This window comes from Pongo pygmaeus, chromosome 20 (assembly GCF_028885625.2).
Source record: "Pongo pygmaeus isolate AG05252 chromosome 20, NHGRI_mPonPyg2-v2.0_pri, whole genome shotgun sequence".
Taxonomy (NCBI): Eukaryota; Metazoa; Chordata; class Mammalia; order Primates; family Hominidae; genus Pongo; species Pongo pygmaeus.
In genome coordinates this window covers 21,332,526-21,476,704 of record NC_072393.2, presented here as the reverse complement: position 1 = coordinate 21,476,704, position 144,179 = coordinate 21,332,526, and the positions used below count along the sequence as shown (strand labels likewise).

The 144,179-nt window shown below is 38.9% G+C and overlaps 1 protein-coding gene and 1 pseudogene across 1 annotated transcript; both read right to left on the bottom strand.

The window, feature by feature from the left end:
• Positions 1-41,327: 41,327 nt before the first annotated feature.
• On the bottom strand, positions 41,328-78,185 carry LOC129020590 (putative zinc finger protein 66). The gene is given in 5 exon segments (XM_063657748.1): positions 41,328-42,776; positions 60,512-60,559; positions 60,562-60,606; positions 61,741-61,867; positions 78,049-78,185. Coding segments are annotated over 5 exon segments (1,578 nt in total). The 5' UTR covers positions 78,079-78,185; the 3' UTR covers positions 41,328-41,448.
• Positions 78,186-139,031: 60,846 nt separating this feature from the next.
• The window catches only part of LOC129021041 (zinc finger protein 506-like), a 14,205-nt pseudogene continuing 9,057 nt past the window's right edge, over positions 139,032-144,179 (bottom strand).

Sequence of the window (144,179 nt, the reverse complement as noted above, 5' to 3'; positions counted from 1 at the left end):
CGCTCTGATGAGTGAGTGGGTAAGACTGAACAGTTTCCCACTGTGATAAATGAGTGGGTGACAGTGAACATGTTCCCACTGTGATAAATGAGTGGGTGACAGTGAATATGTTCCCACTGTGATAAATGAGTGGGTGACAGTGAACATGTTCCCACTGTGATGAGTGAGTGAGTGATAGTGAACAGGTTCCCATTGTGGTGAGTGAGTGGCTGACAGTGAACAGAATCCCACTGTGATGAGTCAGTGGGTGACAGTGAACACGTTCCCACTGTGATGAATGAGTGGCTGACAGCAAACAGGTTCCCAGTGTGATGAGTGAGTGGGTGACAGTGAACACGTTTCTACTGCAGTAAACTTGTGGGTGATATTGAACATGTTCCCATTGTGGTGAATGAGTGGCTAACAGTGAACAGTTTCTCACTGGGATAAGTGGGTTACAGTGAACAAGTTCCTCCTGCAATGATTGAGCGAGTGACAGTGAATAGGATCCCACTGTGATGAAACAGTGGGTGACGGTGAACAGGTTTCCACTGTGGTGAGTGAGTGGGTGAGAGTGAACAGGTTCCAACTGTGATGAGTAAGTGGGTGACAGTGAACAGTTTCCCACTGCAGTGAGAGAGTTGGTGACAGTGAACAATTTTTCACTTTGATGAATGAGTTGGTGACAGTGAAAAAGTTCCTTTTGTAATGAATGTGTGAAAGTGAACAAGCTCTCACTGTGAGGAATGTGTGGGTGACAGTGAAGAGGTTTCCACTGTGGTGAATGAATGGGTGCAGTGAACAGGTTTCCTTTGTGATTAATGAATGTGTGACATTGAACAGGTTCCCACTGTTATGAGTGAGCGGCTGACAGTATACAGGTCCTCACTGTGGTGACAAGGTGGTTGACAGTGTACAGGTTTCTACTGCAGTGAAGGATTGGGTGACAGTGAACTGGTACTCACTGTGGTGAATAAGTGGCTGACAGAGAACAGATTCCCACTGTGAAGAATCAGTGGCTGACAGAGAACAGGTTTCCATTCTGGTGAATGAGTGGGTGACAGTGAACAGAATTCTACTGTGGTGAACGAGTGGATGACATTAATTCAGTTCCTCCTGTAATGAATGAGTGGGTGACATTGAACAGGCAACCACTGTGATGTGTGGCTGACACTGAACAGGTTCCCACTGTGATGTGTGAGTGGGTGACAGTGAAGAGGTTTCTACCACAGTGAATGAGTGGGTGACAGTGATGAACAGGTTCCCACTGTGATGAACGAGTGGCTGACAGTGAACAGGTTCCAACTTTGATGAATGAGTAAGTGACACTGAACCGGTTCCTGTCACTAATGAATGAGTAATGACAGAGTAATGAATGAGTGGGTGACAATGAACAGGTTCCCACTGTGGTGAATGAGTGGCTGACAGTGAACAGGTTCCCACTGTGGTAAATTAGTGGGTGAGAGTGAAGAGGTTCCCACAGTGATGAGTGAGTGGGTGACAGTGAACAGTTTTCCACAGTGGTAAATGAGTGTTTGAGAGTGAACAGGTCCCCACTGTGATGATTGAGTGGGTGACAGTGAACATGTTCCCCCCGTGGTGAATGAGTGGCTAACAGTGAACAGGTTCTCACTGTATTGAATGAGTGGTTGAGAGTAAATAGGTTGTCCCAGTGGTTAATGAGTGGTTGACAGTGAACAGATTCCCACAATGATGAATAAGTGGGTGACAGTGAAAACTTTTCTATTGAGATGAGTGAATGGTTGACAGTGAACAGGTTTCCACTTTGGTTAGTGAGTGGATGGCAGTGAACATGTTTCCACGTTGGTGAGTGAGTGGCTGAGAGTGAACAGTTTTCCACTGTGATGAATGAGTTTGTGACAGTGAACAGGTTCTGACTGTGAGAAATGAGTGAAAGATAGTGAACAGGTTCGCACTGTAATGAGTGAGTGGGTGACAGTGAACAGTTTTCCACTGTGATGAAAGAGTATGTCACAGTGAACAGGTACCTACTGTAATGAAGGGGTTGGTGACAGTGGACAAGTTCCACTGTGATGAATGACAAAGGGAGAGTGAACAGGTTCCCACTGTGATGAATGAGTGGCTGACAGTGAATAGGTTCCCTTTGTGATGAATGAGTAGGTGACAGTGAACAGGTTCCCACTGTGCTGAGTGAGTGGCTGGCAGTGATCATGTTCCCACTCTGTTAAATAAGAGAATGACAGTGAACTGGTTCCAACTATGGTGAGTGTGTGGGTGAAAGTGAACAGGTTCCATCTGTGATGCGGGAGTGGGTGACAGTCAACAGGTTCTCACTGTGATGAATGAAAGGTTGATAGTGAACTGGTTCCCACTGTGGTGAATGAATGGCTGAGAGTCAACAGGTTCCCACAGTGGTGACTGAGTGGCTGACAACGAACAGGTTTCTGCTATGGTGAAGGAGTGGATGACAGTTAATTTGTTCCCACTGTGGTAAAAGAGTGGATAACAGTGAACACGTTCCCGCTGTGATAAATCAGTGGCTGACACTGAACAGTTTCCCACTGTGGTGAACAAGTGAGCAAAAGTGAACTGGTTCCCACTGTGGTGAGTGAGTGGCTGACAGTGAACAGGTTCCCACTGTGGTGAATGACTGGCTGGCGGTGAACAAGTTTTTACTGCAGTGAATGAGGGGAGCATTGAACCGGTTCCCACTGTGGTAAATGACTGGCTGACAGTGAAGAGGTCCCACTGTGATGAATGAGTGGCTGACAGTGAAGAGGTTCCCAATGTGGTGAATGAGTTGGTGACATTGAACAGGTTTCTACTCTGGTGAAAAGTTGGTGACAGTGATCAGGTTCATCCTGTAATGAATTAGTGGGTGACAGTTAACAGGTACCCGCTATGATGAATGGGTGGCTGACACTGTTTAGGTTCCAACTGTGATGAGTGTGTGGATGACAGTAAACACATTTCTACTGCAATGAATGAGTACATGACAGTGAACAGGTTCCCACTGTGATGAATGAGTTTGTTGCAGTGAATAGGTTCTTTCTGTAATGAATGAGTGGGTGACTATGAACAGGTTCCCACTGTGATGACTGACTGGGTGACAGTGAACAGGTTCCTAATGTGCTGAATGAGAGAGTGAGAGTGGACGGGTTACCACTGTGATGAATGAGTTGGTGACAGGGATCAAGTTCCCATTGTGATAATTGAGGGTGTGACAGTGATCAAGTTCCCACTGCAGTGAATGAGTGGCTGACAGAGAACAGGTTCTTACTGTGGTGAATGAGTGTGTGAGAGTGAACACGTTTCCACAGTGGTGAATCTGTGGTTGACAACAGGTTTCCACTGTGATGAATGAGTAGGTGACAGTGAACAGGTTTCTCCTATAATGATGAGTGGGTGACAGTGAACAGGTTCCCACTGTGATGAATGAGAGAGTGACAGTGAACAGGTTCCCAATGTGATGAGTGAGAAGGTGACAGTGAACAGTTTCCCATGGTGATGAGTGAGTGGATGACAGTGAACTGATTTCCACTGCTGTGAGTGAGTGGCTGACAGACAACAGGTTCCCAATGTGGTGAATGAGTGGCTGACAGTGATCTGTTTTTTTACTGTGATAAGTGAGGGTTGACAGTGAACAGGTTCCCTCTGTAATGAGTGAGTGGGTGACTGTGAAAATGTTCCCACTGTGGTCAGAGAGTGGGTGACAGTGAACAGGTTCCCACTGTGGTGAATGAGTACCTGATAGTGAACAGGTTCCCATTGTGATGAATGATTGGCTGACAGTGAACAGGTTAAAAATGTGATGAGTGATTGGTGACAGTGAAAACGTTTCTACTGCGGTGAACTTCTGGGTGACATCGACCAGGTTCCCACTCTGGTGAGTGAGTGTCTGAAAGTGAACAGATTTCCACTCTGATGAATGAGTGGGTTACAGTGAACAGGTTCTTCCTGTAATGAATGAGTGGGAGATAGTGAACAGGATCCCACTGTGAGGAATTAGTGGGTGACAGTGAAGAAGTTTCCACTGTGGTGAATGAGTGGGTGACAGTGAACAGGATCCCACTGTGATGAATAAGTGAGTGACAGTGAACAGGTTCCCACTGTTATAAGTGAGTGGCTGAAAGTATACAGGTTGCTACTGTGATGACAGAGTGGCTGACAGTGAACAGGTTTCTACTTCAGTGAATGAGTGGGTGACAGTAAACTTGTTCCCACTGTGGTGAATGAATGGCTGACAGGGAACAGGTTCCTACAGTAATGAATGAGTGGCTGAAAGTAACAGTTCCCACTGTGGTGAGTATGAGTGGGTGAAAGTGTACTATTTCCCACTGTGGTGAATGAGTGGTTGACACTGAAGAGGCTGCAACAGTGATTAGTGTGTGGGTAAGAGTGAACAATTTCCCACTCTAATGAATGTATAGGTGAGAGTGGACAGGTTCCCACTGTAATTAGTGAGTGGTTGAAAGCAAACAGGTTCCCATTTTGGTGAATGAGTGGATGACTTTGAACAGGTTTCCACCGTGATGAATGAGTGGGGGACAGTGAACAGGATCCCATTGTGATGAGTGAGTGGCTGACAGTATACAGGTTCCCACTATTGTGACAGAGTGGTTGATAGTGAACATGTTTCTACTGCAGTGAATGAGTGGGTGACAGTGAACTGGTTCCCACTGTGATGAATGAGTGGCTGACAGTGAACATCTTCCAACTGTGGTGAATGAGTGGGTGACACTGAACAGGATTCTAAGGTGGTGAACGAGTGGATGACAGTAATCAAGTTCCTCCTTAATGAATGAGTGGGTGACAGTGACCACTTTGATGAATAAGTGGCTGACAGTGGACAGGTTTTCACTGTGATGAATGTGTGGGTGACAGTGGACAGGTTCCTAATGTAATGAATGAGTGGGTGACAGAGAACACCTTCCCACTGTGATGAATGAGTTGGTGACAGTGAACAGGTTCCCATTCTATTAAAATATGTGAGTGAGAGTGAACAGGTTTCCACTGTGATGAGTGACTGAATGACAGTGAACAGTTTACCACTGTGATGAATGAGTGAGTGTTAACAGGTTCTCACAGTAGTTGATGAGTAGCTAACAGTGAACAGATTCTCACTGTGAAGAATGAGTGGGTTACAGTGAAAATTTTCTTATTGTGATGAGTGGGTGAAAGTGAATCTGTTGCTATGTTGGTTAGAGAGTGGATTACAGTGGACAGTTTCCCACTGTGGTGAGTGAGTGGCCAACAGTGAACAGGTTTCCACTGTGATGAATAAGTGGTTGACAGTGAACAGGTTCTCACTGTGATGAATGAGTGGCTGATAGTGAAGAGGTTCCCACTGTAATGAGTGGCTGATAGTGAAGAGGTTCCCACTGTAATGAGTGAGTGACAGTGAACAGTATCCCACTGTGATGAATGAATGGGTCACAGTGAACAGGTTTTTACTGTGATGAATGAGTTGGTGACAGTGAACAGGGTTCCACTGTGATGAGTGAGTGAGTGACAGTGAACAGGTTTCCAGTGTTATGAGTGAGTGGTTTACAGTATACAGGTTCCCACTGTGGTGAATGTATGCATGACAGTGAACAGGATTCTAAAACAGTGAACAAGTGGATGACAGTGATCACGTTCCTCCTGTAATGAATGAGTAGGTAACAGTGAACAGGTATTCACTGTGATGAATGAGTGGCTGACAGTGAACAGGTTTTCACTGTGATGAATGAGTGGGTGACAGTGGACAGGTTCTGGCTGCAATGAATGAGTGGGTGATGGTGAACACCTTCCCACTGTGATGAATGAGTTGGTGACAGTGAATAGGTTCCCACTGTGTTAAATGAGTGGGTGAGAGTGAACAGGTTCCCACTGTGAAGAGTCTGTGTGTGACAGTGAAGAGTTTCCCACTGTGGTGAGTGAATGGTTGAGAATGAATAGGTTTCCACTGTGATAAATGAGTGGGTGACAGTGAAAAGATTCCTACTGTGTGATTGAGTGGTTGACAGTGAACAAGTTTCCACTTTGGTTAGCGAGTGAGTGACAGTGAACAGGTTCCCGCTGTGGTGAGTGAGTGGCTGACAGTGAAGAGGTTTCCACTATGGTGAATGAGTTGGTGACAGTGAACAAGTTTTCACTGAGATGAATGAGTGGGAGATTGTGAACAGGTTCCCACTCTAATGAGTGTGTGGGTGACAGTGAAGAGTTTCACACTGTGAAGAATGAGTGGGTCACAGTGAACAGGTTCCTTCTGTTATGAATGAGTTGGTGACAGTGAAGAGGTTCCTACTGTGATGAATGAGTGAGTGACAGTGAACAGGTTCCCACTGTGATAAATGAGTGGCTCACAGTGAACAGGTTCCCTTTGTGATGAATGACTTGGTGACAGTGAAAAGTTTTCAATGGTAATGAGTGAGTGGATGACAGTGATCAGGTTCCCACTCTGGTAAATAAGTGAAAGACAGTGAACTGATTCCAACTGTGGTGAGTGAGGGAGTGAGAGTGAACCGGTTCCCACTGTGATGCAGGAGTGGGAGACAGTGAACAGGTTCTCACTGTGATCAGTGAATTGTTGACAGTGAACAGGTTCCCATTGCAGTGAATGAATGGCTGAGAGTAAACAGGTTCCCTCTGTGGTGACTGAGTGGCTGACAGTGAAGAGGCTTCTACTACGGTGAACAATTGTGTGACAGTGAACTTGTTCCCACTGTGGTGAATGAGTGGGTGACAGTGAAAAGGTTCCCACTGTGATGAATTAGTGGCTGACAGTGAACAGGTTTCCACTCTGGTGAATGAGTGGGCGACAGTGAACAGGTTCCCATTGTGATGAATGAGTGGGTTATAGTGAACAGGTTCTCAGTATGATAAGTGAGTGGCTGAGAGTGATCAGGTTTCCACTCTGGTAAATAAGTGGGTGAGAGTGAAATTGTTCCAACTGTGGAGAGGGTGTGGTTGACAGTAAACAGGTTCCAACTGTGATGAAGAAGTGGGTGACAGTAAACAGGTTCTCACTGTGATAAATGAAAGGTTGACAGTGAACTGGTTTCCACTGGTTTAGTGAGTGGCTGACAGTGAACAGATTCCCACTGGGGTGAATGAGTAGCTGACAGTGATCAGTTTTTCATTGTGATAAATGAGGGGTGACAGTGAACACGTTTCCACTGTGGTGAGTGAGTGGGTCACAGTGAACAGATTCCCACTGTGGTAAGTGACTGGGTGACAGTGAAGAGGTTCCCAATGTGGTGAGTGACTGGCTGACAGTGAACAGATTCCTACTTTAGTGAATGAGTGTCTGACAGTGAACAGGTTTCCACTGTGATGAATAAGGGGCTGACAGTGAACAGGTTCCCACTGTGATGAATAAGTGGCTGACAGTGAACAGGTTCCCAATGCGATGAGTGAGTTGGTGACAGTGAACACGTTTCTACTGTGGTGAACTTCTGGGTGACATTGAACAGGTTCACACTGTGGTGAATGAGTGGCTAACAGTGAACCGGTTTCTACTTTGATGAATTAGTGGGTTACAGTGAACAGGTTCTTTCTGTAATGAATGAGTGGGAGACAGTAAGAGGGTCCTGCTGTGATGACTGAGTGGGTGATGGTGAAGAGGTTCCCACTGTGGTGAATGAGTGAATGAGAGTGAATAGGTACCAACTCTCATGAGTGAATGGGCGACAGTGATCAGTTTCTTACTGTGGTGATTGATTGGTTGACACTGAACAGTTTCCCACTGCAATTAATGAGTTGGTGACAGTGAACATGTTCAATTTGTAATGAATGAATGAGTGATATTCAACAAGATCCCAATGTGACAAATGAGTGGGTGACAGTGAAGAGGTTCCCACTGTGGTGAATGAGTGGGTGACAGTGAACAGGTTCCCACTCTGATGAATGAGTGGGTGACAGTGAACAAGTTCCCACTGTTATGAATGAGTGACTGACAGTATACAGGTTCCCACTGTGGTGACATTGTGGCTGACAGTGAACAGGTTTTTACTTCAGTGAACGAATTGGTGACAGTGAACTTGTTCCCACTGTGGTAAATGTGTGGCTGACAGGGAAGAGTTTCCCACTGTGATGAATGAGTTGCTGACAGTAACAGATTCTCAATGTGGTGAATGAGTGTGTGACAGTGACCAGGTTTCTAAGTTGGTGAACAAGTGGATGACAGTAATCAGGTTCCTCCTGTAATGAATGAGTGGGTGACAGTGAACATGTACCCACTGTGATGAATGAGTGGCTGCCAGTGAACAGGCTTTCACTGGGATGAATGAGTGGGTGACAGTGGACAAGTTCCTACTGTCAAAAATTATTGGGTGACAGTGAACAGTTCCCACTGTGGTGAGTGAGTGGGTGAGAGTGGACAAGTTTCCACTGTGGTGAATGACTGGCTGACAGTGAACAAGTTTCTACTGCAGTGAACCTGTGGGGGACAGTGAACCTGTTACCACTGTGGTGAGTGAGTGGGTGACAGTGAACAGGTACTCACTGTGGTGAATGAGTGGCTGAGAGTGAACAGGTCCCACTGGGACGAATAAATGGCTGACAGTGAAGAGATTTAGAATGTCGTGAATGAGTGGGTGACAGTGAACAAGTTTCTACTGTTGTGAACGTGTGGGTGATGGTGATCAGGTTCATCCGGTAATGAATGAGTCTGTGACAGTTAACAGGTACAAACTATGATGAATGTGTGGCTGACAGTGTACAGGTTCCCACTATGATGAGTGGGTGACAGTAAACACGTTTCTGCTGCAGTGAACGTGTAGGTGACAGTGAACAGGCTACCACTGTGGTGAATGAGTGGCTGACAGTGAACAGGTTCTTACTGTGAGGAATGAGTGGGTTACAGTGAACAGGTTTTTCCTGTAATGAATGAGAAGGTAACAGTGAACAGGTTCCCACTGTGATGACTGAGTGGATGACAGTGAGCAGATTCCTACTGTGGAGAATTGGTGGGTGAAGGTGAACAGGTTCCCACTGTGATGACTGAGTGAGTGACAGTGATTAGGTTCCCACTGTGATGATTTAATGTGTGACAGTGAACATGTTTCCACTGTGGTGAACGAGTAACTGACAGAGAACAGTTTTTTACTGTGGTGAATGAGGCGGTGAGAGTGAACAGTTTTCCACACTGGTGGATGAGTGGCTGACAGTGAACTTGTTCCCACTGTGAAGAATGAGTGTGTGACACTGAACATGTTTTTCTTGTATTAAATGAGTTAATGACATCAAACAAGTTCCCAGTGTGATGAATGAGTGAGTGACAGTGAACAGGTTCCTGGTGTGATGAGTGAGTTGGTGACAGTGAACAGTTTTCCACTGTGGTGTGTCAGTGGGTGACAGTAAACCAGTTCCCACTGTAGTGTGTGAGAGGATGAGATTTAACAGGTTCCCACTGTGGTGAATGAGTGTCTGACAGTGATCAGTTTTTCACTGTGATGAATGAGGGGTGACAGTGAACAGATTCCCACTGTGATGAATGAGTGGGAGACAGTCAACAGATTTCTACTGTGGAGAGTGAGTGGGTGACAGTGAACCGGTTCCTACTGTGCTGAGTGACTGGCTGACAGTGAGCAGGTTCCAACTGTGGTGAATGAGTGTCAGACAGTTAACAGGTTCCCACTGTGAAGAATAAGTGGCTGACAGTGAACAGGTTCCCAATGTGATGAGTGAGTGGGTGACAGTGCCCATTTTGATGAATTAGTGGGTTACAGTGAACAGGTTCGTCCCGTAATGAATGAGTGGGAGACAGTGAACAGGATCCCACTGTTCTGAATGAGTGGGTGATGGTGAAGAGGCTCCCACTGTGGTGAATGAGTGATTGAGAGTGAATAGACTCCAACTCTGATGAGTGAGGGGTGACAGTGAACAGTTTTCCACTGTGGTGAGGGAGTAGGTGGCACTGAACAGTTTTCCACTGTGATGACTGAGTTGGTGACAGTGAACAGGTTTCTTCTGTAATAAATGAGTGAGTGACAGTGAACAATTTTCCACTGTGAGGTATTAGTGGGTTACAGTGAAGAGGTTCCCACTGTGGTTATTGTGTGCATGACAGTGAACACGTTCCCACTGTGATGAATGAATGGGTTACAGTTAACAGGTTCCCACTGTTATGAGTGAGTGGCAGACAGTAGACAGGTTCCCACTGTGGTGACAGAGTGGCTGACAGTGAATAGGTTCCTACTTTGGTGAACGAGTGGGTGACGGTGAACAGGTTCCCACTGTGGTGAATGAGTGGCTGACAGGGAAAAGTTCTTACTGTGATGAATGATTGGCTGAAAGTGAACAAGTTCCCATGTGGTCAATGAGTGGGTGAGAATGAACAGGATTCTAAGATGGTGAACGACTTGATGACAGTGATCAGGCTCCTCCTGTAATGAATGAGTGAGTGACAGTGAATAGGTAACCACTCTGAAGAATGAATGGCTGGCAGTGAAAAGGTTTTCGCTGTGAAGAATGAGTGGGTGACAGTAGACAGTTTCCTACTCTAATGAATGCCTGGATGTCAGTGAACATGTTCCCACTGTGATGAATGAGTTGGTGACAGTGAAGAAGTTCCCAATGTGGTAAAAGAATGGGTGAGAGTGAACAGGTTCCCACCGTGAGGAAGGAGTAAATGACCGTGAATAGTTTCCCACTGTGATGACTGAGTGGGTGACAGTGAACACGTTCCCACTGTGGTGCATTTGTGGCTAACAGTGAACATGTTCTCTCTGTGGTGAATGTGTGGGTGAGAGTGAAAAGTTTCCCACATTGGTTAATGAGTGGATGACAGTGAACAGATCCCCACTGTGATGAATAAGTGGGTGACAGTAAAAATGTTCCTACTGTGATGAGTGAGAGGGTGACAGGGAACAGGTTTCAACTTTGGTTAGTGAGTGGGTGCCTGTGAACAAGTTTCCACTGTGAGTTAATGAGTGAGTGACAGTGACCAGGTTCCCACTGTGATGAGAGAGAGGATGATAGTGAAGAGGTTCCCACTGTAATGAGTGAGTGGGTGACAGTGAACAGGTTCTCACTGTGGTGAGTGAGAGTTTGAGAGTGTACAGTTTCCCACTTTGATGAAAGTGTGGTTGACAGTGAACAGGTTTCCACTGTCATGAGTGAGTGGGTGAGAGTGAACAGTTTCCCACTGTGATGAATGTGTGGGTTACAGTGAACAGGTTTTCACTGAGATGAGTGAGTAGATGAGAGTGAAGAGGTTTCCACTGTGGTTAACGAGTGGCTGACTGTGAACAGTTTCCCACTGTGTTGAGTGAGTGGGTGACAGTGAACATGTTCTAACTGTGATGAATGAGTGGATGACAGTGAACAGGTTCCCAATGTGATGAGTGGGTATGTGACAGTGAACACGTTTCTACTGTGGTGAACGTGAGGGTGACATTGAGCAGGTTCTCACTGTAGTAAATGAGTGGCTGACAGTAAACAGGTTCCCACTGTGATGCGGGGTGGGGGGTAACAGTGAACAGGTTCTCACTGTGATTAATGAATGGTTGACAGTGAACTGGTTCCCACTGTGGTGAATGAATGACTGAGAGTAAGCAGGTTTCCACTGTGGTGACTGAGTGGCTGAGAGTGAACAGGTTTCTACTGCGGTGAACAAGTGGCTGACAGTGAACTTGTTCCCACGTTGGTGCATGAGTGGATGACAATGAAGAGGTTCCCACTGTGATGAATGAGTAGCTGTCAGTGAACAAGTTCCCACTGTGCTGAATGCCTGGCTGACAGTGAACAAGTTTCTATGCAATAGGTTTTGGGGGACAGTGAACTAATTCTCACTGTGGTGAGTGAGTGGGTGACAGTGAACAGGTGTCCACTGTTGTGAATGAGTGGCTTACAGTGAACAGATTACACTCTGATGAATGAGTGGCTGACAGTGAAGAGGTTCCCACTATGGTGAATGAGAGGGTGACTGTGAACAGGTTTCTACATTGGTGAACGAGTGGGTGACAGTGATCAGGTTTCTCCTTTAATGAATGAGTGGGTTATAGTTAACAGGTACCTACTGTGATGAATGAGTGGCTGACAGTGTACAGTTTCCCACTGTAATGAGTGAGTGCGTAATAGTAAACACGTTTTTACTTCAGTGAATGCGTAGGTGACCGTGAACAAGTTCCCACTTTGGTGAATGAGTGGCTGACAATGAACAGGTTTCCACTGTGATGAATGAGTGGGTTACAGTGAACAGGTTCCTTCGTCATGAACATGTGGGTGACAGTGAACAGGTTCCTACTGTGGTGAATGACTGGGTGAGAGTGAAGAGGTTCACACTGTGATGAGTGAGTAGGTGACAGTGAAGAGGTTCCCACTGGGATAATTCGGTTTATGACAGTGAACAGGTTCCCAATGTGGTGAATGAGTGGCTGAGCGAGAACATGTTCTCACTGTGGTGAATGAGTAGGTGTGAGTGAACAGGTTTCAACAGTGGTGAATGAGTGGCTGACAGTGAACATGTTCACACTGTGATGATTGAGTGGGTGACAGTGAACAAGTTGCTACTGTGGTGAATGACTGGGTGAGAGTGAACAGGTTCTCACTGTGATGATTGGGTTTTTGACAGTGAACAGTTTCCCACTGTGGTGAATGAGTGACTGAGAGAGAACAGGTTCTTACTGTGGTGAATGAGTGGGTGAGAGTGAACAGGATTCCACAGTGGTGAATGAGTGACTGACAGTGAACAGGTTTCCACTGTGATGAATGTGTGTGTGACAGCAAACAGGTTCCTCCTGTAATGAATGACTGGGTGACAGTGAAAAGTTTCCCACTGTGATGAATGAGTGGGTGACAGTGAACAGGTTCAAACTGGGATGAGTGAGTGGGTGACTGTCAACCGCTTCACACTGTGATGAGTTCGTGGCTGACAGTGAACAGGTTGCTACTGTGGTGAACGAGTGGGTGACAGTGAACTGTTTCCCACTATGGTGAATGAGTGGATGACAATGAACAGCTTCCATCTGTAACTAATGAAGGGGTGACCATGAACAGGTCCCCACTTTGATGAATGAGTGGGTGACAGTGATCAGGTTCCCACTGTGGTGATTGAGTCATTGACAGTGAACAGATTCTCAATGAACAGGTACCCACTGTCATGAATTAGTTGCTGACAGTGAAGAGGTTCCCTCTGAGGTGAATGAGTGATGACAGTGAACAGGTTTTCACTGTGACAAATGAGTGGCTGATAGTGAACAAGTCCCCATTGTGGTGAATGAGTGAGTGACAGTGAACAGATTTCTAAGACGGTGAATGAGTGGATGACAATGATCATCTTCCTCCTGTAATAAATGAGTGGGTGACAGTGAACCGGTACCTACTGTGATGAGTGAGTGGCTGACAGTGAACAGGTTTTAACTGTGGTGAATGAGTTGGTGACAGTGGACACGTTCCTACTGTAATGAATGAGTGGTTGACAGTGAACACTTTCCCATTGTGATTAATTAGTTGGTGATAGTGAACAGTTTCCCACTGTGGTGAATGAGTGTTTGAGAGAACTAGTTTCCACGGTGATGAAAGAGTAAATGACCATGAACAGGTTCCCACTGTGATGACTGAGTGGATCACACTGAACACGTTCCCACTGTGGTGAAGGTGTGGCTAAGAGTGAACAGGTTCTAAATGTGGTGAATGTGTGGGTGAGAGTGAACAGGTTCCCAAAGTGGTTAACAAGCAGTTACAGTGAACAGATTTCCACTGTGAAGAATGAGTAGGTGACAGTGAAAGGTTTCCTACTGTTATGAGTGAGTGAGTGTCAGTGAATAGGTTTCCACTTTAGTTAGTGAGTGGGTGACAATGAACAGGTTCCCACTCTGGTGAGTGAGTGGCTGACAGTGAACAGGTTTCCACTGTTATTAAATGAGTAAGTGACAGTGAACAGGTTCCCACTGTAGTGAATGAGTGGTTGACACTGAACAGGATTCTAAGGGGGTGAACGAGTGGATGACAGTGATCAGTTTCCTCCTTTATGAATGAGTGAGTGACAGTGTACAGGTAACCACTGTGGTGTATGAATGGATGACAGTAGACAAGTTCCTAATGTGATGAATGAGTGGGTGACAGAGAACACGTTCCCATTGTGATGAATGAGTTGGTGACAGTGAACAGGATCCCACTGTGTTAAATATATGAAGTGAGAGTGAACAGGTTCACACTGTGATGAGTGAGTCAATGACAGTGAACAGCTTCCCACTGTGATGACTGAGTGGATGACAGTGAACACATTCCCACTGTGGTGACTGAGTGGCTAACAGTGAACAGGTTCTCACTGTGGTGAATGAGTGGATGAAGGTGAACAGGTTCTCACAGTTAATGAGTGGCTGACAGTGAAAAGATTCTCCCTGTGATGAATGAGTGGGTTACAGTGAAAAAGTTCCTATTGTGATGAACGAGTGAGTCAAAGTGAAATGGTTTCCACGTTGGTTAGACAGTGGGTGACAGGGAACAAGTTCCGACTGGTGAGTGAGTGGCTGACAGTGAACAGGTTTCCACTGTGATGAATGAGTGGGTTACAGTGAACAGTGTGAGTTCACTCACCCACTGTGGTGAGTGAGTGGCTGACAGTGAACAGGTTTCCACTGTGATGAATGAGTGGCTGATAATGAATAGGTTCCCACTGTAATGAGTGAGTGGGTGACAGTGAAGAGTATCCCACTGTGATTAATGAGTGGGTCACAGTGAACAGGTTTTTATTGTGTTGAATGAGTTGGTGATAGTGAGCAGGTTCTTACTGTGATGAATGAGTGAGTAACAGTAAAGAGTTTCCCACTTTGATGAATGAGTGGCTGACAGTGAACAGGTTTTCTTTGTGATGAATGACTGGGTGACAGTTAACAAATTCCCACTGTGATGAGTAAAGGGTGACCGTGATTAAGTTCCCTCTCTGATAAATGAGTGGTGACCATAAACTGGTTTCAACTGTGGTGAGTGAGTGGGTGACACTGAACCATTTCCCACTGTCGTGAATGAGTTGGTGACAGTGAACAGGCTCCTTCTGTAATGAATGAGTGAGTGGAAGTGAACAGGTTCCCACTGTGGAAAATTAATGGGTGATAATGAAGAGGTTCCCACTACAGTGATTGAGTGGGTGACACTGAACAGCTTCCCACTGTGATGAATGAGTTGGTGACAGCGAACAGGTTCCTTGTGTAATGAATGAGTGAGTGACAGTGAAAAAGTTACCACTGTAAGGAGTTAGTGGGTGACAGTGAAGAGGTTCCCATTGCAGTGAATGACGGGTGACTTTGAACAGGTTTCCACTGCAATGAATGAATGGGTGACAGCGAACAGTTTCTCACTGTGATGAGTGAGTGGCTGACAGTATACAAGTTCCCAATGTGGTGACAGAGTGGCTGAGAGTGAACAGGTTTCTACTGTGGTGAAAGAGTGGGTGACAGTGAACTGGTTCCCACTGTGGTGAATTACTGGGTGGCAATGAACAGGATTCTAAGGTGGTGAACGAGAGGATGACAGTGACCAGGTTTCTCCTGTAATGAATGAGTGGGTGACTGTCAGCTGGTACCCACTGTGATAAATGAGTACCTGACAGTGAACAGGTTTTCATTGTGGTCAGTCAGTGGGTGACACAGATCAGGATTCTAAGGTGGCGAAAGAATGGATGACAGTGATCAGATTTCTTCTTTTTATTCTTGACTTTCTTTTTTTTTAATTTTATTATTATACTTTTTTAATCTTTTTTTAATTTTATTTTATTATTATTATACTTTAAGTTTTAGGGTACATGTGCACAATGTGCAGGTTAGTTACACATGTATACATGTGCCATGCTGGTGTGTTGCACCTATTAACTCGTCATTTAGCATTAGGTATATCACCTAATGCAATTCCTCCCCTCTCCCCCCACCCCACAACAGTCCCCAGAGTGTGATGTTCCCCTTCCTGTGTCCATGTGTTCTTATTGTTCAATTCCCACCTATGAGTGAGAATATGCAGTGTTTGGTTTTTTGTTCTTGTGATAGTTTACTGAGAATGATGATATCCAACTTCATCCATGTCCCTACAAAGGACATGAACTCATCATTTTTTATGGCTGCATAGTATTCCATGGTGCATACATGCCAAATTTTCTTAATCCAGTCTATCATTGTTGGACATTTGGGTTGGCTCCAAGTCTTTGCTATTGTGAATAGTGCCACAATAAATATAAGTGTGCATGTGTCTTTATAGCAGCATGATTTATATTCCTTTGGGTGTATACCCAGTAATGGATGGCTGGGTCAAATGGTATTTCTAGTTCTAGATCCCTGAGGAATCGCCACACTGACTTCCACAATGGTTGAACTAGTTTACAGTCCCACCAACAGTGTAAAAGTGTTCCTATTTCTCCACATCCTCTCCAGCATCTGTTGTTTCCTGACTTTTTAATGATTGCCATTCTAACTGGTGTGAGATGGTATCTCATTGTGGTTTTGATTTGCATTTGTCTGATAGCCAGTGGTGATGAGCATTTTTTCATGTGTCTTTTGGCTGCATAAATGTCTTCTTTTGAGAAGTGTCTGTTCATATCCTTCGCCCACATTTTGATGGGGTTGTTTGTTTTTTTCTTGTAAATTTGTTTGAGTTCATTGTAGATTCTGGATATTAGCCCTTTGTCAGATGAGTGTGTTGTGAAAATTTTCTCCCATTTTGTAGGTTGCCTGTTCATTCTGATGGTAGTTTCTTTTGCTGTGCAGAAGCTCTTTAGTTTAATTAGATCCCATGTGTCAATTTTGGCTTTTGTTGCCATTGCTTTTGGTGTTTTAGACATGAAGTCCTTGCCCATGCCTATGTCCTGAATGGTAATGCCTAGGTTTTCTTCTAGGGTTTTTATGGTTTTCAGTCTAACATTTAAGTCTTTAATCCATTTTGAATTAATTTTTATATAAGGTGTAACGAAGGAATCCAGTTTCAGCTTTCTACATATGACTAGCCAGTTTTCCCAGCACAAATGATTAAATAGGGAATCATTTCCCCATTGCTTGTTTTTGTCAGGTTTGCCAAATATCAGATTCTTGTAGATATGTGGCATTATTTCTGAGGACTCTGTTCTGTTCCACTGGTCTATATCTCTGTTTTGGTACCAGTACCATGCTGTTTTACTTACTGTAACCCTGTAGGATAGTTTGAAGTCAGGTAGCATAATACCTCCAGCTTTGTTCTTTTGGCTTAGGATTGACTTGGCAATGCAGGCTCTTTTTTGGTTCTGTATGAACTTTAAAGTAGTTTTTTCCAATTCAGTGAAGAAAGTCATTGGTAGCTTGCTGGGGATGGCATTGAATCTATAAATTACCTTGGGCAGTATGGCCATTTTCACGATATTGATTCTTCCTACCCATGAGCATGGAATGTTCTTCCATTTATTTGTATCCTCTTTTATTTCCTTGAGCAGTGGTTTGTAGTTCTCCTTAAAGAGGTCCTTCACATCCCTTGTAAGTTGGATTCCTAGGTATTTTATTCTCTTTGAAGCAATTGTGAATGGGAGTTCACTCATGATTTGGCTCTCTGTTTGTCTGTTATTGGTGTATAAGAATACTTGTGATTTTTGCACACTGATTTTGTATCCTGAGACTTTGCTGAAGTTGCCTATCAGTTAAGGAGATTTTGGACTGAGACGATGGGGTTTTCTAGATATACAATCATTTCATCTGCGAACAGGGACAATTTGACTTCCTCTTTTCCTAATTGAATATGTTTTATTTCCTTCTCCTGCCTGATTGCCCTGGCCAGAAATTCCAACACTATGTTGAAAAGGAGTGGTGAGAGAGGGCATCCCTGTCTTGTGCCAGTTTTCAAAGGGAATGCTTCCAGTTTTTGCCCATTCAGTATGATATTGGCTGTGGGTTTGTCATAGATAGCTCTTATTATTTTGAGATACGTCTCACGAATATCTAATTTATTGAGAGTTTTTACCATGAAGGTTGTTGAATTTTGTCAAAGGCCTTTTCTGCATCTGTTGAGATAATCATATGGTTTTTGTCTTTGGTTCTGTTTTTATGCTGGATTATGTTTACTGATTTGCGTATGTTGAACCAGCGTTGCATCCCAGGGATGAAGCCCACTTGATCATGGTGGATAAGCTTTTTGATGTGCTGCTGGATTTGGTTTGCCAGTATTTTATTGAGGATTTTTGCATCGATGTTCATCAGGGATATTGGTCTAAAATTCTCTTTTTTTGTTTTGTCTCTGCCAGGCTTTGAGTTAAGGAGGATTCATTCTTTTTATATTTATTGGAATGGTTTCAGAAGGAATAGTACCAGCTCCTCCTTGTACTTCTGGTAGAATTCGGCTGTGAATCCATCTGGTCCTGGACTTTTTTTAGTTGGTAAGCTATTAATTATCACCTCAATCCCAGAGGCTGTTATTGGTCTATTCAGAGATTCAATTTCTTCCTGGTTTAGTCTTGGGAGGGTGTATGTGTCGAGGAATTTATCCATTTCTTCTAGATTTTCTAGTTTATTTGTGTAGAGGTGTTTATAGTATTCTCTGATGGTAGTTTGTATTCCTGTGGGATCCGTGGTGATATCCCCTTTATCATTTTTTATTGCATCTGTTTGATTCTTCTCTTTTCTTCTTTATTAATCTTGCTATCGGTCTATCAATTTTGTTGATCTTTACAAAAAAGCAGATCCTGGATTCATTGATTTTTTGAAGGGGTTTTTGTGTCTCTATTTCCTTCAGTTCTGCTCTGATCTTAGTTATTTCTTGCCTTCTGCTAGCTTTTGAATGTGTTTGCTCTTGCTTCTCTAGTTCTTTTAATTGTGGTGTTAGGGTGTCAATTTTAGATCTTTCCTGATTTCTCTTGTGGGCATTTAGTGCTATAAGTTTCCCTCTACACACTGGTTTGAATGTGTCCCAGAGATTCTGACATGTGTCTTTCTTCTTGTCGGTTTCAAAAACCATCTTTATTTCTCCCTTCATTTCGTTATGTACCCAGTAGTCATTCAGGAGCATGTTGTTCAGTTTCCATGTAGTTGAGCGATTTTGAGTGAGTTTCTTAATCCTGAGTTCTAGTTTGATTGCACTGTGGTCTGAGAGACAGTTTGTTATAATTTCTGTTCTTTTACATTTGGTGAGGAGTGCTTCATTTCCAACTATGTGTTCAATTTTGGAATAGGTGTGGTGTGGTCCTGAGAAGAATGTATATTCTGTTGATTTGGGGTAGAGAGTTCTGTAGATGTCTATTAGGTCAGCTTGGTGCACAGCTGAGTTCAATTGCTGGATATCCTTGTTAACTTTCTGTCTCATTGATCTGTCTTATTTGGACAGTGGGGTGTTAAAGTCTCCCATTATTATTGTGTGGGAGTCTAAGTCTGTTTGTAGGTCTCTAACAGTTGCTTTATGAATCTGAGTGCTCCTGTACTGGGTGCATATATATTTAGGACAGTTAGCTCTTCTTGTTGAATTGATCCCTTTACCATTATGTAATGGCCTTCTTTGTCTCTTTTGTTCTTTGTTGGTTTAAAGTCTGTTTTATCAGAGACTAGGATTGCATCCCTGTGTTTTTTTGTTTTCAATTTGCTTGGTAGATCTTCCTCCATCCCTTTATTTTGAGCCTATGTGTGTCTCTTCATGTGAGATGGGATTCCTGAATACAGCACACTGATGTGTCTTGACTCTATCCAATTTGCCAGTCTGTGTCTTTTAATTGGAGCATTTAGCCCATTTACATTTAAGGTTAATATTGTTATGTGTGAATTTGATCCTGTCATTATGATTTTAGCTGGTTATTTTGCTCGTTAGTTGATGCAGTTTCTTCCTGGCCTTGATGGTCTTTACAATTTGGCATGTTTTTGCAGTGGCTGGTACCGGTTGTTCCTTTCCATGTTTAGCACTTCCTTCAGGAGCTCTTTTGGGGCAGGCCTGGTGGTAATAAAATCTCTCAGCATTTGCTTGTCTGTAAAGTATTTTATTTCTCCTTCACTTATGAAGCTTAGTTTGGCTGGATATGAAATTCTGGGTTGAAAATTCTTTTCTTTAAGAATGTTGAATATTGGCCCCCACTCTCTTCTGGCTCATAGAGTTTCTGCTGAGAGATCAGCTGTTAGTCTGATGGGCTTCCCTTTGTAGGTAACCCAACATTTCTTTCTGGCTGCCCTTAACATTTTTTCCTTCATTTAACTTTGGTGAATCTGACAATTTTGTGTCTTGATGTTGCTCTTCTTGAGGAGTATCTTTGTGGTCTTCTCTGTATTTCCTGAATCTGAATGTTGGCCTGCCTTGCTAGATTGGGGAAGTTCTCCTGAATAACATCCTGCAGAGTGTTTTCCAACTTGGTTCCATTCTCCCCGTCACTTTCAAGTACACCAATCAGACGTAGATTTGATTTTAGTAGAGATAAGGTTTCACCATGTTGGCCAGGCTGTTCTTTAACTTCTGACCTCAGGTGATCCACCCACCTCAGCCTCTCAAAGTGCTGGGCTCACAGGTGTGAGCCACAGCATCTGGCTGGAAGTTACTTTTTATCTCACTATTCACAACGTTTCATTTCAATACAAAGATTGACACATCCACATATAAATATACATAGGAAGACAAACACCCACATAGAGAATTATAAAAATATTTCTATCTAAATATTTATGTATACAAAACATATTCCCCAAGAGATATTTTCAACATTTTAGTGTGCTCTAAAGATGGTAATGTAGAATTAATTTTTCCTTCTTTAGCTAAATAACATTTCAGAATAGAACACATCAACAAAGCTCTATCTTCAAGGGCAAGGCCACAGAAAGAAGCTGAAAATAAAGTCATGTAACACATCTACCCAGGACAGTATTTCAGAGCGCTGCATTTTGTACATGTTCTCTTCACATGCATCATTTGGCGCCTGTCTTGACAAAGTCACAGTCACAATTTTGATAATTGGATGATTGGATCCATCTGGGCTGAGCTACTTAACTGGTTGAAATCACCAAGTCTGTGCAAATTGGCTGATTGCAATCACCCGGTTTCTGCTCATTTTCTTATTTAATTGATCTCGACTTCAGGGGTAGCATACGGAGATGTCCTCTGACCTACTTTTTTTCTGTGGCTTTTTTTTGAGAGGCGTATGCAGAAATAAACATTACATAGACATAACCATGTGACTCATTTTGTGTGTATATGTTTAACGAGCCACCTATTTTATATCTGTATGTACAGAAAGAAGCCTATAAAATAAACTTGATCAGAGGTTATTTCCATTTTATTTCCCAACAGGTTAGATAAATTCAGTCAGCTACTGAGCTCAATGAAGTTTTATTCAAACCAAGCCATACAGCACATTTTTTTAAATAAATGTAAAAATGTGTTTAATAACGTGGCTCCTGGGTGTTTTTAAGTCTGGTCTCATTAAACCAACCTGGTGAGGTTCTTTTCGTCTGTCTGGAAACTGCCAGAAATTCTTGACACCAGTGGGCTGAGCCTTCCTCACAAAGATTTGACCTGGCAAATAGAGCCACCTATGGCACTTCAGTGAATGTTCACTATCACCCATTTGAAAAGTGGCCAAGTACCATGTACCATTATATTTGCTTCCATCATCACCATCTGTCTTCTAAAATGAGACCTAGACTAATTTTTTCTTACCATAAATACCCAACTTCTGCCACAAAGACAAAAAGACAAGAGTGTGATTTTACATCACACACTGTTGGAAATACATACAGTTCTTGTCTTGATGGAAGTTGTAAAGAGAAAGAATAAGTATTCTCATATTTAGGTTAGAACCTTTGGACTGGGGCTGGTTCATCTCTGACCCTACGTACAACAATAAAAGAAAAGTCAACCCTGATATGGCAGTAAATAACTCCAATGGCCTTAGAAAATTTTTATCATCTAGAAGTGCACAACAAAGTTCAGTGCTTCCTTTGAATATATTAAGTGCAGCAGGATGTATATCAGAGCATTCCTCTATTTCTGTACTATTCTAGAAATAGTATTCTACAAGGAAAATATTTTATGCATGTATGAAAGGTTTTGTATTACTGTTTGTAGCAATAGCTATCAATACTTCCACATTCAACATCTTTATTCTGTATGAATATAAATACAAAGATTGTTAACAGCTTCAGATATGTATATATATTTATATATACTTAGGTATATATATGAATATATGTACACACGTGGTGGATACATAAACGCAAACTTATATGAATGTGTCTATGTAAATATTAATGTATACATAAAATATTTTCCCACTTTTTAAAATATAGAGCATATACTAAGGATGCAGATGTAGAATTAATTGCCTTCTGTTTTGCTCAATAGCATAACAGAATAAAACATAGCCATACAATGGTGTTTATATAAACAAAAACCTTCAGCTTCAGGTTTCAGGCCTTGTAAATAAGCTGACAGTAAAGCTGTGTGGTACATACTGTCCAGGTTAGCACATAGGGCCCTGCATTTCTTCTTGGTGTGCCTGGGCTATTTACATTTACCATTTCGGGCATGCCTTAATGAATCGGTAGCTGCTATTTAGATAATTGGCTGATTGGGATCACCTGGACTGAGCTAATTGGCTAATTCAATTCACCTGACTTGATCAATTGGCTGATTGAAATCACCTGGGTTGAGGTAATTCACTGATTGAAATCACCTGGGCTGAGTGACGCGGTGGTTTAAAATCACCTGTGCTAAACTAATTGGCTTATAAGATTCACATCAGCTGAAATAACTGGCTGATTAATAACACCTGGAGTAAGCTAGCTGGCTCTTAGAAATTACCTGGGCTAATCAGCTGGGCTGAGCTAATTCGCTGATTGGATTCTCCTGGGATGTGCTAATGGGCTGCTTGGAATCCCCTGAGGTAAGCTAATTGGCTGATTTAAATTATCTGAGCTGAGATAATTTATTCAGAAAAGTTGAACACTTGGCCCAGCCACTGGCTCACGCCTGTAATCCCAGCACTTCGGGAGGCCAAGGCAGAGGGATTACTTGATGTCAGGAGTTCGAGACCAGCCTGGCCAACATGATGAAACCCCATTTACAGTAAAAATATAAAAATTAGCCAGGCGTGGTGGTGGGCGCCTGTAAGCCCAGGTACTGGCGAGGCTGAGGCAGGAGAATCACTTGAACCTGGAAGGTGGAGGTTTCAGTGAGCCGAGATTGTGCCACTGCACTCCAGCCTAGGCAAGAGCGAAACTTTGTCTCAAAAAAATAAAAAATATATATCATATATATAAAATATATATGATATAAATTTTTTATATACTACATAAAAATATATATAACATATAAATAAATATATGTAAAAATTATACATAACTAATATATAATATATAAAAAAATACATTATATATAAATAATATACTATATGAATATATAATATATAAATAATATACAATATATAAATATATAATATATAATATATAATCTATAAATAATATATAATATATAAATAATATATAATATATTATAAATAATATATATTTTATATATATTATCGATAATCTATATTATATATTATCGATAATATATAGATAATATATTAGATATATCTAATATATATTATCTAATATATAATCTTAGATAACATTATAGATAACATATAATATATATTATCGATAATATATAATATATATTATATAATCGATAATATATTATCGCTAATATATAATATACTTTGTATATATTATCTATAATATATAATATATATTATAGATAATATATAATATACTTTATATATATTATCTGTCATATATAATATATATGACAGATAATATATAATATATATTATATATATTATCTAAAATATACTATATATTATATATTATCTATAATATATAATATATTTCATATATACTATCTATAATATATAATATACTTTATATATATTATCTATAATATATAATATAATATATATTATTTATATATACGATATAAAATAAAATATATATATTATATTTGTATAATTATGTAATATATATTTTATATATAATATAACATTAATAATATTTAATATATTATATATAATCTATACATATATTATATATTATATTATATAATCTATACATATATTATATATTATACTATATATAATCTATACATATATTATATTATATGTAATCTATACATATATTATATATTATATATAATCTATACATATATTATATATTATATATAATCTATACATATATTATATATAATCTATACATATATTATATATAATCTATACATATATTATATATAATCTATACGTATATTATATATAATCTATACATATATTAAATGTTTTATATAATATATACATATATTAAATGTTATATATAATATATACATATATTATATATAAATATTATATATACATATATTATGTATAAATATTATGTATACATATGTTACATATAAATATTATATATAATATATTATGTATAAATATTATATATACATATACTATATATAAATATTATATATAATATATTATATATAATATATTATAGATAATATATTATATATAAATATATTATAGATAATATATATTGTATATTTAATATATTATATATAAATATTATATATTATATATTGTATATTTATATATAAATATATAAATATTTTATATTATATATTGCATGTTTATATATAAATATTGTATATTATATATTGTATATTTATCTATAAATATGTGTAAATATGTATAATATATAATACATATTTATATATAATATACATAATTTGTATATATTACATAAATTCTTCATATAAATTCTTTATATAAATATATATTTATATATTTAAATTCTTCAGAAAAATGAAACTAACATTATGTAAAAGTTTTTTTGGAAATTAAAAATGCTTAAGAAACATTTATAGAAACTAAAAGTAAAAATAGTTTAAGATTCTTAGAGAACATCTTTAAAATACTTCACGTTATCATCCTCTGACAGTATATATATATATAAAATATATATAATAGATAAATATATAATATATATTATATAAATATATATATTTATCTATTATATATTATATACATATATAATAGATAAATATATATTATATATTATATACGTATATAAATTATATAATAGATAAATATATATAATATGTATTATATACATATATTATATATAAATATATATAATTAATATATAATGTATAAATATGTTATATATTTATATATAACATATATTTATATGTTGTATATTATTTTTATATATGTGTTTTATATATTATATATATTTATATATCTTATATATATTTTATATATATATACTGTCAGAGGATAGTAACTTGAAGTATTTTAAAGATATTCTCTAAGAATCTAAAACTATTTTTACTTTTAGTTTCTATAAATGTTTCTTAAGCATTTTTAATTTCCAATAAAACTTTTACATAATGTCAGTTTAATTTTTCTGAAGAATTTAAATAGAGTAAAATTATACACATCAAAAAACCTATTTTTCTGGTAATGGATCAACTTGATTTTCAGAACATATACGTTAAACTTCACAAAATTTTATGCTGACCAGTTTGCTCAGCACCCTCTTTCATACAACTGGGAGAGATGACACAAAGATGTAGCATTCATGTTGGGTGAGAGATTAAATGACTACCAGTAGCTAATTTCTGTTTTACTAACAAATGTTGATTTTCATTTCTAGATTATCTCAAGTTATGTTAATAATGAAGTAATAACTTTTATCCAGGAAACTTCAAAAACTTATTTTTTAATCAACCATAATAGTATGCAAAAACAGAGAAATGAAGGTTAACATCATAGTTTATATATTAAAATTAAAATACCTCTAGAAATAAAGACAGGAAAAGAGAAAGAAATATGCAAACATTTGTTTGTACCCTCTTTTATTTCCTTGAGCAGTGGTTTGTAGTTCTCCTTGAAGAGGTCCTTCACATCCCTTGTAAGTTGGATTCCTAGGTATTTTATTCTCTTTGAAGCAATGTGAATGGGAGTTCACTCATGATTTGGCTCTCTGTCTGTTATTGGTGCTCAGGGATCTAGAACTAGAAATTCCATTTGACCCAGCCATCCCATTACTGAGTATATACACCAAAGGACTATAAATCATGCTGCTATAAAGACACATGCATACGTATGTTTATTGCGGCATTATTCACAATAGCAAAGACTTGGAACCAACCCACATATCCAACAATGATAGACTGGATTAAGAAAATGTGGCACATATACACCATGGAATACTATGCAGCCATAAAAAATGATGAGTTCATGTCCTTTGTAGGGACATGGATGAAATTGGAAATCATTATTCTCAGTAAACTATAACAAGAACAAAAAACCAAACACCGCATATTCTCACTCATAGGTGGGAATTGAACAATGAGAACACATGGACACAGGAAGGGGAACATCACACTCAGGGGACTGTTTTGGGGTGGGGGGAGGGGGGAGGGATAGCATTGGGAGATATACCTAATGCTAGATGATGAGTTAGTGGGTGCAGTGCACCAGCATGGCACATGTATACATATGTAACTAACCTGCACATTGCACACATGTACCCTAAAATCTAAAGTATAATAATAATAATAATAATAATAATAATAATAATAATAAAAGAAATATACAAACAAATAAAAGGCAGCCTGGTGAACATGGTGAAAGCCTGCCCCTACTAAAATTACAAAAATTAGCCTGGAGTGGTGGCTCACACCTGTAACCTCAGCTACTCAGGAGGCTTAGGCATGAGTATCACTTAAACCTGGGAGGCAGAGTTTGCAGTGAGCAGAGATCACGCCAGTGCACTGCAGCATGGGAGACAGAATGAGACTCCATCTCAAACAAAGCAAAACAAAAACAAAAACAAAATAGAAGAAAGGAAGTGGATTACTCACAATAGCTAAGGTATGAAATCAACCTAAGTGTCCATCTATAGGTGAATGGAAAAAGAAAATATGGTGTATGTACACATTGAAATGCTATTCAGCCCTTAAAAATAAGGTCTTGTTATTTGCAACAACATTCATGAACCTGAAAGATATTATACTAAGTAAAATAAGTCAACACAGAAAAAAAACAGAAAACATAATCCTTTTTTTTTTTCTTTTGAGGTAGAGTTTTGCCCTTGTCGCCCAGGCTGGAGTGCAGTGGCACCATCTCCACTCACTGCAACATCTGCCTCCCAGGTTCAAGCGATTCTTCTTTCTCAGCTTCCTCAGTACCTGGGATTACAGGCACGTGCCACCATACCCAACAAATTTTTATATTTTCAGTAGAGATAGAGTTTTCCCATGTTGGCCAGGCTAGTTTCAAACTCCTCATCTCAAGTGATCCACACACCTCGGCCTCTCAAAATGTTGGGATTAGAGGCATGAGCCACTGTGCCTGACTCATATAATCCTATTTCTATGTAAAGTGTAAAAAATTTTAAACTCATAGAAGCAGACAGTACAATAATGAAACAAAAAAATCCCCTGTGAGGTTTTTTGTCTGGTAAAGAGAGCTTCTTCATGATCTTTCAGGGATTTTTTTTTTTTTTTGAATTTTCTGCATTCTCCTGTTCTTCAGCCAATGGATGAAGAAAGATACAGAGAAGACACATTTGCCGTTTATCCACTTCACTTGCACTTACTATTAGTCAATGTTGGTACAGCCAAGAATAGCTATTTTCTGGCAGAACAGCCACTTCTCAGCAATATTTCAATGCTTTCTTCACTTTTATCAGTGAAGAACAGGCCAGAAAGTCCTAGGAAAGCACAAGGTGCTATTGCTACTTTAACAATGATCAGGCCGAGCATGGTGGTTCAAGCCTGTATTCCCAGCACTTTGAGAGGCCGAGGTGGGTGGATCACAAGGTCAGGAGTTCGAGACCAGCCTGGCCAATATGGTGAAACCCTGTCTCTTCTAAAAGTACAGAAATTGCCAAGCGCAATGGCTCATGCTTGTAATCCCACCAGTTTGGGAGGCGGAGGGCGGTGGATTGCTTGAGGTCAGCAGTTTTAAACCAGCCTGGGCAACATGGTGAAATCTGGTCTCTACTAAAAATGTAAAAAATTAGCTGGGCATGGTGGCAGGTGCCTGTAATCCCAACTTCTCAAGAGGCTGAGGCAGGAGAATCGCTGGAACCTGGGAGGCCAATGTTGCAGTGAGCCATGATTGTGCCACTGCACTCCAGCCAAGATGACAGAGTGACTCCTCTTAAGAAAAAAAAAAAATTAGCTGGGCGTTGTGGTGGGCACCTGTACTCCCAGCTACTAGGGAGACTGCAGCAGGAGAAACACTTAAACTGGAAAGTTAGAGGTTGCAGGGAGCCAAGATCATGTCACGGCACTCCAGCCTGGGTGACCTAGCAAGACTGTCTCAAAGAAAAAAAAAAGTTATTATGAAATCATGAATAGCACTTGTTTGGTTGCTACTCACATGTCAAACAGTGTTGTTTGGCTTAAGGTACTGGTGTTTATTTTATTTTATTTTTGAGACGGAGTTTTGCTCTTGTTGCCCAGGCTGGAGGGCAATGGCATGATCTTGGCTCACTGTAACATCTGTCCCCGAGGTTCCCACAATTCTTCTACCTCAGTCTCCCCAGTAGCTGGGATTACAGGCACCTGCCGCCATGCCCGGCTAATTTTTTGTATTTTTAGTAGAGATGGGGTCTCACCATGTTTGTCAGGCTGGTCTTGAACTCCAGATCATAGGTGATCCACCTGCCTCAGCCTCCCAAAGTGCTGAGATTACAGGCATGTGCCACAGCATTCAGCCTGGTTTTCTTTTTTTTTTTTCTAACTACTGGTAATATAAAATTCTTCACTAAGAAGACTTTATCTTATTCAAATGTTTTGAGATTTCATTGACATTTAACTGTCTGAATTATCTGGAATATTGAAATTTTCCATGAACTCAAATTGATTACTATAGATAATCTTTTAGTAAAAGCTTTTCTGAGGCAGAGTAAGATTTATAACATTTTATTATCATATGGAAGATGTGTATTAGCCATGTTTTTGGTAATCACTCTGAACACAGCACTCTGTTCCAATTGCAGAAAGTAAAGTAGAGGTTCCTCTTCAAAGACTTTCCTCCCCATCTAATTAGGAATAAACAGTAACTTCTCTTAGAAGCAAAATTTATTCAAAGTCCTGTGCTAACATTCTCAAATATCTGCTAGCCATAATAAAAAAATCAATGTACTTTCTTCTTGGCTCCCACAATTTAGCCTAAATATTTGCCCTGGCATGCTTATACTAGTCCAAGCAAGCATTAGGTCATAACCTGTTACTCTTCCTTATTTGGTGTTTTTACTTTTCTCAGCATTCCACAAGTTACTTCCTCCTTCCTTTGTTCTCCTCTGCCTTTGCCTCTTTTAAAAAGTTCTAAGTCGCTAAACAATGGGGAAAAATACAGAATGTGAAGTCCTGTTTCAGCCAATGAAAACTAGACACAACAGTAGAAAGGATGCATCAGGTTATAAATGACCTTTTCTCCTTTGTTTGGTGTACTTCCATGGCAAAACTGCTGAAGAGTGTACACTTTCTGCAAAAAGTAAAAATGGCCTTGCTAAGAAAATTGATGTTTGACTGCTATTTCCTTATGGCACCAGAGAACAAGCATTTCTAACCCAGTATGGACCCTGAGTAACTCAGGAAGAATTGGTATCTCTGTAAAAAGGTAGAAGAAAATGCTGAGTGGAGGTGCACCACACTGCATATCAATGCTTTCCACATGAACCTATTAGGGTCTTAATTTAATTGGGCTGTTATTTGCATAGCTAGATACTTACTAAATTTAGTCATTCTATTTTTTAGCAGCTAATGGCATCTGTTACCCATTAATTTTATCCATTTGCTTTTTTGAAAAACAAATCTTTTGTTAATTCACTCTAAATTGAGACTACATTTACAATCTTCAATTTTTCAGTGTTGAAGTAAATCAGAGTAGAGCAGTGTGTGTATATAATGTGCATTTTCCTGCCTATCAAAATTCTTCTGGCCGGGCACAGTGGCTCACACCTGTAATCACAGCACTCTGAGGTCACCTGTTCAAGATGAGCCTGGCTAACAAGGTGAAATCCCATCTCTACTAAAGACACAAAAATTATCCGGGCATAATGGTGGGTGCCTGTTATCCCAGCTACTCAGGAGGCTGAGGCAGGAGAATCGCTTGAACCAGGGAGGCAGAGTTTGCAGTGAAATGAGAACACACTATTACACTGCAGCCTGGGTGACAGAGAGAGAATCCATCCTTCATTTACTTGGAAACCCTGGGAAGCCACCTATAAAATATTCCCTTTGAATAGTTTAGCCAGGATTTTAGATTTCAAAAGGTCAAAAACAATCATTGAGCAAAACCAAAATCTTTCTGTTTCTCGTTAGTCATCTGGCCATTTCCATAAGTATGGCAATTATGCCAAGCCATTAAAAAGATGACAATATTCAAGGTATTTAGTTTAGCCAAGCCATTGAAAAGATGTGGTTTTGGTTAATTTTATCCCATTTCAAATGTTTTCTCTAGTTGTTATTTTGTCCTGTGACTCTAAAAGAAACTGTCTACTAATCATACATTCAAAAAATACTCATATTAAGGTGTTTACAGTTTAATCTTATAGTACAGTATAGTAGAATCCTCTATAATTAGAAGTTAATTATAAATTCATTGTTTTTAAGGTTTTTCAAATGTGAAAACAATTAGGTATGTTTTTTGAAACAAGTACATTTCTAGGACACTACCCACTGGTCTTCATGGTATTTCTGTAATGAATACTATAAAGCTGGGTCACCAGAATGGTGCAGACATGCTGATTAAAACAGAATGAGTTCAGCATTGTTGGTAGACTATCAGTATCCCAGAGACTGATCATTCACTACAGCTTACTAAATATTTTTCTATGATGCCAGTGAACACTTTTACTCAGGTTACCCTTTCCCTACCATTAATGAGGTCCTGTTGTGGTCTCCTGTTTCTCTTAAGCTATCCCAGATGAGAGGTGATTATTTCTTGCATTAATGAAAGTCCCTTTTTTCCCCTCTGCCATAAGATCCTCTTATTCTCCTTACTGAAATCAACATGCAGGAGGCAGGAATGATGACAATATACAGATATGTTTCCTGTTATGTGGCCACCATAAGCAGCTTACAACATGTTCCACCAAGAAGTCACTTACTTTCAGGCCAGCAGGGGTGTTTTTCCATGATGTGTCTCTTTCTCTCAAAACCACATCTGATAAAGTTTAGCACAAGCAGGATAATCTCCATTTTGATAAACACAAAGGCAACACATGAGTAACCTAATTTCATGAGTGATTTCTCACCACAGTCACACGTTTCTACACTCAAGAAGAAAGTATTACACAGCAGGTGTGCAACAGACTGGGAATCCAGGGTATTATCTTAGAACGTTGTCTACCCACATAAATAAACTTTTAAAATAGTCTTTTGCCAGTCACAGTGGCTCATGCCTGTAATATCAGCACTGTGGGAGGCTGAGGCACGGAGATGATGAGGTCAGTAGTTTGAGACCAGTCTGGCCAACATGATGAAACCCTGTCTCCTCTAAAAATATGAAAATTAGTCAGGTGTGGTAGCATGCACCTGTAATCCTAGCTACTAAAATGGCTGAGGCACAAGAATTGCTTGAACCCAGGAGGTGGTGGAGGTTACAGTGAGCTGAGATCACACCACTGCACTCCAGCCTGGGTGACAGAGCAAGACTCCATCTTGAAAAAGGAAAAAAAAAAAGTCTTTCTGCTGCTTTTGCTACCTACCTAAACAAAGATATCAACTGGATATAATAATTAACTACTTTCCAGTTTTATTCACTACAAATCTTAACTAACATCTTTTTCTCTGGCTCATTTTTCCTTTATGCACCATTTTATACATTCACACACACATAGAACAATAAAAGTATATTCAATTATTCAATTTTGGTTGAATATTCATTAAAATAAGTGTTAAAATGATTTTTTTTTTTTTTTCTGTTTGAAGAGGGGTTTTATTGTTGTACTCAAGAGTGTTGTTTCGGGAGACAAAGTTGCCTGTGCTTTAATAGGCAGATTCCGGGGAGAATCCGAATCATAAGCCATAACATTTTACACTAATAAATTGAATACAAACCAGAAAGTATAGATTTGCTTTCAGCATTTTCAAGGTGTTTAGTTTTGTTAATCATCTAATTAAAATAACTTGTTTTGTTGCAATAATTGCTCTTTCCTTCTGAAAATATGTACAAACTCATACTCACAAAAACACTCACTTCATAATTTTCATACACCTAAGGTTTATCTTCAGAGTAATATGAGTATATTTAACACTATGTAAATTAAAACTAAAAGTCTGTATGCTTGCAGGCAGAGAGACCACATGTTCAAAGACAGCTATATAACAAATACTTGTTAATAAATTTTCAGGACTCAGAAATGTATGGACTTTATTTATTTCTATTTCTTCTTTTTTTTTTTTTTTTGAAATGGAGTCTCACTCTGTCACCCATGCTGGAGTGCATTGGCGCGACCTTGGCTCACTGCAACCTCCACCTGCCGGGTTCAAACAATTCTCCTGCCTCAGCCTCCAGGCATGCACCACGATGCCTGGCTAATTTTTGTATTTTTAGTAAAGAAGGGGATTCACCATGTTGGCCAGGCTGGTCTTGAACTCCTAGCCTCAAGCATTCCACCTGCCTTGGCCTCCCAAAGTGCTGGAATTACAGGTGTGAGCCACTGCAGCTGGACTTATTTTATTTATATTTTTGTATAATTATTATGAGCATGAAAAAATCCTGTAGTCAATAACAATTTAATTGTACATTTTAAAATGAACAAAAGCATATAATTACACTTTTGGTAATACAAAGGATAAGTGCTAGAGGTGATGGATACCTTATTTACCCTAATGTAGTTACTACATATTGTAGGCCTACGTCAAAAGATGCCATATAAGGCATAAATACATACACATACTGTATACGTACAAATAAAAATAACAAATTTCAATAAGAAAATAGAGTAAAAATTTAATCTGTGGGAACAATATTCTTTAACTCATTTGCAGTTTAAAGCCACAGGCAAAGTGATTACTAGAGATGTTATTCCACTATATGTCAAATTGTGTATTTTTACCATCTTGCAGCTTCACCCTTGAGTAAGGTGGGATAGTTTAAAGTTAGTGGCATAATAATACTTCATTAAATGCACAGTAGTCTTAACATGGTTAAAAAATAATAAAATTAAGTTCACACATAATCTAACTTTTTTTGGGGGGGGGTGGGGGCAGTTTTTTTCTTATTGCACAGGGTGGAGTGCAATGGCACTATCTCGGCTCACCACAACCTCTGCCTCCCTGGTTCAAGCAATTCTCCTGCCTCAGCCTCCAGAGCAGCTGGGATCACAGGCATGCACAACTATAGTTGGCTAACTTTTTTGTATTTTTAGTAGTGATGGGGTTTCTCTTTGTTGATCAGGCCGGTCTTGAACTCCTGACCTCGGGTTATCCACCCACCTCGACCTCCCCAAATGCTGGAATTACAGGCATGCACCATTGAGCCCAGCCCTAACTATTTTTAAATGTACTGTATTTCATTACATAAAAGTACAATTAGTAAAATAATATACTAATTTATTTTAATATACTTTTAACTATAATTATTTCTTAGTGAAACTATAATGTAGAAAAGTATTGCTCTGAACATTTACCTTATACTTAACAGAGGTTTACTACAAAGAACCTCTCCAATTATATTTTCATTATGCATCTTACATTTTAATGTCCTTACTCTTTTATAGAAAAGGTCATAATGTCCAAATAATTTTTAAAAATATCTAATATCTCTGATGCAGAAGCAATTGATCACATGCTTTCACATGTGAATAAAATAGGAATAAAATAACAGCATGAAGTAATTTGAAAGCTGTATTATATCATTATTCAGTTTTCAAAAAATTTTATTCAAGGAAACAAGTATACTTTCAATGCAATTACAATGCTTCCAAAAATCCCTTTTTAAACTTACATACAATTCATTTATCTAAAAACTTTACTTGTGGATTAGTTTTTATACTCAACACTCTGATTTAGTGTAATGTCTTGTCAGTGCCTTAGTTATTCTACTGTAAATTCTCTGATATTTATATACATTCTATTTTGAATTGTTTTTATATTTACAGCATCTGCAAAATTATACTTTAGTATAAACTCCCTGGTGTTTTCTAAGCTGTTGTTTCTGGAAAAAAAAAATAAGTGTTTCTAAGATTATTACATTTGCAGGACTCATCTCCAATATAAATTCCCTGATGTTGAACAAAGCTTGAGCAATTGCTTCTGTGTTTTCCTCTGGTACAAATGTGTGCAATAAGATCTGTGACACAAGTAAATGCGCTATAACCCCCTTTATAGTTGTAATAGTTGTCTTCACAATAAGTACTTTTCTTCAATTTAAAGGCTTATAGATTCTGAGAGATTTTTTTGACAGTAATTGCACTTTTAAGGCTTTCATTAAATGGAATCTTTTTATGTTAAGATGTGAGTAGGAATTAATAGGTTTTATGTTAAGATGTCAGTAGGAATTAATGGGTTTTCCATATTCCTTATATTTGTACAATTTTTCTCAAGGATAATAGCTTTCCTGTGAAATAAGGTGTAAGAACTGATTAAACGTTTTGCCACATTCTTCAAACTTGTAAGAATTTTGCCAGGATGACAGGAGTTTTGTAGTCTCACAAATCAAGTGTGGCAACCACATAAAGGCTTTGTCACATTTTATATATTTCTAGGGTTTCACACCCAAATAATTATTGTTATATATAGAGAAGTTGGAGGTGTTGGTAAAAGCATTGTCACAAGTTGTTTAGGTTTGTAGAGTTCCTCTTCAGCAGGAATTATCAACAAGTCTCTTAATTATTAAGAACTAGTGGCCAGGCATCATGGTCCACGCCTGTAATTCCAGAACTTTAGGAGGCCAAAGCAGGTGGATCGCCTAAGGTTGGGAGTTTGAGACCACCCTGAAAAACATGATAAAATTGCATCTCTACTAAAAATATGAAAATTATCTGGGCATGGTGGTAGGCACTTGTAATCTGTTTTTTATTTTATTTTATTATTATTATACTTTAAGTTTAGGGTACATGTGCACAATGTGCAGGTTTGTTACATATATATACATGTGCATGTTGGTGTACTGCACCCATTAACTTGTCATTTAGCATTAGGTATATCTCCTAATGCTATCCCTCCCCCCTCCCCCAACCCGACAACTGTCCCCGGAGTGTGATGTTCCCCTTCCTGTGTCCATGTGTTCTCATTGTTCAATTCCCATCTACGAGTGAAAACATGTGGTGTTTGGTTTTTTGTCCTTGTGATAGTTTGCTGAGAATGATGATTTCCAGTTTCATCCATATCCCTACAAAGGACATGGAATCATCATTTTTTATGGCTGCATAGTATTCCGTGGAGTATATGTGCCACATTTTCTTAATCCAGTCTATCATTGTTGGACATTTGGGTTGGTTCCAAGTCTTTGCTACTGTGAATGGTGCTGCAATAAACATACATGTGCATGTGTCTTTATAGCAGCATGATTTATAGTCTTTTGGGTATATACCCAGTAATGGGAGGGCTGGGTCAAATGGTATTTCTAGTTCTAGATCCCTGAGGAATCAACACACTGACTTCCATGATGGTTGAACTGGTTTACAGTCCCACCAACAGTGTAAAAGTGTTCCTATTTCTCCACATCCTCTCCAGCACCTGTTGTTTCCTGACTTTTTAATGGTTGCCATTCTAACTGGTGTGAGATGGTATCTCATTGTGGTTTTGATTTCCATTTCTCAGATGGCCTGTGATGATGAGTATTTTTTCATGTGTCTTTTGGCTGCATAAATGTCTTCTTTTGAGAAGTGTCTGTTCATGTCCTTCACTCACTTTTTGATGGGCTTGTTTGTTCTTGTAAATTTGTTTGAGTTCATTGTAGATTCTGAATATTAGCCCTTTGTCAGATGAGTGTGTTGTGAAAATTTTCTCCCATTTTGTAGGTTGCCTGTTCATTCTGATGGTAGTTTCTTTTGCTGTGCAGAAGCTCTTTAGTTTAATTAGATCCCATGTGTCAATTTTGGCTTTTCTTGCCATTGCTTTTGGTGTTTTAGATGTGAAGTTCTTGCCCATGCCTGTCATGAATGGTAATGCCTAGGTTTTCTTCAAGGGTTTTTATGGTTTTAGGTCTAACATGTAAGTCTTTAATCCATCTTGAATTAATTTTTGTATAAGGTGTAACAAACGGATCCAGTTTCAGCTTTCTACATGTGGCTAGCCAGTTTTCCCAGCACCATTTATTAAATAGGGAATCCTCTCCTCATTGCTTGTTTTTCTCAGGTTTGTCAAAGATCAGATAGTTGTAGATATGCAGCATTATTTCTGAGGGCTGTGTTCTGTTCCATTGATCTATATCTCTGTTTTGGTACCAGTACCATGTTCTTTTGGTTACTGTAGCTTTGTAGTATACTTTGAAGTCAGGTAGCATGATGCCTCCAGCTTTGTTCTTCTGGCTTAGGATTTACTTGGTGATGAAGACTCTTTTTTGATTCCATATGAACTTTAACGTAGTTTTTTCCAATTCTGTGAAGAAAGTCATTGGTAGCTTGATGGGGATGGCATTGAATCTGTAAATTACCTTGGGAAGGATGGCCATTTTCAGGATATTGATTCTTCCTTCCCATGAGCATGAATGTTCTTCCATTTGTTTGTATCCTCTTTTATTTCACTGAGCAGTGGTTTGTAGTCCTCCTTGAAGAGGTCCTTCACATCCCTTTGTAAGTTGGATTCCTAGGTATTTTATTCTCTTTGAAGCAATTGTGAATGGGAGTTCACTCATGATTTGGCTCTCCGTTTGTCTGTTATTGGTGTATAAGAATGCTTGTGGTTTTTGTACATTGGTTTTGTATCCTGAGACTTTGCTGAAATTGCCTATCAGCTTAAGGAGATTTCGGGCTGAGACGATGGGGTTTTCTACATATACAATCATGTCATCTGCAAACAGGGACAATTTGACTTCCTCTTTTCTTAATTGAATACCCTGTATTTCCTTCTCCTGCCTAATTGCCCTGGCCAGAACTTCCAACACTATGTTGAATAGGAGTGGTGAGAAGGGCATCCCTGTCTTGTGCCAGTTTTCAAAGGGAATGCTTCCAGTTTTTGCCCATTCAGTATGATATTGGCTGTGGGTTTGTCATAGATAGCTCTTATTATTTTGAGATACGTCCCATCAATACCTAATTTATTGAGAGTATTTAGTATGAAGAGTTGTTGAATTTTGTCAAAGGCCTTTTCTGCATCTGTTGAGATAATCATGTGGTTTTCGTCTTTGGTTCTGTTCATATGCTGGATTACATTTATTGATTTGCATATTTTGAACCAGCCTGGCATCCCAGGGATGAAGCCCACTTGATCATGGTGGATAAGCTTTTTGATGTGCTGCTAGAATTGGTTTGCCAGTATTTTATTGAGGATTTTTGCATCAATGTTCATCAAGGATATTGGTCTAAAATTCTCTTTTTTGGTTGTGTCTCTGCCAGGCTTTGGTATCAGGATGATGCTGGCCTCATAAAATGAGTTAGGGAGGATTCCCTCTTTTTCTATTGATTGGAGTAGTTTCAGAAGGAATAGTACCAGCTCCTCCTTGTACCTCTGGTAGAATTCGGCTGTGAATCCATCTGGTCCTGGACTCTTTTTGGTTGGTAAGCTATTGTTTATCACTTCAATCCCAGAGGCTGTTATTGCTCTATTCAGAGATTCAACTTCTTCCTGGTTTAGTCTTGGGAGGGTGTATGTGTCGATGAATTTATCCATTTCTTCTAGATTTTCTAGTTTATTTGAGTAGAGGTGTTTGTAGTATTCTCTGATGGTAGTTTGTATCTCCGTGGGATCAGTGGTGATATCCCCTTTATCATTTTTTATTGCATCTATTTGATTCTTCTCTCTTTTCTTCTTTATTAGTCTTGCTAGCAGTCTATCAATTTTGTTGACTTTTCAAAAAACCAGCTCCTGGATTCATTAATTTTTTGAAGGGTTCTTTGTGTCTCTATTTCCTTCAGTTCTGCTCTGATTTTAGTTATTTCTTGCCTTCTGCTAGCTTTTGAATGTGTTTGCTCTTGTTTTTCTAGTTCTTTCAATTGTGATGTTAGGGTGTCAATTTTGGATCTTTCCTGCTTTCTCTTATGGGCATTTAGTGCTATAAATTTCCCTCTACACACTGCTTTGAATGTGTCCCAGAGATTCTGACATGTTGTGTCTTTCTTCTCATTGGTTTCAAAGAACATCTTTATTTCTGCCTTCATTTCGTTATGTACCCAGTAGTCATTCAGGAGCATGTTGTTCAGTTTCCATGTAGTTGAGCGATTTTGAGTGAGTTTCTTAATCCTGAGTTCTAGTTTGATTGCACTGTGGCCTGAGAGACAGTTTGTTATAATTTCTGTGCCTTTACATTTGCTGAGGAGTGCTTTACTTCCAACTATGTGGTCAATTTTGGAATAGGTGTGGTGTGGTGCTGAAAATAATGTATATTCTGTTGATTTGGGGTAGAGAGTTCTGTCGATGTCTATTAGGTCTGCTTGGTGCAGAGCTGAGTTCAATTCCTGGATATCCTTGTTAACTTTCTGTCTCATTCATCTATCTAATGTTGACAGTGGGGTGTTAAAATCTCCCATTATTATTAAGTGGGAGTCTAAGTCTCTTTGTGGGTCTCTCAGGACTTGCTTTATGAATCTGGGTGCTCCTGTATTGGGTGCATATATATTTAGGATAGTTAGCTCTTCTTGTTGAATTGATCCCTTTACCATTATGTAATGGCCTTCTTTGTCTCTTTTGATCTTTGTTGGTTTAAAGTCTGTTTTATCAGAGACTAGGATTGCAACCGCTGCCTTTTTTTGTTTTCCATTTGCTTGGTAGATCTTCCTCCGCCCCTTTATTTTGAGCCTATGTGTGTCTCTGCACATGAGATGGGTTTCATGAACACAGCACACTGATGGGTCTTGACTATCCAATTTGCCATTCTGTGTCTTTTAACTGGAACATTTAGTCCATTGACATTTAAAGTTAATATTGTTATGTGAGAATTTGGTCCTGTCATTATGATATTAGCTGGTTTTTTTGCTCATTAGTTGATGCAGTTTCTTCCTAGCCTTGATGGTCTTTACAATTTGACATGTTTTTGCAGTGGCTTGTACAGGTTGTTCCTTTCCATGTTTAGTGCTTCCTTCAGGAGCTCTTTTAGGGCAGGCCTGGTGGTGATAAAATCTCTCAGCATTTGCTTGTTTGTAAAGGATTTTATTTCTCCTTCACTTATGAAGCTTAGTTTGGCTGGATATGAAATTCTGGGTTTAAAATTCCTTTCTTAAGAATGTTGAATATTGGCCCCCACTCTCTTCTGGCTTGTAGAGTTTCTGCTGAGAGATCCACTGTTAGTCTGCTGGGCTTCCCTTTCCCTGTGTAACCTGACCTTTCTCTGTGGCTGCCTTTAACATTTTTTCCTTCATTTCAACTTTGGTAAATCGACAATTATGTGTCTTGGAGTTGCTCTTCTCGAGGAGTATCTTTGTGGCTTTCTCTGTATTTCCTGAATCTCAATGTTGGCCTGCCTTGCTACATTGGGGAAGTTCTCCTGGATAGTATCCTGCAGAGTGTTTTCCAACTTGGTTCCATTCTCCCTGTCACTTTCAGGAACAACAATCAGACGTAGATTTGGTCTTTTCACATAGTCCCATATTTCTTGGAGGCTTTGTTTTTTTTATTCTTTTTTCTCTAAACTTCCCTTCTCGCTTCATTTCATTCATTTCATGTTCTATCACTGATACTGTTTCTTCCAGTTGATCGCATTGGCTCCTGAGGCTTCTGCATTCTTCATGTAGTTCTTGAGCCTCGGCTTTCAGCTCCATCAGCTCCTTTAAGCATTTCTCTGCATTGGTTATTCTAGTTATACATTCATCTAATTTTTTTCAATGTTTTTAACTTCTTTGCCATTGGTTTGAATTTCCTCCTGTGGCTCAGAGTAGTTTGATCATCTGAAGCCTTCTTCTCTCAACTCATCAAAGTCATTCTCCGTCCTACTTTGTTCTGTTGCTGGTGAGGAACTGCATTCCTTTGGAGGAGGAGAGGCGCTCTGCTTTTTAGAGTTTCCAGTTTTTCTACTCTGTTTTTTCCCCATCTTTGTGGTTTTATCTACTTTTGTTCTTTGATGATGGTGACATACAAATGGGTTTTTGGTGTGGATGTCCTTTCTGTTTGTTAGTTTTCCTTCTAACAGACAGGACCCTCAGCTGCAGGTCTGTTGGAGTTTGCTAGAGGTCCACTCCAAACCCTGTTTTTCTGGGTATCAGCAGTGGTGGCTGTAGAACAGCGGATTTTTGTGAACCGCAAATGCTGCCACATGATCGGTCCTCTGGAAGTTTTGTCTCAGAGGAGTACCCAGCCATATGAGGTGTGAGTGTGCCCTTACTGGGGATGCCTCCCAGTTAGGCTGCTTGCGGATCAGAGACCCACTTGAGGAGGCAGTCTGCCCATTCTCAGATCTCCAACTGCATGCTGGGAGAACCACTACTCTCTTCAGAGCTGTCAGACAGGGATGTTTAAGTCTGCAGAGGTTACTGCTGTCTTTTTGTTTTTCTGTGCTCTGCCCCCAGAGGTGGAGCCTACAGAGGCAGGCAGGCCTCCTTGAGCTGTGGTGGGCTCCACCCAATTCTAGCTTCCTGGCTGCTTTGTTTACATAAGCAAGCCTGGGCAATGGCAAGCACCCCTCCCCCAGCCTCACTGCCATTTTGCCATTTGATCTCAGGCTGCTGTGCTAGCAATCAGTGAGACTCCATGGGCATAGGACCTTCTGAGCCAGGTGCGGGATATAATCTCCCGGTGTGCCATTTTTTAAGCCTGTTGGAATAGTGCAGTATTGGGGTGGGAGTGACCCAATTTTCCAGGTGCCATCTGTCACCCCTTTGACTAGGAAAGGGAACTCCCTGATCCCTTGCACTTCCTGAGTGAGGCAATGCCTCGCCCTGCTTCAGCTCATTGCACAGCATCCACTGTCCTGCACCCACTCTCTGGCACTCCCTAATGAGATGAACCTGGTACGTCAGATGGAAATGCAGAAATCACCCATCTTCTGCATCACTCAGGCTGGGAGCTGTAGACCAGAGCTGTTCTTATTCGGCCATCTTTGCTCCACCCCCATAATCTCATCTACTAGATAAGCTGAGGGAGGAAAATGGCTTGAACCGGGGAGGCAGAGGTTGCAGTGATCCAAGATCATCACATTGTATTCCAGCTTGGGTGACAAGCAAGAAACTACATCTAAAAAAAAAAGAATTGATTGAAAACTTGTTATAGGCTTTGCCACATTCTTCACAGGTGTAGGGTTTCTATCCAGTATGAATCATGTGTAATAAGGGTTGAGAACTTTGTAAAAGCTTTGTCACATTCTTTATATTTGTAGTGTTTGTGTTCCATAAATTCTCATATTTAGTAAAAGTTGATAGCTGGTTAAAGGCTTTCCCACATTCATCAAACTCATAGGGTTTCTCTCCAGTATGAATTATCTTATATCTCGTAAGGGTAGAGGAGTGTTTAAGACTTTGCTACATTTTCACATTTGTAGGGATTCCCTCCCATATGAATTATCTCATGTCTACTAAGGTTTGAGGATGAAATAAAGGCTTTGCCACATTTATCGCACTTGTGTGGTTTCCCTCCAGTATGAATTTTCTTATGTGAAAAAAGTGTTGCAGGATGATTAAAAGCTTTGCCACATTCTCCACATTTGTAGGGTTTCTCTCCAGTATGAATTCTCTTATGTCTAGTAAGGGTAGAGGAGTACTTAAAGTCTTTGCCACATTCTTCACATTTGTAGGGTTTATCTGCAGTATGAATTATCTTATGTGTAGTAAGAATAGAGGAGCACTTAAAGGCATTGCCACATTCTTCACATTTGTAAGGCTTCTCTCCAGTATGAATTTTCTTGTGTTTAGTAAGTTTAGAGGAGCAGTTAAAGGCTTTGCCACAGTCTTCACATTCATAGGGTTTCTCTCCAGTATGAATTATCTTATGTGCAGTAAGAATAGAAGACCTACTGAAGGCTTTACCACATTCTTCACATTTGTAGGGTTTCTCTCCAGTATGAATTCTCTTATGTGTAGTAAGGTGTGAGGACCAGTTGAAGGCTTTGCCACATTCTTCACATTTGTAGGGTTTCTCTCCGGTATGAATTATCTTATGTGTAGAAAGGGAAGAAAGGTACTTAAAGGCTTTGCCACATTCTTCACATTTGTAGGGTTTCTCTCCAGTATGAATTCTCTTATGTGTAGTAAGGATAGAGGAGCGCTTAAAGGCCTTGCCACATTCTTCACATTTGTAGGGTTTCTCTCCAGTATGAATTTTCTTATGTGTAGTAAGGTTAGAGGAGTGGTTAAAGGCTTTGCCACAGTCTTCACATTTGTACCGTTTCTCTCCGGTGTGAATTATCTTATGTGTAGTAAGGTGTGAGGACCGGTTGAAGGCTTTGCCACATTCTATACATTTATAGGGTTTCTCTCCAGTATGAATTTTCTTATGTGTAGTAAGGGTTGAGGACTGGTTAAAAACTTTGCCACATTCTATAAATTTGAAAGCTTTTTTTCCAGTATGTCTTATCTTATGTCTGTTTGTATTTGAAAATTGATGAAAGACTTTCCCATATTTATCACATTGAAACATTTTGCTTTGGGTAGTTGTCAAACATTGGTTAAGTCCATTATAACCTCTTTTGTGCACCTTACATTCATCCACACTTTCACAGCCTTTTTTTAACTGTAAATTATCATGTCCACATTTTTTATGTCTTCTCAGTATCAGTTTTTGGAAACAATCTTTTATGTTCTGCTCTGACCAAAGGTCTTGGTTAAAATGAGAATACAAAACTGAAAGAAACCATAAAAACACATTACTTCACTTGCTAGACTCAGATAAATATACTTTACAAATCTAACCTATAAAATTATACAAACTACATAAGCAAGATGACGTAGCAAAATATCACAAGCTGTAATTTCTTCCTGGACATATAAATGTAACAAAAACATACTGCCCAAAATACATTTGTAAAAAATTTATAAAGGTGTTAAGGGTATGAAAGGCCCAAGGTGAGTACAATGCAAAGAGCCACATAGAAGAAAAAGAAAAGTCTGTTACTTATACCCAACAGAGCTCTTCCTGCTCTCCGGTATAACATTGTGCCTTTAAAAGTAAATTGCTGGTCAGGCGTGATGGCTCACACCAGTAATCTCAGCACTTTGGGAGGCTGACATGGGTTGATCATGAGGTCAGGAGTTCAAAGGCAGCCTGGCCAAGATGGTGAGAACCCATCTCTACTAAAAACACAAAAAACTAGACAGGCATGGTGGCAGGCACTTGTAATCTCAGCTACTCAGGAGGGTGAGTTACAGAATTGCTTGAACCCAGGAGGCAGAGGTTGCAGTGAGCTGACATCATACCACTGCACTCCAGCCTGGGTGACAGAGTGAGACTCTGTAATGGCAGATATTGTAGTGACCAAGATCATGCCTCTGAACTACAGCATAGGTAACAGGGTGAGACTCTGTCTCTCTCTCTCTCTCTCTCTCACACACACACACACACACACAAATGTAAATTGCCAAATTCTGGTTTCTTTTAAAAAACAGGAAAAATATTGGCACATACATCTTTATTTTTGGCTTTTAGGGGCTTTTCTAGACACTGGTAAATGTCTCCCATGACATAAAATGCTGAAGGAAATGGCGATATAAGTTGGATTAACAGTTTGAGTCTGCTGAGTCTAAACATAAATGTCACAGAAGCAGAGATACTGCCCTACCCCAAACAGGGAATAAGTCTAGCAAGTGATTACTGATTATTAAGAAGAAATATGAATAAGCCAATTTAACTAAACAATAAACACAAAATTTTAGACAAGACACATCCTAAAAACATGTTTGAGAAATTCCCAAAATCTCTAGCCATGACAACTGATTTCAGACTATGCCAGAATAAAGTTATATCTTAAAGATTCTAACAGGTAGCTTTTTGTTAATGTCCAAATCTTAATCAAAGATTACAATGAATACAAAATATTAGAGCAACATGGCCCTATTAGTGAGTGAAGATTGTACCTCAGCACTCCAGCCTGGGCAACACAGGAAAGCTGTCTCAAAAATATAATAAAATAAGGTAGGCATGATGGCTCACACCTGTAACCCCAGCACTTTGAGAGGCCAAGGTGGATGGATCATTTGTGGTCAGAGGTTCAAGATTAGCCTGGCCAACATGGTGAACTGTATCTCTACTAAAAATATAAAAAAATAGCCAAGTGTGGTTGTGGGCACCTATAATCCCAGCTACTCAGGAGGCTGAGGCAAGAGAATTGCTCAAACCTGGGAGATGGAGGTTGCAGTGAGCCTGCACCACTGCACTCCAGCTGAGGTGACAGAGAGAGACTCTGTCTCAGAAAATAATAATAAAATAAATAAATAAAATAAAATAAATTGAATAATATTCAGTAAGTTAAAGAGGAACACAGACAACTACTGAAGATCAGAAAAAAGAGAACAACCAGAAACGTTTAAATAGCAAAAAACAAAAATCGTGGATATAAAAAATACAAAACATAACTGGAAAATTTCTTTAAAAATGTACACACCAAGATATTTATAACAAACACACATAATAAGCAAAATTTCAAAAATCACAGATAAGAGAATTTTGGGAGCTGTAAGATAAAAATGATGTGTCATTTATAAGCATAGTCTAATCTAATGATATAACAAGTGAATTTATCAAAAAAAATTTTGCAAGTGAGAAGGAAACTGTGATATTGTTAAAGTTAAAATAATGATTTAAAAAAAAGCTGTCAAGTGAGAATAATAGCATCGCCACAATTTTACTACCAAATAGAAAGAAGTACTTCCAAAATAACCAGATCCTGAGAATGTATATTGCCAACGCATATGCCTGACATATCAAAGATGGTGAGTTTCCTCCACTGAAAATAACATAGTGAAAGAAAACAACCCATAATCATATGAAAATACATAACTTTTGGGGAAAGATATGCACATACTCAAAAATGGAATTTCTTAACATTATCATAATGGTGCAGAAAACATTTTTAATTGTTCTCTAAAATTTAAAAGATAAAAACTATAGAAATTATTATAAACATGTTAATGAATATACAAACATAAAAAATATAATTGGCAAAATCAATAACAAAATGGAAGGCAGATGTAATGATGAAAAATTTTTGTATGAAACTGAAGTTGACTTTTTACCACATTTAAATATATTGTTGGATCTTTTAGAGGTTTTATGTAATCCCAGAAGGTACCACTTAGAAAATGTCTGTACAGATACACAAAAGAAAATAAGAAAGAAACTGAAAGCATGTCAATACAAAAATTAAAAAAAAAGACAGAAAGAGAAAATGAGAGATAAAGACACAAGAATCAAATAAAACAATAAAATAACATGTTTTTCTTTTGCAGAAAACTATTCAAACATATATAATTATCTCTCCAAATCAAGAGACATAATTTAAATAAAAAGGTTTATTAAAAATTTTAAAAATCAAGATTCACCTTGCCTTTTTACAAGAGTCAGTTGAGATCTAATGACAAAAAAAGACTGAAAGTGGCAAGACGGAAGTAGAAATTTCATGTAAATATTAACCAAATTAGAGCAAAAGAGCTCAAAATAATATTACACAAGCTGTATATTAAGTAAGAAAATGTCACATTTTATAAAATGTACTTTAAGTCAAAACTTCAAGAAGACAAAGAAGGACTTTAAACAATATATGTATTCTTTCACTGGGAATCTATGACAAATTTGTTTATACATGTATGTATTTGCATGTGTGTGTCTCAGATTAGAGTTTCAAATATATAAAGCAAATACAAAATTGAATACACACAGAGAGCAATATAATTATAGTAGGATATTTCAATACTTCATTTTCTGTAATAATAAAACAAGACAGAATATTAATAAGGGAACAGAGGTCTAGAAGACAGTAAAAAATAATTATTTCTAATGAAGGTATAGAGAACACTCCTCAACAACATCAGGATACACAGCCTTCTCAATAGCTCATACAGCATTCTCCTATATAGACCACAAGTTAGGCCAAAAACGAAGCCTTAACACATTTTTTAAAATGAAATTTTATAGATTACTTTCTATGACAAAAATGGAATTAGAATATAAAACAATAATATAAATAATTGATAAATTTACAAATATATAGAAATGAGAAAACACACTCTTGAGCCTGCACTTGTTCAAAAAACTGGGCTGTGTGCAGTGGCTCACACCTGTAATCCCAGCACTTTGGGAGGCCGAGGTGGGTGATTTTAACTCCACCTCAAAAACAAACCGAAAAAGAAATAATTAATATTGTGAAGATGTCTGTACTGCTCAATTTAGTCTACAGATTTAATTCAATGTTTTCCAAATGTCTCATTGCATTTTTGAAGAAATAAAAACAGCAAATCCAAAAGTATATGGAATCCAAAGAGAAAATAAACTACCCAACAATCTACCAAAAGGGAACAATGTTGGAGGCATTACCATTTCTGATTTCAAAACACATCAAAAAGCTACAGAATTAAAATAATTTGTTATGAGTATAAAGGTGAAAAAGTAAACTAATAAAACAGAAGGCAGCACATATATTAGCTTTTGCATAATTACTGCATTGTTACTGAATGCTAATAGTAAAAGCAATGCAAATTTCTGTCACCAAATCATTCAACAGATACAAAAATACAGGACTCTCATTAAACTACTTAATCAAATGAAATGTAATCTTAGGACTTTGGATGGCCAAGGTGGGCCAATTACTTCATCTCAAAAGTTCAAGATCAGCCTGGGCAACATGGCAAAACTCTGTCTCTATGAAAAATACAAAAAAAGCTAGCTGGGTGTCAGGGCACATTCTTGTAACCCAGCTACTTGAGAGGCTGAAATGAGAGGATCATCTGAGTTTGGGAGGTTCGAGAAGCCGTGAGCCACGCAAATCAGCCTGGTTGACAGAGTGAGACCCTATCTCAAAAATACATAAGGCTGGGCGCAGTGGCTCACACCTGTAATCCCAACACTTTGGGAGGCCAAGGCGGGCAGGTTACCTGAGGTCAGGAGTTCAAGATGAGCCTGGCCATCATGGGAAAACCCCGTCTCTACTAAAAATACAAAAAATTACCCAGGTGTGGTGGCATGTGCCTGTAATCTCAGCTACTTGGAAGGCTGAGGCAGGAGAATCGCTTGAACCCAGTCGGTGAAGACTGCAGTGAGCTGAGATTGCACCATTGCACTCCAGCTTGGGTAACAACAGTGAAACTCCACCTCAAAAAATTAAAATAAAATAAAATAAAACAAAACAAAATAAAATAATAAAATAAAATATAAAATAAAATAAAATAAAATAAAAAATAAATGAATATATATACAAATAAAATTATATTAAAAAAAGATATAGAATGCCTGAGTGGTTTTTTAAAAAGCATACACTATGCTCCCTACAAGAGACTCATTTTAGCATTGAGTCAAATAGGGTGAAAGTAACAGAATGAAAAAATGTTATATACCATGAAAATAGTAACCACAATTGAGTAAGGTGGTCATAATTATATTAGACAGAACATGCTTTAACTCAAGTACAAACATGGGACAATGACTGATATTATATTATGGTAAAGTGAATTGATTTAGCAGGAATCTATAACTATAATATTTATCTATCTATATGTATATGTGTATATAACATCAGGGCTCCAAAATATATAAAGCAAATGTCGACAAAAGTGAAGCAAGGCATACATAGCAACATAATAATTGTAGACAGCAAGAACCCATTTACAATTAATAAACAGAAAGTTCACATAAAAAATAAGAAAGAGAAAACTCAGACAATATTATAGACCATATTAATTATTTTACATATAGAGCAATACTTGAGAGTGCATAATTTATAAAGAAAAAAGGTTTATTTGGCTCACAGCTCAGCAGACTGTGTAAGAAGTGTGTGTCAGCATCTACTTCTAATGAGGATTTCAGGAAGCTTAAAATCATGGTGGAAGGTAAGGAATAACTGGATATATTATATGGTAAGAGACAGAGCAAGTGTGAGGTGAAGAAGCCATGTTCTTTTAATGAACCAGCTCTTATTTGAATTGATAGAGTCTAATCTTTTTGGTTACCAAGAGTATGTACCAAGCCATTCATGAGAAATTCACCCCCATGACCCAAATATGTCCCACCAGGTCCCACACCCAACATTGAGGATTTATATTGCAGCATGAGGTTTGGACAACAAGGACATCCAAACCATATTATAGACCAAATAGGCTTCACAGACATGTAAAAAACTCCCCTGTCAAAACCAAGATAATACACAACATTCTTATTTGCATCTGGTGTATTCTGTTAGGACACTTACCCAAGCTTTATTAAATTTAAAAATACCTACTGGGTGCCATGGCTCCTGTCTATAATTCTAACACTTTGGGAGATCCATTGGGGTCAAAAGTTTGAGACCAGCCTGGGCAAAATAGTGAGATCCTAACACTATAAACTAGCAAACAATTAGCCAGACATGGTAGTGCATGTCTGTAGTCCTAGCTACTAAAAAAAACTGAGGTGAAAGGATCACTTGAGCCCAGGAGGCTGAGGCTACAGTGAGCCACAATTATGCCACTGCATTGAAGCCTGGGTGATGGTAAGATCTTGTCTCAAAACAACAATCAATCACTTTAAAAACACTAAAATTATACACTGTGTGTTTTCTAACAAAAACTTAATGAAACTAGGAATTAAAAGCAAGTCAAATTGGCAAATTCACAAATATGTGAATATGAAACACACTCTTCAACATATTCTTGCTCAGTGGGTAACAAATTTTATTTTTCAAAGATGTCAATACAACCTACAGTTAAAAGCTACAGAACATAAGCAGTGTGATACACAAAGACAAACAGATAAAAGAAAAGAATAGAGAGCTCAGAAATAAACCATTCTGTATATGATCAAATGATCTTCCACAGACTTGCCATGCATACAAAACAGAGAGTAGTAATCTCTTTAAAAAACGATGTTGAAAACTGAATGTCAACACTGATAAAATAAAGTTGGATTATTTCCTTGAATGATACAATAATATATTTTAAATAAAATACTTAGACATAAATATAAACAAATGGGAAAAAGTATTTGAAAAAACACACAAAATTACTAATTTGTAGAGAAATTAAAAAAACACAATACCAACAAAATCGCCTCACATTCATTAGGTATAATAAAATAAAACCCATGTTGATTGCTGGTGGAAAACAAAGACACAGCCATTATTTTAAAATGTTATAAATATTCAACATTTATAAATCTATATCTAAAATAGGTAACACAGGCCAGGTGCAGTGGCTCAAGCCTGTAATCCCAGCAATTTGGGAGGTTGAGTTGGGCAGATAACCTGAGGTCAGGAGTTTGAGATGAGCCTGGCCAACATGGTGAAATACCATTTCTACTAAAAACACAAGAATTACTTTGGTGATGTGATGTGCACCTGTAATCCCAGCTAATTGGGAGGCTGAGGTAGGGGAATCACTTGAACCCAGAAGGCAGAGCTTGCAGTGAGCTGAGATCGCACCACTGCACTTTAGCCTGGGCAACAGAGTGAAATTCCAACTCAAAAAAAAAAAAAAAAAGAAAGAAAAAGAAAGAAAGAAAGAAAACAACAACAAAAAACAAAATGTGCAACACAGGACCTGGAAGACATAATTGAAAATACATGTATTTTGTACCAGTATTCACAAAAGCCAAAAGGCTAAACCACCATATATCTCTTGATTTATAAACACATCAAAAAATGTAACATACACATACAATGGAATATTATTCCACTTTAAAAAGAACAATCTTGTCACATTTTAAGACGAACATTGAAAATATTGTGCCACCTGAATTAATCCAGTAACAAAATTATGGATACTATATGATTCCACTTATATGAGATAACTTAAGTAGTCAAAATCATAAAATCAGAAAGTGGAAGGTTAGTCTGTCAAGGGTTGGAAAGAGGATAAAATGAGCAGTTGTTACTTAATGGGCATTGAGTTTTAGTTTTACAAGATGTAAAGTTTCTAGAAGCCTTTTGCATGACAATGTGAATATAATTAACATGCCTGAAATGAACAGCTTTTTTTTGAGATGGGGTCTCACTGTGTCACCTAAGCTAAAGTGTAGTGGCACAGTTTTGACTCCCCCTCAATCTCCCAAGTAGCTGGGACCACAGCTGCACACCACCATGCCTGGCTATTATTAACTTTTTTTATAGAGGAGAGTCTCCATATGCTGCCCAGGCTGGTTTCAAACTTTTGGGCTCCCGGTACCCTCCTGTCTTGGCCTCCCAAAATCCTGGGATTACAGATCAGCACCACCACCAAGCCTGGCCCTGAAATGTACACTTCAATAGATTTAAGATGGTAAATTTTACCTTATGTGTTTTTAAGACAATTTTTTTAAAGAAAAACTGAAAAAAAATTATATTTTTTTTGAAAATTACCTTCAAATCACAAAAGTGTTTCTCTCATGAAAGGAAATACATATTAATCACTAAATACATGGTAAAATAAGACTATCCCCATGAGTACTCACTTAGACAAGATAAAACTGCCATGGAAAATAAGCTAAGAAAGAGTATAAGATTAGCCATAACTAAAATTGGGGTCATATTTATAGATAAACAGACATACATATGCAACCTGATTGTGACAGACATGCATAATTTATCTCTTAAACCTCAAATTGACTTAAAGTGTACAAGCAGAATTGCAAATTGTCTAAAATTATAATACATAAGTAAAACCAAAACACCCAATAAACTAATGGTAAGAAACCTACACTGAGGCCAGGTGCAGTAGATCATAACTGTAATCCCAGTACTTTGGGAGGCTGGGGTGTGCAAATCATGAGATCACCAGTTCCAGACCAGTCTGGCCAATATGGTGAAACCCCATCTCTTCTAAAAATACAAAAATTAGCCAGGCGTGGTGGCACATGCCAGTAGTCCCAGCTACTCAGGAGGTCAAGGCAGAAGAATCACTTGAGCCCTCGAGGAAGAGGTTGCAGTGAGCCAAGTTCACACCACTGCACTCCAGCCTGGGTGACAGAGCAAGACTCCATCCCCCCCAAAAAAAAACCTATGCTGAAAAAACACACTAATATAAAACTTCAAACAATAATAAAAGAAATATTTACCCATAAAATCTAGCATGCAATATTCATATATTATTAAAAAATTGTTAGGCCAGGTGTGGTGGCTCACAACTGTTATCTCAACACTTTGGAAAGCCAAGGCAAGCAGATCACCTGAGGTCAGGAGGTAAAGACCAGCCTGGCCAACTTGGTGAAGCCCTGTCTCTACTAAAAATACAAAAACTAGCCAGGGGTGGTGACACATGCCTGTAACCCCAGCTACTTGAGAGACTGAGGCATGAGAATTGCTTGAACCTGGAAGGTGGAAGTTGCAGTGAGCCACGATCACATCACTGCACCCCAGGACGGGTGACAAGAGTGTGACTCCATCACAAAAAAAATAAAAGTGTTTCTAGGTAACTGAAATATTTAACTGTTAGTGTGTACTCACTAAATGCAGGTATTTTGAATCATTGGCATGCACTGTATGGCAGTAAAATTTCAGAGAATATGCAGTATAATTATAAACAGAAGATTCTAATGAGAAACTGAAAAATTAGCATTTTAAGGAAACTAGAGTTACTTTTAATGTTTTAAATATATGGTATTCTTACACAAAATAAAACTGCTATAATCAAACTTTAGAAGCTAGAAGCAAAGAGTAGCTTTACAATGTTAAATTAAAAAATATATAATTTGCAGAATAGGGTTAGACCCTCTGATATGTAAAACAAATATTGAGAAATAAACTATATTATTATTTAGATACAGGCTAAAAAAGATGAAAATCATTTAATTCCTTTTTGCCTGCAGCAAACTTAAATTTATAAGTAACTATTTTAGTAATATGGGTCCCTATGAGTTATCTAATTTACTTCAGGCATACCATGCAAATTCTAGCATATTGTCCTAAATATCTCAATCTAAATTTACAGACAAATCTGAAAGAGAAAATAGAAAGTAAAAATGTATAGGGAGAGTAACACCAGTAAGATGAAAAGGTAAAAAGTCCCTATTTTCATATTCCCTTACAGCAAAAAAAAAGTCAGCCATCTCTGACAAAAATGCCTTTATGAGACAAATAGGCATTATGGTTCACACCTGTAATGACAGCTACATGGTACATTAAGGTTGGAGAACTGCTTCAGGCCAGGATTTTGAGACCAGCCTGGGTTATGTAGCAAGACACCATCTCCTAAATACGCACCTCTAAGAGAGATTTGAGATCCAGGCAGGGAGTTTTGAAATGCTGCTAAAGCTTAAGATTGAGAAGTGTTCTCTTCAGAAGAGAACCTGCCCTTGGTCAGGTGGGAAATTGCAGGACCCCTACTCATGGCTACAGACCAGGATAGGGTTCACCCAAATTCTGAACTTACTCTGTAACTAATCCAAACTCCTCCCAGTCAGAGTCTGGCAGAGGCCTTGACATTCAAGAGATCTGGAGGAAGGCACCCATTTACAACAACGTAGGCAGGCCTGCAGACTTTGGACTTTACTATACTAGGGTCCCTGAAGTGGTTCTATGACTCAGTTTCAGTTACCTGAGCCAAGTTTATGGTCAGTTCTGCCTACATAGAAATCCACACAACTGGGCAGGATATAGTGCCTCACGCCTGTAATTCTAGCAATTTGGGAGGCTGAGGCGGGCGGATCACCTGAGGTTAGGAGATCGAGACCAGCCTGACCAACATGGAGAAACCCCTTCTCTACTAAAAATACAAAATTACCCCCAGGTGTGGTGGCACATGTCTGTATTTGCAGCTACTTGGGAGGCTGAGGCAGGAGAATTGCTGGAACCCAGGAGGCGGAGGTAGTGGTGAGATGAGATTGCACCATTGCACTCCATCTTGGGCAACAGGAGCAAAACTCCATCTCAAAAAATAAAAGAAAAAGAAAAAAGAAATCCACACAGTTCCCTGAGGAAATGCTTCTAAAATCGGTTTACGAAAACTTGAAGAGGTGTTTACTCCATCAAATTCGGACACCAATACAAAACTACATTGTGCCCATTGTCAATGCTTCTATTTGAATGTAGTAATGGAAGTATATGGCAGAAGAATTATTCACAGAAATAAAAAAATCAAGCCAGGCATGGTGGCTCATGGCTGTAATCCCAACATTTTGGGAGGCAGAGGCAGGCAGATCATCTGAGGTCAGGAGTTTGACACCAGCCTTGTCAACATGGTGAAACACCGTCTCTACCAAAAAAATACAAAAAATTAGCTGGGTGTTGGGGCGAGCACCTGTACTCCCAGCTACTCAGGAGGCTGAGGCAGGAGAACCGCTTGAACCCAGGAGGCGAAGGTTGCAGTGAGTCAAAATCACGCCATTACACTTTAGCCTGGGCAAAAAGAGTGAAAGCTCCTCTCAAAAAAAAAAAAAAAAAAAAAAGGAGGAGCCAAGATGGCCGAATAGGAACAGCTCTGGTCTACAGCTCCCAGTGGGAGCGACACAGAAGACGGGTGATTTCTGCATTTCCGTCTGAGGTACCATGTTCATCTCACTAGGGAGTGCCAGACAGTGGGCACAGGTCAGTGGGTGAGTGCACCGTGCACCAGCCAAAGCAGGGGCGAGGCATTGCCTCACTCGGGAAGTACAAGGGGTCAGGGAGTTCCCTTTCCAGGGGGTGACAGATGGCACCAGGAAAATCGGGCCACTCCCACCTGAATACTGTGCTTTTCCAATGGGCTTAGGAAATGGTGCACCAGGAGATTACAGCCCGCACCTGGCTCAGAGGGTCCTCCGCCCATGGAGTCTCGCTGATTGCTAGCACAGCAGTCAGAGATCAAACAGCAAGGCGGCAGCGAGGCTGGGGGAGGGGCGCCCGCCATTGCCCAGGCTCGCTTAGGTAAACAAAGCAGCCTGGAAGCTCAAACTGGGTGGAGCCCACCACAGCTCAAGGAGGCCTGCCTGGCTCTGTAGGCTCCACCTCTGGGGGCAGGGCACAGACAAACAAAAAGATGCGGTAACCTCTGCAGACTGAAGTGTCCCTGTCTGACAGCTTTGAGGAGAGCAGTGGTTCCCCCAGCACGCTTCTGGAGATCTGAGAATGGGCTGACTGCCTCCTCAAGTGGGTCCCTGACCCCTGACCCCCGAGTAGCCTAACTGGGAGGCACCAAACAGCAGGGGCAGACTGACACCTCACACAGTGGGCCGGGTACTCCAACAGACCTGCAGCTGAGGGTGCTGTCTGTTAGAAGGAAAACTAACAAACAGAAAGGACATCCACACCAAAAACCCATCTGTACATCACCATCATCAAAGACCAAAAGTAGATAAAACCACAAAGATGGGGAAAAAACAGAGTAGAAAAACTGGAAACTCTAAAAGCAGAGTGCCTCTCCTCCTCCAAAGGAACGCAGTTCCTCATCAGCAACGAAACAAAGCTGGACGGAGAATGACTTTGACGAGCTGAGAGAAGAAGGCTTCAGATGATCAAATTAGTCTGAGCTACGGGAGGATATTCAACCCAAAGGCAAAGAAGTTGAAAACTTTGAAAAAAATTTAGAAGAATGTATAACTAGAATAACCAATACACAGAAGTGCTTAAAGGAGCTGATAGAGCTGAAAACCAAGGCTCGAGAACTGCGTGAAGAATGCAGAAGCATCAGGAGCTGATGCAATCAAATGGAAGAAAGGGTATCAGTGAAGGAAGATGAAATGAATGAAATGAAGCGAGAAGGGAAGTTTAGAAAAAAAAGAATAAAAAGAAACGAGCAAAGCCTCCAAGAAATATGGGACTATGTGAAAAGACCAAATCTACGTCTGATTGGTGTACCTGAAAGTGATGGGGAGAATGGAACCAAGTTGGAAAACACTCTGCAGGATATTATCCAGGAGAACTTCTCCAATCTAGCAAGGCAAGCCAACATTGAGATTCAGGAAACACAGAGAAAGCCACAAAGATACTCCTTGAGAAGAGCAACTCCAGGACACATAATTGTCAGACTCACCAAAGTTGAAATGAAGGAAAAAATGTTAAGGGCAGCCAGAGAGAAAGGTCGGGTTACCCTCAAAGGGAAGCCCATCAGACTAACAGTGGATCTCTCGGCAGAAACCCTACAAGCCAGAAGAGAGTGGGGGCCAATATTCAACATTCTTAAAGAAAAGAATTTTCAACCCAGAATTTCATATCCAGCCAAACTAAGCTTCATAAGTGAAGGAGAAATAAAATACTTTACAGACAAGCAAATGCTGAGAGATTTTGTCACCACCAGGCCTGCCCTAAAAGAGCTCCCGAAGGAAGTGCTAAACATGGAAAGGCACAACCAGTACCAGCTGCTGCAAAATCATGCCAAAACATAAAGATCATGGAGACTAGGAAGAGACTGCATCAACTAACGAGCAAAATAACCAGCTAATATCATAATGACAGGTTCAAATTCACACATAACAATATTAACGTTAAATGTCAATGGACTAAATGCTCCAATTAAAAGTCACAGACTGGCAAATTGGATAAAGAGTCAAGACCCATCAGTGTGCTGTATTCAGGAAATCCAGCTCATGTGCAGAGACACATATAGGCTCAAAACAAAAGGATGGAGGAAGATCTACCAAGCAAATGGAAAACAAAAAAAGGCAGGGGTTGCAATCCTAGTCTCTGATAAAACAGACTTTAAACCAACAAAGATCAAAAGAGACAAAGAAGGCCATTACATAATGGTAAAGGGATTAATTCAACAAGAAGAGCTAACTATCCTAAATATATATGCACCCAATACAGGAGCATCCAGATTCATAAAGCAAGTCCTGAGTGACCTACAAAGAGACTTTGACTCCCACACATTAATAATGGGAGACTTTAACACCTCACTGTCAACATTAGACAGATCAATGAGACAGAAAATCAACAAGGATACCCAGGAATTGAACTCAGCTCTGCACCAAGCAGACCTAATAGACATCTACAGAACTCTCCACCCCAAATCAACAGAATATACATTTTTTTCAGCACCACACCACACCCATTCCAAAATTGACCACATAGTTGGAAGTAAAGCTCTCCTCAGTAAATGTAAAAGAACAGAAATTATAACAAACTATCTCTCAGATCACAGTGCAATCAAGCTAGAACTCAGGATTAAGAAACTCACTCAAAACCGCTCAACTACATGGAAACTGAACAACATGCTCCTGAATGACTACTGGGTACATAATGAAACGAAGGCAGAAATAAAGATGTTCTTTGAAACCAATGAGAACCAAGACACAACATACCAGAATTTCTGGGATGCACTCAAAGCAGTGTGTAGAGGGAAATTTATAGCACTAAATGCCCATAAGAGAAAACAGGAAAGATCCAAAATTGACACCCTAACATCACAATTAAAAGAACTAGAAAAGCAAGAGCAAACACATTCAAAAGCTAGCAGAAGGCAAGAAATAACTAAAATCAGAGCAGAACGGAAGGAAATAGAGACACAAAAAACCCTTCAAAAATTTAATGAATCCAGGAGCTGGTTTTTTGAAAGTATCAACAAAATTGATAGACTGCTAGCAAGACTAATAAAGAGAAAAAGAGAGAAGAATCAAATAGATGTAATAAAAAATGATAAAGGGGATATCACCACCGATCCCACAGAAATACAAACTACCATCAGAGAATACTAAAAACACCTCTACGCAAATAAACTAGAAAATCTAGAAGAAATGGATAAATTCATCGACACATACACCCTCCCAAGACTAAACCAGGAAGAAGCTGAATCTCTGAATAGAGCAATAACAGCCTCTGGGATTGAGGTGATAAACAATAGCTTACCAACCAAAAAGAGTCCAGGACCAGATGGATTCACAGCCGAATTCTACCAGAGGCGCAAGGAGGAGCTGGTACTATTCCTTCTGAAACTACTCCAATAAATAGAAAAAGAGAGAATCCTCCCTAACTCATTTTATGAGGCCAGCATCATCCTGATACCAAAGCCTGGCAGAGACACAACCAAAAAAGAGAATTTTAGACCAATATCCTTGATGAACATTGATGCAAAAATCCTCAATAAAATACTGGCAAACCAAATCCAGCAGCACATCAAAAAGCTTATCCACCATGATCAAGTGGGCTTCATCACTGGGATGCAAGACTGGTTCAATATACACAAATCAATAAATGTAATCCAGCATATGAACAGAACCAAAGACAAAAACCACATGATTATCTCAATAGATGCAGAAAAGGCCTTTGACAAAATTCAACAACTCTTCATGCTAAAAACTCTCAATAAATTAGGTATTGATGGGACGTATCTCAAAATAATAAGAGCTATCTATGACAAACCCACAGCCAATATCATACTGAATGGGCAAAAACTGGAAGCATTCCCTTTGAAAACTGGCACAAGACAGGGATGCCCTCTCTCACCACTTCTATTCAACATAGTGTTGGAAGTTCTGGCCAGGGCAATTAGGCAGGAGAAGGAAATAAAGGGTATTCAATTAAGAAAAGAGGAAGTCAAATTCTCACTGTTTGCAGATGACATGATGTTATATCTAGAAAACCCCATTGTCTCAGCCCAAAATCTCCTTAAGTTGATAAGCAAATTCAGCAAAGTCTCAGGATACAAAATCAATGTACAAAAATCACAAGCATTCTTATACACCAATAACAAACAAACAGAGAGCCAAATCGTGAGTGAACTCCCATTCACAATTGCTACACAGAGAATAACATACCTAGGAATCCAACTTACAAGGGATGTGAAGGACCTCTTCCAGGAGAACTACAAACCACTACTCAATGTAATAAAAGAGGATACAAACAAATGGAAGAACATTCCATGCTCATGGGTAGGAAGAATCAATATTGTGAAAATGGCCATACTGCCCAAGGTAATTTACAGATTCAATGCCATCCCCATCAAGCTACCAATGACTTTCTTCGCAGAATTGGAAAAAACTACTTTAAAGTTCATATGGAACCAAAAAAGAGCCCGCATCGCCAAGTCAATTCTAAGCCAAAAGAACAAAGCTGGAGGCATCACACTACCTGACTTCAAACTATACTACAAGGCTACAGTAACCAAAACAGCATGGTACTGGTACCAAAACAGGGATATAGATCAATGGAACAGAACAGAGCTCTCAGAAATAATGCCAAATATCTACAACTATCTGATCTCTGACATACCTGACAAAAACAAGCAATGGGGAAAGTATTCCCTATTTAATCAATGGTGCTGGGAAAACTGGCTAGCCATATGTAGAAAGCTGAAACTGCATCCCTTCCTTACACCTTATACAAAAATCAATTCAAGATGGGTTAAATACTTAAACGTTAGACCTAAAACCATAAAAACCCTAGAAGAAAACCTAGGCATTACCGTTCAGGACATAGGCATGGGCAAGGACTTCATGTCTAAAACACCAAAAGCAATGGCAACAAAAGCCAAAATTGACAAATGGGATCTAATTAAACTAAAGAGCTTCTGCAAAGCAAAAGAAACTACCATCAGAGTGAACAGGCAACCTACAAAATGGGAGAAAATTTTCACAACCTACTCATCTGACAAAGGGCTAATATCCAGAATCTACAATGAACACCAACAAATTTACAAGAAAAAAACAAACAACCCCATCAAAAAGTGGGCGAAGGACATGAACAGACACTTCTGAAAGAAGACATTTATGCAGCCAAAAAACACATGAAAAAATGCTCACCATCACTGGCCATCAGAGAAATGCAAATCAAAACCACAATGAGATACCATCTCACACCAGTTAGAATGGCAATCATTAAAAAGTCAGGAAACAACAGGTGCTGGAGAGGATGTGGAGAAATAGGAACACTTTTACACTGTTGGTGGGACTGTAAACTAGTTCAACCCTTGTGGAAGTCAGTGTGGCAATTCCTCAGGGATCTAGAACTAGAAATACCATTCGAGCCAGCCATCCCATTACTGGGTATATACGCAGAGGACTATAAATCATGCTGCTATAAAGACACATGCACACGTATGTTTATTGTGGCACTATACACAATAGCAAAGACTTGGAACCAACCCAAATGTCCAACAATGATAGACGGGATTAAGAAAATGTGGCACATATACACCACGGAATACTATGCAGCCATAAAAAATGATGAGTTCATGTCCTTTGTAGGGACATGGATGAAATTGGAAATCATCATTCTCAGTAAACTATCGCAAGAACAAAAAACCAAACACCGCATATTCTCACTCATATGTGGGAATTGAACAATGAGAACACATGGACACAGGAAGGGGAACATCACACTTTGGGGACTGTTGTGGGCTGGGGGGGAAGGGGGAGGGATCGCATTGGGAGATATACCTAATGCTAGATGACGAGTTAATGGGTGCAGCACACCAGCATGGCACATGTATACATATGTAACTAACCTGCACATTGCGCACATGTACCATAAAACCTAAAGTATAATAATACATAAATAAATAAATAAATAGAAAAGAAAAAAAGTTGCTGGTTGTAGATCACACAATTTTATATTTAAAAAACCATAAACAGTACATTAAAACCTGTCTAAACTAATAAATACACTCAGTAAATTAGCAAAATATAAAATTAAACACACAAGTATATGTATGGTTTCTTACACTTAAAACAAACTATCTGATGAGGAAGAAAAAATCTTATTTAATATAGCATTAAATAAATTCCTAAGAAAAAATTAACCAAGGAGGTAAAAAAGTTTACAGTAACAAAAAATTAGAAGATCAAAATTAATTTTAAAATATTTTATGTCTATGAATTGAAAGAATAAATATTATTCATGTATCATATTATCCAAAGTGATTTATAGACTCAGTAATCTTCCTATTAAAATTGCAGTGGTTTTTTTTTTTACACTAATGGAAAATACAATTCTAAAATTTACATGAAACTAAAATAAACTTGAATAGGCAAAGCAATCTTGAGGAAAAGGAAGAAAGCAGGATATCATACTTACAATTTCAAACTATACTTCAAAGCTATATAGTAATAAAAATAGAATGAACTGTGCACAAAAATGAACAAAAAAAATGCAACAGAAACTACCACTCTCACACATTTCAGACCTGATACAAAAAGAAAACTAAAAAATTGTTTCAGTTTCTCAAAATTAGGAAGAGATTTGTGTGTCCCCAAAACAATGAAAAAGCAGCTGGATTGTGCAGTCCCTTGTATGCCGTGAAGAGGACTTTGGCTCTCACTGTGAATGTGAAGGAAGCTCACTGAAAGAAAAGTAGAATTTTTAGAGAATTTAAAAGCATAAGACAATATGCCCCTTTGTGAGAGCAAAATTTAAAACAACAAAAACAAAAACAGAAACAAAAAACAAAAAAAAACAGCTGCCCAGGAAGTTCCTTTGGAACACAGCTTCCAGAATCACACCTTAAGGACTGGCTTTCTCTTGGACCTTGGACCTCTTACTGTGTTGTCTGTTGTATTCATTTTCCCTCACACCTACCTGAGAGGTTGGCTACCATCTCATGTCTCTTCATAGTCGAAAGTTTTTTCCTTGCTCCAGATGGGTGATGAGGTCTGGCTTTGAGACAAAAATACCTGATTTATCAAAAATAAATAAAATGAATCTTGCTCACATTCTCTAATTACAAGCTAGTAATGTGCTCAGGAAAGATGATGTGATAAAATATTCTAGTAAATTAATAACAAAATACAAATTTGTAACAGAGATTTCTAAATATTTAGAAAATACTTCCAATTTGCCTGGTGCCGTGGCTCATGCCTGTAATCCCAGCATCTTGGGAGGCCAAGGCAGGCAGATCATGAAGTCAGGAGTTTGAGACCAGCCTGGCCAGCATGGTGAAACCCCATCTCTACTGAAAATACAAAAATTAGCCGAGCATGGTGATGTGTGCCTGTAGTCCCACATACTCGGGAGGCTGAGGCAGGAGAATTGCTTGAACTTGGGAGGTGGATTTTGCAGTAAGCCCAGATTGCACCACTGCACTCCAGCCTGGGGGACAGAGTGAGACTCTGTCTCAAAAAAAAAAAAAAAAAAAAAAGAAAATACTTTCAATTTGTAGGTTTCCTAATTTTACTACCTGGTACTACTGAATCAAAACTTGGTGGTGGCAAGTAGATTTTCAGGTGGAAGCTACAATATTTTAAGTCAGTAAATTTCTGGAATTACCACTAATTTAGAGTGAAGAATATAACTCAACTTAGAAATGAGGAAAGTTTGTATTAAGATGAAATATCTTGAAGAAATTTTTTTCTTTTCTTTCTTTTTTTTTTTTCTTCCTTGAGACAGAATCTTGCTCTGTTGCCCAGGCTGCAGTACAATGGCATGATTGCAACTCACTGCAACCTTCACCTCCTGAGTTCAAGTGATTCTCCTGCCTCACCCTCCTGAGTCCTGGGATTATAGGTGCATGCCACAGCCCCCAGTTAATTTTTTGTACTTTTGTTAGAGATGGGGTTTCACCATTTTTGCCAGGCTGGTCTCAAACTCCTAGCCTCAAGTAATCCCCCTGCCTCAGCTTCCCAAAGTGCTGGGATTACAGGCATGAGGCACCAAAGTAATTCTTTTCTAAATGAACAAATTCTGAAGATTTTCTTGAAAAACTGGATCTAAAACTCTTTTATAAAAAGAATAAATTACCAACATTCTACAAAAAAGAGAAATAAAATAATTTGTGTATATTATGAATTATGTATTAAAGTTTTTCTCACCAAGAAAGACCAGGTTTCTGTAGTTCTCCAACATCACATTTCTATATAAATTCCGCTGTGCCATGTCCAGGCAATGCCACTCCTCCAGAGAGAATTCTATGGCCACATCTCTAAATTGCAATGGCCTCTGAAAAATAAACACACACACATTTTCACCAAGTGGTTATGGGCAGAATTTTTAATTTGACTTAAGGTGAAATGAGAGAGTAAAGATAACTGGTTCTGACTTATAGGACTGACTAAAGTTATCCTATAAAATAATTTTCAACACAGAAATATTCTCTAAAGTATTCTCTATCTCTGAGAAAAAAAAAGGAGCATAAGATTCACAACATCAGTTCATATATTTTTCTAGAAAATAAACTATAAAATTAACGGCATGAACACAAACGTACATTTTTGAGTGCTATATTTACATCATATGGAATGAGTTGTGAATATTTTTCAGACGAAAAAGATATGTTTTAATATGTACAATAAGCTGAAGACCTTGTTATGCAGGGTTTTTTTCCAGAAGATCTGGAATAAAGTCTGATTTTTTGAATTTCTAGCAAGCTCGCCAATAATGTCAATGTTTTGGCCCAAAAAGGATATTTTGTCAAACATCCAGTAAGTGGAAGAGCCTGTGTTTTTTCCAGTTTTTCTGGCCTGTAAACAAAGATAAGAGCCTTAATTTTCCAAAGAAAAATATGTAGAAAAAAAAGAAAAAAGAACAGCTGCCAGATTAAATATGATTGTGCACATCAGCTGCATAATGAAACTTAATAATGAAGAGAAAAATAATTAGCTATATAGTAAAAAAAGTCTGTCAGAGATCTATTTAAGCAAGTGAATCATTAACCATTAACTGCACTAGGACAAATTTTTATGATGTGTTAATGCTTACAGAAGAACACAGCATCACTATTGAAATATTCCTTTTTAAAAAAAGCAAATAAAATCTGAATGTAACCAAAAAGAATCATCAGTTTAATGCAAACCTCAAAATACAGATACCTCCTATGTTCTGTAATTTTTAGTAGTAATATTAAGCAGCCTTCATTAACACCCTAGAGAGCAGGTATCTCCTAATAATTTTTTTCAGAATTTCTGGGTAACAAATGCCATCACATTTAAATGAGCAATTTTCTTTTTTTTTCTTTTTTTGAGATTAAGTCTCACTCTTGTCCCCCAGGCTGGAGTGCAATGGCATGATCTCAGCTCACTGCAACCTCCACCTCCTGGGTTCAAGTGGTTCTCTTGCCTCAGCCTCCCAAGTGGCTGGGATTCCAGGCGCCTGACATCACTCCAGGCTAATTTTTATATTTTTAGTACAGACGGGGTTCCACCATGTTGGCCAGGTTGGTCTCGAATTCCTGACCTCAGGCGATCTGCCTGCCTCAACCTCCCATAGTGCTGGGATTACAGGCATGAGCCACCGCACCTGACCTAAATAAACAATTTCTTAATCCTGTTCAGCATACAGCTAATGGAACACACGAATGGAGCCTCAACATTACATTTTCTCCATCTTTACTAAGGACCACAGTTTTCCCCAATAGAATTCTTGAGTATCCACATCTTTCCATGTTCAACAGCCACAAAGGGAACATTTTTAATATTGTAGATCATAAATTCCTGTTGATAAATCTGCATGGCATATAAGAAGTTATGATGCAGAGAATGAAAAGGCGGCTCTGGGATACAGGAAAGAAATATTTTTCAGAGACCCTTGACTATCATAAGAATTTTAAGAAGCACTTAAACCAAATTCCTTAGGGAGGAAAAACACAAGTAGAGAAGTAAAAGTTTTCAAGTACTAGATGCATGGCATTCCAGGAGGCAGAGTACACAGCTTTTCAGCTGAGGCATGTTTACCCGAAGCCTTTTTTTGTTTGTTTGTTTTCTCTTTCTGTATCTCCTCCTTCTCTGGAATTCCTTCTCAGATGAGATTCTGTGGACAAATTACACCTGCATCTTGAGAATATGCCTTTAAAGGTATCAGTACCTCATGTTTACCAGCTAGCATGGCATCAATTGGCAGAAAAAGACAGAAAAATCCGACCATTTCTGTCCTTTAAAACAGAAGAGATTCGGGAGCAATGAGCTGCTCCATGAAGATGAAAATATAAGTTTCTCCTTTCCTGTCCTCAGGTGCCGTCCGCTGCCACAGACACCAGCAATTTCTGCCACAGTAATGGAAATGTGCACCACACTGACCTGTCCCTACCAAACCCAAACAGAATAGGCCCTGTGACCACCCTTTAGTGCAAAGGTGGAACTTAACTCTCATGAATGTATTTTGAAACCCTCATACCTGATTCTCACCTCACCTTACAGTCACATGAGGCACCTCATTAAAACCACATGGATGCTTCCACCCACAACAAGAAACAGAAGCTGTCGGGAGGGCACAAGACATTTCTGCAAATTGACCATATGATCCTAATGAGAAGCCTGGGCTGATAACCACTAAGCTAAGCATTGCCTCTCAAGCTTTAATGAACTTATAAATCACTTGGTAATTTTGGCCCCACTTTATGTAATGTAATTCTGCAGGTTTGAAAAGGATCTATGAATGGGTGTTTTAAACAAGTCCCTTGTCAATGCTGATGTTGCTCCCCACTGGTGCATTATTTACATTAGTTAGAGAAGCAGGAACAGCACAGGATCCCTTACACTTAGCACTCTTGTCACAACCAAATACTTCTGGTACAAACAAGGACAACCCATCTCCATCCTAAAGTTTTACATTCTTTGCTGGCTCTTTAAAGTTTACAGAGAAAACAGAAGGCAGCAATGTCTGAATAAGTCTGTATTTTAAAAACAACATGTACACATGTACTAATGCAATGTTTATTAAACAGGTACTATGTGCTCAAGATCAGGATACAGAGCACTGTGCTGGGCATAACACATTATGTGATTTAATTCTCATTACATCCTGGGAGCTGGTACTAAGGGTTTAATAATTTCCAGGATTTAGAAAAAGGGCCCAGAATCTCTATTTCTTCTTCTGTTCCTCTGTCATCAATTTTTTTAAATTATAAGGAATAAAAGCTAAATATAGACAGATGAAAGAGATACAAAAAGAAAGAAGTTAATGTAGTTTAGACAAAGTTTTATTCTGTTTATATTACTTTTTTGTGACTTATGGAGCAACTACTGGATCTGCAGGAATAGAAAACAAGTGTCTAAATACAATGTCTCTGCAAACACTGGTTTTAATAGAACATTTAAAATCTAGGACCCTAAAATACATACTTTATTTATCCCATTTATCTGTTTTTGGGTTTCAAGAAATTGTGAACACCAGCTCTAGAAAGGCAACAGGATTCACCAGCCAAAACTCTGATCTCTTCTAATCAGTTCTCTGAGGAAAGACTCCAAGGTATGGTCAGACCAAAATAAGGCCTCCAAAAAGGGTGAACCTGAACAGGTCTGAGGCAGGGTGGGGACGCTATGTAGAATTCTTCCCTCTATGCCACTGCAGTACTACCAGTTTTCTATTTTCAAAGGTTACCTAAAAGAAAAACTTAAATCCTAGAATTTCTGTAATTTTAATATTTTCTAGCCACTGCCCTGTCAACTTTATGATACATACTAATACGCAATTTAAACAAATTCTGTAAGGTTTTCTAGGGTAATTTTTTTTTTTAATAGATGAAGTCTCACTGTATTTCACAGGCTGGAGTGCAGTGGTGCCATTTCAGCTCACTACAAGCTCTGCCTCCTGGGTTCAAGTGATTCTTCTACCTCAGCCTCCCAAGTAGCTGAAACTACAGATGTGTGTCACCACGCCCAGTTAATTTTTGTATTATTAGTAGAGACGGCATTTCACCACATTGGTCAGGCTGGTCTCAAACTCCTGACCTTGTGATCCACCTGCCTTAGCCCCACAAAGTGCTGAGATTACAAGCATGAACAACCATGCCCAGCCTTTCTAGTGTAATTTTATTAGAAAATAAATATGTACACTTAGCAAGGTAAAAGAAATAGAAATTATATGGCCAGGCATGGTGGCTCACACCTGTAATCCCAGCACTTCAGAAGGATGATACGGGTAGATCACAACATCAGGAGTTTGAGACCAGTCTGACCAAGATGGTGAAACCCTGTCTCTACTAAAAATGCAAAAATTAGCTGGGCATGGTGGCCAGCACCTGTAATGCCAGCTACTCAGGAAGCTGAATCAGGAGAATCACTTGAACCAGGGTGGCAGAGGTTGCAGTGAGCCAATATCACACCACTGTACTCCAGCTTGGGTGACACAGACTCCATCTCAAAGAAAAAAAATTATAATAATCCTTCTGTTCATAAATATGCCTTCAGATGTAGACATCAGAAGTCACAATATAAAGAGAGTAGACTAAATAAAGCCCAAGATTTTGGACACATGCATTTATTGTACCAACCATATGATGCATAATTATTTATCCAGTTGCTAGTCTAGACTAAACATTTCTGGATTGTAGGAACCATGACGGCTTCATGTTTTTTTAATGGCTATATGAAATTGAAGCAACTAGTTTATCTGTTTGGGTCTCCAGATCTCCTCCTTCTTTATCATCCAAGTAACAGGAAACTGGAGAAACTCTCACCTGGGTAGCAACCAAAGATACCTCTTGTATGAGTTGATGAACAAACACAGGATGACTCATTTCACTTACACTGAGACAGAAGCAGAATTAACCACTCTTGTCAGTCTAACACAATTCTGCTCTGAACATCCTCAAATGCCTCAAAGACACCTAGGTGATTTTGAGGGAATTCCCAGTGACCCTGGGCTGATGGCCCAATGATAAGCCAGGCTGGAGAGACTCAGGCTGATTCTAAATAGAAAATGGAACTGCCCTGGTGGAACTCCAGAACCTGGAACACCTGTTCTGATTTGCTAGCTCTTGGGTAAAGGAAAGAGAAAAATAACTCTTCTCCAGTATTCCACTTTACAGGTAATTATAGTTGTGATCATGGCTCTGGATACTTTGTGGCCTTGATCACTCACTCCTAAGATGCTTTTTTACACTTACAAATTCTGCCATCAGATTCTATTTCCTCCTGGAGCCTCCCATATCACTGTAGCAGGTCAATGAACAAGATGTGAAAAATCTCAAAGAGCCACGCTCCCAAAATGGGGCTGTAAGATGTTTAGGTTGACATCTCACAACACAGAAAATGCCTTTTGTTAGTTTTCTGTACATTTTCTATCCAAAGTCCAGGCTTTTTTGTAAATCCCAGGCAGAGGCCAGAACTTAATTGCAGATTCTAGGTAGGATCAACCTGGCTCTGCATCTTTTGATGTTACAGCAAGTGGAATACAATCTAAATAGAGATCCCCTCATGGATGCTGCTCTAGAACATTCTATATAAGTCTATATAAAAAAAAAGGCTGACACAACATGAACATAAGTAGACAGTTTATTTGGGTCAAGTTTAAGGATTATAACCTGGGAGCAAAGATTCAAGTTGCCTGGAATCTACACTTTAATTAGCAGCAATTACAAGAGGATTTATAAAGACAACAAGAGAGGGACAGAGAGTGGGCTGACACAAAGTTGTTTTTCAGAAAATTTTATTTACAGAGATAGCATTGATTATTAATTAGATGTATATCATAATGGTTTAGGGTATAAAATATAGTGTCCAGGCCAGGCTCAGTGGTTCAAGCCTGTAATCCCAGCACTTTGGGAGGCCAAGGCGGGCAGATCACTTGAGGTCAGGAGCTCAAGACCAGCCTGACCAACATGGAGAAATCCCATCTCCACTAAAAATACAAAATTAGCTGGTCATAGTGGCATATGTCTGTAATCCCAGCTACTAGGGAGGCTGAGACAGAAGAACTGCTTGAACCCAGGAGGCAGAGGTTGCAGTGAGCCGAGATTGTACCATTGCACTCCAGCCTGGGCAACAGGATTGAAACTCCTTCTCAAAAACAAACAAACAAAAATATAGTGTCCAATGTGGCATTATTAGTGTCATTTATAGCTACTTGTGCCAATAGGGAACAGTTTCAAGAGATTAATACATAGTTAATAGGGGGAGAAAGATATAACTGCACTTTTATTTTAATGTTTCTCTGAGTTCGATAACCAAAAGGACTTGCATTTTTCAGATAAAAGTTTTTTATTTCTCAAATCTCACGACCTGGATTCAAAATTTGGAGCTACAGATTTACCGCCTGAATGGCTGGAGTAGCAGCAGGTGTTACCTGTACATTTGTGGGTATTTTGGCAAGAGGAGGAAAGGGAAAGTGGAGATTCTCATGTCTCTATGTCTACTCAATGCACACATGTTACTCTGATTGGGTTTCTGGGCTCCATATTCTCTGAATCAGTTTCAGTCTGAAGATACAAGAGTCAGTGAAAGAGGTAAAATGATTGATTGCTGCCTGTGAAGTTTGTAGAAATTTGATCTAGCCTCTCTAGAAGTGATTGTAGAGAACTCTAGATACCAAATAGGCAGAGACACAATTCTGCCTGCATATTTAGGGGACAGCTTACACTTTGCTGCACAAGTATACGTTGACTGGAAGCCTGAGAGGGAAAGTCCCCTCTAGAGTAAATTCTGGTTGGCACCTTATGTGTTTATATCATGTCTGGTAATTCTAGACAGTGTTTGGAAACAATAATTAAAAGAAAAAATGGGCTGGAAGTAGTGACTCACACCTGTAATCCCAGGACTCTGGGAGGCTGAGATGGGCATATCAACTGAGATCAGGAGTTTGAGACCAGTTTAGCCAACACAGTGAAACTACATCTTTACTAAAAACATGAAAATTAGCCCAGCACAGTGGCAGGTGCCTGTAATCCCAGCTACTCAGGAGGCTGAGGCAGGAGAGTTGCTTGAGCCCGAGACCTGTAGGTTGCAGTGAGCTGAGATCATGTCACTATACTCAGCCTCGGTGACAGAGTGAGACCTCTATCTCAAAAAAAAAAAAAAAAAGAAAAAGAAAAATTTTCTCCAGCCCCAGAGAAGCTCCAACCTCAGAAAAAGAAAATGGTTTCTTCAGCTCCAGAGAAAGAAAATGGCTTTCTTACAAAATTAAACTTGAAAGTGACATACATCATTGTCAATCTGTTTAACAGATTACAAAGGTGGAAAGATAGTCACCATAATTAGTCCACAAGTAGAAGAATTTATAGCACCATGTCATACATAGTTCATCCTAAAATTACATGGAGATTGAAGAGGGCATCTGGGTATGCTAATTGCTTATATTCAATGACAAATGAACTTTCCACATCTTCAGAACAGGAGGTAGTTTAGCAGCTTGAAGCCCAGTGGCTGCTGAAGGTAGGCTTTCACTCTGCTACAAAAATGGTTGAATAGGATTCTATCTCTTTGGCTATTTACATTTTAGAGCAGTGGCTCTGTACTCCCTGGCACTGGGCTACAGCACTCCTGCTTGTTTTCCCTTGGTTATTGGTGTCCTCTCTTGACCTCTACTATCTGCCACTGAGGCACAGCCCTGAGCACAGCTCACATTTTATGTGAACTACGTTTGCCACAGCAACACTCTAGTGTCACAACAGAGAGTGAGACCTGAGCTGCAGGAGGAGAGCCTGCAGGATTCCTGGGTAGAATTATATCTTCACAATAATGAAACTGGGAGCAGTGTTTCAGCCTCACTTTCTACTTATAATGGTGACATGGAAAAAATATTGAATTTCCAACATGAGTCCAGATAGAGATAGCATCAAAAGTTTTCACTGTGACAACCCACCTCATTCAGACTCTACGGGATACTAGTAAGGCTTCTGAAACAGACAAAGCATTGGAGAGAAAAACACATCTCCATCTGAGCAACATTATTTTGAGAGAAGAAAGTTAAAAAGATCTTAAGAAAAAGGTCAGATTAGATATAAGATTGTTGAAGTCAGCCAGAAAATATTCTCCTAAAATAAATTTCTCTCTAAACACTCAAAGTGTATAGCTACTCTCACCATGAGAAACATGAGCATTAGGAAGGGGGCAGATTTTCAGAAAGAATAATTTTATAAAGTTTCTTTTCCATCTCTGCTTCCATCTCATCTTCTAGCCATTGAATGGGGGTTCTATATTGAAATACATCTGACAACTTCAAACGACACTTTTTGATGAAGAAATAGAATCTGATTGTGTTTGTATAGTGGAATATATTAGAACTTGCAACATAGCTAACTGAAGAGGTATTATGGTGTTGGGGTGGCCACATCACCTGTCTTTATTTGTCCTGTAATAGGAACATACCAATTTAGTGAAATAAAAGATACCTGAATTGTGTTTACTCATTTTTATTCCTATTGAATAAAGTAATAAATATGTCAGACAAATGTCTACTGTAATAATTTGGTAGTAAATTTTCTCTGGCTATTAGATATAAATATCTAAGTATGAATAATTTTAATGAACTAGTCATAATATATATACCATTTTAAAAAACTGTAACTATACTTCAGTTAAAACACTTTATATTTCAAAAGTATAAATTACAATATTAAAATAACAATTTAAGTGATTCAAAGTAAGTATTGTGGCTTTATATTCATAATATTGTAGAAAATACTGTTTATGGCTCACCCCTGTAATCTCAGCAACTTGGGAGGCTGAGATAGGTAGATCACTTGAGGTCAGGAGTTCAAGATCAAGCTGGACAACATGGTAAGACTCCATCTTTACTAAAAATACAAAAACTTAGCCAGGCATGGTGGTGTGCACTTGTAATCCCAGCTACTCAGGAGGCTGAGGCAGGAGAATCACTTGAATCTGGGAGGCAGCAGTTGCAGTGAGCTGAGATCATGCCACTGCACTCCAGCCTGAGCAACAGAGTGAGAGTCTGTCTCAAAAAAAAGGAAACACTGTTTAATTTATATGAATGCAGTTTGTCTACAAACACTAAACCTAACTATGCTAATTGTTCTGAAGTAATAAATAGAAAACAAGGTACAACTACAGACTCCACTGTTGAGTTCATGCATTGAACTGTTCTTGCATTTGCAGTATTAGTACTTCAGCCTGCAAATATTGGATAATTATCTTGGATAATCAGGTTTCTGTCAAGGAAACTTAGTATCTTTTAGACTTTATCATTCTGTATTGTTAAATTTAATTTTATCTTTGTGCTATGCTTCTGTGTGCTCTTAAATGAGTTTTATCTAAATAAATCTGTGTCTACCTTAAAGGACTAAAAATGAAAAAAATAAACTTTTCAGAAGCAAAAACAAAGCAATAAATCTGAAGTACCAGATAAAGATAATCTGAAGTCATAAAAAATGAAAAAGGTTTATTTTGCTGTTAATATGATTTACATATATTTCAAAAAAGCAGAGAAAAATATCTACATATAATCTAAATCCCTTAAGAACAGACAGAGTAGCAAAATTTGTTTTGGAACTTTTTATTTTATTTTATTTTTATTTATTTATTATTTTTATTTTTTTTATTTTTTTATTTTTTATTTATTTATTTATTTATTTTTTATTTATTTTTTTAGTTTTTCTTTTTCTTTTTATTATTATTATTATACTTTAGGCTCTATGGTACATGTGCGCAACGTGCAGGTAAGTTACATATGTATACATGTGCCATGCTGGTGCGCTGCACCCACCAACTCGTCATCTAGCATTAGGTATATCTCCCAATGCTATCCCTCCCCCCTCCCCCCATCCCACAACAGTCCCCGAAGTGTGATGTTCCCCTTCCTGTGTCCATGTGTTCTCATTGTTCAATTCCCACCTATGAGTGAGAATATGCGGTGTTTGGTTTTTTGTTCTTGTGATAGTTTACTGAGAATGATGATTACCAATTTCATCCATGTCCCTACAAAGGACATGAACTCATCATTTTTTATGGCTGCATAGTATTCCATGGTGTATATGTGACACATTTTCTTAATCCAGTCTATCATTGTTGGACATTTGGGTTGGTTTGTTTTGGAACTTTTTAAAGAGTTTTTGAACTCTTGGACATTTGAATTTTTCACACTGTATGCAATTCAAAGAATGTTTATGGGGAAAAGGAGAAGAGAGAAAGATGTTATAAAAAATCCACGAGTGCACAAGGTCAATGCAACAGAATAGAGAGCCCAGAAATAATGCCACCCTCCTATAACCATCAGATTTTTGACAAAGCTGATAAGAGGAATGTGGCAATAATTCTCTATTTAACAAATGGTGCTAAAATAACTACCTAGCACTATGTAGAAGACTGAATCTAGATCCCTTCATTACACCATATACAAAAATCATCTCAAGATAAATTAAACACTTAAATGTAAACTTAAAATTATAAGAAAATCTGCACGATAACCTAAGAAACACCATTCTAGACACAGAAACCAGCAAAGACTTCATGATGAAGCTACCAACAGCAATTGCAACAAAAGCAAAAATTGGCAAATGGAACCTATTTAAACTAAAGTGTTTCTTCACAGCAAAGGAAACTATCAACAGAGGAAAAATACAACCTACAGAATAAAAGAAAATATTTGCAAACTTTGCCTCTGACAAGGGTCTAATATCCAGAATTTATTAAAAACTTAAACAAGTTTAAAAGAAAAAACCAAACAACCTCATTAAAATATAGGCAAAAACACGAACAGATGCTTTTCAAAAGAAGATATATATGTGGCTAACAAGCATATGAAAAAAATGCTCATTACTAATTACTAGAGAAATTAAAGGAAAAACCACAATGAGATACCACCTCACACCAGTCAGAATGGTTATTCTTAAAAAGTCAAAAAATAACAGGTGCTGGCAAGGTTGCAGAGAAAACAGAATGCTTATACTTTGCTGGTGGGAGTGTAAATTAGTTTAAGAACTGTAAAAAGCAGTGTGGTGGTTCCTCACAGAACTAATAACAGAATTATCATTTGACCCAGAAATCTCATAATTGGGTATATACCCAAAGAAATATAAATTATTACATTATAAAGACACATCCACATGCATGTTCACTGCAGCACTATTCACAATAGCAAAGACAAAGACAGGCCCTAAATGCCTATCAATGGTAAACTGGATAAAGAAAATATGGTATGGTCAGAAGCAGTGGCCCATGACTGTAATTCCAGCACTTTGGGAGGCCGAGGCAGGTGAACTGCCTGAACTTAGAAGTTTGAGACCAGCCTGGGCAACATGGCAAAATCCTGTCTCCACAGAAAATACAAAAAGAAAAATTGTCCAGGTGTGGTAATGCCCACGTGTAGTCCTAGCTTCTTGGGAAGATGAGGTAGGAGAGAATTGCTTGAGCCTGGGAGGTTGAGGTTAAAGTAAGCCAATATCATGCCATGGCACTCTGGCCTGGGAAATAAGCGAGACTCTGCCTCCAGAAAACCAAATGAATGTGTTATCATTTATAGGTAAGAGCTAAATAATAACACATGAACACAAAGAGGAGAACAACAGACACTGAGGCCTAGTTGAGGGTGGAGGGTGGAGGGTGGAGGGTGGGAGAACTCAGAGGATCAGAAAACATACCTGTTTGGTGCTATGCTTAGTACGTAAGTTGACAAAATAATCTGCACACAAAACCCACATGACATAATTTTACCTGTAAAAGAAACCCACATGTGTACCCCGAATCAAAAATAAAAGCTAAAATAAAAAATTAAATCCCTGGGCAGAAGAGAGTGCAATGCAGGTGAGAGGACTGATTTTTGCTGCAGATAGTGGACCCGATACAGCTGTACTCTGATTTAGTTCTGTGTGCAGGCAGATGAGATTATGAACAGCTGATCCAAAATGGTAGGTTGGTGGAGAAAACTGGTTGCTGCTGCAGATTTAGTGTCTGCAGATGGGGATATGCCTGGAGACTTGTAGAGACTTGTGGGTTCTTGGCAAGAAACACTAGGGTCAAAAATGCCGTGGTGAAGTTCCTGAGGGTGGTGCCTAGTCCTGGGAGGATTGTGGACATGTCAATGTCTAGTGTGTGTGTTTGTGAGTGGGTGGGAACCTTGTGGTGGCAGCTGTCAGAAAAGGGGGTCTGTAATCAGAACTCCTTTCCTCTAAGTTTTCAGTCCTCTGTCACCCTGGGAGAAGACCTGAATCACAGGACAATGGGCAGTGTGACAGCCTGTGTACAGGAAAGCAGAGCTCCCATTCCCAAACAGCTAGAGTTTTATTCCAGGCCAGGCCTCTGTGATATCTTTTTTCTGGCACCAAACCTGTAGAGTTAGCTGAACATTAAACAATTGACTGACACCAAATTATTGTCTAACATTTGAATTCTGACACCATCCAGAGTCAACACAGACCCTGATTCAGGGCTCAGTCCCACAACACTGTCCTCACTGCAGATGCCAGTCAAAAATCCCATGGGCCCATTTGTGCTTCTGAGCTACTGTTTATAAACTTGGGAGTCCCATAACCTCTCTGAATTTTAATAATCTGGTAGAGCTACTCACAGAACTCAGCAAAACACTGTAGTTAGGTTTACCAGTTTAATATGTGAGATGCAGCCCAGGAAAAGCCAAATGGAAGAAATGTATAGAACAAAGAAAAGAAATGGGGAAAGATGAAACACATAGATAATACTGGAAAATATTTGTGATTAATAAAATTCTCCATTCTTTGTGTGCTCCAGGAACAATTTATGGAAAGAAACACTCTTCCCATTATGACTAAGATAGTGCTCTCTTTTCTTACCTACCACACAGGTAAGACACATGCTCTGCACATTTTCTCCCTTTTCTCATTAAAAAAAATCAGCTGAATTTCTCTTCAGTGCTCAAAATAAAATATTTCTTCACTTTGTCACCCAGGCTGGAGTGCAGTGATGTGATCTCGGCTAACAGCAACCTCCACCTCCCAGGTTCAAGCAATTATCCTCCTTCAGCCTCCCAAGTAGCTGGGATTACAGGTGCCCATCACCACACCTGGCAAATTTTTGTTGTTTTGGTGATTTTTTTTTTTTTTTTGAGATGGAGTTTCACTCTCGTTGCCCAGGCTGGAGTGCACTGGCACAATCTCGGCTCACCACAACTTTTACCTCCTGAGTTCAAGCGATTCTCCTGCCTCGGTCTCCCAAGCAGATGGGATTACAGGCATGCACCACCACACCTGTTGAATTTTTTTTTTTTTTTTTTAGTAGTGATGGGGTTTCTCCATGTTGGTCAGGCTGGTCTTAAACTCCCAACCTCAGGTGATCCACCCACCTCAGCCTCCCAGTAATTTTTGTATTTTTAGTAGAGACAGGATTTCATCATGTTGGCCAGGCTGCTCTCAAACACCTGTACTCAGGTGATCCGACTGCCTCAGCCTCCCGAAGTGTTGCGATCACAGGCATGAGCTACTAGGCTCGGAATAAAATAAAATATTTCTTAATCATACTTTTCTTAAGTTTATTTCCCTCCCTCAGGCTCCTGAACTTTGAGCTACCCTCAGTCTGAGTCAACATACAACCCCATTTTACATCCCTCCTAAGAACATGCTGATTTCAGGGTAAGACATCCTCTGATCTAAAATCAGACTTTTTCACTCTCCATTTGCCATTCACCTCCCACCTCCTTTCTAATCTTGCTTACCTCTCCCTAAAAAAGAAAGCCCTTTTCTGCCTACATCTTTGCAAGCCATAAAGATCTTATATTTAGTTGGTATTTTCTCCTGTTGCAATAATTTTTTGGAATTCTTTTTTTTAACATAAATCTAATGTTTTTATTTTACAAAGTATTGAAAGTGCTGCAAAACATAACGACTTCATCATCAGTAAGACCCTCTCAGTTTCCTTTCATCTTAAACTCAACTGCATCTGCCTGTGGATCCCCAGCTTTCCAGGGCTCTGTAGCTTCTCTCAGGATAAAGGCTCCTTCTATGGCTGGAGTGATTAGGCTGGGACACCTGCAGGGAAGGCTCCCCAGAAAAAACTGAGTCTTCAATATCCAGTTGCAGGCTTAATATTAGCCGTAGCTTGGAGTCACTAGGTTCAAGCTTTAATTTCCATGTCAGAATTATTCACTTAGTTTTTGAAACTACGTGTTTGAAAAATCCAGGGAAATTACTCAAACGCAGTGTTTACATAAGGGAAGGAAATTTTAAGGTTCTTATTATTTTTTTTTTTTTTTGAGATGAAGTCTCACTCTGGCCCAGGCTGGAGTTCAATGGCATGATCTCAGCTCACTGCAACCTCCACCTCCCGGGTTCAAGACGTTCTTGTGTCTCAGCCTCCCAAGTAGCTGGGAATACAGGCATATGCCACCACACCTGGCTAACTTTTGTATTTTTAGTAAAGATGAGTTTCACCATGTTGGGCAGGCTGGTCTCAAATTCCTGACCTCAAGTAATCAACCTGCCTAGGCCTCCCAAAATGCTGAGATTACAGGCATGAGCCACTGCACCTGGCTAAGATGCTTGCATTTTATACCTCTATAAGAAAAGCATATATATCTACTTCTTTCAGACAATATATGTATTATTTTATTACTTATCTTAAAAATAATGCAGTAGGCCAGACACTGTGGCTCATGCCTGTAATCCCAACACTTTGGAAGGCCAAGGTGGGTAGATCATGAGGTCAGAAGATTGAGAACATTTTGGCCAACATGGTGAAACCCTGTCTCTACTAAAAACAAAAAAATTGGCTGGACGTGGTGGCACACACCTGTAATCCCAGCTACTTGGGAGGCTGAGGCAGGAGAACTGCTTGAACCCGGGAGGTAGAGGTTGCATGAGCCAAGATCACGCCACTGCACTCCAACCTGGTGACAGAGTGAGACTCTATTTCAAAAAAATAAGTAAATAAATAAAATAATGTAGTAAAAAATTAGTCATATGGGAACACTTCTAGAAGGTACCATGTTTCATCACTTACAATTTAGCATTTAACTCAGAACACAAGACAAAAGGATATAGAACAAATTTACCCTGCAAAAAGAGGAACTAATGTGTTGATGAATCCATGTAACTCATCAATTATCTACCACATTTTCCTGTGGAAATATATTCATTGTCTACAGCCAAAATGGAAGAGAGATTTTCCCTATATTTTTCCTTGGTAACTAGCATTCCTGGCAAACATGGTGAAACCTCATCTCTACTAAAAATACAAAAACTAGCTGGGAGTGGTGGCGCGTGCCTGTAGTCCAACTACTGTAGAGGCTGAAGCAGGAGAATCGCTTGAACCCAAGAGGTGGAGGTTGCAGTGAACCAAGATCTGACACTGCACTCTAGCCTAGCGACAGAGCAAGACTCCGTCTCAAAAAAATAATAATAATAATTAATTGAGGAACGTGGGGGACACCTGAGGCCCTGCTTGGGACACATGTGAAAAATGCCAGGGAAAATCAGTTCCCTGTGGGATGTGAAAATAATTAAGTGGCAGGCAACGAGACTGAAGAGGCTCTAGTCCCCGGATTTCCATTTCTAAAAAAAAAAAAAAAAAAAAAATCTAAGCTCAAGTGCATTTTTTGGTAAATTACTACATTAGGGGAAACAATTCAGGCGTCAGCAACTATAAACTGCCAATTAAGCTCTAATTACATAACCAGGAAATTTCCACCTTGATTGTACAAATTAAGAAACTACATTACTAAACCTAACAAATTATTGAATTTGGTTTTCTTCATCATGCATTTTATAAATGTCTTTCCTTCAAGCCTCTCCCACGGACCACAAACTACAGACTATAGCTGGGTGCTCTACAATTCTTGAATCACTCTTTGATTAAATTGTTTGATATTTTTGCAGTGACTCCCATAATTTTTTTTTTTTTAGACAAGAGTCTTGCACTGTCGCCCACGCTGGAGTGCAGTGGCAGGATTTCAGCTCACTGCAACCTCCCCCTCCCGGGTTCAAGCGATTCTCTAACTTCTGCCTCCCAAAAATTTGGGACTACAGACATTTGCCATCACATCCAGCTAATTTTTGTATTTTTAGTAGACAAGGGGTTTCCCCATTTTGGTCAGTCTGGTCTTCAACTCCTGACCTCAAGTGATCTGCCCGCCTCCACCTCCCAACGTGCGGGGATTACAGGCGTGAACGACCGCGCCCAGCCCCATACAATTTTAATAGCAGAAAAGAGAAACTGTGAACCCCAGAGACCAAAGCTCTTCCCATTCATGAACCCGCACCGCGAGTCAGGATTCTTCCCTGCACAATCTGGGAGAGACACGGCACTGCGGGTGCAAAGCTGCCCACAGAGCGCTCCAGGCCAGGGGCACAGTCACTGCGCGGGGAAGCGACAGGACGCCCGGGGCCAGGCTGTCAGCGTAGCCGCCATCTTATGGCTGAACGGGACTGAGGCCGAGCTGGGTGAGGAGAATTCGGGGTGCAGACTGTCGAGCTGACTGAGGGGAGGCCTGAGTCCTGCCACAGACACTTCCCCTCTCTCAGGATGCTGGACCGGCACTCTCACCATTTCTAGGTTTCCAGGGGGTCCTGGCATCTTAGCTGTGGATCTCCCAATACCTGCAGGACACAGGGCCTCTAGGAGCAGAAGACACAGAGCAATGAAAACACGACCTGGAGCTCCAGCTGCAGCGACAGACAAAGACCCCGCCAAATCCGGAAGCCATCCTGTTCATTCCAGCTGCGTGCCTGATTGGACTGTTTCCAGCCCAGCGTCCCTGATTGGCTAATGCTTAAGGTCCTGCCCCCTCAGACACTGAGTAACGTAAGACATGATCAGCTACAGGGCGGAGTGAAGAAAGAGTGACGGCCTAAGCTGCAGCCTTTTTAGGCAGGTCTTCCTCCCAGAGCTGAGCCTGGTCCATGCCAGAGCAGGGGAACATTTTATCTCTTTTTTACTCTGTGTCTTGTTGAATGTATTCAAAGGTGAACAGAAATATTTTGCTGTCATATTAATAACACATAAAATTTTTGTTCAAGAGAAAATCAGCTTTTACTTTGGTGATAGTGTATTAACGATTAAAGCTAATTTTAATAAAACGTTATAAATAAATCAAATTTGTCATTTTTGACCACTCCAGATTTACATATATATTTTGTAATCCCTGTAATTTTTTTATCTATTTATATTTTATTTTTATCCACATTCTTTTTATTTTTTCAGTTTTAAACAACCGTTAAGTAATTTCAAACTGCTATAGGAGATAGAAAGAAATAATTTAGGGTCAGGCACAGGTAGCTCATGTCAGTAATCCCAACACTTTGGGAGGCCAAGGTGGGTGGATCACTTGAGGTCAGGAGTTCAAGACTAGCCTGGCCAACATGGTGAAACCCCATCTCTACTCATAATATAAAAAGTTAGCTGGGTATTGTGGTGCACATCTGTGGTCCCAGCTACTCCGGAGGCTGAGGCAGGAGAATCACTTGAACCCAGGAGGTGGAGGTTATGTAATGGCCCAAGGGGTTCATTTTGCCCTTTGCCTAGACAGAGCCGATTCATGAAGACAGGAGAACTTGTGGAGGAAAAGTTAAATGTTAAATTTGAACTCAATTGAACGTGGACACAATGGTCACCAAGTCCCAGAACATGTCCTGTGAGCCCCTGAGGTGTTCATCCAGCACTGTATCAAAGAAATATCTATTTCATTCTATTACTATACATTAGTTGTTAAAAAACAATAGACAATCACAAAAATAAGATGACCCTTTTGTGTTCCTTGAAGCAAGTCCCAAATGGCCCTCCTCACTGGGCCTTATGCCAAACAACTCATTACAAAAGAGCTAGGGTCCCAGACCACCCTGAAGCTTCATGAGACTTCTCCTTGCCTGTGCATGAATGGATAGCCGGCTCTGGATCCCAGGCTGTTGCTTCCCACTCAGTTGGTAATCCTCCATAGTCAGGTGAGGGTAAATATATATATATATTTATCTCTTTTCCCATCTCCTCTTCTTACTGCAATTTGCTTATTATATCAATCTGCAAATTATATTTATTTATTTATTATATCATTTGCTTATTATATCATTAGTTTATTCTGTCTGCATTGATATTGATGTGGGATAAAGCTTGTTTACCCTTAAAGGTATTGTATGTGTGTCTTTTCTTCTCCCCTCCCACGTTTCCCACACAGAACATTTTCAGTGTCACAAACAGGATTTGAAAACAAAAGTGTTCCCCTTTTTGACCAGAAGGATAGGGCTGGAGGCTCAAGGACTTCCCATATCCTGGGATGGGATCACTCCCAGTTCTCCTTCTTTGTGATTGAATGGTCCAGGGGAACTGGCCATTGTGGGAATTGGGAATCTAAATTAGTGCAACTTAAACATTTGACTGTGCTTGAAGTGCTGCAGGGGATTCCAGTCACCAAAGGAGATGCTGAGGGAATCTCCCAAAGTGGATAGTGTTTGATTGCTGCTTATAAGTTAATGTGTCAAGATGGGGACTGATTGCTACAAGAGAAATGTAAGCTGGAAAAGGAAAATGCTAATCTGACTTCCAGACTGGCCCTGGCCCAATGCCAGTCAATGTCTTGACTGATCAGGCTCAAAGCTATCAGCCTATTGCTGAAAAAAGCAGCTGTCCAGGTGGCCCAGTCAGGGTAAAACTGAAGAACTAGTCAGCCGGGGCTTGGAGCAGGTAAAAACCCAGTTCCTATCTCAAAAATGGGAAATTAAGCCTAGTAAAATTCAAGGACCTGCACAAAGTGTAAAATTCTTTGGCATCCTATGGAATGCAAAGAAATAGACCACTTCACCAAAGGCTAAGGCTAAAATACTATAATTTGCAACCCCTACCACTAAGAAGGAGTCCCAGAAATGTATTGGCTTGTTTGGATTCTGAACACATCATATTCCTTACTCGGGTAACATTTTACAACCTCTGCATGCAGCCACTAGAAAAAGGTATGACTTTCACTGTGGAGAGAAAGACAGCATGGCTTTTGAACAAGCTAAACAAGCAGTGCAACTGGCCCTGGATCTATGGCCTATATGGGATGGGCCTGACGGACTGTGAGTAACTGTCCTAGATCAACATGCTAACTGGAGCCTTAGGCAGAAACAAGATGGGAAGAGGGTACTTTTCATGTTTTGGACCCAGAAACTGCCAGAGGCTGGAAAAGCATATTCCTCTTTTGAGAAGCAATTGTTAGCTTGCTATTGAGCTTTGCTGGAAATGGAACACCTCTGCTTCAACCATGATATCTTTACGAGGCCTGAAATTTCTATTATGACTTGGGTCATGAGTTCCCCCAAAGCCCACCAGGTACTGCACACCCAAGAAAGTAGCATCATAAAATGGAAATGGTACATACAAGACCAGGCTAAGCCAAAACCAAAGGGGGTATTGCTTTTACATGAGGATGGACAAAACTTTTACATGAGGTGGAGGTTGCAGTGAGCTGAGATCCTGCCACTGCACTCTAGTTTGGGTGATAGAGCAAGACTCCATCTCAAAACAAAAACAAAACAAAACAAGAACAAAACCAGACACTCCTCAAAAGAAGACATACACACAGACAAAGAGCACATTAAAAAAATGGTAAACATTGCTAATTATTAGAGAAATGCAAATAAAAACCACAGTATTATATTGGTGAGGTTGCAGAGCAAAGGGAGTGTAAGTTAGTTCAGCCACTGTGGAAAGAGCAGTGTGAAGATTTCTCAAATAACTTTAAACCATTTGACACAGCCATCCTATTACCAGATATATACCAAAAGGGATATAAATCATTCTACTAAAAAAGACACATGCACACGTATGTTCACTGTAGCACTTTTGACAATAGCAAAGATATGTGATCAATCTAGGTGCCCATCAACAGTGGACTGAATTAGAAAAATGTGGTAAATGTACACCATAGAATACAAGTCAGCCATAAACCAGAATAAAATTATGTGCTTTGCAGCAACATGGATAGAGCTGGAGGCCATTATTACAAGCAAATTAATGCAGGAACAGAAAACAAAATACTGAATATTTTTACTTATAAATTGAAGCTAAACATTGAGTACACATGAATTCAAAGAGGAAAACAATAAACACCAGGGTCTACTTGAGAGTAGAGGGTGTGAGGAGGGTGAGAATAAAAAATCTACCTATCTGCCAGGCACGGTGGCTCACGCCTGTAATCCCAGCACTTTGGGAGGCAGAGGCAGGTGGATCACCTGAGGTCAAGAGTTCGAGGCCAGCCTTGCCACCATGCTAAACCTTTGTCTCTACTAAAAATACAAAAATTGGGCCGGGTGCCGTGGCTCACTCCTGTAATCCCAGCACTTTGGGAGGCTGGGGCGAGCGGATCACAAGGTTAGGAGGGCGAGACCATCCTGGTCAATATGGTGAAACCTGGTTTCTATTAAAAATACAAAAATTAGCCAGGCATGGTGGCATGCACCTGTAATCCCAGCTACTCAGGAGGCTATGGCAGGAGAATCGCATGAACCTGGAGGTGGAGCTTGCAATGAGCCAAGATCATGCAACTGCACCCAAGCCTGGGCAGCAAGAGCAAAACTCCCTCTAAAATAAACAAACAAACAAACAAACTACTTATCAAGTACCATGTTCACTATCTGGCTGGTGAAATAATGTGTACACCAAACCCCAGTGACATGCAATTTACCCATTTCACAAACCTGCACATGCACCCTTGAACCTAAAATAGAAGTTGGAAGAAAAAAGCACAAATAAAATAAGATTCAGAAATTGAGTAGATGAATAAACGATGATTTTAAAAACAGCTTTCTTGCTTTTCTAAAATATGGATGTTAATAGATGTTCTGGATCTTCAGCCCTCATCTTGGACCGTGAAGAATGGAAAACAAATGTCAGGGGTGATGGAGCAGAGACATCCCTAAAGGCTTCCTGAAGCTGCCATACCAGCCCAGGTATGCATAACTCCTGAGGTTTTATGTGAAAAAAAAAAAAAAAACTTATGTGTTTTAAGTCAGTGTGGATAGATCTCAATTACTCATAGCTAAATAAAGTGAAATAAGCTGTTGAACTTGAAAAAAAATAGCGATATTATGAAAAATTCGCTCCAGTTACAATTTATGAATAACAATTACAGCTCTTTGCCAGGTGTGGTGGCTCCTTCCTGTAATTTCAGCACTTTGGGAAGCTGAAGCAGGCAAATCACCTGAGGTCAGGAGTTTGAGACCAGCCTGGCCAAGATGGCGAAACACCGTCTTTACTGAAAACACAAAAATTAATCAGGTGTGGTGGTGCACGCCTGTAATCCCAGCTACTTGGGAGGCAGAGGCAGGAGAATAGCTTGGACCTGGGAGGTGGAGGTTGCAATGAGCCGAGATCATGCCACTGCACTCCAGCCTGGGTGACAGAGTGGGACTTCATCTCAAAACAGAAAAAAACAAACAAGAAAAATGATTACAGCTGTCTATTGTCCCCAGAGAAATGAAGGAGTTTGGAACAGGTTTTTCTCATCTATGATATCTGAAGAAAGAAAGAGGCTCACATGGAAGGAGAGGAAAATGCTGAGTCTGATATACGAAGAACAAACAGTGAAGTCAGTGTGTCTTTCTGGGTTCTGTGCTTCCTTTAGATGTTCCTCTGCTAAAAAGCAAATTTTTTGTGAATCTTCAAATTCCTGAACAAAACTATTCTTTTTTTTTTTTTTTTTTGAGACGGAGTCTTGCTCTGTCGCCCAGGCTGGAGTGCAGTGGCGCGATCTCGGCTCACTGCAAGCTCCGCCTCCTGGGTTCACGCCATTCTCCTGCCTCAGTCTCCCGAGTAGCTGGGACTACAGGCGCCCTCCACCACGCCCGGCTAATTTTTTATATTTTTAGTAGAGACGGGCTTTCACCATGTTAGCCAGGATGGTCTCGATCTCCTGACCTCGTGATCCGCCCGCCTCGGCCTCCCAAAGTGCTGGGATTACAGGCTTGAGCCACCGCGCCCGGCCCAAACTATTCTTTAATATTTAATCAGGAAATGTGAGTATATGAAAAGCTTGAGGCCGGGCGCGGTGGCTCACGCTTGTAATCCCAGCACTTTGGGAGGCAGAGGCTGGCGAAATCACCTGAGGTTGGGAGTTCGAGAACATCTTGACCAACATGGAGAAACCTTGTCTCTACTAAAAACACAAAAAATTAGCCGGGTGTAGCGGTACATGCCTGTAATCCCAGTTACTTGGGAGGCTGAGGCAGGAGAATCGCTTGAACACGGGAGGGAGGCGGAGGTTGCAGAGAGCAGAGATCACGCCACTGCACTCCAGCCTGGGCAACAAGAGTGAAACTCCACCTCAAAGAAAAAAAACAAAAAAACCTTGAGTAGAATATGTGAAAGTTTACAGTGCAAAAAAAACCTTGAAATTAAATATTGATATAAACATAAATGGGGCAAATATGTGCAATTTAATGTAAACTAACATGCAAATGTTGATTTATTTTAGGAATAAATGTTATCAGCATTTAGCCTCATAGAGTTAGAGATTCTAAACTGTTCAATATTCATAGAAGAAACAGAGACATACCTCAAAGGGTTATTCTCACATAGAAAAATGCCAACATTATATACTTGAGAGAGAAATTCTACTTATTAAATAGTTGATAAACTGATGTTATCTAGACTGTTCAAGAGTTTTAATGCAGTCAATCTTCCCACTACTTATGTGTAAGTGTTCATAAGAGGGATATGAGAACTTTGCTTAAACAAACACATATAGAATATTACGGACATATAGAACATATAAATATAATGTGAAAATTTTAAATATTAGAAGCCATTGTGTCAGCATACTAAAACATATATTATGATCCAGGGTACTTTATGCTAGAAATGCAAGTGAGATTTAGCATTTAGAAATCCACTAACAAATTAGTTAAATAATTTAAACCAATAAAATGTCATGTTTCATGTTCATAGCTATAAATAAAGACATTACCAGAATTCTACAGAAAAATTTATATATATATTTGTGTGTGTGTGTATATATATATATATATATGATTTTTTTTTTTTTTTTTGAGATAGAGTCTCACTCTGTTGCCCAGGCTGGAGTGCAGTGGTGTGGTCTTGGCTCACTGAAACCTCTGCCTCCCAGGTTCAAGCAACTATTCTGCCTCAGCCTCCCAAGTAGCTGGGACTACAGGTGTGTGCCACCACACCCAGCTGATTTTTGTATTTTTAGTTGAGACGGGGTTTCACCATATTGGCCAGGCTTGTTTTGAACTCCTGACCTCGTGATTTGCCTACCTCAGCCTCCTAAAGTGCTGGGATTACAGGTGTGAGCCACTGTGCCCAGCCTAGAAAATTATATTTTTAAAAAATTAGTAAGCATTTAGCATAAAGTATTTCTGAAAAACATGAATAACAGACATGTACAAGTAAAAGTTAGTGGCAATACATGCTTGAAAAGGAAGATTCAACAAAATTGGGTCAATGATCTTTTAATCACTTTAAAAATTGAGTTGACCCATCAAAAAGTGGGCAAAGGACATGAACAGACACTTCTCAAAAGAAGACATTTATGCAGCCAAAAAACACATGAAAAAATGCTCACCATCACTGGCCATCAGAGAAATGCAAATCAAAACCACAATGAGATACCATCTCACACCAGTTAGAATGGCGATCATTAAAAAGTCAGGAAACAACAGGTGCTGGAGAGGGTGTGGAGAAATAGGAACACTTTTACACTGGTGGTGGGACTGTAAACTAGTTCAACCATTGTGGAAGTCAGTGTGGTGATTCCTCAGGGATCTAGAACTAGAAATTCCATTCGACCCAGCCATCCCATTACTGGGTGTATACCCAGAGGACTATAAATCATGCTGCTATAAAGACACATGCACACGTATGTTTATTGCAGCATTATTCACAATAGCAAAGACTTGGAACCAACCCAAATGTCCAACAATGATAGACTGGATTAAGAAAATGTGGCACATATACACCATGGAATACTATGCAGCCATAAAAAATGATGAGTTAATGTCCTTTGTAGGGACATGGATGAAATTGGAAATCATCATTCTCAGTAAACTATCACAAGAACAAAAAACCAAACACCGCATATTCTCACTCATAGGTGGGAATTGAACAATGAGAACACATGGACACAGGAAGGGGAACATCACACTTCGGGGACTGTTGTGGGGTGGGGGGAGGGGGGAGGGATAGCATTGGGAGATATACCTAATGCTAGATGACGAATTAGTGGGTGCAGCACACCAGCATGGCACATGTATACATATGTAACTTACCTGCACATTGCGCACATGTACCATAAAACCTAAAGTATAATAATAATAATAATAAATAAAATTAAAAAAAATAAAAATTGAGTTGAATCCAACAGAGACACCATCTTGTGTTCTGAAAATAGAAATTTTACTGCAAAGCAGAATAAATGAATAAAGATACATGTAAAAAGCATAAAGGCTCACGCCTGTAATTCCAGCACTTTGAGAGGCCAAGGTGGGTGGATCACCTAAGGTCTGGAGTTGGATACCAGCTGACCAACATGGTGAAATCCCACCTCTACTAAAAATACAAAACATTAGCTGGGCGTGGTGGCACATGCCTGCAATCCCAGCTACCTGTGAGTCTGAGGTAGGAGAATCACTTGAACCCAGGAGGTGGAGTTTGCAGTGAGCTGAGATCATGTCATTGCACTCCAGCTTTGACAAAAAGAGCAAAAACTTTGTCTCAAAAAAAAAAAAAAGAAATATGAAGTGACATCTTCTGTCATTTGTTATAAAGAATTGAAAAGTTAAATAATGTAGTTTTAATTTATGAACAGATTTAGAGACAAATGGAATATAAAATTCAAAAATAGTATGAAATATATATGAAATGTGGTGTATGACAGATGCAGCAGTAGTGAAATTGATGTGCACTCAATATGTCTCCCTGGAGACTAAAGCCGACATATATGCAGTGAGGACCTTGTCTCCCAGTCTTTTATTTTTGCACATCTGATGTTTTCACATGTGCGGGGAAGAGGTTTAATATTTGATTGTCTTTGGCTATGGTCTGATGGATGAGTTTCTCCTGACTCAATACACATTGTAACCTGTTCTCAGAGTTCACAGTGTGTCTCTTGGTGAACGTAGATGCTACTACTGTCTGCAAAGGTTGACCGTCTACAACAGACACTCTTGCTCTGTTTGGGAATAGGTACATATTGTTTCAGCAGTTATTCTCAGTTGTTAAATTTTCTTGGGGACTCCCCCATGCCCTTGTCTCACATGAGGTAATTGTCTTAAAGCAGTTCAGGAAGGACAACTTTGCATAGACTCTGGAATGGGCTGCTTCAAAGTAGGATACTCCATATAACCTATATTCTAATATGCAACCAACGAAAGACAGTACATTTTTTGTGTGTGCGTGTGAAAAACTTTTGAAGAAAATAGGCAAGGCATGGTGGCTCATGCCAATACTCCCAGAACTTTGGGAGGCCATGAGAGGAGTATCACTTGAGGCCAGGAGTTTGAGATTAGGCTGGGCAACATAGGGAGACCTAGTCTCTATAAAAAAAGGAAATTAATAGAGCATGTTAACACAACTGTACTCCCACCTACTCAGGAGCCCAAGGCAGGAAGATCACCTGAGTTTAGGAATTCCAGGCTACAGTGAGCTATAATCACACCACTGCACTCCAGCCTGAGTGACAAAGTAAGATATTGTTGATAAAAAAATTGAAACAAGTAAAGATTCTTTGTTATGAGAAATAAAACTAATCTTAAGTAGGTGTGCTATAATGTAAATTAACAGATGTTTTATGCCTATATTGAAACTTTTGTTTGTTTTTAAGATAGAGTCTCACTCTGTCACCCAGGCTGGAGTGCAGTGATGTGATCTCGCCTCATTGCAACCTCCACCTCCCGGGCTCAGCTGTAATCCCAGCCACTCAGGAGGCTGAGGAAGGAGAAATAACATGGTAAAAGTACCAATAAACATGGTGAAATACCACCTCTACTAAAAATACAAAAATTAGCCTGGCATGGTGGCACATGCCTCTAGTCCCAGCTACTTGGGAGGCTGAGGCAGAAGGATCACTTGAACCTGGGAGGTGTACGTTGCAGTGAGCCAAGATCGCATCACTGAACTCCAGCCTGGAGGGGTGGAGTGAGGTTCTTGTCCTTAAAAAAAAAAAAAAAAAAAAAACTTTTATCTAATGAAAGAAATCAGAAGGAGCAAAGAGTAGAAAGATGCACCATGATCATGAATGCAAATACTCCGCATTGTTAAAATATCAGTCTTTCCTAGCTTGATCTGTGATGCACTACAACCTTAAACAAAATTCCATGTACTTCTTTTGGGGCTACCGAAAAACTGATTCTGAAGTTTATGTATAGAGGCAAAAACCTACATGCAGAGGCAAAAGACCTAGAATAGCCAACACAGTATTGTAGGAGAATAATAAAATTGGATGATTCAGACACTACTCAGCTTCAAGATTAAATATAAAGCAACAGTAATCAAGAGAGTGTGATATTGGTAAAAGAACAGACAAATCAGTTGATGGAATGAATGCAGAGCCCAGAGGTAAGCCCATATTAATATACTGAATGAATCTTTGACAAAAGCTAAAGGCAATACAATGCATCCAAGAGAATCCTTTCAACAAATGATGCTAAAACAATCGGACATCCACATACAAAAGCATGAATCACAAACATTACATCCTCACAAAAACTAACACAAATGGATCACAGACCTAAATTTAAAATGCAACACTATGAAATTCCTAGAATGTAATTAGGAGAAAATCTAGATGACCCTGGATTTAGCAATTATAATTTAGATAAAATACCACCAGTTCATTTTCTGAAAGTAAAATATTGATGTCAAATTTACCAAAATTAAGCATTTTTGCTCTGTGAAAGACACTGTAAAGAAAATGAAAAGAAAGACACAGTATAGAAGACAATGCTTGCAAAAGATACATCTGATAAAGATTGTTATCCAAAATATAGAAATAATTTTCAAACAACAATAAAACAAACGACCTGACTAAAAAGTAAAAATAAAGAGTGAGCCAAAGACCTCAATCACCACCACACTTGAGGGCAGCAGGAATGAAATAACCACAGGTAAACCACTGCTTACTACTGTTGCCCACCTTTCTTTCACAGATCAGGCAGTGAACAAAGGATGATGGGGCAACAGGAGAAGAAAACTCTATGTCTTCAGATCTGTACACAGTCTGGACATTTAATATTTACATAGGAAGAAAATAGATTAAAGGCAAACTTATTTTGCTATTTGGCCTTGACCCTAATGGTCAGGCTGTGGTTATCCGTTTTCTCCTGTGGTGTGGGAAACTGAGTGAATATAAGCATCAATCACATGCATACATGTCCACATGTCCACATGTATTTCTGCATTTCTTTTCTTTTATTTGTTTATTTTTTGAGATGGAGTTTTGCTCTTGTTGCCCAGGCTGGAGTGCAATAGCATGACCTCAGATCACAGCAACCTCCACCTCCTGGGTTCAAGAGATTCTCCTACCTCAGCCTCCTGATGAGTAGCTAGGATTACAGGTATGTGAAACGACGCCTGGCTAATCTTTTGTATTTTTAGTAGAGACGGGGTTTCTCCATGTTTGTCAGGCTGGTTTCAAACTCCCAACCTCAGGTGATCTGCCCACCTCGGCCTCCCAAAGTACTGGGATTACAAGCATGAGCCACCACACCCAGCAATATTTCTGCATTTCAAAAAAAAAATATTTCTGCATTTCTCAACATTATCTTACAAGACATCTAACTTTAAATAGGGAAAAATATCAGTACTTTTATGGTGCTTAGCATTAGAAGGTAACTAGTAACCAACCTGTCATTAAATCTTGGCATTCCATCTGCACTGGGTGCATGTATTAGTTAGCTATGGCAGCATAACAAACCATCCAAAACTGATTAGCTCATAATTGAACTGCTCAGCCATTTAGGCTGGACTCCGTGGGGCCATTCTTCTGTTCACAGCTGAGCTCCTTCAGACATGTATCATGAGCTGCTCATTGACTAGGAAGGCAGCTGTGCTTCTAACTGTGAGTTTCTGCTTCTGGGGCTGTCAACAGGGGCAACTTGCTTCTCCTCCCCATGGTATCTTATCCTCCAGCTGGCTAATATGGGCTTGTTTCATGAAGATGGCAGCATTCTGAAAGAAAAACAGAAGCAGGCCCAGCATGGTGGCACATGCTTGTAATTCCAGAAATTTAGTAGGCCAAGGTGGTCGGATCACCTTAGGTCAGGAATTTGAGACCAGCCTGGCCAACATGGTGAAACCCTGTCTTTACTAAAAATACAAAAATTAGCTGGATGTGGTGGTACACGCCTGTAGTCCCAGCTACTTGGGAGGCTGAGTCAGTAGAATTCCTTGAACCTGGGTGATGGAAGTTGCAATGAGCCAAAATCACGCCACTACACTCCAGGCTTGGTGACAGAGAAAGACTGCTTCTCACAAAAAAAAAAAAGAAAAGAGAAAAGAAAAGAAGAACCGAAGTAGCCAAAACTATTTGAACCTAGGCCCCAAAATAAGACATTGTCATGTTCCAGGTTTCTACCGCCCTGAGCAAATAAGGCCAGCCAGATCAAGTGTATCGAAAATAGATTCTGAATCTTGATGGGAATGGCTGTAAAAGCACCTGACAATGGACATGAATACAGGAGGGATGAAAAATTGCTACCATATTTGTAATCAGTGTCTTTCTGATGTTGTTTGTCTCTTTTTTTGTTTGTTTGTTTGTTTTGAGAGGGAGTCTCACTGTTGCCAGGCTGCAGTGCAGTGGTGCCATTTTGGCTCACTGCAACCTCTGCCTCCTGGGTTCAAGCTATTCTTGTGCGTCAGCCTCTTGAGTAGCTGGGATTACAGGCCCACACCACCACACCCAGCTAATTTTTGTATTATTAGTAGAGACAGGGTTTCACCACATTGGCCAGGATGGTCTCGATCTCCTGACCTCATGATCCACTCACCTCGGCTTTCCAAAGTGCTGGGATTACAAGCGTGAGCCACCACACCCAGCTCATTCTGCTTTTCCTGCATATGTGGTCTATAGAACTCTTCCATATCAAGAAATTGTCTGAATACCCACAGCTACTACGTGGCTGGGCTGGGACTCAGGATCAACTCTGACTCCAAAGCCTATGTACCTCCATGGATCACACTACTCAGGTAGCTGTCCCAGACTCTTAAAATCCTGGAGAGTGACACTTCAAAAGTAGAAACCAGATTGCTTTTAGATTTGTGCCCTCATAGTACTGTTTATTGTTGGGAATAATCTCAAGAAATTACTGAAGCACATGGTGGTTCCCATCTGTAATCCTAACACTTTGCGAGGCTGAGATGGGAGAATCACTTAAGCTCAGGAGTTCAAGTGCAGCTGGGGCAACATAGTAAGATCCTGTCTCAATATAAAACAAATTTAAAAAATTAACAGGGCATGATGATACTCAGGCATCTAGGGTGGGAGGATTGTTTAAGCCTGGAAGGTGAAGGCTGCATTAAGCCATGATTGATTACACCACTGCAATCCAGCCTGGGTGACAGAGTGAGACTCTGTCTCAAACAAAACAAAACAAAAACAAAAAAGAAATTGCAAAAGCATTTTGAAAGAACATAGAATAACTTGGAAAAAATAGCTGACATAGCTGATATGGAATAATTTGGAAAACATAACTTATTTTTGATAATCAAAATCCAACAACACATAACTTATTTTTTATCATACAAAACATTTGAAAAGTTTTAAATGAAAAAAACTTCAGAGAAATTAAGTTTAACATAGTTTAATTGAGCAAAGAATAATTTGCAAATTAAGCAGCCTATGGGTCCCAAGTAGCCTCAGAGAGACTCCAGCCCAGCCATGTGGACAAAAAGATTTATGTACAGAAGAAGCAAAGTGACATACAGAAAATAGAAGTGAGGTACAGAAACAGCCAGATTTATTACAGCTTGGGATTTGCCTTACTGGAATATGGTTTGACCAGCTGATGTTCTTTTATTGGCAAAAACATAGTGGTTGGTACAAGAATAAGTTACAATCTATTTACATATTCAGTTAGGTTTTAGTTTACTGTGTACAGAAAATCCTATTAACAAAATTAAACATAAAAGGGGTCAGCCTTAGGCTATAATTAATTTAACAGTATCTCCCTTTTGGTTATCTCCTCAATTTCAAGAAATTAACCAAAACTTCAGGCGTTGATATTACTTTGTCACCATCAAAAATGTACTTGTTTAGTCTCAAATTCCACTGTAAAATAGCAGAACAGTGGGTTTTATAAAGTGAAAACAAGTACTTCAGGTTATTATTTTTTAAAATGATTACAGTAGAGGAGACCTCCTTGTATTGAAATCTGCTTTTTACCAAAGAAAAACAAGACCTAGCCAGTTTTAGAATCTACCTATTTCTTTAAATTTTCATTTTGACTATGTCACATTTAGCATGAATGACTGCATTTTGGTTTGGTTTGGTCTGTTTGGGCCTAGTGAACAAGCTCAGTCCAGAATGATAGCCTCCAATAATTTTGTTTAAAAAATGTCCCCCTTTTGATTAAGTTTTCACATAGCTCAGAGTGTCACCAAAACTCAAAGTCTTAGCGTCACTCTCAGTTTCCATTATTTTTGGTTTCCATTCTTATCAGGTCATTCATAGGTTATGGTGTCCTCATGATCAAATACATTTTCAAGTTTTCATCATTCCAGTTAAAGAGAGATCACTTGACATTCTAGAGATGACTGCATGCAAAGATTTATAACTTTTGAGAGAATAGAATGCAGTAGGGAGACTATATTTTGATTATCAGGAAAATAATATCAAGAGTAAGAAGTACAATTTTTTTTTTTTTTTTTGAGACGAAGTCTCACTCTTGTCACCCAGGCTAGAGTGCAATGGTGCGATCTCGGCTCACTGCAACCTCTGCCTCCTGAGTTCAAGTGATTCTCCTGCCTCAGCCTCCCAAGTAGCTGGGGTTACAGGCGTGTGTCACTACACCTGGCTAATTTTTGTATTATTAGTTGAGACAGGGTTTCACCATGCTGGCCAGGCTGGTCTCGAATTTCTGACCTCAGGTGATCCACCTGCCTCGGCTTCCCAAAGTGTGGGGATTACAGGCATGAGCCACCGCGCCCGACCGGAAGTATGCTTTTTAACCAAGGTCCCCATGAACCAACCAACTAAGATTAAATAGATCAAACAGTTAGCTAGTTAAATGGTCTACTCATTTCAACCAAGCAGTCCGTTCATTAATTTCCTACAACTGAATCTCTGTAATGCTTGATGTATTTCTCCATGTGCAACTACAAATACTACCAACTGCACAGATACTTCTGTTTATCAGTAGCAGGATGAGTCGCAGACAAAACTCCTCAGACACCATATTAAAGAAGGAAGAGGTTTTTTTATTCAGCCGGGAGGGTCGGCAGACTCATGTCTTAAGAGACGAGCTCCCCCAAAAAGAAATTCCTAGCCCTTTTAAGGGCTTACAACTCTAAGGGGTCTACATAAAAAAGTCATAATAGATCAAGTAAGCATGAGGAACGTGACTGGGGCCTACATACATCAGCTAACAGACAAAAAGTTTTACAGTTCTTTCTCATACAATATCTGGAGTTTACAGATAACACCAGTAGTTTTGGTCAGGGGTTAATATTATTATTATTTTAGCCACCAGAGTGAGGTGGTGGTGCCAAGGTCGTCTAGCTATTTATCTTACTTCTGTTTCTTTCCAACTTTTTGCTTTCTCCCTTTTCTCCTGTCTTATAAACTAGGGAAAAGGGGAGGTTGGGGAGAAACTGAGAAGGACAACAGGAGAAGTGGTAGCCTCATACCATATATCCAGTAAGTAAACTAGATAAATTATTTTATTTAGCACAACTTTAATTAAAAAAATTAAAATCTATTGTGTAACCATAGCCTTTATGGTAGAATCTGCTATAGAGCCTATTATGGAAGATACATTTCTAATCATTGCCTTATTTACTCTAAGCCTTTGAAAAAAAGACCTAACAAATGATGATCACTCAGAAGAATAATGGCCTCCTGGCAATACTCTTTATGCTATTCTGAATAAGTTTATCTTTAACTTAATATTGCTCCAAGAGCAGTTGATCAATATTCTTTTCTGATATTATGAGGCAACAAATTTCCCATTAAAATTTCTCACCCACAGTGGCCCTTAATCTTTTACCTATTAAGACATAAGTTTTTTTAAATTTTGGCTGTAAAATTATTTACATATATAAGTATACCCCATGAGAGCACACAAGAGATCCCTTTTTTATTTCTGTTGTGTGTAGAGCCATAAAAAAAGAAACTGTGAACTAAGAGTGTCATGATATCAGAGAGGTCTTCATTTTTTATCTTGCAGAAAAAACTGTCTACTTCAAGGTTGTCATCTTCTTTTGAGGAGAAACTTCTCTGGTTAGCTTTACCTCAAGATCTCCAATTAATATCTCCAATATGATTACAAGAGTTTAGAGGGCCCCCTTTGAGTTGTAACGTTATGAACTCAAGGTTTAAAGTCCCAAAGTCTTGCTACATTGTAGATGGCAATCAGATTCAATCTCTTTTTTCTAAATTATAAAAGGTTTTCCTTTTCCCAGTGAGTAGACTATTAAAAGCTTTTCTGGACAGATGCAGTGGCTCATGCTTGTAATTGCAGCATTTTGGGAGGCCAAGGGAGGTGGATCACTTGAGGCCAGGAGTATGAGACCAGCCCAGCCTAAAAACAGAAAAATTAGTGGAGTGTGGTGATGCACACCTGTAATCCCAGCTACTCAGGAGGCTGAGGCATGAGAATCACTTGAACCCAGGAGGCAGAGGTTGCAGTTAGCTGAGATCACACCACTGAACCCTGGGTGACAGAGTGAGACTGTCAAAAACAAAACAAAACAAAACAAGCTTTCTTTACCTTGTGAAAATATGCTTTGCCAGAATGCATTAGAGCCTTGCCACATTTAGTAATATTAGACTTCAGTAGCAGATGATACATGACGTTCTATTATTAGGTGCATAGGTCTTCCAATGACTCTTTATAACAGTCAACACATTTTTTCCACTCTAAGTGGATCTGAGTGTCATCAACTGCAATTACTAAAAAAAATCTAGTGAATTTAGTTAGCTTTGCTCAGTACTATTGTATCTGTAATATCTTATTTAACAGTTTTACAACTTTTCTAGTGAAATAAATATCTTTGTAATTGGAGACCTTTTCAGCAAGTCTTCATGAGGGAAAAAAAAAAGGCTTAGGATCCTTTTAGCTACCACTATAACAACAACATTCTTGCATCAGAAAGCTTTTTTATACTACCAGAAAACATGCATTAAAAATGACAATTGCCAGGTGTGCAATTTTCTGTCTGGTGCTCACATCTGTAATCCCAGTACTTTGGGAGGCTGAGGCGTGAGGATCATCTGAGGGCAGGAGTTCAAGATCAGACTGACTAACATGGTAAAACCCCGTCTCTACTAAAAACACAAAAATTATCTGGGAGTAGTGGTGGATGCCTGTAATCCTAGCTACTTGGGAGGCTGTGGCAGGAGAATTGCTTGAATTCAGAAGGCAGAGGTTGCGGTGAGCAAAGATCACGCCATTGCACTCCAGCCTGGGCAACAAAAGTGAAACTAAGTCAAAAAAAAAAAAAAAAAAGCCGGACGAGGTGGCTCATGCCTATAATCCCAGCACTTTGGGAGGCCAAGACGGGCAGATCACGAGGTCAGGAGTTCAAGACCAGCCTAGCCAATATGGTGAAACCCTGTCTCTACTAAAAACACAAAAATTAGCTGGGCATGGTGGTGTGTACCTCTAGTCCCAGCTACTAGGGAGACTGAGGCAGAAGATTCGCTTGAACCTGGGAGGCCAAGGTTTTAGTAAGCTGAGATCATGCCACAGCACTCCAGCCTGGGTGACAGAGTGAGACTCTGTCTCAAAAAAAAAATTGCAATTTCTGTATAAATGTTGAAATCACACATGACGTAGCAGAAACATACATAAACTTTTGATTGTCTTCTAAGAATTATAAGTTTGACAAAAGAAATTGGTCTTAACCTAGTGTAGTAATTTAGAAGTCACCACACACACACACACACACATACACACACAAACACACATTCAATTTATATTTAATGTAGATTATCTTTTCTGTGATGAGTAGTGAAATGCATGGCTTTTAATAATGGAAACTTCAAGAACTCAGGAATAGGGGCCGAACGCAGTGGCTCATGCCTGTAATCCCAACACTTTGGGAGGCTGAAGGGGGTGGGTCACAAGGTCAGGAGTTTGAGACCAGCCTGGCCAACATGGTGAAACCCAGTTTCTACTAAAATTACAAAAAATAGTTGGGCGTGGGGGTGACCACCTGTCATCCCAGCTACTTGGGAGGCTGAGGCAGGGGAATCACTTGAACCTGGGAAGTGGAGGTTGCAGCGAGTCAAGATCATTCCATTGTACTTCAGCCTGGGTGACAAGAGTGAAACTCCATCTCAAAAAATAATAATATTAATAATTAATTAATTTTTAAAAAAAGAACTCAGGAAATATCAAGTGGCTGCCTATGTTCTCCATGAGTCCACACTGAACATTAAGTTTACATCTTCTTAAACACTAGGTTACTTTCCCAATTTCGGTGCACAGCACTGATACCTGAGAAGTTATCATAGATAATTTGACTTGGACCACAGAGTTTATTTACAAAGTATATCTAAAACATTTCCATACTGGCTGATATAACTTTAAAAATGTGGCAGAGTATTTTTGTAATAGTCAATTTTTCTCTTGTGTAGGCTTACAGGTGTTTTTGTTTGTTTGTTTTTGTTTTCATTTTGTTTTGTTTTGTTTTGTTTTGTTTTGAGATGGAGTTTCTCTCTTACTGCCTGGGCTGGAAATGACACAATTTTGGCTCACTGCAACCTCTTCCTCCCAGGTTCAAGTGATTCTCCTGCCTCAGCCTCTCAAGTAGCTGAGATTACAGACACGTGCCACCACATCCTGCTAATTTTGAATTTTTAATACATACGGGGTTTCTCCATGTTGGTCAGGCTGGTCTCGAACTCCTGACTTCAAGGGATCTATCTGCCTCAGCCTCCCAAAGTGCTGGGGTTATAGGCATGAGCCACCATACCCCGTCCTGGGCTCAAAGTTTTTTAAGAGTCTTTCTCTTCATTCAAATTCTCACATCCTTAGCCAGTCCAAATAATATGATCCTAAAATTATCAGAAGCCTGTACTTAACTTGTGTGGACCCTTTCCATCTTCTCATAAACCTCTTTAAGGACACAGTCCTCTAGGATGTTATGTGCTTTTGAAGTTTTTAGAAACTACATGAGAATTAAACCATTAACTGTGAAAATGACTTAAAATGGTTATGAAGAAACAAATGAAAAAAATGATTATACCTGTAGTCTATAAAATTTATCATAAAAACCATAATTATTACTAGTAGCATATACTCAGGTACAGTAGATTTTTAGAGATTTCATATAATTTTGAAATGAATATCATAACATTTATTAAAATATAACTTGATAAAGGTCAAACATTTTTAATTTGACAATGCTTTCCATGTAATTTAACATATCAAAGAATTCTGTTTATCCCTCTTTTAAATGCTGCATTGGACCTATGTAGCACTCAAATGTTAGGGGTCAAATACACACAGCTTTTAAGCTGAATTTTAATTTTGGCAAGCCTGCGAAATATGTCAAAGGGTTAAAATACTTGAACAAAATGGGATCACAGTCCACTATTAAATAAGAATCATTCATTTAGCCAAAGCAATAATTAAAAGATTTATTTATTATGTGTATTTATTTATTTATTTATGTATTTATTTATTTATTTATTGAGATACAGTCTCACTCTGCCACCCAGGTTGGAGTGCAGCGGTGTGATCTTGGCTCACTGCAACCTCTGCCTCCTGAGTGCAAGCAACTCTCCTGCCTCAGCCTCCCAAGTAGCTGAGATTACAGGTAGCCATCACCTTGCCTGGCTAATTTTTGTATTTTAGTAGAGATGGGCTTTTGGCATATTGGCCAGACTGGTCTCAAACTCCTGACCTCAGGTGATCCGCCTGCCTCAGCCTCCCGAAGTACTGAGATTATAGGCATGAGTCACGGTGCCTGGCCTATTAGAAGACTTATAAAAACAAAACCTTTTACTGTTTGATGCAGTAAATTCAGTTTTCCAATCAAATGACCCAAGAAAGACAGCATGAGAAAAACCCTATCTCTCTCTCTTTTTAAATTAATTCAAAAGGTGAATAAAAATTGGTTATTGTGTTATAGTAATAATACACAAAATTTTTGTTTAAGAGAAAATCAACTTATACTTTTGTATTAGTGTGTTATCAATACTAAAGCTAATTTTGACCAGGCACAGTGGCTCACGCCTGTAATCCCAACACTTTGGGAGGTCAAGGCAGGCAGATCACCTGAGGTAAGGAGTTCGAGACCAGCCTGGCTAGCATGTGAAACCCCGTCCCTACTAAATTACAAAAATTAGCCCAGTGTGGTGGCAGACACCTGTAGTCCCAGCTACTTGGGAGGCTCAAGCAGAACAATCGCTTGAACCCAGGAAGTGGAGTTTGCAATGGGCCAAGATTGCGCCACTGCACTCCAACCTGGGTGACACAGCAAGACTCCATCTCAAAAAATAAAAATAAAAATTTTAAAACTTAAAAAAAATTAAAAGCTAATTTTCACAAAACTTTATAAATAAATCCATCAAATATATCATTTTTACCACTCTAGATTTCCATACATAGTTTATAATCTCTTTTGATTACTTTTTTTTTTTGATATGGAGTTTCACTTTTATTGCCCAGGCTGGAATGCAATGGCCCAATCTAGGCTCACTGCAACCTCCGCCTCCCGGGTTCAAGATATTCTCCTGCCTCAGCCTCCTGAGTAGCTGGGATTACAGGCAAGTGCTACCATGTCCAGCTAATTTTGTATTTTTAGTAGAGATGGGGTTTCTCCGTGTTGGTCAGGCTGGTCTCCAACTCCTGATCTCAGGTGATCCACATGCCTCAGCCTCCCAAAATGCTGGGATTACAGGCATGAGCCATCACACCCAACCTTTTTAAAATTACTTTTAAAAGTTTCTGTATTTTATTTTATTTATTTTATTTATTTATTTATTTATTTATTGTTATACTTTAGGTTTTAGGGTACATGTGCGCAATGTGCAGGTTAGTTACATATGTATACATGTGCCATGCTGGTGCGCTGCACCCACTAACTCGTCATCTAGCATGAGGTATATCTCCCAATGCTATCCCTCCCCCCTCCCCCCAACCCACAACAGTCACCAGAGTGTGATGTTCCCCTTCCTGTGTCCATGTGTTCTCATTGTTCAATTCCCACCTATGAGTGAGAATATGCAGTGTTTGGTTTTTTGTTCTTGGGATGGTTTACCGAGAATGATGATTTCCAATTTCATCCATGTCCCTACAAAGGAAATGAGCTCATCGTTTTTTATGGCTGCATAGTATTCCATGGTGTATATGTGCCACATTTTCTTAATCCAGTCTATCATTGTTGGACATTTGGGTTGGTTTCAAGTCTTTGCTATTGTGAATAATGCCGCAATAAACATACGTGTGCATGTGTCTTTATAGCAGCATGATTTATATTCCTTTGGGTATATACCCAGTAATGGGATGGCTGGGTCAAATGGTATTTCTAGTTCTAGATCCCTGAGGAATCGCCACACTGACTTCCACAATGGTTGAACTAGTTTACAGTCCCACCACCAGTGTAAAAGTGTTCCTATTTCTCCACATCCTCTCCAGCACCTGTTGTTTCCTGACATTTTAATGATCACCATTCTAACTGGTGTGAGATGGTATCTCATTGTGGTTTTGATTTGCATTTCTCTGATGGCCAGTGATGGTGAGCATTTTTTCATGTGTCTTTTGGCTGCATAAATGTCTTCTTTTGGGAAGTGTCTGTTCATGTCCTTTGCCCACTTTTTGATGGGGTTGTTTGTTTTTTTCTTGTAAATTTGTTGGAGTTCATTGTAGATTCTAGATATTAGCCCTTTGTCAGATGAGTAGGTTGCGAAAATTTTCTCCCATTTTGTAGGTTGCCTGTTCACTCTGATGGTAGTTTCTATTGCTGTGCAGAAGCTCTTTAGTTTAATTAGACCCCATTTGTCAATTTTGGCTTTTGTTGCCATTGCTTTTGGTGTTTTAGACATGAAGTCCTTGCCCATGCCTATGTCCTGAATGGTAATGCCTAGGTTTTCTTCTAGGGTTTTTATGGTTTTAGTTCTAATGTTTAAGTCTTTAGTCCATCTTGAATTGATTTTTCTATAAGGTGTAAGGAAGGGATCCAGTTTCAGCTTTCTACATATGGCTAGCCAGTTTTCCCAGCACCATTTATTAAATAGGGAATCCTTTCCCCATTACTTGTTTTTGTCGGGTTTGTCAAAGATCAGATAGTTGTAGATATGTGGTGTTATTTCTGAGAGCTCTGTTCTGTTCCATTGATCTATATCTCTGTTTTTGTACCAGTACCATGCTCTTTTGGTTACTGTAGCATTGTAGTATAGTTTGAAGTCAGGTAGTGTGATGCCTCCAGCTTTGTTCTTTTGGCTTACAATTGACTTGGCAATGCAGGCTGTTTTTTGGTTCCATATGAACTTTAAAGTAGTTTTTTCCAATTCTGTGAAGAAAGTCATTGGTAGCTTGATGGGGATGGCATTGAATCTGTAAATTACCTTGGGAAGGATGGCCATTTTCACGATATTGATTCTTCCTACCCATGAGCATGGAATGTTCTTCCATTTGTGTGTATCCTCTTTTATTTCATTGAGCAGTGGTTTGTAGTTCTCCTTGAAGAGGTCCTTCATGTCCCTTGTAAGTTGGATTCCTAGGTATTTTATTCTCTTTGAAGCAATTGTGAATGGGAGTTCACTCATGATTTGGCTCTCTGTTTGCCTGTTGTTGGTGTATAAGAATGCTTGTGATTTTTGCACATTGATTTTGTATCCTGAGACTTTGCTGAAGTTGCTTATCAGCTTAAGGAGATTTTGGGCTGAGACAATGGGGTTTTCTAGATATACCATTATGTCGTCTGCAAACAGGGACAATTTGACTTCCTCTTTTCCTAATTGAATGCCCATTATTTCCTTCTCCTCTCTCAATGCCCTGGCCAGAACTTCCAACACTATGTTGAATAGGAGTGGTGAGAGAGGGCATCCCTGTCTTGTGCCAGTTTTCAAAGGGAATGCTTCCAGTTTTTGCCCATTCAGTATGATATTGGCTGTGGGTTTGTCATAGATAGCTCTTATTATTTTGAGATATGTCCCATCAATACCTAATTTATTGAGAGCTTTTAGCATGAAGGGTTGTTGAATTTTGTCAAAGGCCTTTTCTGCATCTATTGAGATAATCATGTGGTTTGTGTCTTTGGTTCTGTTTATATGCTGGATTACATTTATTGATTTGCGTATATTGAACCAGCCTTGCATCCGAGGGATGAAGCCCACTTGATCATGGTGGATAAACTTTTTGATGTGCTGCTGGATTTGGTTTGCCAGTATTTTATTGAGGATTTTTGCATCGATGTTCATCAAGGATATTGGTCTAAAATTCTCTTTTTTGGTTGTGTCTCTGCCAGGCTTTGGTATCAGGATGATGCTGGCCTCATAAAATGAGTTAGGGAGGATTCCCTCTTTTTCTATTGATTGGAATAGTTTCAGAAGGAATGGTACCAGCCCGTCTTTCTACCTCTGGTAGAATTTGGTGGTGAATCCATCTGGTCCTGAACTTTTTTTGGTTGGTAAGCTATTGATTATTGCTTCAATTTCAGAGCCTGTTATTGGTCTATTCAGAGATTCAGCTTCTTCCTGGTTTAGTCTTGGGAGGATGTATGTGTTGACGAATTTATCCATTTCTTCTAGATTTTCTAGTTTATTTGCATAAAGATGTTATAGTCTTGCTAGTGGTTTATCAATTTTGTTGATCTTTTCAAAAAAGGAGCTCCTAGATTCATTGATTTTTTGAAGGGATTTCTGTGTCTCTATTTCCTTCAGTTCTGCTCTGATCTTAGTTATTTCTTGCCTTCTGCTAGCTTTTGAATGTGTTTGCTCTTACTTTTCTAGTTCTTTTAATTGTGATGTTGAGATGTCAATTTTAGATCTTTCCTGCTTTCTCTTGTGGGCATTTAGTGCTATAAATTTCCCTGTACACACTGCTTTGAATGTGTCCCAGAGATTCTGGTATGTTGTCTTTGTTCTCATTGGTTTCAAAGAACATCTTTATTTCTGCCTTCATTTCATTATTTACCCAGTAGTCATTCAGGAGCAGGTTGTTCTGTTTCCATGTAGTTGAGCACTTTTGAGTGAGATTCTTAATCCTGAGTTTTAGCTTGATTGCACTTTGATCTGAGAGATGGTTTGCTATAATTTCTGTTCTTTTACATTTGCTGAGGAGAGCTTTACTTCCAACTATGTGGCCAATTTTGGAATAGGTGTGGTGTGGTGCTGAAAAAAATGTATATTCTGTTGATTTTGGGTAGAGAGTTCTGTAGATGTCTATTAGTTCCGCTTGGTGCAGAGCTGAGTTCAATTCCTGGGTATCTTTGTTGACTTTCTGTCTCGTTGATCTGTCTAATGTTGACAGTGGGGTGTTAAAGTCTCCCATTATTAATGTGTGGGAGTCTAAGTCTCTTTGTAGGTCACTCAGGACTTGCTTTATGAATCTGGGTGCTCCTGTATTGGGTGCATATATATTTAGGAAAGTTCTTCTTGTTGAATTGATCCCTTTACCATTATATAATGGCTTTCTTTGTCTCTTTTGATCTTCATTGGTTTAAAGTCTGTTTTATCAGATACTAGGATTGCAACCCCGGCCTTTTTTTTGCTTTCCATTTGCTTGGTAGATCTTCCTCCATCCTTTTATTTTGATCCTATGTGTGTCTCTGCACGTGAGATGGGTTTCCTGAATACAGCACACTGATGTGTCTTGACTCTTTATCCAATTTGCCAGTCTGTGTCTTTTAATTGGAGCATTTAGTTCATTTACATTTAAAGTTAATACTGTTATGTGTGAATTTGATCCTGTCATTATGATGCTAGCTGGTTATTTTGCTCATTAGTTGATGCAGTCTCTTCCTAGTCTCAATGGTCTTTACATTTTGGCATGATTTTGCAGCACCTGGTACCGGTTGTTCCTTTCTATGTTTAGCACTTTCTTCAGGAGCTCTTTTAGGGCAGGCCCGGTGGTGACAAAATCTCTCAGCATTTGCTTGTCTGTAAAGGATTTTATTTCTCCTTCACTTATGAAGCTTAGTTTGGCTGGATATGAATTTCTGGGTTGAAAATTCTTTTCTTTAAGAATGTTGAAGATTGACCCCCACTCTCTTCTAGCTTGTAGAGTTTCTGCCGAGAGATCCGCTGTTAGTCTGATGGGCTTCCCTTTGAGGGTAACCCAATCTTTCTCTCTGGCTGCCCTTAACATTTTTTCCTTCATTTCAACTTTGGTGAATCTGACAATTATGTGTCTTGGAGTTGCACTTCTCGAGGAGTATCTTTGTGGCATTCTCTGTATTTCCTGAATCTGAATGTTGGCCTGCCTTGCTAGACTGGGGACGTTCTCCCGGATAATATCCTGCAGAGTGTTTTCCAACTTGATTCCATTCTCCCCGTCGCTTTCAGGTACACCAATCAGACGTAGATTTTGTCTTTTCACATAGTCCCATATTTCTTGGAGGCTTTTCTCATTTCTTTTTATTCTTTTTTCTCTAAACTTCCCTTCTCACTGCATTTCATTCATTTCATCTTCCATCGCTGATACTCTTTCTTCCAGTTGATCGCATCAACTCCTGAGGCTTCTGCATTCTTCACATAGTTCTCAAGCTTTGGGTTTCAGCTTCATCATCTCCTTTAAGCATTTCTCTGTATTGGTTTTTCTAGTTATACTTTCTTCTAAATTTTCTTCAAAGTTTTCAACTTCTTTGTCTTTGGTTTGAATATCCTCCCATAGCTCGGAGTAATTTGATCATCTGAAGACTTCTTCTCTCAGCTAGTGAAAGTCATTCTCTGTCCAGCTTTGTTCCATTGCTGGTGAGGAACTGCATTCCTTTGGAGGAGGAGAGGCGCTCTGCTTTTTAGAGTTTCCAGTTTTTCTACTATGTTTTTTCCCCATCTTTGTGGTTTTATCTACTTTTGGTCTTTGATGATGGTGATGTACAGATGGGTTTTTGGTGTGGATGTCCTTTCTGTTTGTTAGTTTTCATTCCAACAGACTGACCCTCAGCTGCAAGTCTGTTGGACTACTCGGCCGTGTGTGGTGTCAGTCTGCCCCTGCTGGGGGGTGCCTCCCAGTTAGGCTGCTTGGTTGTCAGGTGTCAGGGAATCACTTGAGGAGGCAGTCTGCCCATTCTCAGATCTCCAGCTGCGTGCTGGGAGAACCACTGCTCTCTTCAAAACTGTCAGACAGGGACATTTAAGTCTACAGAGCTTACTGCTGTCTTTTTGTTTGTCCATGCCCTGCCCCCAGAGGTGGAGCCTACAGAGGCAGGCAGGCCTCCTTGAGCTGTGGTGGGCTCCACCCAGTTCGAACTTCCCGGCTGCTTTGTTTACCTAAGCAAGCCTGGGCAATGGCGGGCACCACTTCCCCAGCCTTGCTGCCACCTTGCAGTTTGATCTCAGACTGCTGTGCTAGCAATCAGCAAGACTCTGTGGGTGTAGGACCCTCTGAGCCAGGTGAGGGCTATAATCTCTGGGTGCACCATTTTTTAAGCCCGTTGGAAAAGCGCAGTATTGGGGTGGGAGTGACCCGATTTTCCAGGTGCCATCTGTCACCCCTTTCTTTGACTAGGAAAGGGAACTCCCTGACCCCTTGTGCTTCCCAAGTGAGGCAGTGCCTCGCCCTTCTCTGGCTGGTGCATGGTGCGCACACCCTCTGACCTGCACCCACTGTCTGGCAATCCCTAGTGAGATGAACCTGGTACCTCAGATGGAAATGCAGAAATCACCCATCTTCTGGGTCGCTCACTCTGAGACCTGTAGGCCAGAGCTGTTCCTATTCAGCCATCTTGGCTCCTCCCCCCTGTATTTTATTTTTATCTACATTCTTTTTATTTTTTCAATTTGAGACAATCTTTAAGTAATTTCAAACTAGACAAAATATTTTTGGCTTTCTTCATTGAAAGTATATTTTTGCTTATGTTTGCACACTCTCTATACAGAATTATTTTTCTTAGATCCAGTAGTTTTAATTATATATATTAATTACATTAACTCTTAAAAACCTAATTTTTTTGTGAAACCTTTAGGAAGTAATTTAGAACTGTTTGGTATCAGTATTTGTAGACAAAAACCGTTTTACATTTTTAATAGAAGATTTTTTTTCAAATTCTCTGTTAACTAGCAGATCTAAATATATTTAGCTTTTCTATATCATATAAAAATAAGATTCTGGTCAGGCACGATGGCTCACATTTGTAATCCCAGCATTTTGAAAGGCCAAGGCACAAAGACTGCTTAAGCCCAGGAATTGGAAGCAAGCCTGGGCAACATGGCAAAACCCCATGTCTACAAAAAATACAAAATTCGCTCGGCTTCGTTACCTGCACCTGTAGTACCAGCTACCCAGGAGGCTGAGGTAGAATTGCCTGAGCCCAGGAGGCCGAGACTGCAGTGAGCCATGATCAAGCCACTTCACTCCTTCGTTGATGACTGAGATTCTTTTTTAAAAAATTAAATGCCAAAGCATATAAAATTAATTTTGTGGGACTTTGGGGCGGGGTGTTTGTTTTTATTATTATCTCAACAGCTTTGTGGCTACAGGTGGTGGTTGATTACATGAAAAAGTTTTTTAGTGGTGATTTCTGAGATTTTAGTGCACCCATATCCCAAGCAGTGTACACTGTACCCAATGCATAGTCTTTTACCCCTTTACCCCTTCCTGTTCTTTCCCCCAAGCTTCTAGAGTCCATTATATAATTCTTCTTCTTCTTCTTTTTTTTTTTTTGAGTTTCAATCTTGTTGTGCAGGCTGGAATGCAATGGTTCAATCTTGCCTCACTGCAACCTCCGCCTTCCAGATTCAAGCGACTATCTTGTCTCAGCCTCCCAAGCAGCTGGGATTACAGGCATGTGCCACCATGTCCGGCTAATTTTGTATTTTCAGTAGAGACGGGGTTTCTCCATGTTGGTCAGGCTAATCTCAAACTCCCAAACTCAGGTAATCCACCCGCCTTGGCCTCCCAAAGTGCTCGGATTGCAGGCGTGAGCCACCGCACCCTGCCCATTATATAATTCTTAAGCCTTTACGTCCTCATAGCTTAGCTCCCACGTATAAATGAGAATATACGGTGTTCAATTTTCTATTCCTGAGTTACTTCACTTACAATAATAATCTCCAACTCCACCAAGGTTGCTGTAAATGCAATTATTTTGTTCCTTTTTATGGCTGAGTAGTATTCTACGGTATATATACACCACATTTTTTTTTTCTTTGTCCACTCATTGGTTGATGGGCATTGAGGCTGCTTCCCAACATTTGCAATTTTGCAACTGCAAATTCTGCGCTATAAACATGCATGCCCAAGTGTCTTTTTCATAAACTGACTTACTTTTCTCTGTGTAGATACCCAGTAGTTGGATTGCTGGATCAAATGGAGGTTCTACCTTTAATTCATTTAGAAATCTCCAGACTGTTTTCGATAGTAGTTGTAGTAGTTTATATTCCCATCAGCAGTGTAAAAGTGTACCCTTTGCCCCACATCAATACCAACATCTGTTATTTTTTTATTTTTTGATTATGGCCATTCTTGCAGGAGTAAGGTGATATAACATTGTGGTTTGATTTTTAGTTCTCAGATCACTAGTGATGTTGAGCATTTTTTTTTAAGTTTTTTAACCATTTGTATGTCTTTTGAGAATTGTTTACTCATGTGCTAAGCCCACTTTTTTATAAGATACTTTGTTTTTTTCTTGCTGGTTTGTTTCAGTTTCTTGTAGAAACTTTGTCAGTTTTTTGTCAGATGCATAGTTTGTGAATATTTCTCCCACTTTGTGTGTTGTTTGTTTACTCTTCTGATTATCATTATTATTATTTTGCTGAGCAGAAGCTTTTTAGTTTAATTAAGTCGCATTTATTGATCTTTGTTTTTGTTGTATTTGGTTTTGGGTTTTTGGTCATGAAATCTCTGCTAAGATAATGTCTAGAAGAGTTTTTCCAATGTTATCTTGTAGAATTTTTATAGTTTCAAGTTTTACATTTAAGTCTTTGATCCATCTTGGTTGATTTTTGCATAAAGTGAGCAATGAAGATCCAGTTTTATTCTTCTACATGTGGCTTGCTAATTATCTCAGCAGCATTTGTTGAATAGGGTGTCTTTTCCCTACTTCATGTTTTTGTTTAGTTTGTAGAAGATCAGTTGGCTGAAAGTATTTGGCTTTATTCTTCATTCACTATTCTGTTCCATTGGTATATTTGCCTATGTTTATACCAGTACCATGCTGCTTTGGTAACAATAGTCTTCTAGTATAGTTTGAAGTCAGATAATGTGATGTCTCCAGATTTATTCTTTTTGCTTAGTCTTGTTTTGGCTATGCAGGCTTTCTTATTTTTCTATATGAATTTTAAGATTGTTTTTTTCTATTTCTGTGAGGAATGATGGTGATATTCTGACAAGAATGGCATGAATTTGTAGACTGCTTCTGGCACTATGATCATTTTCACAATATTGACTTTACTTATCCATGAACATGGGATGTATTTCCACTTGTTTGTATCATCTTTGATTTCTTTCAGGAGTGTTTTGTAGTACTCCTGGTAGAGGTCTTTCACTTCTTTGGTTAAGTATATTCCTAAGTATATTTTTTCTGCAGCTGGTATAAAGGGGTTGAGTTCTTTCCTTTATTCTCAGCTTGGTCACTGTTGGTGTATACCTGTGATATTGATTTGTGTACATTCATTTTGTATCCTGAAACTTTAGTAAATTTATTTCTCAAATCTAGGAGCTTTTTGAATGAGTCTTTAGGGTTTTCTAGGTATACAATTATATCATCGACAAGCAGTGACAGTTTGACTTCCTCTTTACCAATTTGGATGCCCTTTATTTCTTTTCCTTTTCTCTTTTTTGAGAAGAAGTCTCACTCTGTCACCAGGCTGGAGTGTAGTGATGCAATCTGGGCTCACTGCAACCTCCACCTTCCAGGTTCAAGTGATTCTCCTGCCTCAGCCTCCTGAGTAGCTAAGACTACAGGCATGCACCACCATACCCAGCTGATTTTTGTGTTTTTAGTAGAGACGGAATTTCACCATGTTGGCCAGGTTGGTCTTGATGTTTTGACCCCATGATCTGCCTGCCTTGGCCTCCCAAAGTGCTGGGATTACAGGCATGAGCCACCGCTCACTTATACTTTGCCTTGCTACATCTTTATTCTGTATGAATGTTAACAGAATTATAGATAGACCTCGATATAGATATATGTAAGTACATAAACACACACATACAGGATCATATTAGTTTGTATATGTAAATATTTATGCATACAAAAGATGTTCATCAATAGACATTTCTAATTTTCCAGCCTAACCTGAGGACACAGATGAAGACTTACTTTTCACCTATATGGCTTTATACCATCTCAGATTGGAACACAGCCATAAAGTGTTATGTATAAACATGAAGAAACTTCATGTTTATGAGCATGGCCTGTGAAGTAATATATTCGTAGTGTGATGTAAGGCTTTATGTCTGGCTTAGCATTTTAGATCCTTGCTTTTCTTCTCAGGGTAAGCCTGTGTTATTCACATCCATCATTTTGAGCCTGCCTTGATGTCTACACTTTTCCAGTTTAGCTAATCAGTTGGTTATATTTACCTGAGCTGACCTAATTGGCTTTTTGCAATCACACAGGATGAGCTAATTTGCTTATTTAACTTATCTGGGATGCAGGGGTAGAAATGAAGATGACCTCTGTCCTATATGGGACACATGCACAATTAAACTTGACCTATGCATACATATGTGACTCATTCTTTGTATGTATGTTTGTCTACCAATCTATTTTATATCCATATTTACATTTACAGAAAAAAGCACTGAAGTAATCTTGGTAAAAGGTCATTTCTATTTTCTTTACTTCCAGACTACATAAATCCAATCAGATGATTAGCTCAGTGAAGATTTATAAAATCCAAGCCAAAAGCCACACTTTTTTTTTCATAAATGTGAAAATGTCCTTGTTACCTGGCACTCAGTCTTTTTATTTGTGAATCTCAATAAATCAGCCTAGTGGGTTTCTGTCCAGTTAAAAAAAAAGGCAGGAATGCCTGACATCAGTAAGACTATCCTTACTCAGAAAGAAGTTTTGGCCTGGCCAATAAGGGCTACAATTGGCACTTCTGTGAATGTTCACTATGGTCTGGTTGCAATGTGTTCTGGTACCATGAACAATTAATTATATTTGCTTTCAGTATGATGGTCTATCTTCCAGAAAGATTTCTAGACTCTATCCATTACCATAATGACACTACTTCAGTCACAGAGATGCAGAGACCAAATTGTGCTTTTACATTACATACTCATAAAAATGAAGTTGATCCCATGTCTTAAGGAAAGCCCAGATGAGAAAAAATAAGCATTTCACAATTTAGGTGAGAACCTTAGGACTGAGGCTGGTTCACCTCTGGCCGTATGTGCAACATGAAGGGAAGGGTCAACCTTGACATGGCAGTGAATGACTCCCATTGGTTAGTGCATGTTCATTTTCCAGGAGTTAGCAATAAAGACCAGTGCTTCCTTCATATGTGTTAAATGCAGCAGGATGTATGTCAGAAGATTCCTCTATTCGTGTATTCTTCTAGATCTAGTTTACAGGGCAAATAGATTTATACATGTATAGAAGTTTCTTTGTTGGGGATGGGGACAGAGTCCTGCTGTGTCACCCAGGCTAGAGTGCAGTGGCACAATCTCGGCTCACTGCAACCTCTGCCTCCCAGGTTCAAGCAATTCTCCTACCTCAGCTTCTGGAGTAGCTGGGACTACAAGCAAGCGCCACCACACCAGGTAATTTTTGTATTTTTAGTAGAGACAGAGTTTCACCATATTGGCCAGGCTGGTCTTGAACTCCTGACCTCATGATGCATGCACCTCAGCCTCGCAAAGTGCTGGGATTACAGGTATGAGTCACCATTCCTGGGCAGGTAAATAGATTTTTAAAACTTACATAAAGGATTATATGAGTATATCTATGTAAATATTTATGTATACAAGAAATGTTCCCCCATAGACCATTTTCAATCACTTGGCATATACTAATTATACAGACATATACTTACTTTCAATCTCTTTTGCCCAGTAGCGTTTCACAACCAAACATAGCCATATTATATTGTTTGTATAAACATAAATAAATTCACCTTCAGTAGCATAGGCCTCAGAAATAAGCTGACAGCAAAGTCACGTTATACATGCTGTTAACTTTGGCACTTCAGGGCCCTGCATTCCTTCTCAATGTATGTATGTGCTTTTCACATTCAGTAGCTTGGACCTGCTTTGATAAACCTGCAGTCACTATTCAGATAATTGGCTGATTGCAACTAACTAGGCTAAGAAAATTGGATGAATGGAATCACCTTGGGCTAATCTAATTGGCTAATTAGATTCACCTTTACAGATTTAATTGGCTAACTGGTATCACTTGTGCTCATTTAATTGGCTGATTGGAATTTCACTGGGCTAACCTAATTGGCTAATTGGATTCACCTGTACTGATATAATTGACTAATTGGTATCACTTGGGCTCATTTAATTGGCTGATTGGAATCACCTGGGCTGAGCTAACTGGCTGAGTAGAATCACCTGGGCTGAGTGCATTGACTGCGTCTTGAGGAGAATGAGTACGGTAATGACCTCTTACATACTTTTCTTTCGGGGCTTTTTTTCAAGATATACTCACAAATAGACATTAATTAGACATATGATATAAGCCTTTGTGTTTGTATCTGTTTTCCTATATACATGTCTTATATCTGTTTCTAAATCTACAGAAAGAAGTGTCCGGCTGGATGTGGTGGCTCATGCCTATAATCCCAGCACTTTAGAAGGCCGATGTGGGTTGATCACTTCAGGTCAGGAGTTTGAGAACAACCTGACCCACATGATGAAACCCCATCTCTACTAAAAATACAAAAAATAGCCAGGCACAGTGGCAGGAACCTGTAGTCCCAGCTACTTGGGAGGCTGAGGCAGGAAAATTGCTTGAACCTGGGAGGCAGAGGTTGCAGTGAGCCGAGATCATTGCACCACTGCACTCCAGCCTGGTGACAGAGTGAGAATCTGTCTCAAAAAAACAAAGACCAAACAAAACAAAAACCAATGCTTACTTTGCATAAGTTAAATGCCAATGGATTTAGGTAAGAGCATACATCCATTTGAGTAGTATTCTAGGTATATTTCATAGGGCAGAAAATTTTATACCTCTATGGAATTATCTTTGTATATTACTAATGATATCAACAATCAACACTTTCACCTTCTACATCATTATTTTTTGTGAATATAGATACAAACATGGATACATCTGCATATAGTTAGACAGATAAATACACACATACAGAGTTATATAAGTACACATGTAATTGTCTGTTAATATTGAAGATGTTCAGCAAATGACATTTTTAATACCTTAGTATATACTAAGAATGCAGATGTGGACTTACTAGTATACTTTATGGCACAATAGAAATCCAAAATGGAACATAGCCATACAATAATGTTTACAGATACATAAGCAAAGATACACATTCAAAGGCAAGGTCTTGGAAATAAGCTAAAAATACAGCAATGTAATACTTTATGACCAGGTTAGCATGTCTGGGCCCTGCTTTTTTTCTCAGTGTAGAAAAGTGTTATTTACTTCCACCATTCTGACTTAATGAATCCGTAGTCACTATTTAGATTGTTGTCTGATTTGATCCACCTGTGCAGAACTATTTGCCTTACTCGAATCAACTAACCTGAGCTAATTGGTTAATTAGATATTTCTGAACTGAGCTAATTGACTGATTGGAGTCACAGTTTCAACTAACTGGCTGATTGGATTCTCTAGAACATAGCTAATTTCCTGATTAAAAGCACATGAGCTAGCCATGCGCTGGGGCTCACAACTGTAATCCCAGCACTTTGGGAGGCAAAAGTATGTAGAACACCTGAGGTCAGGAGTTCAAGACCAGCCTGACCAAAATGGAGAAACCTCATCCCTACTAAAAATACAAAATTAGCTGGGTGTGGTGGCACATGGCTGTAATGCCAGCTACATGGGAGGCTGAGGCAAGAGAATCACTTGAACCCAGGAGGCAGAGGTTGCAGTGAGCTGAGATTGTACCATTGCACTCCAGCCTGGGCAACAAGAACAAAACACTGTCTCCAAAAAAAAAAAAGAAAGAATAAGAATTCTATAATGGACTCTAGAGGCTTGGGGAAAAGAATGAGATGGGAGAAAGGGATAAAAGAATACACACTGGGTACAGTGTACACTGCTTGGGATATGGATGCACTAAAATCTCAGAAATCACCACTGGAAAACTTTTTTTATGTAATCAAACACCACCTGTAGCCACAAAGCTGTCGAGATAATAATAAAAACAAGCCCCAGTGCCCAAAGTCCAATAAGTTCAAGTTTATCTGCTTTGGCATTTAATTTTTTAAAAAAGAGTCTCTGTCATTGAGGATTGAGTGAAGTGCCTTTATCATAGCTCACTGCACTCTCAATCTCCCGGGCTCAGGCAATTCTCCTACCTCAGCCTCCTGGGTAGCTGGTACTACAGGTGTTGATAACCATGCTGGGTTAAGTTTTGTATTTTTTGTAGACATGGGGTTTTGCCATGTTGCCCAGGCTTGCCTCGAATTCCTGGGCTTAAGCAATCTTTGTGTCTTGGTCTTTCAAAATGCTGGGATTACAAGCATGAGCCAACATGCCTGACCAGAATCTTATTTTTATATGATATAGAAAAGCTAATCATATTTAGATCTGCTAGTTAGCAGAGAATTTGAAAACAAAATCTTCTTTTAAAAATATAAAATGGTTTTTGTATACAAATACTGATACCAAACAGTCCAAAATTACTTCCTAGGGATTTCACTAAAAATTAGGTTTTTAAGAATTATTGTAATTAATATATATAATTAAAACTACTGGATCTAAGAAAAACAATTCTGCATAAAGAGTGTGTAAAAAAAGCAAAAATTTGCTTTTCATGAAGAAAGTTAAATATATTGGGGCCAAATGCCCCAATTAAAAGACACAGACTGGCAAATTGGGTAAAGAGTAAAGACCCATTGGTGTGCTGTATTCAGGAGATGCATCTCATGTGCAAAGACACACATAGGCTCAAAATAAAAGGATGGAGGAAGATCTACCAAGCAAATGGAAAGCAAAAAAAAAAAAAAGCAGGGGTTGCAATCCTGGTCTCTGATAGAACAGATTTTGAACCAACAAAGATCAAAAGAGACAAAGAAGGCCATTACATAATGGTAAAGAGATCAATTCAACAAGAAGAGCTAACTATCCTAAATATATATGCACCCAATACAGGAGCACCCAGATTCATAAAGCAAGTCCTTAGAGACCTACAAAGAGACTTAGACTCCCACACAATAATAATGGGAGACTTTATCATCCCACTGTCAATATTAGACAGATAAATGAGACAGAAAATTAACAAGGATGTCCAGGACTTGAACTCAGCTCTGGACCAAGCAGACCTCATAGACATCTACAGAACTCTCCACCACAAATCAACAAACTATACATTCTTCTCAGCACCACATTGCATTTATTCTAAAATTGACCACATAACTGGAAGTAAAACACTCCTCAGCAAATGCAAAAGAACAGAAACCACAACAAGCTGTCTGTCAGACCACAGTGCAATCAAATTAGAACTCAGGATTAAGAAACTCACTCAAAACTGCACAACTACATGGAAACTGAACAACCTGCTCCTGAATGACTACTGGGTAAATAACTAAATGAAGGCAGAAATAAAGATGTTCTTTGAAATCAATGTGAACAAAGACACAATGTGCCAGAATCTCTGGGACACATTTAAAGCAGTGTGTAGAGAGAAATTTATGGCATTAAATGCCCAAAAGACAAAGCGGGAAAGATTTAAAATCAACACCCTAACATCACAATTAAAAGAATAGAGAAGCAAGAGCAAACAAATCCAAAAGCTAGCAGAAGACAAGAAATAACTAAGATCAGAGCAGAAATGAAGGAGATAGAGACACAAAAAAACCTTTAAAAAAATCAATGAATCCCAGAGGTGGTTTTTTGAAATGATCAACAAAATAAGACCACTAGCTAGACTAATAAAGAAAAAAAAAAGAGAAGAATCAAATAGATGAAATAAAAAATGATAAAGGGGATATCACCACTGATCCCATAGAAATTCAAACTGTCATCAGAGAATGCTATAAACACCTCTACACAAATAAACCAGAAAATTTAGAAGAAATGGATAAATTCCTGGACACTTACATTCTCCCAAGTCTAAACTAGGAATGAGTTGGATCTCTGAATAGACCAATAACAGGTTCTGAAATTGAGGCAATAATTAATAGCCTACCCACGAAAAAAGTTCAGGACCAGGAAGATTCAGAGCCGAATTCTTCCAGAGGCACAAAGAGGAGCTGGTACCATTTCTTCTGAAACTATTTCCATCAATAGAAGAAGAGTGAATCTTCCCCAACTCATTTTATGATGTGAGCATCATCCTGATACCAAAGCCTGACAGAGACACAATAAAAAAAAGAGAATTTTAGGTCAATATCCCTGATGAACATCGATGTGAAAATCCTCAGTAAAATACTGGCAAACTGAATCCAGCAGCACATCAAAAAGCTTATCCACCACAATCAAGTTGGCTTCATCCCTGGGATGCAAGGCTGGTTCAACATATGCAAATCAATAAAGGTAATCCATCACATAAGCAGAACCAATGAAAAAACCATATGATTATCTCAGTAGACGCAGAAAAGGCCTTCAAAAATATTCAACAATGCTTCAAGCTAAAAACTCTCAATAAACTAGGTATTGATGGAATATATCTCAAAATAATAAGAGCTACTTATGACAAACCTACAGCTGATATCATACTGAATGGGCAAAAACTGGAAGCATGCTCTTTGAAAACAGGCAAAAGACAATGATTATTTCACTCTCCACCCCTATTCAACACAGTATTGGAAGTGCTGGCCAGGGCAATCGGCAAGAGAAAGAAATAAAATGTATAATGTATTCAATTAGGAAAAGAGGAAGTCAAATTGTCTCTGTTTACAGGTGACATTGTATATTTAGAAAACCCCATCATCTCAGGCCAAAACCTCCTGAAGCTAATATGCAACTTCAGCAAAGTCTCAGGATACAAAATCAATGTGCAAAAATCACAAGCATTCCTATACACCAAAGACAGACAGAGAGCCAAATCATGAGTGAACTCCCATTCACAATTACTACAAAGAGAATAAAATACCTAGGACTCCAACTTTCAAGAGATGTGAAGGACCTCTTCAAGGAGAACTACAAACTGCTGCTCAATGAAATAAAAGAGGACACAACAAATGGAAGAACATTCCATGCTCATGGATAGGAAGAATCAATATCGTGAAAATGGCCACACTGCCCAAGGTAATTTATAGATTCAAGGCTATCCCCAACAAGCTACCAATGGCTTTCTTCACAGAATTGGAAAAACTACATTAAAGTTCATATGGAACCAAAAAAGGGCGCATTACCTGATTTCAAACTATACTACAAGGCTACAGTAATCAAGATGACATGGTTCTGGTACTAAAACAGAGATATAGACCAATGGAACAGAACAGAGACCTCAGAAATAGCACCACACATCTACAACCACCAGATCTTTGATGAACCAGACAAAAACAAGCAATGGGGAAAGGATTCCCTATTTAATAAATGGTGCTGGGAAAACTGGCTAGCCATATGTAGAAAGCTGAAACTGGATCCCTTCCTTACACCTTACACAAAAATTAACTGAAGATGGATTAAAGACTTAAATGTAAGAGCTAACACTGTAAAAACCATGGAAGAAAACCTAGGCAATACCATTCAGGACATAGGCATGGGCAAAGTCTTCATAACTAAAACACCAAAAGCAATGGCAACAAAAGCAAAAAATAGACAAATGGGATCTAAGTAAACTAAAGAGTTTCTGCACAGTGAAAGAAACTGTCATCAGAGTGAACAGGCAACCTACAGAACGGGAGAAAAGTTTTGCAATCCACCCATCTGACAAAGGGCTAATATCCAGAATCTACAAAGAACTTAAACAAATTTACAAGAAAAAAACAACCTCATCAAAAATTGGGCAAAGATATGAACAGACACTTCTCTAAAGAAGACATTTATGCAGCCAACAGATATATGAAAAAATGCTCATCATCACTGGTCATTAGAGAAATGCAAATCAAAACCACAATGAGATACCATCTCATGCCAGTTAGAATGGTGATAATTAAAAAGTCAAGAAACAACAGATATTGGAGAGGATGGGGAGAAATAGGAATGCTTTTACACTGTAGGTGGGAGTGTAAATTAGTTCAACCACTCTGGAAGACAGTGCAGTGATTCCTCAAGGATTTAAGACTAGCCACACCATTTAACTCAGCAATCCCATTACTGGGTATCTACCCAAAGGATTATAAATCATGCTACTATAAAGACACAGCACACGTATGTTTATTTTGGCATTACGCAATATACCAAAGACTTGGACCCAACCCAAATGTCCATCAATAATAGACTGGATAAAGAAAATGTGGCACATATACACCATGGAATACTATGCAGCCATAAAAGAACAAGTTCATGTCCTTTGCAGTGACATGGATAAAGCTGTAAACCATCATTCTAAGCAAACTATCACAAGGACAGAAAACCACACACCACATGTTCTCACTCATAGATGGGAGTTGAACAATGAGAACACATGGACACAGGATGGGGAACAGGGTGGAGCCTGTCAGGGGGTGGGGGGGCTGTGGGAGGGATAGCATTAGGAGAAATACCTAATGTAAATGACTAGTTGATGCGTGCAGCAAACCAACATGGCACATGTATACCTATGTAACAAATCTAGAACTTAAGTACCCTAGAACTTAAAGTATTATAAAAAAGAGAAAAATGCATTGTAAAACCAAAAAAAAAAGAAAAAAAAAACCAAGCCACTCAATGTGGATGAGTAGAGAATAAAAAAATAGAGACATTTACAGAAACTAAGAAGTTTCTCTTCAAACTTTCTTAGGATGTTACTGGGTGATTTTCTTAAACAAAATGAGGAGGCTAAGAATGTGGAAGACATGAGATCCAAAAAAAGGTGGATCCAGGGTGACTGAGAGAAGCAGGAGTACCAGGATGCAGCTTTGGAGCAGGCCTGGAAGCAGCACTCCAGACAGAAGGAAACAGAGGCTCCAACAAGAAGACATTTTGCAAAAAATGGTGTTTCATAGATTTCATATGATCCCTAGGAAGATAGAACTACTTAAAAATGTATTAAAGACAATATGAAGAAATAAGAAGAGAATTAGAAACTCCAGAAAAATCCAAATAGCTATACAAAACCGGCAAAATTAATCCTAAGCAAGGACTTGGTTCTGCAGCAAATAGTACTCGGAAGAGGAATAACAAACAAAACATGATTCACTTCCTGCTTTCATGATAAACCGTAGATGAAGGACAGAAGACAGGTATCATCTTGGAAAGGAATGCAAATATTATCAACCTTGACAGTTTGCAAGGTTGAGATTTAAAAAATATTATCTCTGCAAATAAGATCAGGTGATCTTTGAAACATTAGTAAATTAGAGAATAAACTTTATCTCAACTAGAGAAGAGATATTTCCTATAGTTGCTGTAAAAAGAAATATAATGGTGAACACTTATTTAAAGTTACAAAAGTAATTAATAGAAAAACAAAAAAGTAGGCAAAGAATCATACTGGCAGGAGTACTAAGGGAAGGCTTGGGATGACATAAGGAAGTTAAATCTTTTGTCAGAATAGCAAGTCAGTAAATGCTATTTCAAAGTAATCAATCAAGGAATATAGTGCAATAACAGATTATTTAAAGGTGGATGATAATCAGAAATATAAGTTTAGAAATCATTTTTTTGTGGGGGTGGGGACAGAATCTTGCTCTATCACCCAGGCTGGAGTGGATTGGCATAATCTTGGCTCACTACAACTTCTGCCTCCCAGGCTCAAGCGATTCTCTCACCTCAGCCTCCTGAATAGCTGGGATTACAGGCATGCACCATCACACCCAGCTAATTTTCAAATTTTTTGTAGAGGTGGGGTTTCGCCATGTTGGCCAGGCTGGTCTCAAACTCCTGACCTCAAGTGACTTGCCTTCCAAAGTGCTGGGATTACAGGAACAAGCCACCACACCCAGCCTAGAAATAGTTTTAAGAGTTAAATAATGTTACTGATATAGTTTGGATATTTGTCCCTTCCAAATCTCATGTTGAAATGTAATCCCCAGCATTGGCAGTGAGGCCTAGTGGGAGGTGTTTCACCTTCTGCCGAGTAAAGCTCCCTGAGGCCTCACCAGAAGCTGAGCAGATGCTGGCACCACACTTCTTGTACAGGCTGCAGAACCAGGAGTCAATTAAATCTCTTTTCTTTATAAATTATCCAGCCTCAGGTATTTCTTTGTAGCAACGCAGAAAAGGTCTAACACAGTTACCCTGTATGAAAAGAGGCTACAGACTGTTAGGCATGGGGCAGGGAAGTTTATTTTTCATTTTAATCTCTATTTGATTTAATTTTCCAAACCATATGAATAGATACATTTGATCAAAAACTTAAATACAAGCACTTTCTATGAGTTGGAGTTAAAATAACTGATACCCATTTGTTTCTGTGGCTGGTCTTGTGTAATGAAGACAGAGAGCATTTGCCAGCAGAGTCGCAGACAGAGTTTACAGGCCTACCTGGGAATCAGGTGATCACCAGGCCACATTTGATTCTGAGATAAGTTTTCTCCAAGATTTGTAAGCTCCAAAACCCACAATATCATTTCAGGCTATCCTCAAATTCTTTCACTGATACAAAAATTAGGTAATAATTCACATTTGTATGTAAAGGTAGGAGTGGGTGATGTGGAAGATTTACCAGAAATGAGTTTATTGCTAAAAAATTTTGCAGCAGTTGAGAAATTCCTGAACTCTTATTGAATGGACTTGTCTCATGCTTTGATATTTTTCATAGGCCATAGTTGGCATCTTTAATGCCCTAGGGCAAACTTCAAGAACTCTAGAGTTATTGTAAATTAGCTATTGCAAGTATACAATTGCTCTGGTCATTCAAAGTCATCCTGTCTTCAGTTAGAGCAAATAGGAGAAAAATGATGTTTTACTGAATGCTTAGCCCATTTGTAATTATCATAAAACTTGCAAGACACAAGGTTATAATAGCCTTCTATTTTGTAAACAAAAACGAGGACAAATAATTAGTCATAGGATAGAAATACAATCAAGTTTCCATAACACTGAAGTTTGTGTACATTCTAGTATCTTGCTCTTCATTCTCTACAAAGCTCCTTCACAACTAAAGCAAACCAAACAAACAGGGCAACTGGGCTGGTTTTCTGGTGGTGGTGGTAGGTGGGAGATGAATTCTCTGGTAGGGAATCTTTCAGGCATAAGCTCCAAGACCATTCATTTTCAGGTTGTTTTAGAGAAGGTTCAAGCACAAGTAGGTTGGAATTGAGCTCTGGGACCTCTCCTAGTAATGGGATTGTGTTTATGACATCTCAAGAGTACGTTCAAAGAAAAATTCTTTGGATGGTCCACGTCGGATGTGAGGTGATAAACTCAAAGTCATACTTCCATTTGATAAAAACAAACAAAAAACAACTTAACTTGAACCCAAGTTTTGTAGGTCTCAGCCTTGAGTCTTCATATTAACTTGTGCTAACTTCCAGAGCAGATAAGTTGCTCCCAAGCACATTGGTGCTGATAGTTCTGTTGTAGGAAGAGGGACTTAGAAATTCTAATGAAAAGCAGTGCTGGGATCGAAAGAATCAACTCAGGAAATCTCAGAGATTATTTATCTCTTGATTTTTCATTGCCTAGGCTGTCTTTGCACATAGCTAACAGGAACCTGAAGAGGAGCCATCTCGCAAATGACAGCCAGAGGAGAGACTTGGAATATGGCATGAGCTTTGATGGAGATGTTCTGCAATTTATGGTTTTGGCAAGTGGAGACTAAAGGTAAAATAAATACGTTACAGCTTTTGAGAACAAATATTTTTTCCTAAGTTTCCTCTGGCAGTTAATTTGTCTTTGACAGATTACTGTCAAAGTAATGGAGATGAATAAAAATGACTTTAACCAGAATGGCCTTATTATGATGCATAATCCTTTTAATGTCTCATTTTATAGGGCCTAGAATCTTTAGGATTTGGCAACAGAGACCTAATCAAGACTGTCTCTCCTTTTTTTGGAAAAAAAAAAACATAGTAAGTCTCTTTTTTAAAGTCAAAGTGCCATCAAACCTATGGTCTAATTATCTTCATATGCAAAGGGACACCTGCTTGCATAGGAATGAGAGTATTGCAAGTATTAATATGTTTTCCATTTTTTAAATAAAATGAACTAATGGAACCCAACATCTCATTAATGGTCAGAGTTAGGGCCATATATAAGATTAGATTCCACCAAATTCTGGCTCATATATGGTTACCTAAATGACTATTTCTTTGTATTTTCCAAACTAGAGAAGGTCATTGAGTTGTCATCTCAATAGGCAATTAAATATCTAAGGTCAATGCTTCGCTGTTTTTTGGAAGATAGATTTTAGTTTGCCATAAAGTGTCAAAGAGAAACCAGCTGGATCTGAGTAATCTTAGATACAAGTGGCCCATGCTGGATGTACTCTTGAAGCTTTCTTGAAGAGTAAGAAATTTTCCTAAGATTTTTATGGGCTTTTAAAATGTTTTGAAGACATCCCTACCTCTTCAACAACCTTCTGTTTTCCAAGTTACTTCCAGTATAACAGGCATTTCTGTTTGGTGGTTTCCAGGTAGGAAAAATGACAGACTTAATTGCTCTTGCTCTTGGCAACTATTCTCTTTCCACAGAACTCTGGCAAGCTGGTTTACACCAACCTTTTTTTGTTTCCTGATATTTCCATCACCTGCTGGTTGCCCTTATATTCTCTGGTTGACACTATAAGTACTATTAATTTGAAGATGTTAAGTGTTTGAAGCTTCTGATTTTACTTTATTTCTGTATATTATTTACCCTTAGGACTCATGATTCTACAAAGTGGAAAGGAATAACGATATTTTGATAGATTCCATGAATTCAAGCAGTGATACCAAAGCTCATAGCTTATATCAGTGAGGCTTCTTACACACATGTCAATTTTCTCACCTTTGTAGAATCAACTAGCTGACTTTTAGCTTACACTCTTCAGGAATATGGTTTTTTAAATCTTTTTTTATTATACTTTAAGTTTTAGGGTACATGTGCCCAATGTGCAGGTTTGTTACATAGGCATACATGTGCCATGTTGGTTTGCTGCACCCGTCAACTCATTATTTACATTACATATTTTTCCTAATGCTATCCCTCCTCCAGCCCCCCACCTCCCAACAGGCCCTGGTGAGTGATGTTTCCCTCCCTGTTCCATGTGTTCTCATTGTTTAACTCCCCTTATGAGTGAGAACATGTAGTGTTTGGTTTTCTATCCTTGTGATAGTTTGCTGAGAATGATGGTTTCCAGCTTCATCTGTGTCCCTGCAAAGGACATGAACTCATGCTTTTTATGGCTGCATAGTATTCCATGGTGTATATGTACCACATCTTCTTTATCCAGCCTATTATTGATGGACATTTGGGTTGGTTCTAAGTATTTGCTATTGTGAATAGTGCCACAATAAACATACATGTGTCTTTATAGTAGCATGATTTATAATCCTTTTGGTATATACCCAGTAATGGGATTGCTGGGACAAATCATATTGCTAATTCTAGATCCTCATGGATCTAGAACTTATATATAGATATATAATTACAGATATATAATTACTTTCAATCCCTTTGCTCAGTAGCATTTCAGAATTGATATATAATTACAGATATATAATTACTTTCAATCTCTTTTGATCAGTAGCATTTCAGAATTGAATATAGACATACAATATTATTTGTATAAGCATAAAAAATCCTTAATCTTCAGTAGCATAGGCCTCAGAAATAAGCTGACACTAAGTCAGGTTATTCATGTGGTTCAGATTTGCACTTCAGGGCCCTGCGTTCCTTCTTAATGTTTGTATGTGCTTTTCACATCCACTAGCTTGGGCCTGCTTTGATAAACCTGTAGTCACTATTTAGATAATTGGCTCATTGGATCTAATTAGGCTAAGAAAATTGGCTGAATGGAATCACCTTGTGTTAATCTAATTGGCTAATTAGATTCACCATTCTTGGGAGAAAAGCTGAGTGCCACGAGAGAAGCTGAGGCAGGACTTGCATGTCTGACATAATGTAAAAAGTCTTGGAACATGTCCAGGGTCCAGGGTCTAAAATCCCTTGTGGTCTTTGGAATACCAAGCTCTGTGCTAAAGGGTGGAAGTCTACCCTGACACACCATAATCTAAGCCCAGGGCATAAAATCCCTCTTGGCTTGGATAGAATCCAGAGGGCTCATGACTCTGGAATATTTCTAGACATGCTGGCTCCTTGCTCCTTGCTGTCCCAGGATTGATTGTATCTTGAGTTAAAAGAACCTCCTTTCCATTATCTCAAGTGGCAGAGCATATGCTAAACCATCACAGCTGTAGATCATGCACTTGCTCTTTCGACCCCCACATTCTCACCACCTGTTTCTTTGTTTGATCACCAATAAATACTGTGGGCTCCCAGAGCTCCGGGCCTTCATAGCCTCCATACACTAGCAATGGCCCCCTGGTCCCACCTTTCTCTCTCAAACTGTCTTTTTCTCAATCCTTTGACTCTGCTGGACTTTGTCACCCCATGACCTAGTGTTGGGTCTGATCACCCCAACATTTCTGGCTGCCCAATGTGGGGCAACAGAGACCCTAGTGAAGAAACACTAGAGCATGTGAAAGTGGATGACGCATCCTCAAAGGACACCCAAGGATGACTAAAAGAAGCTTGGTAGTAAAGCTGAGTGCTCGGAAGAACCAGGGTAACAATGGCACAAAGTGAAAGCAAACATTTTGCTTGCTTGAATTTCTTAAGGAATTTATTATGAAGAGGGTGAGGCATGGGGTAAGACCCAGTGGAATCTGAACTTGTTTATTCAGAGAGCACCTCAACAAACCAAGTCATATATGGCACCGCCAGTGACCTTACAAATGTACAACAAGTGTTTCCTTCCACAGCAGGCAGTGCTGCCATAGACCTCTGCAGCACAATTCCTGTCTCCTTACTTCCTGGGGAGCAACCAAAGAAGGTCCCTATGGGAGTTAGGGGACCCTTACCCTGGGGAACAGTTCGTCTATTACTTGGAAGGTCTAGTCTAAATTGCAAAGGTGTCACTGTGCATACAGGAATAATTGATTCTGATTATAGCAGAGAAATTCAATCAGTTATTAGTTCCTCAACTCGGTGGTCTGCTTCCCCATGAGAAAGAATTGCTCAGTTGTGGCTGTTACCTTATGTAAAACTAGGAAGCAGCACAGTGAAAAGAACAGGAGGCTTTGGTAGTATACTAATTCAGCAAGAAAGGCTGTATATTGGGTTAATCAAGTGTTTGACAAAAGACCTATTTGCACAGTAACTATTCAGGGAAAGGATTTTGAAGGACTAGTAGATACTGGAGCTGATGTCTCTATTATTACCTTATATCAATTGCCCCAGCACTGGCCCAAACTAAAGGCTTCCACGGGTGTCATTGGCATAGGAACAGCCTCAGAAGTTTTTCAGAGTCCCTTGATTTTACCATGTCAAGGGCCAGATGGCCAGGAAGGGACAATTCAGCATATTCTTACACCTATTCCAATCAATTTATGGGGTAGAGACTTTGCAACAATGGGGTGCCCACCAAATATCTGAAGATCTGTCATGAGGCATAGCATCTAGTGGGCCCACCTATACAGTGCAAATTGAAGATTTGAGAAGCCTTGATTTGCTTTCTCTGTGCCTTCTGTTAGAAGGGGCCTGTTTCTCATTATCAGTGGAAAGTTTTACCTCATGGTAATTAACCAAAGAGGCAAAAGCTGAGTTAACAAATGCTTCAGCAATGGCATGCTTCCCGGTTACAACCACAAAACTTTTTGCTTCTGTTTCGCTAGGTTTACTAATGTGGGATTGAGGGTATGCTTGTGTTTTTGCAGGAGATGAATGAACCATGTGGATGCAACCCCTATAACATGGGACAGAGAAAGAAAACAGCACAGGAAGCTGAGAAACTACTGGAATGCCAGGGTTTTACCTATGGATGCTTAACGGACCAATGCTTTCTGACTGAGCTCCTCTCTACCCTGAATACAAGAGTCCCTAATAGTTAGGCAGGATTATCATCACCCCTATTCAGCACGAAGAAGTTACAGAAGACGGACCTTCATCCTTCTGCAACCCCTAGGATTAAGGGTCCTCATGTAAAAGGGAAAGGGGAGATATGTGGGAAGCATTCAAACCAGAATGACTCCATTTTGAATAAGTGCTAAGTAAGTAGAGCTAAGTAGAGCTAGAGATAATTAAGTAGAGATAGATAGAGTTAGAGAGCTAGAGATAAATAGAGAGAGAGAGAAACAGAGATAAATAGAGAGATAGAGATAAATAGAGATAGATGAAGACTAGTAATATAAGATCAGTGCCCTAGAGAGGTACTGATCAGTGCCCTAAAGAGGTACAAAAGCAAAGACTAGCAATATAAGGTCAGCGCCCTAAAGAGGTACAAAAGTAGAGACTAGCAAAGACTAGCAGAGATTTGCAGGGACAGACAGGAACATTCTGAATTATGGAAATTAGCTATGGCTCAAAGTCCAATCAAAATCTGAGAGGGCAAACATACAAGGAATAGAGGGGAGGATGATAAGGATAAAAATGCTCTTTCTTTTCTCTCTAACAGGACCTTTTGGATTCAAAGTTGTGCTAGCAATAGGAAACGTTACTCTTGATATAAATACATGCCTTATTATGTGCCCCGAATGTCACTTGTTTACCTACATTAATTCAACCTTTGATAAAAATCAAACCATCTTGATAATTAAAGCCAGGGAAGGAGTTTGGATCCCTGTGCCTCTAAATAGACCATGGGAGACATCACCATCTATTTATATTGTAACTGAGACCCTTAAAAAACTATTATCCCATTCTAAAAGATTTACAGTTGAAGGCCATTGGAGACTCTACATTTGTAGATTTTGTTCTGATGGTTGTGTGCCTGTGCTGTCTTCTTTTAGTCTGCAGATGTGAAAGCCACCTCTGAAGAGAAAGCTGACTCTGAAGAGGAAGCCACCTCTGAGAAAAAGCCAACATCAAGAACAAGCAATGATAGCTGTGGCGGTTTTATGAAAAAGAAAAGGGGGGCATGTTGGGAGAAAAGCTGAGTGTTGGAAGAGAAGCTGAGGCAGGGCTTGCATGTCTGACATAATGTAAGAGTCTTGGAACATGTCTGGGGTCCAGGGTCTAAAAATTTCTGTGGCCTTTAGAACACCAAGCTCTGTGCTAAAGGGTAGAAGACTACTCTGACGCACCATAATCTAAGCCCAGGGCACAAAATCCCTCGTAGCTTGAATAGAATCCAGGGCTCGTGGCCCTGGAATGTGTCTCAACTTGCTGGCTCCTTGCACCTTGCTCTTCCAGGATTGATTGTATCTTGAGTTAAAAGAACCTGCTCTCCATTATCTCAAGTAGCAGAGCATATGCTAAACCATCACAGCTGTAGATCATGTACTTGCCCTTTCGACCCCACATTCTCACCACCTGTTTCTTTGTTGGATTACCAATAAATAGCATGGCATCCCAGAGCTCGGGGTCTTCGCAGCCTCCATACACTAGCAATGGACCCCTGGTCCCACCTTTCTCTCAAACTTTTTCTCAATCCTTTGACTCCACTAGACTTTGTCACCCCCACAACCTGGTGTTGGGTCTGATCACACCAACACACTGATACTGATATAATTGGCTAATTGGTATCATCTGGGCTCATTTAATTGGCTGATTGGAATCATGTTGGGCTAATCTAATTGGCTAATTGTATTCACCTGTATGATATAATTGACTAATTGCTATCACATGGGCTCATTTAATTGGCTGATTGTGATCACCTGGGCTGAGCTAACTGGATGACTAGGATCACATGGGCTGAGTTCATTGACTGTGTCTTGAGGAGAATGAGTAAGGTAATAACATTTTACATACTTTTCTTTTGGGGCTTTTTGTCAAGACATACTCACAAATAGACATTAATTAGACATATGTATATAAGCCTTTGTGTTTGTTTATGTTTTCCTATATACATGTCTTTTTTTTTTTTTTTTAAATAGAGTTTCACTTTTGCAGCCCAGGCTGGAGTGCAATGGCATGATCTCAGCTCACTGCAACTTCTGCCTCCTGTGTTCAAGGATTCTCCTGCCTCAGCCTCCTGAGTAACCAGGATTACAGGCATGTGCCACAGTGACCACCTAAATTTTTTGTAGTTTTAATAGAGATGAGGCTTCTCCATGTTGGCCAGGCTGGTCTTGAACTCCCTATCTCAAATGATCTGCCTGCCTCAGCCTCCCAAATTGCTGGGATTACAGGCGTGAGCCACCACACCCAGCCATATGTGTCTTATATCTGTTTCTAAATCTACAGAAGAAAGTGTCTGGCCAGGCGTGGTGACCTGTAATCCCAGTACTTTGGAAGGCTGAAGTGGGCTGATCACCAGAGGTCAGGAGTTTGAGACCAGATTGACCAACATGGTGAAACCCTGCCTTTACTAAAAATACAAAAATTAGCCAGGCCTGTTGGCAGGCAACTGTAGTCCCAGCTACTCAGGAGGCTGAGGCAGGAGAATCACTGGAACCCAGGAGGTGGAGATTGCAGTGAACCGAGATCATAGTACCACTGCACTCCAGACTGGTGACAGAGCAAGACTCCATCAAAAAAAAAAGTGCTTACTTTGTATAAGTTAAATGATGATAGATTTAGGTAATAGCATACATCCATTTGAGTAGCATTCTAGGTATATTTCATACAGCAGAAAATTTTATACCGCTATGGAATTATCTTTGTATATTACTATTGATATCAACAAAGATCAACACTTTCACCTTCTACATCTTTATTTTTTGTGAATATAGGTACAAACCTGGATACATCTGGATATAGGTAGACAGATAAACACACATGTACAGAATTATATAATTACATAAATGTTTATTAATATACAAGATTTCAGCAAATGACAGTTTTAATACCTTAGTATATACTAAGAATGCAGATGTGGACTTACTAGTCTACTTTATGGCACAATAGAAATCCATAATGGAACATAGACATACAATGATGTTTACATAAACAAAGCTTCACTTTCAAAGGCAAGGTCTTGGAAACAAGCTGACAATACAGCAATGTAATTCTTTATGACCAGATTAGAGTGTTTGGTCCCTGCTTTTCTTCTCAGTGTAGAAAAATTCTATTTAAGTCCACCATTCTGATTTAATGAATCTACAGTCACTATTTAGATTATTGGCTGATTTGATCCACCTGTGCAGAACTAGTTGTCTTACTGAAATCAACTAACCTGAGCTAATCGGTTAATTAGATACTTCTGAACTGAGCTAATTGACTCATTGGAATCACAGTTTCAACTAACTGGCTGATTGGATTCTCTAGAATTTCTCTATCTAATTTCCTGATTAAAATCACATGAGCTAGCCAGGTGCGGTGGCTCATGCCTGTAATCCCAGTACTTTGGGAGGTGGAGGCAGGTGGATCACCTGAGCTCGGGAGTGCAAGACCAGCCTGCACAACATGGAGAAACCTTGTCTCTACTAAAAATACAAACTTAGCTGGGCGTGGTGGTGCATGCCTGTAATCCCAGCTACTTGGGAGGCTGAGGCAGGGGAATCCCTTGAACCCGGGAGGTGGAGGTTGCAGTGAGCCGAGATCATGACATTGCACTCCAGCCTGGACGACAGAGTGAGAGACTCCGTCAAAAAAATAAAATAAAATTACATGAGCTGAGCTTTCTGATTAGGATCACTGAGGCTGAGTTAATTGGCCAATTAGATTCACCTGGGCTGATCTCATTGACTGATTGAAATTGTGAAGGCTGAACTAATTGGCTGTTTGAAGTCACCTGGGCTGAGCGAATTACTGATTGGAATCACCTGGATTGAGTCAATTGGCTAAATTGTAATTGTCTAGGCTGACATAATTGGCCTAATGGAATCACTTGGACTGAGCTAATTGGCTAATAGGAATCACCTGGGCTCAGCTAATTGGCTGATTGAAAACAGCTGGCTTGAGCTCATTAGCTCATTAAATTTGGCTCATGAAATCACATTCATCTATCTTGAGGATCATGAGTACAGACATAACCTCTGACTTACTTTACATTTGTGAGATTTTTCAAAATATAGTCACAAGTTCACGTTACATACATATGTTTCTATGACCCTAGGTCTTTGTATTTTTTTTTTTTTTTTTTTTTTTGAGATAGAGTCTCATTTTGTCACCCAGGCCGGAGTGAAGTGGTGTGATCATGGTTCACTGAAACTTCCACCTCCCATATTCAAGTAATTCTCGTGCCTCAGCCTACCTAGTATCTGGGATTGCAGGTGTGTACTACCATGCTCAACTAAGTTTTGTATTTTTAGTAGAGATGGGATTTTGCCATGTTGGCTCGGCTGGTCTCACCATGCCCAGCTAATTTTTGTATTTTTAGTAGAGACGTGGTGTCACTATGTTGGCTCGGCTGGTCTTGAGCTCCTGGCTTCAAGTGAAGGACCAGCCTTGGCCTCCCAAAGTGCTGGAATTACAGGCATGAGCCACTGCACCTGGCTGTATATGTTTCTCTAGCTACATATGTTATATCTGTATCTAAATCCAAAGAAAAAAGCATCTGAAAACACCCTGAAATTTGCTTTCAGTATAGCAGTCCATCTTAAAGTCAGAGACCTCTTGTTTAATTTTCTTACCCAAAATGTTACTACTTGAGCAAACACAATGATATGATAACATTCTATTTCTGCCAGGCGCGGTGGCTCACACCTGTAATCCCAGCAGTTTGGGAGGCCGAGGTGGGCAGATCACCTGAGGTCAGGAGTTCAAGACCAGCCTGACCTACATGGAGAAACCCCGTCTCTACTAAAAATACAAAATTAGCCAAGTGTATTAGTGGGTGCCTGTAATCCCAGCTACTCAGGAGGCTGAGGCATGAGAATCACTTGAACCTGGGAGGTAGAGGTTGTAGTGAGTCAAGATGTCGCCATTGCACTCTAGCCTCGGCAACAAGAGTGAAACTGTAAAAAAAAAAAAAAAAAGCCAGAAACAGTATCTCATGCCTGTAATCCTAGCACTTTGGAAGGCTGAAGTGGGCAGATCACAAGGTCAGAAATTGGAGACCAGCCTGACCAACATGGTGAAACTCCATCTCTGCTAAAAATACAAGAATTAGCCAGGCATGGTGGCGTATGTTGCTTTAAACTCAGCTACCCAGGAGGCTGAGGCAGAAGAACTGCTAGAACCTGGAAGGTGGAGGTTACAGTGAGCCAAGATCGAGCCACTGCACTCCAGCCTGGGCGACAGAGTGAGACTCCGTCTCAAAAATAAAAAAAGAAAGAGAAGAAGTTTCCATTTCTATGTCACATATTTGAAAATAAGAGCTCTAAAATTGAGGGAAGCTTTAAAGAGAATTATTTCTCATTTGTAAATTTGGATTAAGGTTTTCAAGCTAAGGCTAGTTTATCCATGTTTTCCCATTCACCAGAATTAAAAAGGCCATTTTTGACTTGGCAATAAATGACTCTATGGCCTTAGTGCAATTTTGCTAACAGATTGTGAGCAACAAAAACCAATTCTTTCTTTGAAAACATCAAATGCAGCAAGATGCAGGTCAGAGCATACCTCCATTTGTGTACTCTTGTGGATAAAATTTAAGGGGCAAATAAGATTTTGCAGTTATTGAAGTTTTTCTTTACATTGCTATAAGTACAAATACCTATTTATCCTTTTACCTCCTGTATCTTTACTCTGTATTCATATGGAAAAAATGATAGCTAGATCTGTATATAGATATACATGGGTAGACAGATAAACACACACATATATAATTATGTGGGTGTGCCTATGTAGATATTTATTTATACAAAAGATATTAATCAACAAACTTTTTTTTTTTTTTTGAGATGGAGTCTCGCTGTGTCGCCCACCCTGGAGGGCAGTGGTGCAATCTTGGCTCACTGCAAGCTCCGCCTCCCGGATTCACGCCATTCTCCTGCCTCAGCCTCCCGAGTAGCTGACACTACAGGATCCCACCACTACGACCAGCTAATTTTTCTGTATTTTTAGTAGAAACGGGGTTTCACTGTGTTAGCCAGGATGGTCTCGATCTCCTGACCTTGTGATCCGCCCACCTCAGCCTCCCAAAGTGCTGGGATTACCGGTGTGAGCCAGCGTGCCCGGCCTTAACAAACATTTTAAGTTCCCCAACCTACATTGAGGATGCAGATATAAACTTACTCTCACCTATACGGATCCATACCATCTCAGATTGGAACACAGCCATACAATGTTGTGTTTAAACATGAACAAAGCTTCACGTTTAGATGCATGGCCCAGGAAGTATGTTTTTGGTAAAGCCATGTAAGACTCTAGTTCCAGCTTGGCATTTCAGGGCCCCGCTCCCTTTCTCACCGTATGCCTATGTGATTCACATTTGCCGTTTGGGTCCTTCCTGGATGCCTTCACTTTCCCAATTTAGCTAATTGACTTATATCCATCTACGCTGATCTAAGAGACTCATTAAACTCACCTGGTATGAAGAAGTTGTGAAGAAAAACGGCATCTGACCTACTTATTCTCAGGCTTCTCTACAGGACATATGCAATAATGGAAATTACATTGATATACCTGTGTTACCCATTTTCTGTGTATATGTTTATCTAGCCACCTATCTTATATCCATATATAATCTGTATGCATAAAAAAGACCACAAAGAAGAACAGGTCAGAGGTGATTTTTATTTTATTTTCCATTCAGGCCGGGTAAATCCAATGAGCCATTACCTCAGTGAAGATTTATCAACTCCAAGCCACCACCAAATCACATTTTGCTAAATGTGAAAATGTCCTCATCACTGGGCACCAGGGTGTTTTAAATTCGATGTCTATTCAAAACAGCCCATGGGGTTCTGTCCATCCAGCTAGGAACCTTCAGACATACCAGTGGCCCTAAACTTTTTCACAAGGAGCTCTGGCCTGACCAATAAGAACCACCTTTGGTGCTTCAGTGTAGTGTCACTATCATTTGTTTGAAATGCAGCCAAGTAACATGTACCATTATATTTGCTTTCAGTATGATAGTATATTAATAAGAAACCTAGGCTTTTGGTGGGGCATGGTGGCTCATGCCTGTAATCCCAGCATTTTGAGAGGCTGAAGCAGGCAGATCACCTGAGTTCAAGAGTTTGAGATCAGCCTGACCACCATGGTGAAACCCCATCTCCACTAAAAATACAAAATTATCTGTGTGTGATGGTGCATGCCTGCAATCCCAGCTACTTTGGGAGGCTGAGGCAGGAGAATTGCTTGAACCTGGGAGGTGGAGGTTGCAGTGAGCTGAGATCGTGCCACTGCACTGCAGCCTGGGCAACATAAGTGAAACTCTATCTCAAAAAAAAAGAAAAAAAGAAAAAAAAAAAAGAAACCTAGGCCTTCTGTCCATTACCATAAAGTCCCTATTTTAGCCACAAAGGCAAAAGGACAACAGTGTATTTTCACATTGCACACTCATGGAAATAAACAAGAGCTCCTGTCTTGATGAAAGTCTTAATGAAAAAGAATAAACATTCTCAAATTTTGGTGAGAAAGTTTATACTGAGGCTGGTTTAACTTTTGCCCTGTGTGCAACAGAAAGAGAAGGGTAAACATTGATATGGCAATGAATGACTTCCATCGCCTTAGTGTATTTTTATCTCCCAGAAGCAAGAAACAAACAAAAAAAAAGCTGCTTCTTTCATATATGTTAAATGAGGCACAATGTATGTTAGAGCATATTTTTATTTGTGTAATATTTGTGATATTGTTTATAGGGCAGATAAACTTATACATGTATGGAAGTTACTTTTGTTTTTGTTTTGTTTTTGTTTTTCAGGCAGAGTCTTGCTCTGTCGGTCAGGCTGGAGTGCAGTGGCACAATCGTGGATCAATGCAACCTCTGACTCCAAGATTCAAATGATACTCTGACCTCAGCCTCCCAAGTAGCTGAGATTACAGGCACGCACCACCCCACCTGGCTAATTTTTGTGTTTTTAATAGAGACAGCATTTCACCATGTTGGCCAGGTTGGTCTCGAACTCCTGAACTGAGGCGATCCACTTGCCTTGGCATCCCAGTGTGCTGGAATTACAGGCATGAGCCACCGCACCCAGCTGGAAGTTACTGTTTATCTTACTATTTGTAGAAATGCATATCAATACAAAGATTGACATATCTAGATATAAATATACATAGGTAGACAAACACTCACATAATTATATAAATATTTATATGTAAATACTTATGTATACAAAATACATTCCCCAAAAGACATTTTTAATCTTCTGGCATGCACTAAACATGCTGATGTAGAATTACTTCTTTTTTCTTTTGCTAAGTAACATGTCAGAATGGAACATAGCCATACAATGTTGTTTATGTAAATATCAACAAAGCTTTAACTTCAAGGGCAAGGCTGCAGAAATAAGCTGAAAATAAAACCATATAACACATCTGTCCAGGTTAGTATTTCAGTGCCCTGCATGTCTCCTCAGTGTGTGCATGTTCTGTTCACATCCACCATTTGGGGCTTGCCTTAATAAAGCCACAGTCTCTATTTAGATAATTGGATGATTGGATCCACCTCGTCTGAGCTAATTCACTGGTTGGAATCACCTGGGCTGTGCAAAGTGGCTGATTACAACCACCTGGGTTCTGCTAATTTGCTTATTTAATTTACCTTGGCTTCAGGGGTAGAATATGGAGATGTCATCTGATCTACTTTACTTCTGAGCCTTTTTGTTTGTGAGATCTATGCACAAATAAACATTACGTAGACATACCCATGTGACTCATTTTGTGTATATGTTTATCTAGCCATCTATTTTATATCTATATGTACAGAAATAAGCCTGTAAAATAAACTTGGTCAGAGGTTATTTTCATTTCTTAACCTACAGGTTAGGTAAATTCAATCAGCTACTTACCTCAGTGAAGATTTATTCAAACCAAGCCACACGCCACATCACATTTTTTTCCACAAGTGTAAAAATGTTCTTAATAACCTGGCACCTGGGTGTTTTTAGTTCTGGTCTCATTAAACCAGCCCAGTGAGGTTTTGTTCATCTATCTAGGAACCACCAAAAATGCTTGACATTAGTGGGCTGAGCCTTCCTCACAAAGAAGATTTGACTTGGTAAATAAAAGCTGCTTATGGCACTTTGGTGAATGTTCACTATCACCCATTTGAAATGTGGCCAAGTACCATGTACCATTATATTTGCTTCCATCATCACCATCTTTCTTCTAAAAAGAGACCTAGAGTTCTTTTTCATTACCATAAATACCCGACTTCAGCCACAAAGACAAAAAAGACAAGGGTGTGATTTTACATCACAAAGTGCTGCGATTACAAGTGTGAGCCACCACACCCAGCAAAAGTATAATCTTTCATAAAAAAATGGATTTTAATAAAAACAAGCATATGCATCAATAATGCTTGTGGTAAAATAAAGATTCATTTTGTTGATTTCCATTGAGCTCCTGAATATTTGATCAAAAGCTAGCAAATATATAGCAGAACAGGAATATTATTCTAAATAAGAATATTGTGAAAGATTATTTTGTCAATGTAAGTAAAAATATGACCTCATGCTAATAGTCTCCCCTATAGTTGTACAATATCAAATGCTATGTTTTATTTAAAATTTTATTTCATATAAGTATTCAATTTATATCACCCTCCTTTGCTATTTCAATGCCTTCTCCACTTTATATCAGTGGAAAACAGGCCAGCAGGTCCCAGGAAAGCACGTGGTGCTATTGCTGCTTTAACAATGACCATGAAGAGCGCTTGTTTGGGTGCTACTAACATGTCAAACACTGTTATTTGGCTTAAAGTACCGTTTTTCTATTTTTTTCTAAATTTACCAGTAATACAAAATTGTTAGCTAAGAAGACTTTATCTTATTCAAATATGTTTTATGGAATTTCACTAACATTTAAATGTCTGAATTATCTGGAACATTGATATTCTCCATGAACCCAAATTGAGTACTATAACCATTTACCAAAAGATTTTCTGAGCAGAGTAAGTTTTATAACATTTTATTATCATATGGAAGAAGTGTATTAACCATGTTTTCAGTAATCACTCTGAACACAGCAATCTCAGTTCCCAGTATGCACCCTGAGTCACTCAGGGAAAAGTGATATCTCTGTAAACAGGCAGAAGAAAATGCTGAGTGGAGGCACCACACTGCACAGCAATGCTTTCCACATGCACCTATTAGGGTCTTCATTTAATTGGGCTGTTATTTGCATAGCTAGATACTTACTGAATTTAGTCATTCTAGTTTTTAGCAGCTAATGGCTTCTGTTACCCATTAATTTTATACATTGGCTTTTTTGAAAAACAAGTCATTTGTTAATTTATTCTAAATTGAGACTACATTTACAATCTTCAATTTTTCAGTGTTAAAGCAAATCAGGGAAGAGCAATGTTTGTATACAGTGTGCATTTTCCTGCCTATCAAAATTCTTCCTTCATTGCCTTGGAAACCCTCGGCAGCCACCAATAAAATACTCCCTTTGAATACTTTAGCAAGGATTTTAGATTTCAAAAGGTCAAGAACAATCATTGAGCAAAGCCAAAATCTTGTCTTTGTTCCTTGTTAATCATCTGGCCATTTCCAAAAGCATGGAAATTATGCCAAGCCATTGAAAAGATGTGGTTTTGATTAATTTTATCCCATGTCAAATGTTTTCTCTAATTGTTGCTTTTGTCATGTTAATCTAAAACAAACTATCTACACAACTAATCATGCATTCAAGAAATATTCATGTTAAGGTGTTTACAGTTTAATATTATATTACAGTATAGTAGAATCCTCTTTAATTAGAAGTTAATTATTTATAAATGTATTGTTTTTAAGGTTTTTCAAATGTGAAAACAAAGAATTAGGAATGCTTTTTGAAAGAAGTTCAATTCTAGGACATTACCCCACTGGTCTTCATGGTGTTTCTGTAATGAATGCTGTAAACCTGGGTCACCAGAATGGTGCAGACATGCTGATTGAAACAGAATGGGTTCAGCCTTGTTGGTAGACTATCGGTATCCCAGAGGCTGATCATTCACTACAGATTAGTAAATATTGCTCCATAATGACAGTGAGCACTTTTACCCAGGTTACCCTTTTCCTCCCATTAATTTGGTCCTGTTGTGGTCTCCTGTTTCTCTTAAGCTATCTCACATGAGAGGTGATTATTTCTTGCATGAATGAATTTCCCTTTTTTTCCCCCTCTGCCATAGGATCCTCTTATTCTCCCTTCTGGAAGCAACATCCAGGAGGCAGGAATGATGACAATATGCAAACACGTTTCCTGCTATGTGGCCACCATAAGCAGCTTACAACATGGCCCACCTAGAAGTCACTGACTTTCAGGCCAGCAGGGGTGATTATGATATGTCTCTTTCCCTTATGATTAAGATTAGCACAATCAGGATAATCTCCATTTTGATAAACACAAAGTCAACACATGAGTAACCTAATTTCATGAGTGATTTCCCATCACAGTCACACATTATTTTTTTACACTCAAGAGGAAACTATTACACAGCAGGTGTGCAACAGACTGGGAATCCAGGGTATTATCTTAGAATGTTGCCTACCCAACTGAATAAGCTTTTAAAATAGTCTTTCTGCTGTTTTTGTTATTTACATAAACAAAGCTATCATCTGCAAATAATAATTAACTACTCTCCAGTTTTATTCATTACAAATATTAACTAACATCTTCTTTCTGGCTTATTTTTCCTTTATGTACTATTTTATACATTCACACATAGAACAATAAAAATCTATCCAATTATTCAATTTTAGTTAAATTTTCATTAAAATAAATGTTAGAAATAATTATTTGTTTTCTGTTTGAAGAGGGCTTTTATTGTTGTACTCAAGAGTATTATTTCTGGAGAGAAAGTTACCTGTGCTTTAATAGGCAGATTCTGGGGAGAATCCTAACCATAAGTCATAAAATTTTACATTAATAAATTCAAGACAAAGCAGAAAGTATAGATTTGTTTTCAGCATTTTCATGGTGTTTAGTTTTCTATTAGTCACTTAATTAAAATAATTTGTTTTGTTCCAGTAATTGCACTTTTCTTCTAAAAATATGTACAAACTCATACACAAACACACTCACTTTATAATTTTCTTACATCTAAGGTTTATCTTCAGAGTAATATGTGTATACTTAACTCTATGTAAATTCAAAGTCTATATGTTTGCATGCAGAGAGACCACATGTTCAAAGAAAACTATGTAACAAATATTTATTAATAATTTTTCAGGACTCAGAAATGCATGAATTTTATTTCCATTTCTGTTTATTATTATTTTTTTTGAGATGGAGTCTCTTCTGTCACCCAGGCTGGAGTGCAGTGATGCAATCTCAGCTCACTGCAACCTCCAACTCCTGGATTCAAGAGATTCTACTGCCTCAACCTCCAGACATGCGTCACCATGCCCAACTAATTTTTATATTTTTAATAGAGACAGGTTTTCACCATGACGGCCAGCCTGATCTTGAACTCCTGACCTTAGGCAATCCACCTGTCTTGGCTTCTTAATGTTCTGGGATTACAGGCATGAGCCACTGCTCCTGGCTGTATTCTATTTATATTTCTGTATAATTTTTATTATGACCATAAAAATAACCCTGTAATCCATAAGAATTTAATTCTACATTTTAAAATAAATAATAAATAAATAAAAGTGTATAATTACACTGTTTGTAATACAAAGAATAAATGCTAGAGATGATGGATGCTTTATTTACCCTAATGTAATTACTACATATTGTATGCTTGAATAAAAATATGCCATGTAAGGCATAAATATATACACATACTATATACACACAAATACTAATAATAAATTTCAATAAGAAAAAAGAATAAAAATTTAACCTATGAGAACAGTATTCTTCAACTCCTTTGCAGTTTAAAGCCACTTGCAAAGTGATTACTAGAGATGTTATTCCACTATGTACCAAATAGTGTATGAATAATACACTACACCCTTGAGTAACATGGGATAGGCTAAATTTAGTTGCATAATAATGCTTCATTAAATGTGCAATAGTCTTAACATGGTAAAAAAAAAATTAAGTTCACACATAATCTAACAATTTTTAAAGGTACTGCATTTTATTACATAAAAGTACAACCAGTAAAATCTAATTTATTTTAATATACTTTTAACTATAATTAATAATTTCTCTCACTATAATATAGAAAAGTATTACTCTGAACATCTACCATATGCATTATTTAATATAGGTTAACTACAAAAAGCCTCTCCACTTATATTTTCATCATGCATCTTACATTTTAATGTCCTTACTCTTTTATAGAAAAGGTCATAAACGTGCCCAATTAATAAAAAAGAAATTCTAATATCTCGATGCAGCAACAATTGATCACATGCTTTCACATGTGAATAGAATAGGAATAAAATAACAGCACAAAGTAATTTGAAAGCTGTATTACATCATTATTCACTTTTCAAAAAATTTTTTTCAAGGAAACAAGTATACTTTCAATGTAATTACAATGCTTCAAAAAATCTACTCCTTTTATAGTAATATACAAACAATTTATCTAACAACTTTAGTTGTGGATTAGTTTTTATACTCAACACTCTGATTAAGTGTAATGTCTGAAGTATCAGTGCCTTAGTTATTCTAGTGTAAATTCCCTGATATTTACATAGACTCAATTCTGAATTAAATATTTTTTCATATTTACTGCATCTGCAAAAATATACTTTAGTATAAACTCTCTGGTGTTTTTCAAGCTGTAGTTTTTGTAAACAAAAAAAGTCTTTCCAAATTCATTACATTTGCAGGACTTTTCTCCAATATAAATTCCCTGATGTTGAATAAAGCTTGAGCAACTGCTTAGGGATTATCCACTAGTACAAAATGATTGCAATAAGATCAGTGATACAAGTAAAGATACCACAACCTCCTTTATATTTGTAATGGTTGTCTTCAGAATAATTTTTTTTTCACTTTAAAGGCTTATATTTTCTGAAAGACTTTTTTGACAGTAATTGCACTTTTAATGCTTCTATTAATTATGAATCTTCTTCTGTTGAGTAAGATGTGAGCAGGCATTAATGGCTTTTCCATATTCTTTATATTTGTACAATTTTTCTCAAGGATACTAACTTTACTATGAAATAAGGTGTAAGCACTGATGAAAAGTTTTGCCACATTCTTCACACTTGTAGGAGTTTTGGCGTTATGAATTATCTTACCTACAATCAAGTGTGGCAATGATATAAAGGCTTTTTCACATTTTATATATTTCTAGAGTTTCATACTAGTATAATTTTTGTGTGTGTATAGAAAAGTTGGAGGTGTTGCTAAAAACACTTTCACATCTTTCAGGTTTGTAGAGCTCCTCTTCAGCATGAATTATCACCAAGTCTCTTAAGAATTGAGAACTTGTGGCCGGGCATGGTGGTTCACACCTGCAGTCCCAGCACTTTAGGAGGCTTAGGTGGGTGCATCACCTGAGGTCACAAGTTTGAGACCAGCTTGGGAAATATGACGAAACTTCATCTCTACTAAAAATACAAAAATTAGCTAGGTGTGGTTGTGGGCACCTGTAATCCCACCTACTTGGGAGGCTGAGGCAGGAGAATGTCTTGAACCCAGGAGGCGGAGGTTGCAGTGAGCCGAGATGGTGCCATTGCACTCCAGCCTGGGTGACAAGACTGAAACTCTGTCTCAAAAAAAAAAAAAAAAAAAAAAGAGAAGTTTTTATAGGCTTTGCCACATTTTTCACACTTGTAGGTTTCTGTACAGTATAAATTATGTGTAATGAGGGTTGAGAAATTCCTTAAAAAGCTTTGTCACATTCTTTGTTTCTGTCCAATATGAATTATATTATGTTTATTAAGGTCTGAGGACCAGTTAAAAGCTTTGCCACATCCTTCACATTTTTACAGTTTCTCTCCAGTAGAAATTCTCTTATGTACAGTAAGGTGTGAGGACCAGTTGAAGGCTTTGCCACATTCTTCACATTTGTAGGGTTTCTCTCCTGTATGAATTATCTCATGTTTACTAAGTGTTGATGATTAAATAAAGCCTTTGCCACATTTATCACACTTGTGTGATTTCTCTCCAGTATGAATTTTCCTATGTGAAAAAAGGATTGTGGGATGGTTAAAAGCATTGCCACATTCTCTACATCTGTAGAGTTTCTCTCCAGTATGAATTACCTTATCCGTAGTAAGGGTAGAGGAGTACATAAAGGCTTTGCCACATTCTTCACATTTGTAGGGTTTCTCTCCTTTATGAATTATCTTATGTGTAGTAAGGTGAGAGGAGTTCTTAAAGACTTTGTCACATTCTTCATATTTGTAGGGTTGCTCCTTAGTATGAATTATCTTAGGTGTAGTAAGGTGTGAGGACCAATCATAGGCTTTGCAACATTCTTCACATCTGTAGGGTTTCCCCTTAGTATGAATTAACTTATGTGTAGTAAGGTTAGAGGACTGCTTAAAGGCTTTGGCACATTCTTCACATTTGCAGAGTTTCTCTCCAGTATGAATTATCTTATGTGTAGTAAGATGTGAGGACCAGTTGAAGGCTTTCCCACATTCTTCACATTTGTTGGGTTTCTCTCTAGTATAAATTTTCTTATATGTAGTAAGGGTTGAGGATTGGTTAAAAGCTTTGCCACATTCTATACATTTGAAAGGTTTTCTTCCAGTATGTCTTCTCTTATGTCTGTTTGAATTTGAAAATTTATGAAAGACTTTCATATATTTATCACATTGAAATATTTTGCTCTGGGTATTTGTGAAACATTGGTTAAGTCTGTTACAACCTCCTTTGTGCACCTTACACTCATCCATATTCTCACGGCCTTTTTTTTAGTGTAAATTGTCATGTCTTCTCAGATTTTCATATCTTCTCAGTATCACTTTTTGGAAAGATTCTTTTATTCTCTGTTCTGGCCAAAAGTCTTGGGCAAAATGAGAACACATAACCAAAAGAAACAATAAAAACACATTACTTCAATTGCTAGACTCAGATAAATATACTTTACAAATCTAACCTGTAAAATTATACAAACTACATAAGCAAGGTGACATAGGAAAATACCACAAGCTATAATTTCTTCCTGGACATATAAATTTAACAAAAACATACTGACCAAAATACATTTGTTACAAATTTATTAATAAGTTAAGTGTATGAAGGGCCCCAGGTGAGTACAATGTGAATAGCCACATAGAAGAAAAAGTAAAGTCTGTTACTTATATCCAACACAGGTCCTCCTGCTCTCCAGTATAACATTGTGCTTTTAAAAGTAAAAAGCTGGCTGGGTTTGGTAGCTCATGCCAGTAATCCCAGCTCTTCGATAGGCTGACATTGGTGGACCACGAGGTCAGGAGTTCAAGACCAGCCAAGATAGTGAAACCCCATCTCTACTAAAAATACAAAAAATAAGCCGGTCATGGTGGTGGGTGCCTGTAGTCCCAGCTACTCGAGAGACTGAGGGAGAGAGTTGCTTGAACCCAGGAGGCGGAGGTTACAGTGAGCCAAAATTGTGCCACTGCACTCCAGCCTGAACAACAGAAACAGACTCCATGTCAGAAAAGAAAAATAATAAATAAATAAAATAAAATATATTGAATAATATTCAGTAAGTGAAGTAGGAACACAGACAACTCCTGAAGATTAGAAAAATGAGGATAACAACAAGAAATCTTAAAAAGGAAAAAAAAAGGCCAGGTGCGGTGGCTCATGCCTGTAATCCCAGCACTTTGGAAGCCCAAGGCGGGTGGATTACCTGAGGTCTGGAATTCAAGACCAGCCTGGCCAACATAGTGAAACCCTGTCTCTATTAAAAATACAAAAACCAACTGGGTGTGATGGTGGGCACCTGTAATCCCAGCTACATGGGAGGCTGAGGCAAGAGAATTGCTTGAACCCAGGAGGCAGAGGTTGCAGTGAGCCAAGATCATGCCATTGCACTCCAGCCTGGGCAACAGGAGCAAAACTCTGAATCAAAAAAAAAAAAAGCAAAAAACAAAAATTGTGAATATAAATAATACAAAAAATAACTGAAAATTTCTTAAAAGAAAACATGATGTAAAGATGAAGAAGCTAAACAAACAAACTAGGATACACCAAAGATATTCATAACAAATACACATATAAGTAAAATTTCAAAAATCACAGATAAGAAGAAGAGAATTTTGGGAGGTGCAAGATAAAAATGATGTGTTATTTATAAGCATGGTTTCATCAGATAATCAGTGAATTTATTAAAAAATTTTGCAGGTCAGAAGGAAGCTATGTGATATTGTTAAAGTTATAATTTTAAAAAACTGTCAAGTGAGAATAAGAATATTGAGAAAATTGTACTCTCAAATAAAAAGAAGTCCTTCCAAAGTAATCAAATCTGGAGAAAGTATATCGGCATTGCATATGTCCTACATATCAAAGATGCTGAAAAGAGTTTCTTCCACTGAAAGTAATATAATGCAAGAAAACAACAATTAATCATATGAAAATACATAACTTTCTGGAAAAAATATGCACATACACAAAAATAAAATTTCTTACTTAACATAAAAATGGTCCAGAAAACATTGTTAATTATTTTCTAAAATTTAAAAAAGTATACAAATTACTATAAACATCTGTTAATGAATATACAATGTAAAAAATATAATTAGCAAAATCCATAACAAACTTGAAGGCTGATGTAATGATGAAGAATTTTTGTATGCAACTGGAGTTGATTATTTATCACAAACAAATATATTGTTGGACCTTTTAGCGGTTTTATGTAATCCTTGAAAGTACCACTTAGAAAATATCTGTATAGATACACAAAAAAGAAATAAGACAACAACAGAAAGCATGTTATTTCAGGATCTGGCCAGCAGCCCGCAATGCAATGGGGCTCTTTCTTTGTTCCCAGGTGGATCGGCAGGTCGAGAAATAAAAGACACACACAAGATAGTGTGGGCGGCAAGCCACCCAGGTGCCAAGGCAAGAGACCGAGGGCACGAGCTGTTCCAGTATAATAAAATATAAAACAAGAATAGTTATGCCAGATATAGATCTTAGATATGATTATATGTGAATATAATTAATCATTAGTTAGTAGTACTTATTCTTTATTCCAATATTATAATAATTCTTGCTCTATAATCATAACCTAGGAAAAACCAGGCTATACAGAGATAGGAGCTGAGGGGACACAGTGAGGAGTGACCAGAAGACAGGAGTGCGAGCCTTCTGTTATTCCCAGACAGGGCCACCAGAGGGCTCCTTGGTCTAGCGGTAATGCCAGCGTCTGGGAAGACGCCCGTTGCCAGGCGGACCGTGGTCTATCGGTAGCATCAGTGTCAAGAAAAAACACCCACTACTTAGCAGACCAGGAAAGGGAGTCTCCCTTTCCCTGGGGGAGTTTAGAGAAGACTCTACTCCTCCACCTCTTGTGGAGGGCCTGACTGATCAGGCCTGCCCGCAGTTATCCAGAGGCCTAACCGTCTCCCTGTGATGCTGTGCTTCAGAGGTCATGCTCCTAGTCCGCCTTCATGTTCCATCCCGTACACTTGGCTCTGCCTTCTAGATAGCAGTAGCAAATTAGTGAAAGTACTAAAAGTCTCTGATAAGCAGAAATAATGGTGTAAGTTGTTTCTCTCTTTGTCTCCTCTCCTTCTCTGCCTCAGCTGCCAGGCAGGGAAGGGCCCCCTGTCCAGTGGACACGTGATGCCTGTGGCCTTACCTATGATTGGAGATGGCTCACTCTCCTTATCCTGCCCCTTTATCTTGTATCCAATAAGTATCATTGCAGCCTGGCATTCAGGGCCACTATGTATCCGTGACTTAGTGGTAGTGGTCCCCTGGGCCCAACTGCCTTTTCTTTTATCTCTTTGTCTTGTGCCTTTATTTCTACAGTCTCTCATCTCCACACATAGGGAGAGACCCACCGACCCTGTGGGGCTGGTCCCTACAGATAGTGAAAGCTGAGTCCAGGAGGGTCACCACCTTCTGGTCCTGCAATGCTGCCAATGCACTGGATATACCAGCATTTATTAATAAGTTTAGTGAGGGTGGGGGTAGGTTAGTGAGGGATTTAGAGTCATTTGATTATGAGGTGAGATGGTCACATGGGAATGAAGTAATTCTTTAACATAACATCAGTATGCAGAAGCACAGTATACAGAGATAAGAGTTTACAATATAGTGTGTGCATCAGCAATTTCTAACAGAGCCTTAAAATGGAAACACAGTCTATCCATAACCTATGATTAGCAAGATATTAATCAGTAGTAATAATTGCAGCAAAAGCTGGTTGCAAACAATCAATAGAAGGAGGACGTGAAACTAGACAACCAATTAGACCACAAATTCTCAGAAGGGAGTATGTCTTAACCCTAAAGAGACCTAGAAGAGCCGTGGCAAGATAAGGGTGTTTATAGCCCTATCTTATCCATATGAACAGGCACCTCTCATGTGTCCATTTACAGGCTCTCCACAAGGGTCGCATTCCATTCCCAGAGCTATGAACATCTGCTTTTCTGGGATAGGAATCTTAGTGATGTGAAACCTCCCTGACTGCACATCCGTTTATAGGCTCTCTGCAGGGGGGAAGCACATCACGTGCTGTTGGCTCATTCTGGCAGCCCAACCTGGCTTTGTCTTTACACAATCCTGCATGTAATTTTGTATTTACAATTATCAGGAGCATTTCATCTTTCCTTCCATAGCCACAGTTTCAGAGGGTCTCCCTACAGCATGTCAATATAAAAATAAAAATAAAAAAATACAAAAAAGACAGAAAGAGAAAACAAGAGACAAAGATACAAAAATCAAATAAAACAATTAATAAAATAACATTAGTGAGTTTTTCTCTTTCAAAAAACTATTTTAATATATATATAACTATCCAATCAACAGACATACTTTCAATATAAAGGCTTATTAAAAATTTTTAAAATCAAGATTCAACTTGCCTTTCCACAAGAGTCAGTTGAGATCTAATGAGAAAAATGGACGGAAAGTGGAAAGATGGAAGTAGAAATTTCATGTAAATATTAACCAAATGACAGCAGAAGAGCTCAGAATAATATTACACAAGCTACAGCTTAAGTCAAAATCTGTCATATTTTATAAAATGTACTTTAAGTCAAATCTTAAAAATG